Consider the following 144179-nt stretch of genomic DNA (forward strand, 5'->3'; position numbering starts at 1 on the left):
GATTTTTTTATTTAGAAAGTCAAGTGAGAAAAAAAAGAGCAATATAAACTGTAAGTTATTGACCGTATAATCTATTTAGCTGGCCATTACTTTTATTTCATATATCAACTACATTCGTGTAGTTGTTTAAAGTCTATATCGCATTCTTACACCTCATAGTTCACTATATTCTAAGTAAAATATTGAACAATTACAGTTCAACATTTTTACCTTTGAGTTTCAAACTATTGATCTTTTAAAAATATATAAATAATTAGAAATGCCTGTAATAAAATATTATAATTATTTATCTTAATTAATGTGAACCGTTATTAAACTTGAAAAAAAAAGAGTTAAGGTTTTTCATGAGTTAAATAATGACATACAACAAAGTTCTTGAGCTAAGTCTACTGAAGCGAAATTGTTTCTCTCTTCTTTGAAAATGTATTCTATTGTGTTGGATGGGGGAGAGAATACGATGTGTTGGACAAACTAGCTCATCAATAGGGTTAAATAATAAAAAGTTTCTTAATACAAGCCTCTTTTAACCACCAGACAGATCTCTCCTTCAAACTATAGGTTCCCCTTAATACTGGACAGACGTAGAGAGAGGCCGCTCATATCAGACAGTGCTGAAACGTACGTAACATAAAAAAAAATGACGTCTTTATGGGAGGCCAATAAGTTCTTAAAATGTGTAAAGTGAGATATCCCCGCCCCCCTTCTTCCACCATTTAGAAAACAAAAAGTATTAAAAAGTACTTTTGGTATTAAACCGGTTCTAACCTGACGCAGGTTAACGCGTGTTTTTTTTTTTCGAATTTTACAGAATAGATTGTTGTGGAGAGCTGTTTTTAGGAATGGTGAGAAAAGTAAACAAAAAAAAAAAAAGAAAAACTACTCTGAAATAATGTCTATAAGACAATGTAGCCAACTACTATTGCGAGGAACAGATTTAACTGTATCTACAAGGTTCGATAATAATTAAGACTACAAGAAAACGTCTTCATTGACACATCGCAAATGTATTTATTTCCAGTTGCGTATTTCAAAAACAATTATTCCAAATCAAAATAAGCAAATGAGTTTTTGTAAGCATTTAATACACACAGTGAGGCGTCGCGTTCTTAGGTCTAGTTTGTAAATGAAAGTAGATATTTGTTTACAAGCCCCCTATCAAACTCACTTTGTCTGTCTGCCTGTTTGTCTATCTTTCTGTCTATTGCTCATTGTGATGACAACACATGAAGCAATCAAAAAATTTACCGATTAGTGGTAATTAATTTTGTGTTATATTGAATAAGGGAGATAAATGTTGCAGTATTGAGATATGATAGTAATTGTTTGTTCTCTCTCTTATATAAAATGTGTTTATTTTTAAAGTATTATTTTGATCTGGTTTTCATATATATATAAAAAACAAAAAGAAAAAATATTTCACGAGACTACTAGAATATAATTTAAACTCAATGTATTTTAAGAACTAAAGCTTAAGATGTAGTAACAAACCGAACGGAAAACACTGTACGTCCTCTTGATGTTACTAATGGATCCATCAATGGCTAATATCTTCAAGAGATGAATAGCATCCAGTGAAACAAATCCACCCACAATAAGAGAACGAATTGAATTTATTGCTATAGAGACTAGTTCGTGGTTTAACAAATATATACAACACAACATCACAACTCATCACAACAAAAGTACCAATGCATGTGAACTGCAATACTTGATGCAGACGTCCTAACCAATGTGCTCTACCTAAATTATATGTATATAAAAGCAGCCTCTTTATTTTTATAGAGTCTCAAACTTTTATGTTTTATATTTGGTTCAGGAGATTAGCATAACAAACATACACATAACTTTAAGGGAAGACATGTAGTAGGTGGAGTCGCACGAGACATGAAACTTGAGCAACCCTGGATAAGCCTTGAAAGTGGTGGACTACTTGAAGATACTCAGAGGACTACGAAACTAAATCTCAACTTACTATCTACACAACACGAGACATAAACGCACGCGCGCGAAACAATGGACAGAATGAAACAAACTAATACTGATTCAAAATTTAAAGTGTGGTTGAGTAGTGCCTGAGGAGGGACTGGAGTTTGAATCCCGATTTAAGCTAGAAATTTTCTTGGTTGTTTGCCGAATGCCTAAATGCTGCATTATGATAGATGCCCGTTTACTATCGTATTCACTAGCAATTAAATTACTGAATTAAAAGCAAACTTTCCAATGGTTTGATTTATTGGAATATACATTTTGTTTACATAGTTGTAGTATTTTATTTTGTGAAGTGCAATGCTCTACTGTAAAACAAAATCTCTTTCCGGATTATAACGACTATTTTTCTATTAATATTATTATAATTCTAAAAATATATAATGCCGCTTCAAATTAATAGGCGAGCTGCACGTTTAAAAAAGATCGATGATTTTAGGCAGTTTAGAAGCGAGTATTGAAAAAAAAATTCACTCATCTTTGTGAACAAGACTAGCGTAACACTACACAATACGAAGCTTAGTTCACAATCTACGTCCTGAGAAAGTTACCTACTTAGCGTAGCGTGTGTCTAGCACAGAGCGTACATTACACAATAGAGATGTAATAATAAGACAGCTTACTTCCAAGGTAATGCCCACTTTTCCACGAGGCGAACCAAGAATACAACTTCACTCACGTTCCATAGAGAAGGCCGCACTCCCGCGATCGTCTTTATAAGGCAACTCAACAGCGCGTCGATAATGTCTTAACAACGGATGGAATCGTGGCGCGTCAACCGTATCGGCCGACGAATGCGTCGTGCGGATATCTCCCGCGTTTTAACCAGGTACTTCCGTGATAGGATATTATTGGAGTCGGGGAGGCTGAAACGAGGTGGATGGGGGGAGGGAAGAACAAGGCGTTGGAGGGAGAGAGGGATGAAACACAGAGGTGAAGGCTATTAATCGATATTGAGCTCTAAGGGAGTCAACTCTGTGCGTCTGGTTTCATTCTTTACGTCACAGAAGTCGGGATTTCTACCTGTACGGAATTTACCGATTTAAGCTGGCGTTAGTAATGTCTGTCGTATGCGTAAAATGTTTATTAATCAAGCGCCATTAACTTTTTTTTTTACATTTTGATGTGACAACTTAGTCAGACTTCTTCCGTCTTGTCCTACTTCTTAACGTCAGTGGGGGTGGGGGGCGATGACTTGTTACTGCTAAATTTTACTGGATGATTGGAGGTTGATTCAGTTCATTTTCAGTTCATTTTCACGATGTTTCCATTTTTCTGATTTTTCTGCTGTTTCCATGTTTCTGCTGTTTCCATGTTTCTGCTGTTTCCATGTTTCTGCTGTTTCCATGTTTCTGCTGTTTCCATGTTCTATGTTAGAGACTCTGTAGGCCTATGTTAGAGACTCTGTAGGCCTATGTTAGAGACTCTGTAGGCCTATGTTAGAGACTCTGTAGACCTATGTTAGAGACTCTGTAGGCCTATGTTAGAGACTCTGTAGGCCTATGTTAGAGACTCTGTAGGCCTATGTTAGAGACTCTGTAGGCCTATGTTAGAGACACTGGAGGTCTATGTTAGAGACTCTGTAGGCCTATGTTAGAGACTCTGTAGGCCTATGTTAGAGACACTGGAGGTCTATGTTAGAGACTCTGTAGGCCTATGTTAGAGACTCTGTAGGCCTATGTTAGAGACTCTGGAGGGCTATGTTAGAGACTCTGAAGGCCTATGCTAGAGACTCTGTAGGCCTATGTTAGAGACTCTGTAAGCCTATGCTAGAGACTTTGTAGGCCTATGTTAGAGACTCTGTAGGCCTGAGAGTCTCGAGAGACCTGTGGTAAAGACTAAAGGTCTGTGTTAGAGGCTCTAGAGGTCTCGATTTAAAGACTTTGCAGGCCTATGTTAGAGACTCTGTAGGCCTATGTTAGAGACTCTGTAAGCCTATGCTAGAGACTTTGTAGGCCTATGATAGAGACTCTGTAGGCCTGAGAGTCTCGAGAGACCTGTGGTAAAGACTAAAGGTCTGTGTTAGAGGCTCTAGAGGTCTCGAGTTAAAGACTTTAGGCTTGTGTTAGAGATTCTGTAGACCTGTGTTTAAAAATCTGTAGGTCTGTGTTAAAAAATCTGTAGGTCTGTCTTAGAGACTTTGTAGACCTGTGTTAGTGACTCTCTAGACCTGTGTTAAAAAATCTGTAGGCCTGTGTTAGAAAATCTGTAGACCTGTGTTAGAGACTCCCTAGACCTGTGTTAAAAAATCTGTAGGCCTGTGTTAGAAAATCTGTAGGCCTGTGTTAAAATCGGTAGGCCTGTGTAGAGACTCTGTAGGCCTATGTTAGAGACTATGGAGGCTTTATTTATTTTTATATATTTCGGAAATTACTTCGGAATTAATAATTCTTAGGTCCAAGCCAAAACGGTTAGGGTTAGGGAAGTGAATGGCAAGACTCAAACTCAAGACCATCGTGACGACAGTACTGACCGTCAACCACACCACCAGGCAGCCGTTCTTTCCCTTGAAACTTTTTCTCAGTCTTATCTTTCAATCTTGCCATTGACATGTTTACTTGACGTCTGCATTGATTTGCATCAAGTCTTCAGTAGAGACAGGAGGATTCATTAAATCAACAACAAATCCAAATTCTGGTTTCAAGAGACAGGTTTTTGGTGTAGAAAGTTACGCTTATCGGTTAATATTTTTTTTAGACGCACCATAAAAGAAAAAACAAAACGTTATTAATTTATAATGGTCCACCCTATCGTTCCGATTAGATTTTAAAAAGATAACAAAGATTTTGACAATCCCATTTCATTATAGTTTGCAGCTTTTAAAGTTCTGAGGTAACGGCATTTTTTTCCTTATAAAGGCCAACTGTTTTGTGTGTGTGTTGTTGTTTTAATTATACATTTCTGCCGTTTTTTATTGTTTTTTGTAAACATGCATAATTTTTAAAACTATTTGCTATTAAAAGTAAAAAAAAAAGGGAGGTGACTATCCCGTATATTTTTACATCACTGTAGCATAAAATGTTGTCCTTTTTAATTTATGAAGATCAACGGCATTCCATAGGCGTGTGTGGATTTAGGTGGCGTCATACGAATCCGAAGTTCAAAATCAGAGTCTATGCGGATGTGAACTCCAACGTTGTGGTTTGGAAGCCAAATCCATTACCTCTCGGTCACCTAGACCCTGTGAGGAAGTACAGTACAATTTAAATTTAAAAACCAGAACTCCAGACCACTCCTAATGACGTAAGTAGGGATATATGAACATGAATTAGACGTGCTAATACGTCACCTTATAAAGTTTATATCAACTCACTCTGTCTGGTACACATCTAGAACACGTCACCTTACAAAGTTTATATCAACTAACTCTGTCTGGTACACATCTAGTACACGTTGTGACAGGTGGGGAAATGTGACGTGTGTTTGGCACGTTTTATGTCTAGGGGATGATTATTTTTAAAGCTATCACACCCCCACTTATCAGCATATGAATCGGGAGCAGACACGCAACGAGACGAAGCAATGAAAGATAGATACAAAAGTTAAAATAAAGAATATTTATTTACATAAATATACATATAAGTATAATAAGGGGGAGGGTTTGCATCTATCTCTAGTATATTCTATGTTTAATCATCACTCTTGCACCTAATAAGAGAGTATGTCACTTTGTCCTCTGACTTAGCTGGTATTCCTGTTGATGTCGCAGCTGGCTGTGTCCTGGCTTGAGGTTCTGCAGCTGGAGGTGGCGCTCTAGCGGATAGAGGGACGCCGGTGATATAGTTCTTGTGGAGTCTCCCCAAAATCTAATATCTGTAGTGGGCACAGTAGGGCGGGTGGCCGGCTACCGTGGGCACAAGGTTTCTGCGGGCAGAGCTGATCTGCCGTGGGCAGCGTAGTTGACAGGATATGTCCAGTGAGTTGCAGAGGGTTGGCGTAGCTATGACGTCTCGCACAGACTTGAGTCCATAGGGACGTCGCACCTAATCAGATGACAGGTGGGCTGTCGAATAGGCAGGCAATGCCGATAGCGCCAAGTAGTAGAGTTGAGTAGATCTCAGTAGGCAAGTGCAGTGCTGAATAGCACTAAGCCCAGACGCAGGTAAATATATCGTTGATCCAATGAATAAATAGGCACGTGCAGCGCTGAATAGCCTAAGCACAACTGCAGGTAAATAGATCGTTGATCCAATAACTAGGCAATAGGCAGACACCTGAGGGAGGCTGCGGATAAATAAAGACAAGTTAGGACATGTCTCTCATACATCTTATCGATGCCCTCGACTGAGGTGCATTCGTCAGACTGGTAAAATTGCTTTAGAGCACAAGGGGGAGGTGATGACAAATGGGATTTGGAAAATAGACGAATGATAGTAGCAATATCAAAATGTACATAAAAGGGGAAATAATAACATAAAATGTACATAGAAGGGGAAATAATAATCTCAAATAAATAACACAGGTGGATAGAGAAAGAGAGGGGGGGGATGGGCGGTGGTCAGCGACCCAGATGATTATTTACATATGACCGTGGGTCGAGAACCTGAATCATTTGCACAAGTATTTATTGTCAATGATAACACATGAATCAACAAACATTTTTTTTTAACCAAAACCAAAGTAGTTTTGTTTATATCAATAAAGGGAGATAAATCTTCCAGTTAGTGAAATGGCTGATAGTAATTGTGTAGTAATTTGCTTATATAAGCTTTGTTTATTTTTCTTTAAATTTATATTTTGCTTCTTTATCTAATAACCCCAAGGTTATCGAACTCAGTACGCACAGATCGTGAGTCCAGCGCTATTTGCATTGCACATTTCATTCCTTACTAGAACTATTTAATTATAGTTTCTTTCTCTCCGCTGCCCAGTCCTCTGGTATCTAATGAAGTGATGTAAACATAGCATTGAATTAAATACAACTCTTTCAAATAACTAAAGAATAACAACACTTTCAAACATTTAAACTAAAGTAAACGGAGATAATGAACAAACCAAAAGAGTCGTCGAAGTATACGATTCTCACTGACCTAAAAATAAACATATTTGTGTAACATCCATCAACATTTTACAAGTAAATATTGTTTCCAATGGCCCCATGATAGCTGCGTTCGTTATAAGACCAAGCTGGACATTCTCATAATATTCAAATTAGTACTATGCGGAAACCTTGGTGTGACGTAGAGTGTCCATCCTTCTCACTCACGTCATGGTTCAACAGGTATGTTTTTTAATCTAGCAGGTACGCAGTGCTGTCCCCTTGCCGTAGCCGTACTAAGTTATTAAGTTATTTGCCTTTTTTTTTTTTTAACTTCGCAGGCCAGAAAATGAGAAACTTAAAATAAGAATCATAAAAAGACATGAAAAACAACTTCACAAGTCCTTTAAAAAGAAAGACATCTAGACAGGCATTTAAGGTCTACATGTCATGTCTGGTCGTAGCGAGGTGAAATGTTAAGTTTACTTGATTTAAGAAGTAATGGTACAGACACAATTTGCCCTCAGACCTTGTTTCACCTGTCATCTTGGAAAACATTTCTACACACCTTTTGGAGTAGCTGAAGTGAGAAAAATAGGCTTCGAGAAATAATAAGAGATGTAATCGTCTATAGGTTTCAACTTAAACCAAACTGTTACATTTTAATATAGACCTACGGGAGTTGGGTGATAGAACCAGACAGTTAGTCCAGCTAAACCCAGTGGCGTCAATAGGTGGGGGCGGACCGCATCGGGTGATACCCCATCAGGGGGTGACACCCGAGTGGAAAAAAATGCACTTTTGCAAAAGTAGACATGTTAAAAAATGAACAGTAGCTAAGAACATGCCTAACACACGTTTGATATAGAGATCTAGAATTAGATTGAGTTTTTAAATCATGAATATGGGTTTTCTTTAGATTACAGTTATAAGCCTACATGTTGGAAATGAAGTTTATCTACAACATCAGGAAGCACTGGTTAAGGGATAGATAACACTAATATGCAAAACTTACAAGACAGGACGAGTTCTAATTTATGTCATATAAATATTTTTTAAAACCTTATCCCCTATTGTGTGATATGCACTAATATAATAATAATAATAAGGCTTGTCTTCGACTTCGAAGATTAATGAGGAATCCGGTATTTTTCGTAGCTGCGCTGCCCCATCCTCGACCTAAATATTTTGCAACATCTAGCGCGGGCATTATCATTGTCAATTTACATTTTAATTTCGCCGTCTGTTCTCGGCAGCGGATTTTTTTTTCGGTCTCAAATGTGTATTCCGCGGCTCTTGTCAGTGGCCTCCATCTTTCTGGTCCTGAAGCCTGATGTACACATATATCTAAAGTACACAGATCAAAACGATCTAAAAACCACATTATTTAGGTATTTAACTTGTGAATCATAAATTTAAAATTCTTCTGAAGTACCAGACAACTTTTAAAGCGCTTGTCTTATGTAATTTGACGCGTTCTATTTATGGACTGCATTGGAACTGATTCCCACACACATCTAACGCAGCAATGGGACCGCCTCAGTTTCCTACCAACATGAGGCGCACAGTTTTCATTTTTCTGGCCTCCTGCCTTGTCACTTGCAGTACCACACCAGGGACATTAGTGTCATTTTCTTGGCATTCCGTGGCATTTTAAGCAACAACTGCGTCCCCGTAATCTTCAATTTCATCGTAACATTGAAACTCGTTGTCAATAGATGAAAATTCTTCGTAATTTTCTGTCTATCGAAATTCCAGGCATCCGATCTAAAGCTTCTTTTTTATATTTTCTCTCTTTCATCCTATTAAACGAAACTTTGGTACTAATACTCAGACCTGACTTACTTAATCTGTAAGGGCTGCGACCACACTTTTCTAAGCAGATTTCTTTATCAGCTCCCATGTCATTCCAGTATCATAAACTTCGTTGAAAAATCAAACTATTCGGTGTTTGCGACATTAAACGTAAATTATAGGATTTGTTTCGGTACTTAATGATTCGATACTAATAAGCGGCTGGTCTGGTTGACCGTAGGTCCAATTAACCAGGCCTGACTGTAATAATCACAAAATCGAAATTATTACCAACACCCATTCTCGGATCTAGTTTAAACTTCGCACAATTATTCATTGACATAGCCAAGACATGAATCATTAAAAAAAATAAACAAGTAGACAATTAATTGCTGGTAGTTCTTCATTTTGATTAATAGCAACAAGGGAAACTAATCCTTCAGTATTTACATATATGGCTAAATTTGTTAGTTTTAGTCCCCTTAAAGAATTGTTAATGCTATTTCTCCCTCACGCATTCTCCGATCAAGTTGATACTTTAAACAATTATTTATTGTACTTAACAAAATATGAATCAATAAACAAAATACTCAATTAGTCAATTTATTTATAGGTAATTAATTGTTGTATTTGATATCGAATAAGGGAAATAGTAGATATAAGTTTTAAGGATAGAGTTCTTCCCCATAAGATAAGCTTTGTTTTTGGTTTTTAAATATGACGATCTTAAGTTGGTGCTGATTTCATTGCATTAAAGTACTCGCTATAGTTCCGACATTTTATTCAGGGTATTAGATTCTAAACTCAGTCATTGTGGCACAAGTTTTGTCAGCACAAAATTCTATTCAATCTATACAGCGTACACAAACAAACAAGTGAAATACTTTTGTAAGGTCGCTGCTTCAGAACCACTTTCGTAAAGCTTGTTAAAGAAGCCTGTCATCGACTTACAAGTGGGTCAGTCAAAGCTAGTAAGTACTTGTAGTGTTTCCTTTGGTTGTTGTACGGGGCCACCACCGGACCTAACACTCCAAACTGGGTCTCAATGCATTTAGATCCTAAGTATTAAGTAAATAAAATATAATTTACAATAAAAGACTTGAAACTTATAATTAAGGTTTCTTCTTTTGGAATCAAAAAATAAATAAAACAGACGAGGTCTTTAGATGTTTCTCATTTGACCCTCCTTACTATTCCCATTCCAAATCAACTTAAACTATCAAACAATTACAAATAGGTCAGTTTATTTATGTAGTAACAATGTTCACTGGAGGTACACAACATGAGGAGGTTGGGGCAATCGCCCCCCCCCCCACTCGGCCGACGAATTTTAGTATAGAATTCACACAATTTGTATACGAATTTATTACTTATGTTAATAATATATACTAATTATTTATATTTCAACCTATTTTTAGATTATTTCGCCCCCCCCCCTTTTTCTAGTATTTTGGCCGATTAGGTAGGGTCGGGAGGGGGCGATGGCATCAATCAATTTATTTGTAGAAATTACAGCTTGCTAACAGAATCAATTAAATATCTCTATGATTAAAACTTGTTATTGGTATTTTAACCGGTCTTTATATTATGTCGTTTACCTGTTGGCCGATTGGAAGGGGAGGAGCGAATACCTCTACTGCCCTTCCCATCTAAACCCTTTGAGTTGGGGGGGGCGGTCCTACTTTTATGGAGAAATCATAGTATGTGAACAAAATTAGTCGAATATCTATATAATACAAACAGATGGAAGTGCGATACATGCAATCCACTTCCCCCATCGGACAAATCAATACTTTTTATTTTTGTATTCTAGTAAGAAATAACAAAATCAAAAAAATCTATCACTAATATAATTTATATATGCTATAAAGTAAATTCTTATATCGAGTCACCCAACCCCTATTCTTTAATACAAAATGCAATCATTAGCAGAAATTATAAAAAGCGAGGATTAATCGTTTTCATTTTACCGCCCTTCCCCTTTCCAGACAGAGTTTGTGTAATTTCACATGAATTTATCATAACTATTTTAAGAAAGACTTTGCTTTGGAAAAGTTATAATTCAAACGAAATTTTTCAATATAACAGTCACGGTTGAGATGAGTTCAAAAGCCAGATAATCTTTTCCTAGTCAACTTTTTCCAACCTTTACTCTATCTCATATTTTTCTAGTTAAATAAATTTAGGACACAATTTATGCTTGAATCCTATGGAATATTATTAATCGAATATTTTTTTTTTCGGTGGCGATCCTCAAAGCCTTAATCTAAATATGTGGGGTATCTTATCTTTTCAAAGAACATTTCGGTTGTATTTGCAATGTATTAAGGGACTATAAATTCATATTAGAATATTTTTCCACATTATTCAAAAGGTCCTTTAAAATAGAATGAAAAATGAGCTGTAGATGTCAGGAGAATGCGTTTCTGCAGTGAATAATGCAAGAAAACGCTGAGGAAGCTTACAGCGCTCCCCCAGACCCCCAAGCTTGCAAGAGAAAGAACCTCAACATGACTGTTTTTTATTTTTGTTTTTTTTTTCGCCGAAGATTGAGAAACAGTCATAGACATCAATAAATATAGACTGGCCGAAGGAAGTAACTTCATGTAACTTGAAAATATGTATATCTATTGTATTCGGATTTCCGAATTATGAAAAATTGCATGATCTTCTTTCTTAGAGATTAAACAAAACTACACTGCCTCCTTATTTACAATATATATAGGTGTGTGGCTGAAATAGATATGAATACTTAACTTTTATACTGCTCATAAATGCTGTATAATAAAGTACACAAAATTGCAAGTCACAAATTTTCGTTTCATAAAACTCTTTAATCGGCCAGTCTATATTTATTTATGTCTATGGAAACAGTCTTATTTTATTCTCATATATCGAATATATATATATATATATATATATATATATATATATATATATATATATATATATATATATATATATATATATATATATATATATATATATTGCTATAACCCTAGTGGCGGACTGAAAGGGTTAATGTTTGTGCGGCCTACTGACACACATGATTCAGGCCAATCACACAGGTCAAGGGCTGGTGAACAAGGGACAATACTACTAATGCACGCAATATGACCAATGTTATGGTCATGTGACCACAAAGCCTTTACAGACGAGAGACAGTGTGTTAGAAAGGACAGTAGAGTCCAGGACAGCAAGCAGAAAGGACTGTGTGCTACGAAGTGAGTCCTCGAAAATGTAGCTGTACGAGCTAGAGAGACTTGTGATTAGTTAGGCAGTTCTGTAGTGTAGCAAAGCATTTGAAGTTACCGTAGCCAATTGTGATTATTGGCTGTTGTTGATGTAATTGTAAATAAACCGCCACCTTGATTATTGAAGCTCTTGTTGTCAAGTTGATGTTTTAGACGTGTTGTGCTGTTGGGCAGTGTTTGCAGAAGGCCTGATAGAGAAGATCGTAACACTGGTGTCTTGAAGTGGGATTTCTTATGGCTTCTGTGAAACTGCTTGCTGAATTTTGAGTTTGTAATTTGCATTTTTAGGGCTGGCAAAAATGTTGTGATGAAGAAGTGTGTCAGCTTGTAGCAGATTAAGTCAATACAGCCCCGGATTGACGACAGTGTGTCTACCAAGGACCTTACCATCCACAAACTAAAAGATATACGTTTTTTAAACTAAACATGTATATTAAATATTAAATATCTTTTGAAAGGAAATTGAGATTAAGTTTACATGAACTTTATTTTTTGCTTCTAAAATAGAGCATGCTATAAGTGGCTCGTTATCAAAGCTTTCGAAAAATTGTAGGGGCCTCAAAAAAAATTGTCTCCGAGGCCTCCAAATACTCAAATCCGTCCTTGACAATAACCCCAATGGTCAACTTTCTAGTTTAGACCTTCTGACATTTTATGATCACGTGACATTAAAATGTTTACTTCAGTATCCAAAGCTACATTTTGACCATTTTGTTTATATTTTTATAAAGATAACAGTTAAAAGCATTGGTTTCAGAATTGATTGTAGGATCAACAGTTAACATATGAAGAGACGCTTTATAGCTTCATCTTTAGGTTTCAATCTAAAAAGTAAAATGGTTCAATGTAATAGGTGGTGGGTCAGACTGTTTCAAATGTTATCTGTAAACAGTAGGCCTGATACAACTAATCGACATGAGTAATCTTCAAGGAAATAAAAATAATGCCAAATATTTCAAAGCTTACAATTTTTCGATCAAGCCACTATTAGCTATATTATATCTTTACTACTGAGATGTAAGGCTTTTCAAACAGTGAGAATATATATAAGCCACGGGAAATACTGCATTCCTCACTAATCTTCGGACTCGAAGATGAGTTTAATTATATATATGTAAATATCATATACGTCAAAAGATGTCAGTACAATTATTCCCACTATATGAGCTAAAGACGTTGTTTTTACATGGTTGGACGGTCAGACTCAAAAACATCCAGTTTGACCTAATGCTTCCTGGGTTACACTCGTGGCTCTTCTATCCCCATCAATGGACTAAACTTTTTAAGTCAAAGATAAATGTCATTTTAAATGTCTAATGTTTTCTGGGGCAAATGAATTTCTCACTAGAATCATACGTAATGCTTGCTTCCCCTGATTAGGGCCAGAAAGAAGATTCCTTTCGCTGGAATGGGTTGCTGTGTGTGCATCAAAGAACATTGGAACGTTGCATGCCTGTAAGGGGGATAGAAAATGTGTAATTCTATGCAATTATATTTAGAGTTCAGAAATTGTTCTCGCATCAGAGTAAAGGAAGGATGTGGAATATTAGCATGTCTGGCACTTGTTCAAATGTGTACATACTGCTTGAGACTGATTTGTCAGCATTCATAGAATAGTATTTAGTATCTTAGCGATATTTCTACCTTTATAACAACTACCTAGTAACTATCTATCTATCTATCTATCTATCTATCTATTTTTCTATCTATCAATATCTATGTCTATCTATCTATATCCATGGGCGTAGCCAGGATTTTTTTTCGGGGGGGGGGGAACCCCGCGGAAAAAAAAATATATGTGTGTGTGTGTACATAATTAATCTTTATTACATTCTGACCCTTTCGCAGCGCTCCCCCAGCGCGGAGCGAAGCCCCGCCGCCGAGCACTATTTCTGGTATTAAAAGCCAACAAAATGCATATTCTGAGGTATCTACAGTGCATTATCTTGCTATTAAAAAGTTTTATTTCAAAAACCTAATGTGCTATTCTTACTGACTTAGACCCTACCGCGCCGTTCGGCGCATTTGCCGTCAAGCTGTTTCCGCAACTCTTATTTTGCGTAATTCATTTTGTCGGAGAACATGTCCAGCAAAACCTCATGCGACGCTCTGTTACAACCTTACTAAGGATTCGAATCCCAGTTCGGCATATGATTTTTTTGATTTAGACCCGATCTCTACAACTGACTCCTAAAATCTGTCTTAGCCATCTTTGTTGAGTCACATTTAGTGTTTTTCAATTTCGGCAGTAGACTATTCACACTTTATTAATGGAGCCCAAGCCACTGGTAGAAATGTGTAACCTTTCTTGACTACGCTCTTGGAATTACATGCCTGTATTTCGCTTTAGATTTTATATCGAAAAGGAAAGTTTTTTCGTCAAATCATCTGTTGAGGGGTTTTAAACTAAAAAATCTATGGAGTTTTTTTTTAATTCAAAACCCCATTTAGCTACGATCATAGAATTTGGTGACTGTAATTTGCTTTAAAATAATATTGAAGAAAGAGGTTTTTCAACTCTAAACGCTCTGTAGGGGAATTTTAAACTCAAAACCCCTTTGGCTACGCTCACAGAATTTTGAGTTTGTAATTTGCTTTTTTTTTTATATAGAAGAGGGGGTTTATCGTAAATTTTTGAGGGGGTTTTAAAATCAAAATCTTCTTTAACTGTGCTGTTGGAATTTGGGGATTGTTTCTTGCAATTTTTTGTTTTGTTTTATAGAAGAGGAGGATTTAACTGCAAAAACCTCTGGTAGGGGGTTTAAAACTTATTTCGGGGGGGGGGTGTTTGAACCCCAAAACTTCCCCCTGGCTACGCCCATGTCTATATTTATCTATCTATATCTATCTACCTATTTCTCTCTCTCTCTCTCTCTCTATATATATATATATATATATACATATATATATAACACACAGACAGAGAGAGAGATTGAGAGAGAGAGAAATGATCCAGCAATCAATTAGTTGTTAAACTCTCTTCACTTTAAGTGTGATCTAGAATCTTGTTCTTTACTCCAGTGCAGTGGTTTTTCACTTCATCATTGTTAATAACATTGTTGACATCTTTGTCGATGTCATTATTAACATCAGTACTGTATTTCTTAACATCATTCGGACGTCATTACTGACAACATTGATATCATTGTTGGAATCATTGTTGTCAATTGTTAACACGTCAACATTATTTGTACTGTGCACATCCATAACAATGTTAACATTCCTGTACCTCGACATGTCATTGAGTTTTAACTACATTTTTTAAGTCCACATTGCTTAGAAATGTATCAAAATAAATTATCCTTAGTCTAAAATGTCTGCTACTAATCTTACTAAATAAAAATTGGTCACGCTGAAAAAGTAGGTGTATGGTTGTTAAAAATATACAATCGAAGGCTGTGGTTACAATATCTGAAAGACCATGCACCTTGCCTCGCCTAGCGCACAGAGAACCTTTGAACTTCTATTCTTAGTATTTCGTTTCATTTTAATTAAGTTGTTTGATTTTTGAGGTATCCCAGAATCCTTTGAACGTTTCCACTGCCCGCATTATGAAAGGTAAACAATCTGAGTGATCGATTGACATGTTTCACATAAACAGAAAGACAACCGCTATTAATAACACTGGTTCTCAAAACAGTGTCACCAATACCTCGAGTATATGCCTACATAACGCACAGTTTACGGAGCCATAGTCTTATCCCCCCCCCTCCTCCTTTTTCCTTGCAAATTTAAACAAAATTTAATTTTTGAATTCCTTTTTATTTTATTGTGCCTTTTTAAACTATTGGCAAACGAAATTTTTGTTGCTAAGAAAAATAATTGAATTACACTAAAAGATTTTATTTTTAGAAGTGGCCTGTATTCTATTGCGGTTCTGAAAATCTAAGCTAAAACTTACTTAGAGATGAAAATAGCTTTACTCTCCTGGTGTTAAGGCCTCAATGTGGTTTGTTTAGTGTTACAGATGCATGTGAGAACCTATCTATCTAAATGAATACTTCATACAAAACATTAATTAGAGTGGTTGACTATTACATATAATCGACGTCAATGTTATAACCTAAACCCTATATCCCAGAACTTTGGGACTACTGATAAACCATTAGCAGTGACTGTCATATCACTTTGTTAATCCAGCACTTCAAGAACTTTGTCTCACAGCGTCAACAAGAGTTCTCAGGCAACATTCAAAAAGTGAGCCCAAGAAAGTCAAAGAAAGTCACAAACACATTTAGAAAACAGAAGAGTCTTTATCAAGATCTTGTTCATGACCAGGACATGAGAAAATGTATGGGAAGTTTGTTTTACGAAACAAATAACACAATTGTATTGTGATAGGTACAAGCAAAAATAGTAAAGCTTAAACACAAAGAAAGGAATCACTTCCTCTAAACAAAAAAATAAGAAATATTAACAAACAAACATAATTATCTGTAGAGCTGTATTGTACAATATAAATAGTGTCAATATAGATGTATAAAAAGAACATGTATATAATAGATTTAGTATTTTGTCATTTTCTTAACAGGATCGGATTTAGACCTGCTAATGTTTTTAGCTATTTGAAATATGGAGACCTTTACAAGACCCGATTTTAAGTATTCAATACACCCCCCCCCCTCTCTCTACACACACATCCAACTTTTCAACCCTCACACACAGCTCTATTCCAAAGCACTACCACACTATCTCTACTAAACATAAACTCCCAATCTCTACAAACCATAGCATCACAATCTCTGCTAACCATAACATCACAATCTCTGCTAACCATAGCATCACAATCTCTGCTAACCATAACATCACAATCTCTACAAACCATAACATCACAATCTCTGCTAACCATAACATCACAATCTCTGCTAACCATAACATCACAATCTCTACATATAACATCACAATCTCTGCTAACCATAACATCACAATCTCTGCTAACCATAGCATCACAATCTCTGCTAACCATAACATCACAATCTCTACAAACCATAACATCACAATCTCTGCTAACCATAACATCACAATCTCTACATATAACATCACAATCTCTGGTAACCATAACATCACAATATCTGCTAACCATAGCATCACAATCTCTGCTAACCATAACATCACAATCTCTACAAACCATAACATCACAATCTCTGCTAACCATAACATCACAATCTCTGCTAACCATAACATCACAATCTCTACATATAACATCACAATCTCTGCTAACCATAACATCACAATATCTACATACCATAACACCACAATTACTGCTAACCATAACATCACAATCTCTACTTACCATAACACCACAATCTCTGCTAACCATAGCACCATAATCTTAGCTAACCATAACATCACAATCTCTGCTAACCATAACACCACAGTCTCTGCTACCATAACACCACAATCTCTGCTAACCATAACACCACAATCTCTGCTAACCATAGCATCACAATCTCTGCTAACCATAACACCACAATCTCTACCAAACATAACCTCACAATCTCAGTTAACCATAAATTCACAATCTCTACAAAACAATATCCTTTTAACCTTTTAAGAGAAACACAAATAGCCCTAAAGTCTGTTCCAGATTCTAGAAATGTCAACACATTGAAACAAAAATATTTTTTTTCTTTTACCAGGTGCATTTTTTGTTATGCCTTAAGTCCGGCGTCTATCTATTTGGTTTGCTTTGTATAAATGATACTTAGAAATAATATTTAAACACTTACTTTTGGAGCACGAGGCCGGTGATATCCTGTCTGTCAGCCTTGAGTAGATAATCCTCATCAGACCGCCTCATTAACACTACAAGTTACACACCCGTCTCAACGTCCACTTCGGCACCCACCCACTACAGGGTCAGTTTGACACGCAAGCCCAGTCGGCTGGTCACTTAATGGACCTGATTTTCCTAATCAGCATAATTCCATAGCCCTCATTCCACCATGCTGTGCGGCTTTTATCAGATCCCGAGATAAACAACTCAGAGATGGAGACTGTAAACTTAGATCGGAGAAACTAGAGTCCGTTTGGAAAAATGTTGTCAACTTCACACAAACAATGTTGTGTGGCTACTCGCTAGGGCGATCAAATAGATCTATTTAGCTCCAATTAAATGTTTAAAACTACACAACTAGCATGTCTTCCTTCTCCCAGAGGAGAGTATCGATCCTTTATCCCGTCCACGTGAAGCTAAATACACACCAGCGTTAAGTTACAAATTGCGTTCTTTTATGAACGAAAAAAGATAGTGATGCATCATAATAAAAGTATACACAACTACAATGAATATAACAGTCACTATCCTGAATCCCATTCTGTCGGATATATGGAATCATCTTAAAATGACACTTAAGTTTAAGTAATAGAAATGTTTCAAATTCTTAACACTGTGAGGAAACCACCAAACAAATCGATACGCAACGTATACAACTAGGATGGGACATTTTTAAAAGTGGTGTCAGAAGTATGCATAAAAGGGAGATGATTAAGAATAAGATGCTAGAGAAGATCCTCAGATTAAAAACAATGACAAGTCAGACAGCGCCACCTTAAGCTACATCACGCATGACGCAAACTATCGTATCAACATTATTTTCTCTACAATATAAAATAGATTCCCAATAACACTATGCAATGGAACTTTTACCTTGTATAAGAATAATCAAATTTGTAGTAGTGGTACTTATTGTGTAATAAACATATCCACCCCGCGTGCGCATGACAGTTACCAAAATAAACGCCAATTATTCTCCAAATTATTCTTTCAAATCACGCGTAACGAAAACAATAAAAACCACCTTTTATTAGAGACATATATAACTAATAATCCTTTCATTCGTGGCTGTTGGTCTTGTGTAAGTAGCAACTTTTTAAACCTTGCCAATGTGTATGTGTTTGTGCAAATCGTCAATTCTAATCCTTGTGTTACGGAGTGAGCTAGTGTGTTTGTAGTGGCTGAGGATTTCTGATGAAATCTTCAAGTTGGATTGAGACAGACGAAGTCTCTGTGGAAAGAAGAGGAGACAGTTTGATGAAAAGGACGTAGTTGGTTGTAGTTTAGAAGTCATTTAAAGCATTGTCAAAATCATTCGATATCTTGTTATCTCATTGTGTTTCTACAAACATTCTTCCGTGAGTGATTGAAAGCTGTATTATATAGGTACATTAAAATTAAGTTCCATTTGTTTACAAAGAACGTTTAAGCTTTGCTCAGTTCTGTATTAAGAAAGTTATTCGCAATGTTTATTTGGACTAGCAGTCTGGAGCTACAACCAGATCTTCATGCTCTGTTCCCAAGCAGAGTTCCTCTACAGAGTGTATGATAAAAACCTCGCCTTATAGAGAACAGCGCTGGCAGAAGAAAAACGCCAGAGAAGAAAAGCAAGGCAAACGACACTAGCTCCAGCTGGAATAACCTGCCCAGTGTGCGGCCGAACATTCCGGGCTCACATAGGTCTCACCAGGAGCAGACTGAGTATCAAAATCGGCCCGGGCAATACCATATAAACCGGCCCATAAATGGCATGTCATATATTTTCGGTGGGGAGGGGGATTTTTACCCCACTCCGCAATATATATATATTAGTGTGTGTGAATATGTAATTAATCTTCATTACATTCTGATCTTTCATTCTTTCAAACGTTTTTTCTACCCTAGAATACTCTCTTCCTATAATTAGTGTAAAGACAGTACACACCGCCAAAGGGCAGCTAGGGAGTGCGGGGAAGCGCTGTGAGCTCCCCCCAGTGGGGTCCGGGACGAAGCCCCGGAACCAAGCATAATTTCTGTTATTTAAAGCTTTAAAAACGCATATTCTGAGGTGTCTACAGTGCCATTAGCCTGCTACTCTTCAGCTAAAAAAATTCAAAAACAAATTCTGCTATTCATTGGAGTTCAGCGGCTTCTAGAAAAAGGTAAAATGCTTTAGTTTTTGTATTGGAGGGTGAAGTGAAACCAAAAAAACCCTTTTAGTAACGCTCATGAAATTTGGTGCCTGTAATTTGCTTAAGTTGGCTGCACTGGGGCAGTAAGTAAAGTTTCCCTTTCAGACAATGAGGTCTGAGGCAAGTGATGGTTTGAAGACCCTCCCCTCCCGGCTACGACCATGTGTTATATTATAGGTGTAAACCTAATTCTCTACAAATATATAAAGTTTGATAACGCATTGAAAACTGGATGTATGCATTCGTAGGATTACATAATGTATTCTATTTATACATGTATGTAGTCTGAAAACTATAAACAATACAATAGCAGCCTAATGAGTTTAAAACTTTTGGGTATTGCTTATAGATTACAGACGTTTCTTCAAAAAATAAGATTGTTACGTCTTACGCATTTCATGTGTCAATCTAGTCATGCATGTTGATCTGTGACTTAAAATATGCAAAATCATTGGTTTTTCTGGCTGACTCAGGCAACTCATTCCATTTAAAGATAAGAGAAACTAGAACGGTTAGAGAGGCACTTACTTAATGTGAAAATCTCTTGCATCCTCCTAGTACATTCTCAAAAACGCGATTTGTATATGAATATACTATGACCCATTATTTAAAACTAGTCGACCGGCGGCGTAGCATACGCCGCTATTTTGCATGGCCGGTCTTAGGCCAATGCAACCTAAGTGACCGCAGTGAGCCACCACTTTCAAAGGATCCGCACTTTCATAGGACCCACGCTAATTCAAGGTGTATAAATTATTAAATTAAACCATTTTATAACTTAAAACAGATTTCCCTCGCCCTCCTGTCGATTTTCCAGTAACACCTGGAAATCTCCCGAAATTTCAAAATATACGAAAAAGTCCTTAAAATATACGGAAATATATAGAAAAAAAATGTGTTTTGGGGTTTCATTCAATAATGAAAACGCCAATCCTACGCGCGATAAATAAAAACGGCATTATGCATTAGCCGTAATTGTGGTCTGGTGAAAGAAGCTTCTCGCACTTCAAACTAATGAAGAATTACTTGAGGTCAACAATTCTCAAAGATATATTGAAACATTTGGTAATTCTTGCTATTGAGCGTGATCTTTGTAGGAAACTGAATTATTATGATATACTCTATGACTTTGTTATACGCAAGGCTCGTAAAGTAATTTTGTATGTAGTAAAGAATGAATAAAATACATAGATGAATTTATTTTCTAATACAATTTCTTAAATCTCACAAATTATCCGCTTCCCTACCCAAACTCGGCCCAACGAAATCCGTTTCACATAGGGCCCCACAAATGTTAAGTCCGGCCCTGCTATTTAGTATTAGTAAAATGTTTTACATGTTTCGGATGTTCCTTCAGAGTTGAAGATAGTTTACTTTTTAGTCCAAACCTCTCGCAAGACGAAGAGGGATGGGAGCGGGCAGGGTTTGACAGTCCAGCGTAGCGACGTGTGAATACCCACGTGTTCTCTCCCCCCCCCCCTCGTGATCTTTCCTTGACTTCTTCTTCTCGTTTAAACTGTTGAGGGAAAAAGAGAATTATATATATAGGTATAAATCTCCTTTCATTAAATATCGGATGTGACAGCGTATAATAAATTATTGTAATTATTGTAATAATTTTCATCATTAATGACTTCATACTAAGCATAAGTTTGACATTAAATATAATAGTATAAAAATTGATTTAAATCTATTTTTATTTTGTATTCAAATACTTTTTTTGTAAGCCCTAAGTGCAGTATTTTTAGATCTGTTATTAAAAATAAACAAAAAGAAACTTTTTCTTTTCAAATCGCAGAAAGTAGAGCTTTATACCCATATTGAGCTGTGAATACGTTGGGTGGTTTGCAATTTCTCGGCTGTGTGTATGTGTTGAAGTTAACTATTAAGTATTGTTAAAGAGTTAATTGTCGGGCCTCTTTTTTTTTTTTTTTTTGCTGCGTTATATCAATGTTTTCTAACTTAACCTCTCTCATCCCTCTTTTTGGTTAAATTTCATTGGAACCATTAAAAGACGGGAGAGGGAAGGAGCAAAAAAAAATGGGAGTGCCATCAAAGGCCCATGCCGACCAGCAAAATGATTAGGCCAAACACAACCTCGAAGACATCAAAGCAGTCCCTGCCGCTCGTGCATAGCAGAAAGTACGGTCTAACGTTTTGCCAATGATAATACGTACAGTGTATAGTGTATTTTTTTTTTTATATTCTTGTTGAATTTCAAACAAAATCAACTGTAATAAGAATTTAAAAAAAAACAAAAAACAAGAAAACGTGTTCGGGCCTTTGTGTTTTGCTGCTGTCACTTTTTTTTTTAAAGTTGTCTGCATTGAATTTTTTTTTTCTTTGGTCGCGACCAGACCGGCCCATTCGGTACCGGCCCACCGGGCATTTGCCCGTTTGCCCATATAGCCAGTCCGCCCCTGGGTCTCACCAGTCACATGAGGAGGCATAAAATCCCAGTGCAAAGCTCTCAGCCCCCGGGATGACAAATAGTCGAGCCACGATGGACGAACTATATATAATGGTAATAGTTGTTTTTTTAAACTTGTAACGAGTATCTGCATACTACATGAAACTGCATCCACATTCCAATGTCAATACAGTCAGCCATTAAATGTATCACTATCGATCAATAAAGAGATAAGAACTTTTAAAATTATATTTGTGTCTCTCTATTTTTAGAACCGTACGTGAGTTGTAAAGGTGAAGGTCTCAACCCTTTCCCCTTCTATCTGACCTCTCCACACGTGTCTCTCATCGAGAAAATCACGAGTCACGTGACATCTGTTAATGGTTTGAACTTTAAACCAATGGTCCTCAATTTGGTCTGGGACCGATATGCCCGACAAGCTGGTCACGTGACACATCATGGTAAAATATAGTCTAGTCTAACAATACCGAGTATGAAGCTTCAATATACACTGTGGACAGAATTTTAAGGGGCAGGATTACACCGCCTCACCGTTCACGGGCAGGATAGCACCACCTCAAATTTCACGGGCAGGATAGCACCACCTCAAGTTTCACGGGCAGTATATGAGCCGTGGTCCAAAGGGTAGGCATCACTAGAAGTGTTGTCAAATGTTGTCCAGATATAACCCACCTCCTTTTCCTAGACGATTATGTTAAGTGTCTGGGCTACACGTTACTAAAATATGATTATCATATATATTGAATCTTGAATTCTGTTTTTAAATCATTCAAGTTTGTTTATTTTTTAAAATGGGCGGGCGGGTGATGGATATGGTCACTAACGTTTAGTGAGCAGCCTAGTGGGCAGTCTAACTGAGTTTAAAAGCAGTGGGCGATATGGAAAGATCTTGCGAATTATATCATCATAATTTTCTAACCGTGCATGTCATAACTCATAGGTACCAAAGCTTAAGTTACTTCAATATTTGAGAACCACTGGACTAAGTGCACATTGTTAGGGAGATAAGTGGAGTGTAAGGCGTGGGCGGCTGACCACTGACCTGTCAGACTAACGTCTTGGTTACATCTAGTGTGCAATGAAAGCACTGAGCAGAGGCGCTTTATTATTTGGGCCTGAAGGAACTCATGCTAGGAATGAGATTACGTGACATAGAAAAAGAGTTTTAAACAAATAGGACGACTATTATTCTGCCAAAACTCCAGCCTTCCTTTGTTGTCAATTCTTATATAATTATCTTCTCTTATAAGGAGCTTTTGATATTTATAAGAGAAAATTTACTTTCCATCGGTATACTGAAGGGAGATAATCTATAAAAAGAAAAAAATAAATTAGAAGGAGGAAGGTAAGGAGAGAGATTTTGCATTTCATTTAGAGAATGTTCGTGCCTGTCTGGCTTGTAAATAAAAACGGTACAGGACCGATCAGCCGTCCAGTGCCTCAACTTGAATGGGGGCCTCACCCTGAATGGGGGCCTCAACCTTCATTTTCTTTATAAGTACTTCGTTTCATTCTTAATAAATATGTCAAGCTTTTAGATATATTCCTTCTATAGAGTAAATGTATATGGATACTTGAACCCTGTGTAGAATATCCATAAGGGCCGAACTTGCGCACCCTTATGGCGCTTGACGTAAAGAAAGACTTTATCCAAAGGTCAAGAATGAAGGATTGGCTCTTCAACAACCCTTCTGTTCGGGGCTCTCGGCCGAAAGCCTGAATCCAGCAAAGGCCTTCACTAACCTAGATCCGGCACTGGTTCCTGTGTTATTGTTTAGCGAGATTGAAATACAATAATAGAAATTTGAATAACAAGGTTACAAGGACAGTTTGTGTGGAAACACAAACTCAAAATCGGCCCCCAAAGTGGTCCACCTCAGACAGGCTTCAATATTTTCAGAAAGAACATCAGAATGAAATTCTATCAAAGACAAATGACAGAGAAGAATGGAGAAAGAAAGTTGACAGATCTTGTGTTATGCACCAGCGGTCCAGCAGACCAAAGTATATGTGAAAGTGAATGTGCAGTTTGATGTGAACCTGGCCTAACTGATGTCTTATAATGAATATTTCCGTAAAAAAAATACTTTAGTTAGGTATCATGTGATTATGGTGCAGTGCTACAATTCACGCGATATTATTAAAAACTACTTATTAATTGTTGTTTTAAATTATGTCCAACTTATATGCATACTAAATAGCTTTGTTCTCTTTAAAAAAAAAGGAAACATTTTTTGTGCCAATGTAGTAGTTGGTAGGACAGAACTTACATAACGTAGTAATACTAAAGTAAAAAAAAAAAAATAAAAAGTCTAAAACCATTTGCATAAATGTTTTAAAAATATAGTATGTAGATATTCCCCCCTGCTAAAGAGACTCCAATGACTGTTACTATTAATAGTGAATAGTTGTAAAAGTGGTGTATTTTTATGAAAAAACTGCTTGCATAAGTGATTTAAAAAAATAGATTTTTCTCTTTCAGAAAAGAAAAAAGTAGCCGTTGCATCAGAGCTTTGAATGTTCTAAAATATTATGATGTCGGATTTTCACTATCTTTTGTAGTTTCTAAGATCTAAATAGGACGGACGGACAGACAGGCCACACAAAACTAACAGCGTATTTTCCCTTTCGGAGGCCGCTAAAAATCAGTATCATCAGTATGCAACAGTAGTGTAGTAGCCTATAACAAGAGAATTGACGATGAAAAACCTTTTCAAATATGTCAATTCTTTGTTCTACCTTATATTCCTATATCTATTTTCATGTCTATTCAACTATAGAATACTTCAAGTATATATAGACGTAGTAACAAAGTGAAATGTGCCTTTCTCCATTGTACTTATTACTTTGTGTGTGTATGTTCAAAAGTGTTTCCTGTATATGTGTATATGTGTCTGCGCATGTCGTTCCAGTCGTTCAGCGAGTATTAATGCGTCTGTACGTGCTCTCTGTGTGTGAGCTCGTAGGAGTGTGTGTGAGTCGTGTCACCGATCTTGATTTGCAGCCGAAAGAATGTCAGTCGTCGTTAGGGGGCGGCATTGTTGCGTCACAGCTGGCAGTCTTAGCGTCCATGTTTGACATCGATGTGTCGTGACAGAAAAAAAAAAAAGAGCCACGTGTGTTCAAGTCACAGTTGACGACACCAGAAGAAAGCTACGGGGAAGGCAAGAGGCGGGAAACAGCATAAGTCTATTTATATCCAGCTCGTGAGCACATCTCGTGTTCCAATGAGGTAATGAATAATTCTTTTGACATTTACAGATCAAGATGTGTTGAAACTTGTTGCCTCCTGATTCATGAATGTTCTATTTTGGCTGAATGGCTTGCCCCTAAAATGACTTTTTTTAAATTTCTATATTAGAGATATATTATTGTAAGATAACAACTCAACTAAAATCTACAAAAAGAGGAGACATGATAGTAGTGACGTTTTGTACACGCTCTTCATAACAACAAGGAGACAACAAAGTTTATGTGCCTCGAACTACTTTCCAAATATATTTTATGGCCCATGTGTTAAGTAAATATATATATTAGTTTTGTAGTATAGTAAGAAATATAGAGGCCAAGACAGTGTCTATTCGCCAGTCTTCTCTTTTCTAGTAGATTCATGTCTTACTGAAACGTTAGTCTGGTCTTACTGAAAAGTTAGTCTGGTCTTACTGAAAAGTTAGTCTGGTCTAACTGAAAAGTTAAAGTTTCTTGTAGATTCAGGTCTTACAAAAAAAATAAATTGAGTTTTTTGTAGATCTTGTCAGATCTTATTGAAAAGTTCGATCTCAGGTGACAGTCTGTGGGGACAAATATCTCCTAACTGCATCTGGAAGGAATACCAGAAACGTGCAAAACAACAAAACAGGTAAAATAGCGGCAACACAGGTAGAACAGCAGACGTGCAGGTAAGGTTGAGTACTTTAAGGTAAAGTAACAGACATACAAGTAAAGTAACAGACTTAGAAGTAAAGTAACATACAAGTAAAGTAACAGACATACAAGTAAAGTAACAGACATACAAGTAAAGTAACAGACATACAAGTAAAGTAACATACAAGTAAAGTAACATACAAGTAAAGTAACATACAAGTAAAGTAACAGACATAGAAGTAAAGTAACAGACATACAAGTAAAGTAACATACAAGTAAAGTAACAGACATACAAGTAAAGTAACAGACATACAAGTAAAGTAACATACAAGTAAAGTAACAGACATAGAAGTAAAGTAACAGACATAGAAGTAAAGTAACAGACATAGAAGTAAAGTAACAGACATACAAGTAAAGTAACATACAAGTAAAGTAACATACATAGAAGTAAAGTAACATACAAGTAAAGTAACAGACATACAAGTAAAGTAACAGACATACAAGTAAAGTAACATACAAGTAAAGTAACAGACATAGAAGTAAAGTATCAGACATACAAGTAAAGTAACATACAAGTAAAGTAACATACATAGAAGTAAAGTAACATACAAGTAAAGTAACAGACATACAAGTAAAGTAACAGACAAGTAAAGTAACAGACATACAAGTAAAGTAACAGACATAGCATAGAAGTAGAGTAACATACAAGTAAAGTAACATACAAGTAAAGTAACATACAAGTAAAGTAACATACAAGTAAAGTAACAGACATAGAAGTAAAGTAACAGACATACAAGTAAAGTAACATACAAGTAAAGTAACATACAAGTAAAGTAACATACAAGTAAAGTAACATACAAGTAAAGTAACAGACATACAAGTAAAGTAACAGACATACAAGTAAAGTAACATACAAGTAAAGTAACATACAAGTAAAGTAACATACAAGTAAAGTAACATAGAAGTAAAGTAACAGACATACAAGTAAAGTAACAGACATACAAGTAAAGTAACATACAAGTAAAGTAACATACAAGTAAAGTAACATACAAGTAAAGTAACAGACATACAAGTAAAGTAACATACAAGTAAAGTAACATACAAGTAAAGTAACATACAAGTAAAGTAACAGACATACAAGTAAAGTAACAGACATACAAGTAAAGTAACATACAAGTAAAGTAACATACAAGTAAAGTAACATACAAGTAAAGTAACAGACATAGAAGTAAAGTAACAGACATACAAGTAAAGTAACATACAAGTAAAGTAACAAACATACAAGTAAAGTAACAGACATACAAGTAAAGTAACAGACATACAAGTAAAGTAACAGACATAGAAGTAAAGTAACAGACATACAAGTAAAGTAACAGACTTAGAAGTAAAGTAACATACAAGTAAAGTAACAGACATAGAACTAAAGTAACAGACATAGAAGGACGCCGTTCCACGGGTATAAGTCTTTACTATAGTCTCATACAGCATGTTGGCATAAAGAAAAAAAAATTTTTTTTGGAGCCTGTGTCAAACATAAGAGGTATTGAGCTATTTTAAACTTTTCTGACAGAAACGGTTTTGGGTTATTTTGAGGTTTTCTGGTTTTCATGGAAGTTAAACCTGTACACTCATCTTCTGAGACTATTGCGATGAATCGGATTGTATTCAATAAATTTCTATATAACAAACTGATTTTCTTGTCAATTTTGTTGTCGATATAGGGGCCAGATCCGGCTCTACAAACGTTCGCACTTAATTTAAGAGACTTTACCGAGTCAATAAAGCAAGCCTAGAAACGAGTACTGCGATTAGTCCACGCCTTAAACCCCCAAGAAGACTATAGCAATAGTGTCAATCCTCACTCTAAAATATTTCGTAATTTCCAGGACATTCTTTCAAAGCCATTCCTTGTATGTTAAATTAGTCTGATTAAGTCTACAGGGGTGCCATTAACTTCCATGCTTTATGTTTTGTATTGAGGTTTGCCTCTGTAGCTCAGCATGACACATACATAATGTATACCCACGTGACCGCGTGTACTCTTGGATGCCACACAAACAGAACTCTTGTTGAGCGTGGCGCCGCCTAGTGTTTCAGTTAATTGATCACGTGAACCTTTTGTGTAGGTGCGATGCATCTAAATATGGATTATGATACAATTGGAATTTCAAGAGAAATTTTTGACATAATAATCTAGTCTTTGTTTTAGTTTTGATTTGTAAGATCCAGTTTACAAAGTAAAGCAGTATAATACACTAACATAGAAAAAGAAGAGCAAGAGATGTGGAGAAAAGTGTGTGTCTGGTGTGGGGGCGATAGAAAGTAACATAAAGAAAAACGTTTAAAAAATGAGGGAGTTTGTCAGATGTTTCCATTTCAACTGATAAAATGAGCATTGCCAAGGCCGCCAAAGAAATTGACCTACTGGTAAGACTAACACTGCTCTTGTTATATTCCATATCACGATGTCCACAGGGCTCGTAAAGATCTTCCTTCAGGGAACAGTACCAGGAAAAGAAGAAGAGGCAAACAAAGAAAGCGGTGGGAAGACGACATCGAAAAATGACGGGCCCTTCATTTGAATGAGATTCTAGTCGAGGTAAAAGCTAGAGAGGAATATAGAGAAACGGACGACCAATCATGTATGGTCTCCAATGGTCCGACAGACTAATGGATGAGTGTAGGGGAGGTTAGACTACTTTATTTGCACTAGACTCGTTATTGGATTCTGTGTGTGATCCTATGGCTTCCTTCAGTCGCAAAGCGACTATGGATCATCTCATGAAAATGAGATGAATGCCTTGGCGTTAGTTGTGGTCGGAACGATGTCGCCCACACATCAGTGGGTGGGCACAAAAACCTGGTTGGACACTGTTCTCGAAAACGGCTCACCATTTTCCTTGAAATTTGACAGCAAGTGTATATCATTGGGAAAAGAATTGACCAGACTGATAAAACTCTAGTTTGACCGTTAGATTATTTCAAAGTGTAAAAAAAAAATAATCTAAACTTGGCGCGAGAACTAGACAATCTTTATCTTGAATAGACCCTATGTCTTACTGTATTTCAGCACGTAGGCCCTATTCCATGTCTATGCCCTATTCCATGTCTATGCCCTATTCCATGTCTATGCCCTATTCATTCAAGAGTGGAATCATTTTAATGTTCATGAACATTTTGTGCATCGTCTTCTAAGTCTACATCTAAAGGTTTACCACTGTAATATTATAAAGTCTAGTAGACTCATACATTCGCTTAACCAGGATCCTTTCTATGGGGTGGGAACGGGTAAAAAATGTTCTATTGTTCTTTAATGTAACATTCTAGAAGGTGTCTAAAGGAGGTTATAGCAATGACTTCCATTCCGAAGATAAGGTTGAGTACAGCGGTACACATGACTACGCAAACACAGTTGCGACCTGCATATTTTCCTGCATATGAGTGTTTACTGAGCGTCTAAAGGCAGCACGGAAAACCTTCTCCCAGTTACACACTGGTCAACAAATGAGATTGGAACATAGCGCACTGAGCATGCTATAAGCATGAAAGTAGAGCTATATAAAAGCTATAATTATTATTATATGAAAGATGTATTATCTTTAAAAAAAAAAAAAAAAAAAAAAATGTGTGTGTGTGTTGTTTTTCTGATTTATATATCCTTCTGTCTGGAATTCTAACGTGAGTAGACACGCATGTTTTAATTAGCTCTCTGGTGACGGCATGAGCTATATTCGTAAAGGTCAACTACCTTTCCTAATTAATGCCAAGCGCGTTAATTAAATCATTAGACAGGAATGTTACCATAGGCAGAATTACTCAAGTCAGCGTACACATCGAAAGGGGAGTAACCGCCGTAATTATACTTGATACTTAAGTGGCAAGGGTTACGGGAAGTTATGAATGAATTCTCAAGCACTCTGTTTCTGCGCAAGGAGCTTTAACATTGAAAACATTCTTTATTGACTTGTTTCTTTACTAGTATACATTCTGTGGACACTAAAATGAGATACAGTTTAGATTCAGTCCTAGTTCTCTTATTCGGATTATTAGGGTTAGCTTATGGTAAGATTTAAATATCTTCTATGTTTCTTTTGTGTTATAAAAACTTATAATAATTAGCTAGAAAAACTATTTCGTGATTAAACGATGCTGGAATGTGATAGTATTATAGACTTCATTAAAACAAATCAATTGTATGTGCAGCCATACGCTTCGAATGTTGGTGAGTAGTTAATGGTTTAACCATTCTGTAGAGCGAATAAAACCTCCATACTTGGTCAATAAATAACTGTATTAGAATGTATACAACCCTGTTGTGACAGGTGGGGGAAATTTGATGTGTGTTTGGCGCGTTTTATGTCTAGGGGATGATTATTTTTAAAGCTATCACACACCAACCTATCAGCATATGAATCGGGAGCAGACACGCAACGAGACAAGCAATGAAAGATAGATACAAAAGTTAAAATAAAAGAATATTTATTTACATAAATATACATATAAGAATAAAAAGGGGGAGGGTTTGCATCTATCTCTAGTATATTCTATGTTTGATCATCACTCTTGCACCTAATAAGAGAGTATGTCACTTTGTCCTCTGACTTAGCTGGTATTCCTGTTGATGTCGCAGCTGGCTGTGTCCTGGCTTGAGGTTCTGCAGCTGGAGGTGGCGCTCTAGCGGATAGAGGGACGCCGGTGATATAGTTCTTGTGGAGTCTCAATCCCCAAAATCTAATATCTGTAGTGGGCACAGTAGGGCGGGTGGCCGGCTACCGTGGGCACAAGGTTACTGCGGGCAGAGCTGATCTGCCGTGGGCAGCGTAGTTGACAGGATATGTCCAGTGAGTTGCAGAGGGTTGGCGTAGCTATGACGTCTCGCACAGACCTGAGTCCATAGGGACGTCGCACCTAATAAGATGACAGGTGGGCTGTCGAATAGGCGGGCAATGCCGATAGCGCCAAGTAGTAGAGTTGAGTAGTGTCGTGTAGACACTGAACAGCAACAGCAAATAGGCAGATCTCAGTAGGAAAGTGCAGTGCTGAATAGCACTAAGCACAGATGCAGGTAAATAGATCGTTGATCCAATGAATAAATAGGCACGTGCAGCGCTGAATAGCACTAAGCACAACTGCAGGTAAATAGATCGTTGATCCGATAACTAGGCAATAGGCAGACACCTGAGGGAGGCTGCGGATAAATAAAGACAAGTTAGGACATGTCTCTCATACATCTTATCGATGCCCTCGACTGAGGTGCACTCGTCAGATTGGTAAAATTGCTTTAGAGCACAAGGGGGAGGTGATGACAAATGGGATTTGGAAAATAGATGGATGATATAGCAATATCAAAATGTACATAAAAGGGGAAATAATAACATAAAAGGTACATAGAAGGGGAAATAATAATCTCAAATGAACAACACAGGTGGATAGAGAAAGAAAAGGGGGGGGGTTGAATTGGGCGGTGGTCAGCGACCCAGATGATTGTTTACATATGACCGTGGGTCGAGAACAATGGAGCGCGCTTGAATGGTGTGTCCGTTCAAGCGGCGCAACTCTCATTAGAGTAAAATGAGTAAAGGGGAGATAATTCAATACAGGGGAGATAACTCATATCTCCTTTCTAAGCGCAGTATTAGTGCGCTAGTAAAATCATCACGGTTGTCAGCCGAGATAAAGGAAATAGACTAAGATGTACAAATATATACATGGTTGCATCAACGATCAATTGAGCAACGTAGCATTAATAGATTAATGCAATACATAAATATATACATAGCACATGTTTATGTTTTCTACTTACGCCAGTGAGAAATACACAATGCACTAATTAAATATAAATGAACTAGGCAAAATACACATGATAAAATCCAATGGAAATATACACAGAGTAATTAAGATGGAACTTGTGATTAAGTTCGGCTTACCACCAGGTATTCCTCTAGGAGGGAGAATAAATGATATAGTCCAGACTCGATAGCTCAGCTCGAATGAGAAGGAGAGGGTCTGACTTGATTTAATTTACCTTATATACAAAGGCCTGGAAAATGTGGGCGGACACAGGAAATGTCCTAGGCTAAGAATTATCTTACACGTGGGTGAATTAGACTTAAGATGGGAGTCGCGCCTTGGAATATCACGCGGTGTGTTGACCAGGGTAATCTCTTAGATCAAAGAGAGACGTGAGAGAAGGGGGGGGGGATTAGCTTGCATTCAAACCAAGGTGGTGTAAACCGCGACCGTCCTTCAGACATCCGGCGGGTAAGACAAAAGAGATTGTGTGTTTACCTTTCCCCGATCAAGAGCAGATAAATGAAAAGACGCGCCTTAGCTATCTCCCATGCGGCCAACTAAGTCTAGCCTGGAGAGGAAAAGGTGGCGCGGGTGAAGAAATTGGGGTTAGGACGGGGAAATAATTAAAATAAAATAAATAAGTGATGAAAAATAATAATTAATGCTGTGATAAATTAGAGTGACTCTGACAGCGAGTTTTTGACTTGTCACACCTGTATTTGATTCCATTGGCATAATAAACCATTAGCCTCGCTTTGAAAAAAAATGTTGAGCTTTAAAAGAGAAATAAATATTATTACTTTTATTTACTGGAGAGTGTAATGTGTAACTTTGTATTGCAAAAAAGACTACATCTTTAAGACTGTTGGGGCAACACACATGATCTTTCGACCGTCTCTAGCCATTGACAGAATGAGAGACTCACTGACAGCCCAGCCCATTCTTTGATAATGTCTTCCCATCGCTTCCTGTGTCTTCCTCTTCTACCTTTCCCTGGTGCTGTTCCCTGTATGAATGTCTTAAAAGCCCTGTGGATTTCGTAATATTGCCGTAAAATCTGAGCGTTCATTTGACAATCGTCAGGAGGTCCTCGTGGAACCCGATCGCCATTGTGATTCTGTTTTGGATTTCCTGATTTGTAATGTGATCTTTGAAGGTTATGCCTAGAATCCTTCTGTAGCATCTCGATTCCATGACTAGGATTCTACAGTCCATAACTCAAAAGCGTACATGAAAGTCGCCATGACCATTGACCGCATCACTGTTTCCTTGTTTTGTGTATGTGTTTGTGTCGTGTGCTATGTCTTTGTCGTTCCTAATTAATGTTTTGAACATGTGGACTGTGAAACACTGGACAGTCGAAAGCTCTGAGGCAATTTTCGCCTTCGATGCTAACGCCTTGTTGGCTGTTGAGTATTTGTTTGGTATTGATTCTAGTATTATATTATTATTATTACTATTATTATTACTATTAGTATTATCATTATTATTATCTGTTCACGTCAATAGGTTCAGTTTCCAATAGGATATTTTGCGTAACACGTATGTTAACTCACATTGATACTTACCGTGAATTTAGAAATAATTAGTTTAATATATACACAAGTAACAATTTTAAAAAAGACATCCTTTATAACGCTGCTGGTGGTCTTTAATTTCTCATTGTATTTATTTTTTTGTACATTAATAAAAGTAATAATAATAATAATACTCTTCATTATCCGTGATGACATTTGTTTTACTATTGTGCATTACAAACAACAATACATAATTAGAGCAAACAATGTAGAAGATAGCACACACAGTATACGTTTATACCCCAGTTTCTCTTTAACATTAAATGTGAAATGTACAACAGTTGGCTACATTTTGTTCAACGATTTAACTGTCAAAGAAACAAAAAGAGTTCTTGTGCCTGTTTGTTTTTGTGATCTCTGTCTTGTATCTCCTTGTGATTGTAAAATGTTCAAATGATGAAACAGAGGCTGTGTTGTAAGGCTTCATTGTTGCAATTATTATTATTATTATTCCAGTGACCTTTGTAAAATTAAATTCTTCTATAACAGACCAGCAAATAATTTCTACATTAGACGATATGCAAATATTCATTTACAATTTTTTTTTTATTTATGTAAGTATTTGCTGTAAAAATATTTGAGTCAAATTTGTCCATTCACCCTGAAGCTTGTTCAAATTAAATAGACGCAAGGCTAATTTAATTTTAAGATGATTTTGATATAACATAACGGTCAAACCAGATTTTTCACTTTGTGGCCAATTAACTGGCTATTTTCCCCCCAAAGATAAAAGAGTTTATGTAGAACCGTTAGAGCCAATGTCCAACTACTTCTCCACCCCGTGTTCAACAGTTCACCCTTTTTTGAATCATGAAGAGTCTGCTAGCTGATGGCAGTAGTTGTGAATCATATCAAGTTTCACACAAATTGGCTTCAGCATAAAAGTAAGACAATCAGATCTTAGTATGGTTTGAACCTCATGCGATGCATTGACAGCAAAGTAATAGTGCGCATTCTGCTACATATCTTTCCCTATTCAACTTAAGTTTGAAATGACTAAAGGATGTCTTGGCTGATTTGTATTGTTAAGAAATCTGCTATATATATATATATATATATATATATATATATATATATATATATATATATATATATATATATATATATATATAACAGCTTGTTCTGAAGGTAATAGATTATTCGAACTGTTCCCCCATTTGGACAGTCTTATGGGGAAAAAAAGTCTCTACACATTATTTGGAAGAACGATTCTTTATAAAAAAATAAGAAGATAAATGTCACACATTCCAAGTATCGAATTGAAAACTTAAGTATCGGACTGGGAGACTTAAGCCAAGTATCGAATTGAAAGACTTATGTCTAAGCTGACAAGAATCAAACGCTATAAAAACTATCTTTTCCTTACTCTGTCTCAATGTCACATTGTATCAGCGCTGTTCATTGACCATGCTGCCAAAGGAGCAGAAGATGTAAAGGTCATCTGTTTCTGTGGAGCACGGTTAACGAAGGGGTCATGTGGCCAGACAACGGCCAACCGCCTTTACTTTTCCCCAACTAATTTCAGCTGGGTGGACTTACAGGCGCCCTAAAAATCCCGAAAGTCAAAATCCCAGTCCTCATTGCTTATTGACTGGAAAAGAAGAAAACAGATCAAGCGTGTTTTAGTCACCCATTTCTTTGTGTGTTGTGTCTGTTCTCTTTTGATTTTCTATTGAATGTTAGATTGAAAATAAAAACATGCATCATAACACAGTTCCGATAAGGATCAATAAAGCATTCTAAGCCTTAGTCTTAGCCATAGTCTTTGCCTTACTCTTAGTCTTAGTCTTAACCTGACGCTGCTGTTATACTCCAGCCAGTGAATTCTGCCATCGAGGATTTCAAATCGCTGCCAAGTATCATGAATGCTGGGAGTCTGCTACGTACGCCAACAGATTTACAGAACTCTATGAAAAGCATGAGAGATACACCCCAGAGTTTCTCCAGGCGTATGCCACTCATATGTGTAGGTAGGTGAACCGAGCGTTGGTTTCAGATAAGTGTGGGATTAACGAAAGCATTATATGCATTAAACTTGACCTACATACCTCTACCTACCTACCTACCTAGTTACCTAACAAACGAACTACAATTACCTATGTTCTATTGAAAATCTATTGGATACCGGTGTGGACAGCATAGAAGCACAACTTACTTCGACAGTTGCGCTGGGTCGAATCAACACTTATCCCACATGGGAGACGACCCATGCCGAAAACGGCGTAACAGAGGTGCCCCCCATAAGCGATATATTGATTAACTCAGGCGCCATTTTACACTCACTAGCATAGAGGAAAATAACTGAAAGCAGATGGCGTCTGGAAGTTTGAAAGCTCTCATGATGACCACAGGTCACACATTTTAGACCAAAAGAATAGCCTTTGTTGATGATAGACGCAAAAGGGTTACTAAAACTTAAATAGACCCCACACACACACATACACAACGGCTTTTGTCTGCCTCAGATATGTAAAAATATGCAGGTCGCAACTGGTTTTTGTAGTCATGTGAAACACTGCAATCATCCTTAATCTTCGGAATAGAAGACATTGCCATACCTACCTACCTACCTACTTACCTATCTATCTATCTATCTATCTATCTATCTATCTATCTATCTATCTATCTATCTATCTATCTATCTATCTATCTATATATATATATATCTATCTACCTACCTACCTACCTACCCATCTATCTATCTATCTCTATCTATCTATCTATCTATCTATCTATCTATCTATCTATCTATCTATCTATCTATCTATCTATCTATCTATCTATCTATCTATCTATCTATCTATCTATCTATCTATGTACAAATGGCTTATTCGTTTGAACTGGTTAATTTCCTGCCCAACTGTATTGTGTTCTAGCGTGGTGAAACCCAAAGCCCTAGAATGTCTGAGAAAACAGGTGGCTGAGTGCAGCAACGCACAGAAGTTAATCAGTATGGCAGATGAAAGTGGTGGTGCTTGTGAGAAAAATGGATTGAATCCCGCGTTCAAGCACCGTGAGTTCAAATCTTATTACATAATAAGATTGTTTATGTTTCATGTTTTAAAAAGATCTATTTCTAGATTTATTAGTGTGCTATGGCACTAATGTGATATAATATTAGTATGACATGATATTATTGTGATATGATGCTAGTGTTTTATATAGACTACTTTTCTTTACTTTTCTATTTATATAGCGCTACTTTCATGCTTATAGCATGCTCAGAGCGCTACTGTCCAATCTCATTTGTGGACCAGTGGGAATGGGTATCTAGGAGAAGGTTTTCCGTGCTGCCCTTAGGCGCTCAATTAACACAACACAACTCGTGTGATATGATACTAGTGTAATATGACATTATTGGAATAAGAAAATAGTTTAATATGATAGACTATTTTTTTTCTGTGGCATTTTACGTCTCGAGAGACGATCTTTTCCCTTTCCAACTTCTTGTGTGACTAAAGAGGAAACCCTTGATACACAGCTGCGATCGCAGGTTGGGCATATATAATCACCAGGCGCCGTTGCATTTTCACCCTTCTTTCTGCTTCTGTTGTGTATGACATCTGCAATCTGTGACCCTTCCTTTATGCTCTCTCTCCATGTGGATCTGTCCAGTGCCACCTCTTCCCAGTTGCCAGTGTCGATTTTGAAGAGCTTCATGTCGCGTTTGCATACATCCGTATAACGTAAAAGTGGGCGACCAGCGGCTCTCCTGCCTTCTATTAGATCGCCATACAGGATGTCCTGTGGAAGTCGACCTACTGGCATTCTACGAACGTGGCCAAGCCAGCCAAGGCGTCTGCTGCTGATAACAGAGCGGATGTCCTGGCATCCTGCTCTATGTAGCACTTCCTCATTGGTTATCTTATCTTGCCACCTTATTTTAAAGATCCGCCTTAGGCATCGGAGGTGGAACACATTCAGCTTTTTTTCCTGCCATGAGTAGGTTGACCATGTTTCACTTCCTTACAGCAAGGTGCTCAACACACAGGTCCGATAGACTCTACTTGTGTGATATTATACTAATGTAATGTCGTAGTGGTAAGATATGATACTAGTGTGATATTTTAGTAGTAAGATATGATAATAGTGTGATATGATACTAGTATGATATGGTGCTAGTGTGATATGAAACTGTTGCCAAATGATATTGTGATACGATTGACTCTACTTATGATATAATACGACCACATAATGCTCACACAAGTATGCAACTCATTGGAATGTCTTTGTAAGCTGTACAATATCTTTGTGAGTGTCTTGTACAAAACACGAAAGAAAGACAACAGTTTCCTGGACGTCACATATGGACACTCCCCCTCTGTCTTTCTTTTTTTTTTAGATATCATCGATCACCTTAAGACAGTGAAAGGGGATTCCCCTTGTTTCACCATAGCCGATGACTCGTACAAGTGCTACGTCAAGGCTGGGGAACAGATCATGAAGAGCGGGGTAGACACGGTGGACATTAGCAAGTTTTATAAAGTGGCTGATAAGTAGGTTGATAGTTTGGTGTGGACCATAGACACGTAGGAACGTAGACAAACTGTTAGTTGACTTGTTGGAACATTGACAAACTGTTAGATGACTTGCTGGAACATAGACAAACTGCTAGATGACTTGCTGGAACATTGACAAACTGCTAGATGACTTGCTGTAACATAGACAAACTGCTAGATGACTTGCTGGAACATAGACAAACTGCTAGATGACTTGCTGTAACATAGACAAACTGTTTGGTATCATACTGGAACATTGACAAAAATACATGTCTTGTTGGAATATTGACAAACTGCTAGTAATTGGTCTCAAAGTTTTGTAAAGATGAAGTGAGGTTGGGGGATTTAAATTCAAATTACTCTGTTTTGAATCTAATGAAACATTTTGCTTGGTTATAATGGAGGCAGAAGTAAAGACAATTTAAGGAAAGTAACGTATTGCTTAGGTTTGAAGTTTATTTCCCAAAAAATGATTTATGTCGCATTATGTTTTAGGGATTTTTGAACAAATGATTAAACGTGTATCCAATAATCCTATTTAAATAGATTCTGAAATATAGCGGACAAAATGAAGAAAAACTTCCATGTGTTGAAAGCTTCAAGTCTTTTCATTTACTTGTACAAACGATTTAGCTGGTTAAAGAAGAAAGATACTGTCCTTATATTTTATAGCTTACATACAACAAAAATTGTGTATTTGTAGTGGAAACTTCTGATGAGAGAGGGGGTTAAAGGGGCTTGGTATAATATAATCTTACCAGTAATGCTAACATAAAAGCATGAGCTTAAGTTACAGTTTGTTCCTATGAGATATTAGCGTCAATTTATAATTAGGCCTCAGTTGAACAAATAAAACCTTTGCATTAGATACTTACTAATCACGTGATTTTTTTGTATTACTTTTAGACTTATAAATAATTAGTAATAAAAAAGTCGATCTAATTGTACTTTTGTTTCTCTAATTAGATTTTTCGACATTATCTGGGATTGCCTTATTACAATCTTCCGGTCCAATTCGGACATTTGTGAACAGTGGCAGCTTCCAATGTTGTTAGCTTTACAGAAGACTGCCATGCCCTCTTTATTTGGAATGAGACTAAACAACAATCAAATAGCCAAACTGGAGGTAAGGGATACGTTGAGTAATATGGGTCTTGAAGCTGACTTGTTGTGTTGTTGTTTTTTAATGTTGTACATGTTTCAGATGTTCCTTCAGAATTTGAAGACAATCTGCACCCTTGTCCAAATCTTCCGAAGGACGCTGTCGGGAGGAGGGGGGCCATCGAGACAACCGAATGACAGTACAGCGCGCGTACCGCACGACCAGGCAGCCATCTTGAATTGATTCTTCTTTAACGTCAAATAAAGCCATGATAGTATAGTCGCATCCGTTTTTTTTTCAACATTCGAGAGACAAAATTAAGATCCTATAGTCATTTTAATATATACAAAAGCCCTAGCTGAAAGATTTATTCATTCAACACTCACCACTAATTTTCCCATGAATTTTCTAGACGAAAAAATATAAAAATCAAACATGTTTTTTCTTACCTTTTGAACATACCTAGAACATGTTAGTTCTTATCTTTTACCTAGAACATGTTAGTTCTTACCTTTTGAACATACCTAGAACATGTTAGTTCTTACCTTTTGAACATGCCTAGAACATGTTATTTCTTAACTTTGCCTAGAACATGTTAGTTCTTACCTTTTGCCTAGAACATGTTAGTTCTTACCTTTTGAACATACCTAGAACATGTTAGTTCATATCTTTTGAACATACCTAGAACATGTTATTTCTTACCTTTTGAACATGCCTAGAAAATGTTATTTCTTACCTTTTGCCTAGAACATGTTAGTTCTTACCTTTTGCCTAGAACATGTTATTTCTTACCTTTTACCTAGAACATGTTAGTTCTTACCTTTTGAACATACCTAGAACATGTTATTTCTTACCTTTTGAACATGCCTAGAACATGTTAGTTCTTACCTTTTGCCTAGAACATGTTAGTTCTTACCTTTTGCCTAGAACATGTTAGATCTTACATTTTGCCTAGAACATGTTAGTTCTTATCTTTTGCCTAGAACATGTGTGACAGGTGGGGAAATGTGATGTGTGTTTTGCGCGTTTAATGTCTAGGGGATGATTATTTTTAAAGCTATCACACACCAACCTATCAGCATATGAATCGGGAGCAGACACGCAACAAGACAAAGCAATGAAAGATAGATACAAAAGTTAAAAATGAAGAATATTTATTTACATAAATATACATATAAGAATAAAAAGGGGGAGGGTTTGCATCTATCTCTAAATATTACTAGATTTAATCATCACTCTTGCACCTAATAAGAGTATGTCACTTTGTCCTCTGACTTAGCTGGTATTCCTGTTGATGTCACAGCTGGCTGTGTCCTGGCTTGAGGTTCTACAGCTGGAGGTGGCGCTCTAGCGGATAGAGGGACGCCGGTGATATAGTTCTTGTGGAGTCTCAATTCCCCAAAATCTAATATCTGTTGTGGGCACGGTAGGGCGGGTGGCCGGCTACCGTGGGCACAAGGTTACTGCGGGCAAAGCGGATCTGCCGTGGGCAGCGTAGTTGACAGGATATGCCCAGTGGGTTGCAGAGGGTTGGCGTAGCTATGACGTCTCACACAGATCAGAATCTATAAGGACGTCGCACCTAATAGCTTGACAGGGGGGCTGTCGAATAGGCGGGCAATGCCGATAGCGTCAAGTAGTAGAGTTGAGTAGATCTCAGTAGGCAAGTGCAGCGCTGAATAGCACTAAGCACATAGGCAGTAGTTGAGTGGCGTCGAGTAGACACTGAACAGCAAATAGCAAATAAATAGGCAGACACCTGAGGGAGGCTGCGGATAAATAAAGACAAGTTAGGACATGTCTCTCACGCATCTTATCGATGCCCTCGACTGAGGTGCATTCGTCAGATTGGTAAAATTGCTTTTGAGCACAAAAGGGGAGATGATGACAAATGGGATTTGGAATAATAGACGGCTGATAGTAGCAATATAAAAATGTACATAAAAGGGAAAGTAATAATATAAAAATGTACATAAAAGGGGAGATAATAATCTCACATAAACAACACAGGTGGATAGAGAGAGAGAAGGGGGGGATGGGCGGTGGTCAGCGACCCAGACGATTTGTTTACATATGATCGTGGGTCGAGAACATTCCCCAAAATCTAATATCTGTAGTGGGCACGGTAGGGCGGGTGGCCGGCTACCGTGGGCACAAGGTTACTGCGGGCAAAGCGGATCTGCCGTGGGCAGCGTAGTTGACAGGATATGCCCAGTGGGTTGCAGAGGGTTGGCGTAGCTATGACGTCTCACACAGATCAGAATCTATAAGGACGTCGCACCTAATAGCTTGACAGGGGGGCTGTCGAATAGGCGGGCAATGCCGATAGCGTAAAGTAGTAGAGTTGAGTAGATCTCAGTAGGCAAGTGCAGCGCTGAATAGCACTAAGCACATAGGCAGTAGTTGAGTGGCGTCGAGTAGACACTGAACAGCAAATAGCAAATAAATAGGCAGACACCTGAGGGAGGCTGCGGATAAATAAAGACAAGTTAGGACATGTCTCTCACGCATCTTATCGATGCCCTCGACTGAGGTGCATTCGTCAGATTGGTAAAATTGCTTTTGAGCACAAAAGGGGAGATGATGACAAATGGGATTTGGAATAATAGATGGCTGATAGTAGCAATATAAAAATGTACATAAAAGGGAAAGTAATAATATAAAAATGTACATAAAAGGGGAGATAATAATCTCACATAAACAACACAGGTGGATAGAGAGAGAGAAGGGGGGGATGGGCGGTGGTCAGCGACCCAGACGATTTGTTTACATATGATCGTGGGTCGAGAACAATGAGGCGCGCTTGAATGGAGAGGGTGTCCGTTCAAGAGGCGCAACTCTCGTTAGAGTGAAATGGCTACAGGGGAGATAATTCAATACAGGGGAGATAACTCATAACTCTTTTCTAGACGCAGTGTTAGTGCGCTAGTAAAATTATCAAGGCGGTCAACCGAGATAAAGGAAATAGACTAAGATGTACAAATATATACATGGTTGCATCAACGATCAATTGAGCAACGTAGCATTAATAGATTAATGCAATACATAAATAAATACATAGGACATGTTTATGTTTTCTACTTACGCCAGTGAGAAATACACAATGCACTAATTAAATATAAATGAACTAGGCAAAATACACATGATAAAATCCAATGGAAGTATACACAGAGTAATTAAGATGGAACTTGTGATTAAGTTCGGCTTACCACCAGGTATTCCTCTAGGAGGGAGAATAAATGATATAGTCCAGACTCGCTAGCTCAGCTCGAATGAGAAGGAGAGGGTCTGACTTGATTTAATTTACCTTATATACAAAGGCCTGGAAAATGTCCTAGGCTAAGAATTATCTTACACGTGGGTGAATTAGACTTAAGATGGGAGCGTCGAGAGGCGCTTTGACTCGAGTAATCTCCTAGATCAAAGAGAGACGTAGGAGAAAGGGGGGGGGGGAGGAGGAGTGACTTGCATTCCACACAAGGTGGTGTCCACTGCGGCTGTCAGACATCCTGCCGATAAGATCAAAGAGTCTGTACGTATCTTTGCCCCGGTAAAGGGAAGATAAATGAAAGGACGCGCCTTAACTATCTCCAATGTGGTCAACTAAGTCTAGCCTGGAGCGGAAAAGGTGTGGTGGTCTACTTCCCGTCCCTGTGTATGTAGTCACCTGAGTGAAACATATGGGGTTGCTAGGGAGAGTAGATTGGGCGATTGGGTGAGTAATAATTCCTTCCTGGGGCGGATTGGGGAGCGTGATTGGGGCTTAGGCGGGGTGCCCAAGGTACGTGTGCTCGTTGGGGCTTACCTCCGAAGCCGCTGTGAAACGCTTCTTCACGAGAGTAAGTAGTCAGCTTACCTCGGTATCGTCTGACACGATCAATGTCAGGGAAGAGTGGCCTGATAAGGAATGTGGAGTTCTGCCGGAGAACGTCCCCACGAGTGCGATAATCTGGCTTACATCGTGGCTTCCTGACACGGTTAATGCCAGGGGAAGGTTGATATTGAATGGTGGCTGAGGAGCCAGGGTGAGAAGAGTCTTCACGAGCGCGAGGGTTCGGCTTACCTCGTGACTTCCTGACACTATCAATGCCAGGGGGAGGTTGATTCGGAATGGTGGCTGGGGAGCCATGAAGAGGAGTGAGTCCACGAGAGCAAGGGTTCATCTTACCTCGGGGCATTCTGACACTGTCAATGTCAGAGGAATGTTGCATGATTTTGGCTGATTAGCCTGGGTCAAGTAGACCCTCAAGAGCGCGGGTAAACGACTTAACTCGTGACTTCCTAGCAGAGTCAATGCCAGGGCGGAGTGGTTTGAGCTTCGCTGATGAGTCGGGACTAGGCGTATTAGTGTGGCGACCAGGGTTTCCAACCTGCTGGTTGCTGCCACGTCTCTGCTTCGTCGATCTACCGACGGGCAGAGAGAAGTATGGCTTGTTGACTTCTCCAAGAGGAACATATTTTGAGCCTAGAATGAAGTCATACACTGGCGTTTCCATGACGGCTGCGTCCACTTGCATTCTACGTGGACCCTAGCAATAGGAAGAATCTTTGGAGGAATCTCACGGTCAAGGGACAGAATCGTCACAGTTCTATCTGTGAGATCAGCCGGATCAACCAGTGCTTTGCAGATAACTGAGCTTACCGCACAGCCTATGTCAAATAGGGACCGGACGTACCGTCCGTTAACCAGAATCTTCTCTATCCCGGGGGAAGATGAGACAGGGTGAGGAAGTGCCGGTAGGACTTCTGTTTTCCTAGAGCCAAGGGCAGTGTGTTCAGGGGCCACAGTCAGTGTTGATATGACGTATGGGTCGCCCGCTGTTCTATCAGTCTGTGTTTGCTGATTAGACGCAGAGGGTTTGGGGACCGCGGTCATTACTGAAATGGTCTGTGAGGCCTGCTGCTTTTGGCGGTTGGGTTGGTGGCTACGCATGCTGTTGTTGCAGTCACGGTAGGCACGGTTAGGTTTGTTGCCACGCGTGCTGTTGTTACAGTCACGGTGGGCTTGGTTGTTCTGGTCATGACGAGGCTTACGTGCTGGAAAGTTGCCGTTTTTGTGCAAGGCTGGTTGTTGGACTGGTGCTTTTTTAGGTTGGGGTTGGCTTGGGGGCATGGGCTGAATTGGGGCGTCGCAGTTTGCAGGACTATTAGACTGAGCAGGAGGGTTGGGCTGGGTAGACAATGTGGAATCATCGAGAGGAGGGATATCAGGTATGAAAGCTTCATCCTTGGCAGCAACTTCTGTGTCCGTTTGGGCAGTGTACCCGCTTTGGATGTGAGTCGTGGTTTTACTCTCCTCTGCTTCCTGGTCTTGTCTTGCCGGTGTGGTGTTCAGCTCCAAACTCTGCGGCCTATAGCTCTGTCTGATTTCTGGTGTTTCCTGTTCATGGGCTTTGTCCAATTCTTCCATTTCTTGCTTGAATATTCTTTCATTGTCAATCAACCGGCGTACGATGACTTCCACCTTGGGGTCTTTATATCCAAGGAGTATCATAATCTCCTCAACTTCAGAATCTAATTCTGTTGAGTCCATGATAATAGAGGACGGGTTAGAAAAAGTATGAAATGGAATAGAAGAAAGGGCCACTGGAGAGCAATTGCTCCTGAGTTACAGGAAAAAGTGCCGAAGGAATGCGGTGTCTGCCTAAGTTAATCACAAAGTTCCTGCAAGGAAACGTTACACATGAAATGCAATAAAAGTAATAAATAAAATATGACAGAAGTGACACTCTTGATAATGCGAAGTGATGATACTTATAAATATTTTTAGAAAAAAAATATTGATATGGAGTTTAGTTATTGCTGCCTGTTCGTGCCTGCTGTACTATGGGTTAAATCCAGGACGGGCTCGCCAAAATGTGACCGGTGGGGAAATGTGATGTGTGTTTGGCGCGTTTAATGTCTAGGGGATGATTATTTTTAAAGCTATCACACACCAACCTATCAGCATATGAATCGGGAGCAGACACGCAACGAGACAAAGCAATGAAAGATAGATACAAAAGTTAAAAATGAAGAATATTTATTTACATAAATATACATATAAGAATAAAAAGGGGGAGGGTTTGCATCTATCTCTAAATATTACTAGATTTAATCATCACTCTTGCACCTAATAAGAGTATGTCACTTTGTCCTCTGACTTAGCTGGTATTCCTGTTGATGTCACAGCTGGCTGTGTCCTGGCTTGAAGTTCTGCAGCTGGAGGTGACGCTCTAGCGGATAGAGGGACGCCGGTGATATAGTTCTTGTGGAGTCTCAATCCCCAAAATCTAATATCTGTAGTGGGCACGGTAGGGCGGGTGGCCGGCTACCGTGGGCACAAGGTTACTGCGGGCAGAGCGGATCTGCCGTGGGCAGCGTAGTTGACAGGATATGCCCAGTGGGTTGCAGAGGGTTGGCGTAGCTATGACGTCTCACACAGATCAGAATCTATAGGGACGTCGCACCTAATAGCTTGACAGGGGGGCTGTCGAATAGGCGGGCAATGCCGATAGCGTCAAGTAGTAGAGTTGAGTAGATCTCAGTAGGCAAGTGCAGCGCTGAATAGCACTAAGCACATAGGCAGTAGTTGAGTGGCGTCGAGTAGACACTGAACAGCAAATAGCATATAAATAGGCAGACACCTGAGGGAGGCTGCGGATAAATAAAGACAAGTTAGGACATGTCTCTCACGCATCTTATCGATGCCCTCGACTGAGGTGCATTCGTCAGATTGGTAAAATTGCTTTTGAGCACAAAAGGGGAGATGATGACAAATGGGATTTGGAATAATAGATGGCTGATAGTAGCAATATAAAAATGTACATTAAAGGGAAAGTAATAATATAAAAATGTACATAAAAGGGGAGATAATAATCTCACATAAACAACACAGGTGGATAGAGAGAGAGAAGGGGGGGGGGATGGGCGGTGGTCAGCGACCCAGACGATTTGTTTACATACGATCGTGGGTCGAGAACAATGGGGCGCGCTTGAATGGAGAGGGTGTCCGTTCAAGAGGCGCAACTCTCGTTAGAGTGAAATGGCTACAGGGTAGATAACTCATAACTCTTTTCTAGACGCAGTGTTAGTGCGCTAGTAAAATTATCAAGGCGGTCAACCGAGATAAAGGAAATAGACTAAGATGTACAAATATATACATGGTTGCATCAACGATCAATTGAGCAACGTAGCATTAATAGATTAATGCAATACATAAATAAATACATAGGACATGTTTATGTTTTCTACTTACGCCAGTGAGAAATACACAATGCACTAATCAAATATAAATGAACTAGGCAAAATACACATGATAAAATCCAATGGAAGTATACACAGAGTAATTAAGATGGAACTTGTGATTAAGTTCGGCTTACCACCAGGTATTCCTCTAGGAGGGAGAATAAATGATATAGTCCAGACTCGATAGCTCAGCTCGAATGAGAAGGAGAGGGTCTGACTTGATTTAATTTACCTTATATACAAAGGCCTGGAAAATGTCCTAGGCTAAGAATTATCTTACACGTGGGTGAATTAGACTTAAGATGGGAGCGTCGAGAGGCGCTTTGACTCGAGTAATCTCCTAGATCAAAGAGAGACGTAGGAGAAAGGGGGGGGGGGAGGAGGAGTGACTTGCATTCCACACAAGGTGGTGTCCACTGCGGCTGTCAGACATCCTGCCGATAAGATCAAAGAGTCTGTACGTATCTTTGCCCCGGTAAAGGGAAGATAAATGAAAGGACGCGCCTTAACTATCTCCAATGTGGTCAACTAAGTCTAGCCTGGAGCGGAAAAGGTGTGGCGGGTGAATAATTTAGGGGTAGGATGGGGAAATAATTAAAATAAAATAAATAAATAATGAAAAATAATAATTAATGCTGTGATAAATTTGAGTGACTCTGACAGCGAGTTTTTGACTTGTCACATAGAACATGTTAGTTCTTACCTTTTGCCTAGAACATGTTAGTTCTTACCTTTTGCTAGAACATATTAGTTCTTACTTTTTGCCTAGAACATGTTAGTTCTTACCTTTTTGCCTAGAACATGTTAGTTCTTACCTTTTGTCTAGAACATGTTAGTTCTTACCTTTTGCCTAGCACATGTTAGTTCTTACCTTTTGCCTAGAACATGTTATGTCTAACCTTTTGTCTAGAACTTGTTAGTTCTTACCTTTTTGCCTAGAACATGTTAGTTCTTACCTTTTGCCTAGAACATGTTATTTCTTACCTTTTGTCTAGAACATGTTAGTTCTTACCTTTTGCGTAGAACATGTTATTACTTACCTTTTGCCTAGAACAACTAAGCAGCTTTCTTATAGAAACGTCGCCGGTTAATTTTCATTAAAATAAAAGTAATCACAGTTTCTTCCCAATACTTTCTTTTATCCGACATTCTAATGTTTAATAGCACAAAACTTTGAATTCAAAATATCTATTTTTAACCATGTAGCTCTAGGCACAGTCGAAATAAAGAAAGGAATAATAAATCCACTTTGATTTTTTTTTTTCGTATTCCGAGGACATGAAAGAACTGTGTGACGTCTTGAGAATTTTAATCATTTTTTAGTACAAGTAGATCAAGATCGACATATGTTCTAGATCTAAACAGAACAAGAAAATATTTTAAAATACTTTTTTAAAAAAAAAGTTTATATTAAGCATAATTAAATAAGTTTGAATCAGTCATGTAACTAAAGTTGTAATAGATCTACACTAACAATAAAGAAAAAAATTTGTTTAACAAAAAAAAAGGTGGTAACGATCTGAATGGCTCATGGCTCAAACCTCCTCAGGCTGACATTGTAACCTCTCTGCTAGTGAAGATACATTCAGGAATTTAAAAATTTAAGACTACGTGCACGTAGATTCTTCTTCGTCTTTTTGAATAAGAGTTGAGCTTATGATTCTTGGAACACTAGGCGTATGGAAGCTTGCCTCCATCTGTCTGAATAAGAGTTGAGTTTATGATTCTTGGAACACTAGGCGTATGGAAGCTTGCCTCCATCTGTCTGAATAAGAGTTGAGTTTATGATTCTTGGAACTCTAGGCGTATGGAAGCTTGCCTCCATCTGTCTGAATAAGAGTTGAGTTTATGATTCTTGGAACACTAGGCGTATGGAAGCTTGCCTCCATCTGTCTGAATAAGAGTTGAGTTTATGATTCTTGGAACTCTAGGCGTATGGAAGCTTGCCTCCATCCGTCTGAATAAGAGTTGAGTTTATGATTCTTGGAACACTAGGCGTATGGAAGCTTGCCTCCATCTGTCTGAATAAGAGTTGAGTTTATGATTCTTGGAACTCTAGGCGTATGGAAGCTTGCCTCCATCTGTCTGAATAAGAGTTGAGTTTATGATTCTTGGAACTCTAGGCGTATGGAAGCTTGCCTCCATCTGTCTGAATAAGAGTTGAGTTTATGATTCTTGGAACTCTAGGCGTATGGAAGCTTGCCTCCATCTGTCTGAATAAGAGTTGAGTTTATGATTCTTGGAACTCTAGGCGTATGGAAGCTTGCCTCCATCTGTCTGAATAAGAGTTGAGTTTATGATTCTTGGAACTCTAGGCGTATGGAAGCTTGCCTCCATCTGTCTGAATAAGAGTTGAGTTTATGATTCTTGGAACTCTAGGCGTATGGAAGCTTGCCTCCATCTGTCTGAATAAGAGTTGAGTTTATGATTCTTGGAACTCTAGGCGTATGGAAGCTTGCCTCCATCCGTCTGAATAAGAGTTAAGTCTATGATTCTTGGAACTCTAGGCGTATGGAAGCTTGCCTCCATCTGTCTGAATAAGAGTTGAGTTTATGATTCTTGGAACTCTAGGCGTATGGAAGCTTGCCTCCATCTGTCTGAATAAGAGTTAAGTCTATGATTCTTGGAACTCCTCTTGGTACACCTCGCCCCCTCCCCCCCCTAATTTGTACCTACCGCAACCTTCTTACATTTATTGAATCAGTGGGGTTTAGTTTATGTTCTCTAGTGTTTACATATGTGAACACTAAATTAAAATAATAGTATCTTATTGACGTAGAAAAGGGGGACGTGTTGGCGGGAATTGTAACATCGTTATCTATTTCAGGATCATTGTAGACATTAATCTTAATAATAAAAATGTAATATAAAACTTATTTATTATGAATTGTAACGTATTAACTGAACATAATAATTGGGTATTAAAAAAAACAGCATACTTAATGGGATGCATCACGGACCTTCTTCAAACTCTTCTCAAACCACTGGGGGGGGGGGGTAACTCGTACCCCACGTTGGGAAACATTGAAGGTGGCCTTTCAATTATATCCACACGCGCATGATACATGACCACAAAGACCGAGAGGCCTTAACCTGTTTGTCTGCTATTGCTCCAATACTGATGTCACCGGCCGCATCATCTCATTGGGACTCAGCAGTGGGTACAGGTACACGTTTGGTCATTAATTGAGTGTCTATGGGCTCAATGTGCATAAGAGGTTGAAGCTGATCTATATGTCTGTTTCTCTATCTTTCTATCTAGTTTTCTATTTATTTTGTTGTCTTTCCATTTGTTATCAGGGAGGAAAGTTTATGATTACAAATTTCGCCTTTATTTCTCTCTCTGTTTTTTTATTTGTGTGTTTATATGTTCGTTTGTGTTGTATCTCTCTCTCTCTCTCTCTTTCTCTCTCTCTCTCTCTCTCTCTCTCTTTATATTGTTTCATCCACTTGATTAAATTGTTTAATTTTGAATGTTAAACAAATGATGTTGTAATACAAGCCAAACATTTGTTTACCGTCGAATCTCAAATATTTGTATGGCTTTTGGGTGTGAAAATCTTCATAAAAATGTAAACATATTGAGTTGGTGAAGTATTGCTTGCAGTCTGTTCTTACCTCCCCTACAGTTGGAAGATGCCCGCAACATCCCAGAACAAACCACGACCACGTCACCAGACGAGAATGAATGTGGACAGAAGAACGACAAGTACTTCATCCTACTAAAGGCCTTGATTCAAAAACCCCAGCCTGAGCCTGGAGATCTGGTACTACAAGTGAACACAGGAGCCGGAGACAATGGTCAAGTAAGCCAACCCCACATCCCATTCCCTTATCAGACCACGTGATATTCGTAAAATTTGTCCATGCACATGGACTCTGTACTGAGATTCAGTCACTAAGAGCACTAATCAGAAAGCTAGGATTGTTTTTCCAGTTTTAACTGTCATCATGTGTTAAACTGACCAACTCAATAATATAGTGCACGGGTGGCTGGATATACACACTCTATGGGCCATTTTCGGTAACAGTGGAACTATAGACAACCTTATACGATATTACACCTTAGTGCCGATCTAAAAACATTTACAATATTGAAACTTTTGTCTGTTATTGCGTAGCTAGTAGCATCCTGCATAGAGGATGTGTTCACCGTCTCTGTATCTTCTTGACAGTGTTGACAGAGATCGAAGTTGTCAATGATCCTAGCGAAATACCATGGCTTTTTTCTAAAGCGTGTCAATATTACTAATGCCGCTACTCATCTGGGCGTTGGAGTTTCTTCTACATTCTCGGCATGCCGCTTGTACACACGATACAGATCTAGAATAATCTTTATCTAGAATGTATCAAAAACACTACAAATACTTACCATTTCAATACAGAAGCACTTTTTCTTAATTATAGGATAATGTAGACAACACAGTGAAGAAATCAGTCGTTGCGCTGGTGTGTGGTAAACACAGAATATTTCGCAATTTTAGATTTTTAAACTAATTAGTTTTATTTTTCCATTTAGGCCTAAAAAATAGGTTTTGCTCCTGATGATATCCTAATGTCATCCTATTAGAGACTATAGAAGGAAACTAATCATTGAGCCACCCTTGTAGTATACAAATGAATGTATCAAAATGTGTAGTGGCGTAGCAACCATTTGCAAAGGGTCTCAATGGGCCCAGATTGGTCATTTTAAGAAAAATAAATTGAGTTGTAACTTCTTTAACCGTTAGTGTATGTAGCACTGGCGGATCCAGGGGTGGGGGGGCGGTAGGGGCGATCGCCCCCCACCCACTCGGCCGACACCCCCCACCCCGTAGGGGGGGGCGGACGAATATTAGTATAGAATTCAAACAATTTGTATACGAATGTATTACTTATGTTAATAATATATACTAATTATTTCTATTTCAGCCTATTTTTAGATTATTTCGCCCCCCCCCCTTCTAGTATTTTGGCCGATTTGGTAGGGTCGGGAGGGGCGATGGCATCAATCCGCCCCCCCCCACCATAAACTTTCGAGTGGGGGGGGCGGTCCTATTTATTTGTAGAAATCACAGCTTGCTAACAGAATCAATTAAATATCTATATGATTAAAACTTGTTATTAGTATTTTAACCGGTCTTTATATTATGTCGTTCACCTGTTGGCCGATTGGAAGGGGAGGAGCGAATACCTCTACTGCCCTTCCCATCTAAACCCTTTGAGTGGGGGGGGGCGGTCCTACTTTTATGGAGAAATCATAGTATGTGAACAAAATTAGTCGAATATCTATATAATATAAACAGGTGGAAGTGCGATACATGCAATCACCTTCCCCTCATTGGACAAACCAATACTTTTTCTTTTTGTATTATAGTAAGAAATTACAAAATTTAAAAAATATCTGTCACTAATATAATTTATATATGCTATAAAGTAAATTCTTATATCGAGTCGCCCAACCCCTATTCTTTCTAATGCAATCATTAGCAGAAATTATAAAAAGGAGCGTTTTCATTTTACCGCCCTTCCCCTTTCCAGACAGAGTTTGTGTACTTTCACATGAATTTATCATAACTATTTTAAGAAAGACTTTGCTTTAGAAAAGTTATAATTCAAACGAAATTTTTCAATATGACAGTCACGGTTGAGATGAGTTCAAAAGCCAGATAATCTTTTCCTAGTCGACTTTTTCCAACCTTTACTCTATCTCATATTTTTCTAGTTAAATAAATTTAGGGCTATAACTCACAATTTATGCTTGAATTTTATTGAATATTATTTATCGAATAATTTTTTTTCGGTGGCGATCCTCAAAGCCTTAATCTAAATATGTGGGGTATCTTATCTTTTCAAAGAACAAATCGCTTGTATTTGCAATGTATAAATTCATATTAGAATATTTTTCAACATTTTTCAAAAGGTCCTTTATAATAGAATGAATAATGAGCTGTAGGTCAGGAGAATGCGTTACTGCAGTGAAGAATGCCAGAAAACGCTTTTAGCGTCGAGGCTTCGCCCTGAATCTCACTGATGAATAATGAGCTGCAGATGTCAGGAGAATGCGTTTCTGCAGTGAAAAAATGCAAGAAAACGCTTTTGGCGTCGGGGATTCGCCCCGAATTCCACTAATAAGTGATGAGCTGTAGATGTCAGGAGAATGGGTTTCTGCAGTGAAAAATGCAAGAAAACACTTTTGGCGTCGGGGCTTCGCCACGAACCCCACTGATAAATAATGAGCTGTAGATGTCAGGAGAATGGGTTTCAACCGTGAAAATGCAAGAAAACGCTTTTGGCGTCGGGACTTTGCCCCGAATCCCACTAATAAGTAATAAGCTGTAGATGTCAGGAGAATGGGTTTCTGCAGTGAAAAACCCTAACCCTATACTTGCTGAGGGACAAATTTGTTTTGTGTCACACCTAAGCATAAGTATATTCTCGTACCCTGGATTACTGCTACCTTACTGCTACCTTGCTACACACGTGTGTAGGTCACAGGTCAGCGTATCCAGGTGAACCACTGCAATCTCTTTGGACTTGGAGATAACAATTTATTTAACAATACATACTGTGTTCTTTTTCTTGTATTATTGAAATCTCACTTTGTCACTATAGAGTTGTGTCTACATGGCAATTGTCACAGATTACATTATAGAATTGTTTGTACGTTTCACTTTTGAAAGAAATATAAGCCCTCGACATGAGTCTCGGGATTTAATCCTCAAATTTAGACACTTGACATTCAAGTCAGGATTTACCCAAGGGACGTAATTAGTATGTTTGAAATATATTGGTTGATTTGAATTTAAAACAAAGACATTTTGAAAAGAGTTAGCGCCAGAGAATTGGCGGTAGTAAGAAAGAAAAGCCAGTCGATAAAATAAGGTCCTTGTAGATGGTCACGTTTCTAAGAGCTCTGTTTGAAAAGCCTTTGTAATATGTTCCATGCTCATTGATTTGTAATTTGTACATAAACTGTACTTACGTTGTATTTAAATAAAGTTCCAGAGTTTTGTTTTATCAAAAGAATCGTCAATTGTAGTTCTAGATCGTCATTTTTGTTAACTATTGAATTCAAGTAAAATCCCCGGCATCACAACACATCGTGACATCATACCATCTGATGTTGTGACATATTTGGCACTCTCCGACTAATAAAAGTTTATGGACAACTTTTAACGAAATTTATTCAAGATCTAGATCTGGGACCAATTTCTAAACTCTTCAAAGGAACTTCATTCTTATTTAACGGACAGAATTTCTGTGTTTAACAGGTCAGTTGGTTATCGATAATTCTTTTATAAAGATTTTCGTTAGAGTTACGTCTAACTCACGAAATCCATTATTATATGTAATTGGCAAAAGGAATAAGACCAATATACATAATAACTGGCAATATAAAAAGACCAGTAAAGCAAATAACTGGCAATATAAAAGACCAGTAAATCAAATAACTGGCATTATAAAAAAGACCAGTAAATCAAATAACTGGCATTATAAAGAAGACCAGTAAATAATCATTTGTGCAGCACAAAGTGAACAGAAGACCAGATTTAACCAACTGTTAAACCAGTAAAAAGTACTCGGCTCAATAGATCTATATATTCAATTAACGACTCCAGTAACTACAAGTCTACTGTCAAGAATTTATTAGCAAATTGAGGCTTCATGAACTTTGTCACTATATTATTATTATATCTGAGATAAAGCCAAAATCCAGATATCGAACATTTTGCTCCAATACAAGAAACTAACAAAAAAATTAAATATGGCTTCCAGTGCTAGAACACAACGATTCTTCGAATTAATAGAATTTGCCAAAGAAAAGCAAATTTCAAAGCCAGACCAGTGGGCAGAGAAACAAGAAGAAAAAGAATACCAAGAGCAAGAATCTGAAAAACGCATGCAATTAGAAGAAAAAAAATTGCAAGACGCTGAAAAACAAAGGCAAGAATCTGAAAAACAAAGGCAAGACGCCGAAAAGCAAAGACAACATGAAAAAGAAAAAATGGAATTCGAAAGGCAAAATAAAGAAAATAAAGAAAGCATTTCAATTCAAGGTCACTCAAGTATGTTTGACAAATACAGATTAATGAACAAAATATCGGCTTTCAACGAAAACATTGACAATATGGACTCGTATCTCATAAGATTTGAAGAAATAGCTACAACATCCGGTCTACCTGAAGCACATTGGTCGAGCTCACTCCTCACCCTTTTGACTGGCAAAGCTGTCAACATTTGCTCACAACTGTCCATCAATGAACGCAGCACTTACTCTGATATCAAGGAAGCTCTACTGCGCCAATACGGAGCAACTTCAGCCAACTATAGAAAGAAATTCTATAATGAAAGGCCACAGCAAAATGATGATCCTCAAATTTTTGTAGCTAATATGTCAATGTGGTTTGATAGATGGGTATCCATGGCAAAAATAGAAGAAAGTTACCAAGCTCTGCGTCAACATATTATTATCGACAACATCACCCATGCTCACTCAGAAGATATTCAATCCTACATTATAGAGAGAAATCCTACTGATATACAGACATTAACCAAGATCATCAGACAATATAAAGCAGCCTATCCAAACAAGTCAGTCAAACCATCTGTTGAAGAAAATTTTGTCTGCTTTGCTCAAGACAAAAATGCAAGATATAAGTCAGATGACAAAGTCAAATGCAACAAATGTCATAAACTAGGGCATTTCACGTCTCAATGCCGCAGCAGAACCACAGAATGTTCATTTTGCCATAAAATAGGTCACCAAACTCATGAATGTTGGAAAAAACAGGGAGTCTCCAAAAATCAAAATTTTGATAGACCCACATCACCAACTCAAAGATACAGCAATAGAGAGCAATACAATCTCAACAAAGCACCTGGAAACAATAAACCAGATAACAACAAACCTCGCTACAGAAGTCATTCACAGGACTCCAGACCACAATATGTGCCAAACAGAAGCTCATATAACAGAAGCTATTACAATGAACACTCAACTATGACAGTCATTGCAAAGTCCAATGGTCTCAAATTTTATCCAGGCTTTGTAGGAGACAAGAAGGTGGAAGTTCTTCGTGACACCGGAAGCACGTCCACATTAGTACATGAACGCTTCGTACACGCAAACCGTTTCACAGGCAACCACGTCCAAGCCACTGCCTTCAACGGAACTGTCAGCAAGTTACCTGAAGCCATCATTTATGTTACTACACCATTCTTCAGTGGTCAAACAAAAGCATTAGTAACACCCAATCTACCAGTGGACCTAATCATTGGAAACATTGAAGGAGTTAAAGAATGCACTCCTCAAGAACTTACTGAATGGACAAATGCCATACAGCAAGGTCAAAAATGTTTGGCAGTAATGACAAGATCCATGTCCAGACAACAAGAACATTTGGCACCTGAACAAGTTAGCCAAAATAATCACATGGCTACCTCAGTTACTCAAGTTATGCAGAATGCAACAGAACCAGTTACTAGTCCAGTAGCCAGCAACAATCAAGAACACTCAACATGGACACCCCCAGTTACATCAAGCCCATCCCTACCGGTCATAAGTCCACCTCCAATTCCCGAATGTCCATTGTTGAACTTTGAAGAACAAGATGACATGCCCAGAGTCTCTAGCAATGATACAAGAACTCTAACTGGTCAAACTGAAGTCAATCAAGACAAGTCTCAAGAACCAGAAGCAGAAACTAAAGAAACTTATATTCAATCAACTTTAGCTATACCAGACAAAAGAAAAACTATGCAACTTGACTCTACCACTCATACAAGTATTCCTCATTTGAAAGAATGTGAGTCAACTCAAGAAGCCATTACATCCAAGAACATTGAAAGTCAAAGAATAGTACATGAACACATGAAATCAAGATATTTTGCTCAAGGAGATCAAGTCAATTTACTGTTACCAGATTGGAGGAGTAACAAGCTATTCTACAAATGGCAAGGTCCATTTACCATCACCAGAAAGATTTCCAACCTGCTTTATGAAATCAATGTCAACAAGGTTACCAGAGTATTTCATGTTCATATGTTTGAACATTACCATGAAACAGATAATGAAGACATCAAAGCAGAAGTTAATAATTTTACAAGCTTAGCAACTATTCCTGAGGAAGAAGAAGAAACATCATCAACACCCATTCCTGAGATAGATGTTTCATTACCGGCATCAAATCAATTTGACATTCCCAAGGTCATCACTCTGAATGACATAGCACTACAAACAGTGAAGAACATTAAAGTGTTTACAGACCATGCAGATTTCTTTACCAGTGTTTCTGAAACATTTCCAGTACTGCAATTTGAAAACAACCCAGAGAGCAACAACATTGACAACACCAAGTTTCATCCTCCTTCTACTCAAGGGGCAACTTTTCTTCAGAAAGGAACAAATGAACTTCTTCAACATTGCTGTATTGACCGATTGAACTCAGACATGTTCAGTCATTGCTCTATTGAACATTCTAATGCAAAGCATTCTGCTACCATTGTTCTACAGCGTCAAAGTTCATCAACCAGAAAATTGAGTTTTGGTTTCGGACAGTTCTTATTTTCACCAAACTCAAACGCGGTTCAATCAGACATTATCTGTGAGATCATTATGACATGGAGACAACAGCTTCATAAACTGAAAGACCTTTTCTTCAAGTTTAGAAAACGCACATGCACATCCATGTCGGCAATTCAGAAGGGTTCCGAACTTTACATTTCTACTCTACATATGTACTATAGCATATTTAGTGCCACTTGATCCATTATCATTCATACTCGTCAAGGAAGAACAGTATTCAGTTGAACTTAATCAATTAATTTGTCTACTCATTTTTTCCACAGGAGTTCTATATCATATGTTGTATTTATTTCAGCACCAAGCAACCCACTGAGGAAAGTCACTCATTCAAGATACTTTGTTTATTATGTTTCAGCATCTTTGCATATGACATGCATCAGACATCTTAATTTTTAAATCATGTGCTTTTTATTTCAGGTATTTTATTTCAGGTCGAATATTATTGCATATATCCTATTATAATAGTACAGATACATGACAGACAATTGGAATTTTTCATTGCGTCACACATGTTGAGATTTAAATCACATTGAGTATTATTATTCAGAAGATTGATCACATTGAGTATTATTTTCTCAGAAGATTGTCATGTACTATCACAATTATTTTTTCTATGTCAATTTTTCATATGCAATATATTTTTCCATGTACACATTTTCACATTAGTACTAACCAAATGAGTTATAATGTCATATTTTAATTTCATCATAAGGCACCATGAAGAGAAGTAACCTATTCAATTCAAGATTTAATTTATCCAAGTATTATGCTTTGTACAACTTTTAATATTGTTCATGACAAGCATTGTCTCATTTTCATAACCACTTGAATAGTGAGACAGGTATTCAAAGTCATCAATAATTTTATTCTTTGCATTTACATTTTTTTATTATTGTTGTTATCTCCAAGTTGACTTTATTTTGTCATATGTTACCTCAACCATTTTTCTATAATTTCATATGGTATTTTGTGTATATTTAAATAATTTTAATACATATGAGCATTTCTATTACCATACAAATGCTAAATGGAGGGGAGGGTAATATGTCACAGATTACATTATAAAATTGTTTGTACGTTTCACTTTTGAAAGAAATATAAGCCCTCGACATGAGTCTCGGGATTTAATCCTCAAATTTAGACACTTGACATTCAAGTCAGGATTTACCCAAGGGACGTAATTAGTATGTTTGAAATATATTGGTTGATTTGAATTTAAAACAAAGACATTTTGAAAAGAGTTAGCGCCAGAGAATTGGCGGTAGTAAGAAAGAAAAGCCAGTCGATAAAATAAGGTCCTTGTAGATGGTCACGTTTCTAAGAGCTCTGTTTGAAAAGCCTTTGTAATATGTTCCATGCTCATTGATTTGTAATTTGTACATAAACTGTACTTACGTTGTATTTAAATAAAGTTCCAGAGTTTTGTTTTATCAAAAGAATCGTCAATTGTAGTTCTAGATCGTCATTTTTGTTAACTATTGAATTCAAGTAAAATCCCCGGCATCACAACACATCGTGACATCATACCATCAGCACATGTTGTGACAGCAATCATATCTTATAAATTAAAAGAAGCATCTGAGAATGACTAGTTTCAAATTAGAATAACCTTTTGTGTGTCTTGTTGGAACGAAAATATTTATGAAGATTTGAATAATTATTTATAATAAATTTGTAACAGCCGGATAAAAAATCTTGTTTTTTTGTATTGAACTGGTAACCCTGCCAACTCAATGACTATTCTAGTGCAGGTTTTTCTTATGTTGATGTTTTTCTATAACTGTTATTTTAATGAAATTCTTCCAAACTATCGTGTTTAGTTTATTTTGTTTTAGATTGGATTATTCCCTCTGTTTCAATAAACAATGTTTTTTCTTAATTCAGCATTATGATCATGATTATGATTATGATGGCATTGCGTCACCGAAGAGAACAGAGAGATCAACCTCTTGATATAAAACATGATTCCATCAGTCTGTTTCTAAAGTTTGTTGCTAGATCAAGCAAATCAATCATAGCACACACAAGTTGAAGGAAGCAGAAGTTAACATAAACTTGTTTTGAAATGCTGTGTGACTCTTTCTATTGTCATTGTTATATTGAAAGCGTTCAGATGACTAGACCAATATATGAGATGAACTGTGCAGTGGTTTCCAAATCAAGGAGCTCTCCATATAGTTTTCTATGTATAGGGGTGTTTTGGGGCCAGTGTTTTGTTTGGGCCTCTTGGTAAAGATTGCATTTTCTAAGGACGTGGTCAGAATTCTCTGGTGACACTTCACGTATGCAGATTTCACTTGTTCCAATTTTGAGCTTCCGGTACATATGTTGTCTCATTCTGTTGTATCTGGTTCTGACGAGAAAGATTAGACGTTGATCTAGTCGGGATAGCTTATAATGGGCATCATCTTTCGCATGAGAGTTGGTCCAATTCTCATTTATTCTATTCATGAATAGTGTCTTTATTTGAAAATTCATAGTGGTATTGCAAAATAATTCAATTTTTTTGATACCGAGAAGAGCTAAAGAAAGAAAAATGTTTGTTTTTCTTAAGTAGCAATCAATTCATACATAGGTCTAATACTTCGAGGAACATGTATTCAGGCCTCGTGAAACATCTATTCAGGCCTCGTGGAACATGTATTCAGGCCTCGTGGAACATCTATTCAGGCCTTGTGGAACATCTGTTCAGACATCGTGGAACATCTATTCAGGCCTCGTGGAACATCTGTTCAGGCCTCGTTGAATAGTGATTCACGAAATATAGTTTGTGAAACTCTGAGTTAATGATTGGGTAGATGTTTAAAAAAGAAACCCTAAATCTTTGTTTTAAACCCAAATCAATGTTCAATCTTTGATGTGTTCTTGTATTTCAGCCTTTGATCTCCATAGTGAACACTGCACAAGACAATCAGGATGTTTACAACTTCGTCGACATTATTTCTGACAAAAAAGAGAAAAAGAAGAAAGAAAAGGTAATGATGAATTGTTCCATTCCTTTACGTTGTAGTCTAGCTCCTTTCTTTTAGGCTTGTAAAGTGCAATTAATTACCCCTTTCAGACCTTGTGAACTGTAAGGCAGATGATGTCAAGTCCATCTGCTTCGATGGCTGGTGTTCAAAAAGGGTGTCATGTGGCCGGTAGAACGACAAACCGCATTTAATTTCCATAACTAAAGTCAGTTGCCCATTAGAGTTTGATGGAATCAAGGGTGTCTTTAAAATTCCAAAAATTCAAACTTCCAGTCTTTATCGAGATTCGATCCCGAGACCCCGTCTTAGTTTTGTATTCTTAGTGTTGTGTGTTGTGTTCTTGGTGTTGTGTTTTTTTGTTCTTGGTGTTGTGTTTTGTGTTCTTGGTGTTGTGTTTTGTGTTCTTGGTGTTGTGTTGTATTCTTAGTGTTGTGTTTTGTGTTTTTGGTGTTGTGTTTTTTTGTTCTTGGTGTTGTGTTTTGTGTTCTTGGTGTTGTGTAGTGTTCTTAGTGTTGTGTTTTGTGTTCTTGTCGGTGTGTGTTGTTCTTAGTGTGTTTTTTGTGTTCTTGGTGTAGTGTTTTGTGTTCTCGGTGTTGTGTTTTGTGTTCTTGGTGTTGTGTATTATGTTCTTGATGTTGTGTTTTGTGTTCTTGGTGGTGTGTGTTGTGTTCTTAGTGTTGTATTTTGTGTTCTTGGTGTTGTGTTTTGTGTTCTTGGTGTTGTGTTCTTGGTGTTGTGTTTTGTGTTCTTAGTGTTGTGTTTTGTGTGTTTTTGTGTTCTTAGTGTTGTGTTTTGTGTTCTTGGTGGTGTGTTTTGTGTTCTTAGTGTTGTGTTTTGTGTGTTTTTGTGTTCTCAGTGTTGTGTTTTGTGTTCTTAGTGTTGTGTTTTGTGTTCTTGGTGTTGTGTGTTGTGTTTTTGGTGTTGTATTTTATATTTTTAGTGTTGAGATTGTTCGTCAAATTTTGTTTACATCACAGACATAGTAGTTTAGTTTGTGTGTGTATCACTTGTAATAGAATCTATGCCTACGTTTATAAAGTATTTTTCATGCTTGTATTTGTATAGTATTGCTTATGTTTACATATATTAAGTATTGCCTAAGTGTATATTTATAAACTATTGCCTTAGTCTACATTTACGAAGCATTCACTATGTCTACATTTATAAACTATTTGCCTTTATCCACGTTTATAAAAAAAAACACCCTTGTCAACTCACGTTTCTTCAATTTTAGGAAATTAAAACTTTCATCCAAAGAATTGGCAACGCCCAGAAAAAAGCGAAACAAGAGAAGAAAGGCCAGCAACCCAAACAAAATAAGAAAGGAACGACAACCCCAGTCTCTGGTCCAGCAACAACAGTGTCTTAAAGTTATTATTTAAGCTCTATATAATTTCATTTATTCCATTTTTTTTCTTTAAAATGATTGAAATGATTCCTGTAACAATGTTTTGTGGCATCCAACCATTGGGGGACACAGGCAATAGCTTGTGTAGCCCAGCACTGAGGGCAGGTGATAATGATTTAACCATTTAAAGCATTTTACTTTGATTGACTAATTGTCTGAATTCGTTCAACATTTAAACACATCCTGTTATTGTTCCTCCTGTCACACTAGACATCACAAGGTTGGTCTGTGGCATCAACAGAACCATTCAAGTCTATAGATATACTAAATGTTCACTTTGTGAACAACTAACGCACAGCTTTATAAAATGTAACATCTTCAAACCGAGTTGACCCTATTCCCTTCAACAATTGATACACCACATCGTCAAGCCAGTACATTATATTGCACAATTTGTTTAGTTTCTGCTTTGCTAGATTTCATACTTTTGAGGAAGTAAAGTATAGATTCATATTCGTATTATGAGACATGTACAGAAACAATTTCTACAATAATAAACTTTTTGTGTTGACGCCTTAACTTCTTCGTTCAGTGTGCTTTACTTTTAGTTTCCGTGCTTTAGGTATTTCTTGGAACTACGTGAACAGTGTATCCTACGTGTAGTGTATCCTACGTGTAGTGTATCCTACGTGCAGTGTATCCTACGTGTAGGACGTAATACCTTCTGTTTTAAAGGAACGTCTGTAATTTTAGATAAGACATTAAAGCGTGTACAATAATATTAATAATAACACACGAACACATACACGCACATACGCAAAAATAAAAAATGTAAAAGTTTAAAAAAAACACTAATCACACACACACACAAAATGACACCACTTTAAAAAAACAAAGGCTTTTTTTGGCTGCAGATAGCGCATTTTGTTTATTTCCTTTTAATTCTTAGAGAGTTCTAACCAGAAAAAAACAAACAAACAAATAAACAGTTGAAAACTAGAATTTCATCGAAAGTAGAAACTATATTTTCAGGAGAGAAGGGTCTACTAGTGCACTTCTCCCAAAGTGATCAAAGTCATCCAAAATACAACTGAAATCATCTAGTGAAGGTTGCACCACTATCTTGTGTTTCTACAGTGCCAATAAGTGCGCACCATAGGTAAGTCAAAAAAAAAAAAATTAATTATAATAAATAAACATAGCACCCAACGCCAAACAATCAGAAGCTTCTAGAATCTCAACAGACGTGAAATGTTAGAGCTTATAATGAACAAACGTACAGTTTGTCCAAATAAAAATAAATATATAGTTTTCATAAAAAGTAGGATTCCCAGCATCATTGCTCTTATAGGTTTCAGAACATAGACGTTACTGCTGAAGCACGCATACAAAATAAGTGAGATATTTTTAAAAACAAATGGCAAAGATTATGTTCAAGAATTGACTTAAAATTTATTAAATTGACTAAAGTGGCACGCCTAGAGCTGACACACTCAAATACCTCGATATACATTTCATAATAATAATAATAATGAATAACGTATAACAGAAAGGTTAAGGTTTGTTAAAAAAAATAATAGTTGCTTTCAGGGTAAACCAAAAGAATGCGTGTATTGTGTTTTGATTCTTGGTGAGATGAAAGATCGTTTACTGAAGCGAAAACATCATTTACATAAACAAAGTTGGCAACACTTCGAAACAGCAAAATCGCAGGGAAGTTCTCGCTAGTTCTACATTTGTGAAGGAAAACACTTGACCACAAAGATATAAGGCAATGGTAAAGCTTTAAATAAAAAAAAAATTCGAAACAAACAAAAGATTAAACAAAATACATTTGCTCACAGCCTTAGCATTATGACTATGTACAAAATATTTGGTAATTAATTAATGAGTATTAAATATAAACAGAAAAAAATTAGGTGGTTCTTCTTTAGTGTATATGGCCACAAACAAAGGAGGAAGGAAGGAGGGTGCCTGGATGTTGTTAGGGTCACTGGAAGCTATAGCATTTTTTTTCCTGTTGTTAATTCTTTTGTTTTAAGCTGTGAATAAATCGAACTTATTTTGGAATTAATTGCAACGTTAGTATAAAGTGCAAGAAGTGTGGTGCAGGGAAGATAACTCTAGATACGCTGAAGAAAATTCATGCCAGAGTTGTTTTCTCGGTTGTGATCAAAATGTTTATTTTACAACATATGATATATCCCGGTGCAAATAACCATTTCAGTAACAGTAAGAAAATATTTACTGTTAAAATATTTACTTTTATCAATATAAATATATATGTATATATATACTTTTGTGAATATATATGCAAAAATAAATGTATATATTTCTTTAAAAAAAACTATCTACGGTTTATTTTGTACACAATTCAATCACATATATAATTTAAATAATATTTGTTTCATCATTATAAATCTTAATTTTAAAAGAATCACATTTTTCGTCAGAACTATTTAAAGACAACAAAATGAAATTCATAAAAAGTTGTATCACACAAAGGGGCGCAATCAGCAAACATCGAGTAGCAGACGACATTCTGTTTGATTTATTTTAAAAAAATGATTTGTACACAACCAATGAATCAATCACATCGGGGATTTTTTGTAAACACTATCTATAAATTAATTGTGATTCTGGAGTAATTAGTGACGAAACCTAAATAGGGACATTGTAGTGTATATACAAATTCTAAGACTCTACATCTAGCATTACATCAAAATCCAAGTCATAGGTCATAATGACGTTGCAATATCTTATGCGCAACAATAAAGACATGATATATCAAATAAACAGCAGATTTTTTTCCCGAAGAAGGACTAGCGCAGTATTTGCGGACAATGACACAGAAAAAATAAAATATGAGTGAACTAATTATATTAAAATAGAAAGGCCTGCGACTTTGTTTCGCTGAATATTTCATGTTCTTGGTGTTATCTTTTTTTGTTCTTCTGAAGCAGACATCCAGAGGCGAGCTAAGCGTATATTTGCGTGTTGGTTCCAGAGATAGAACGCTGGTAGGGTGGGGAACTGCGTGGTGTACCGCCGCCCTCTGATCACATACATCTAACCTTGTCTAGAACTTGTATTTCCTCTGGTGGAAGCACAGTAAGAAAAATAAAGGGAAATAATTGCATTACTATGAACAATTTAATAAAAGTTGGAATAAATATATATTATAATTGAAAAAAGAAAAATTTTAAAAATTATTTTACAAATATCGATAGTCTTTAAAAAGTGTATTTCATAAATATAACAACATAAACATTGTAACATATATAATTGTTTGATGACATTACAAGTTGAACAAGTACTGGTACACCAAAGACAATAACTAGATACATATATGTACTTACCATAAAACTAGTGATTATACCATAAGGATAACATAATGGCAGATACAAACAAATATTACAACAGTACTTATGTCATAACAGCTAAAGTTCTCTACCAATACATTGCACCAATATGGAGGAATTTTTTTTGTATTCATATTAATGTCATCGCACGAGCTCGCTAGGCCAGCACTGAATAAAGTTGTATCACTTCAGGCTAGCAAAACTAGCCCAAATAGATGAATGTTGACGTCACATCGTCTTGCGTACAATATTGCATTTTATTTCAAATGACATTTATAACAACACAGATGACCTAACAATTGTTCTTTTCTTTCTCCACAATATATTTTGTTTTATTGATTTGAACCTTTGAAATGTCTCCTCTCTCTTTCTCTCTCTCTCTCTCTCTCTCTTTCTCTCTCTTTCTCTCTCTCTCTCTCTTTCTCTCTCTCTCTCTCTCTCTCTCTCTTTCACTTTACCCCTTGTAAAGGACAAGAAAAAAGGAATGTAAACAATATTCATTAAAAAAAACAAAAGAATCCGCTGATTTTATTTGTGTTTAAAGTTCAAATCTGTTTGTGATTTGAAGCAAAGAACTCGATGTTAACATGTTAATTGCCGCAGGAGTCATTCCTAAAGAAACAAATATTGCCCCATTAGTTTGAAGCTGCTGACATTGAGAGTTATGTCACGGTGTTAAAGCAGAAAAGCTCCAAAAATAAATGTTCCAGTTGTACGTTTCAAAGTGTCACCTTCGTGACAAGCTCAGTGACGTCATAGCGTAAGCAGGATGGGAAGGGGCATAAAAATCAAAGCGACAATTAGTGGCATGCTAGCTTCCTTTAAAGATTAGAATATTGCGCTTCCTTAAAGAGGACAAATGAGGTTGATCCAATAGTAGCTTTTTACAGCACCTATTCTACATGTTATATCAAACCGTTTTCTTTTATTGAACATAACTATCCCTTGAATAAAGCAAACGTTTTAGTGATTTTTTTTTTTACCCTTTTTTTATATTTTTGTTCTGAGTTGTCCATCGCATACAAGCATTCTAAGAGGTTTGTTGCACATTGATGATTAACTTACACCAGATAACAGTAGCTTCAATATTTCTCCGTAAATGATCATAGCACTAAAGTATATCTGTGCTAATGTACGTGCATCTATTCTATGGGTTTTGTTTGTTTTTTTTTTCAATTCACATCCAACACAAAATTAAAAATAACATTACAGAAAGGGATATGATACAAAAAGGATGCGTGAAGAGTAGGCCCTTGTGAGGAAACAAGTCACAATACATAATAGTTAGATGACTCGTGGAACAGGGGGGGGGGAAAATAGGTGGAATTGGGGTTAAAGGGCATATGACGAAGAACATCGATAAAGAACAAAAGGTTTGCTGGGGGTGGCTAGACCTACCCTCCCATGTCTGTGGCTGTCACAGTGTGTGCGGCTCTACTCTCTGAAGTAGTCCGGGTTGTTCTTGGACTTGGCCAGTGTCCTCCTCAGTCTACGTCGTAGATCCGACACCGGCAGGTTGTCCGGGTCGCCGCCGGCCTGAGAGGATAATGGACAACCAACGGGCACCGGTTAAACATGTTCTACTTAGGAGGCAACTAACGCTAGGGGGAGATTACTTACACTAAGAGGAGATTACTTACACTAAGGGGAGATTACCTATATTAAGGGGAGATTACTTACACTAAGGGAAGATTTATAAGCAATTAGGGACAGTTAAGTTTTACGTTATAAAGAAAAAAAAAACATTTTAAAATAAATGAACGATAGTTTATCTTTAGTTATTCTAACTATTATTAAGTTCATATTTATATTGTAATTTTCGTTACACTAAATTTAATATCTCAAAGAATTTATACTGTAATTATAATGAAATATACAATTGAATACTTCAATTTAAAAAAAAGAAACTGTAATTATTTAATTCTATGAAAGTCTCTCTTGTTGCTAACTACTGACATTATCCCTGCAAGATTTTGAACATTTTTATAGCCGATATTTAGAAAGATGGAAAAGGTATGAATCACAGTAAAAAAAACAATTAACAATATCCAAAATAAATTATATATATAGATTGAAAGAAATTCGGACGTATATAGGTAGAAATAACTTTGATATTATAATTAATTGGCGTCGCTTTGTTACTTTGAGACCAGTTGCAAGTTCACGATAATAAGCAATGAAATTAGATACGAATTGACTTTTGACTGTCAAAATTTGTCCGCACAATGTCTGGGGAGAAAAATGAAAGTTAACTTGTACTTTTCATTTTCGCAGCTATTCAATGGCACCCATCAACATTGCAGATTGGATCATGTCAGTACTATGCAGCAAGAGAGAGAATCAATGTCAAGCTCAAATAAGAACAAAAGTAATGTTAGCTATATCGTCAGTACTGCAATGGATTAGTAAGTACAATGGCAGACTTAATATAGCGGCATGCGATACAAATGTAATCTTGTATTTAGCTGCTGTTGTATAAGTGTTGCCCTTTTTGGATGTGCTAATTATGTCGTTAAGTGATGCTGCCAATCTAGCTGCACTGGTTAATGTTGCGATATCATGCCAAAGATTAAAAGGCTGCTTTGTTTAGTCTTTGTACAAGTGACTGAGTGCTAGATAGAAAGCTGTCTACGTACGCTACGTAGATTTATTTAAAACAACAGACTGGAAGATCATTGTCACTTTCTTCCATCTTGCTTTAGAATATAAGAGTTATAATAAGATGTAATAGATTGCATAGTTGCTACCAATAGTCAGTGCTTCTAAAACATTTGGAGCTGGGGGGTACTTCTAAACATGTTTTAAAAGTCATGACTACATAATTATATTAACAATTAATTATGGTTATAAAAAATGTCCCCAATGATAATTATCGTATACAATAGTTGTATTCTTTAAATATTTTGTAAACATGGTGCATTTTTTCAGCATTCTCAGCAGTTTGAGAAGCACTGATGTCACCAATCATGCACTTTGAGTGACTGTAATGTTTGACTCTAGCGATGATTAGCAGACAAAACAGAGTTTAGGCGTCAGAAGCGTTTGTTACTGCAGAATGAAAGCTGCTTGCCTGTACAAGAGCTAAGGCATGTGTATGTGTGTATGGCTGCTTTACCTGAACTCAAAGTCTGCAAGAGGACGACACTGTCAGGAGACATTTACAACTGGGCAAAACTAAATCTAAACGTAGAGACTGTATTAGGTATAGTTTAGTACACAGAGAAGGTCAAAGGTCATGTGTTAATGACATTTTTGTGTAGATTTGGCTTTTTTTTTATTAACAGAGGGAGATATACACAAATTAAACAGTTGACTATTTGGTTAAGCTACATAAATGTATAAGATACATTATAATAATTCTCTATGAGATAAAAGATATATGTACTAGTTACAAGGTCTTAATAATAGAATTTAATTTTAGAATTGGTTTTTAAAATATGACTACGAAACATTAGCATTTAAGGTAGGAGATTTACGTTGATTATTCTTTGCCAAAGAATCAAACAAAATTAGAAAATAAAAGTGGTAAACGTCCTCTTCATTTTAAAGATAAACTCTGTGTATGTGTTGAGGATGTGGTTCGGTCGGGAATGTGGATGCTGTGTGGTTATGAGCAAGCCAAGCGCAGACAACACTTACAGCATAATAAGCAGGAATTTTTACCGAGCTCCTTCCTTCAACACTGTAAAAAATACATAGGTCAGTTGGATTGGTTTCAGAACAAAAGCATAGGTCAGTTGGATTGGTTTCAGAAAATACATAGGTCAGTTTAATTGGTTTCAGAAACATAAACATTTTTTGTTTTATAACCAACGTTAACCACCCACATTAGCATTGTGGTGTGTGGTTAAACTTTTGACTATAAGTACTAAATAGCACAGTATCGAAGAAAAAGTATGACATGAATTACTTTTAAGCATTTAACCAATCATCTGGTTTCTATTACTTTCAGAACAAGTTAGAAATATAAAGAAGATTCCTTGAAGATAATGAAATAATTATAAAAAATTTTTTTTCATTAAAAGAGAAATTGTACAATTTAAATAGATGATACTACGTAGCAATAATGTTGAGAATATGACTAGAATGAGTGTTAAGTGAATAGTGAAAAAGCTAGCAAGCAGTTATGTCTGATTGATTTTATGTTAGTGATGTGCATGCAGAGCATATATATATATATATATATATAATACTCAAACAGTATCATTAAAGATGCTTTCTTAGCAATTTTGCGCACGATGGGTTAAAGAAGTTTATATGATATTAAAAGTGTAAATATACTAGCATCTTGTGCCCCTTCTAATATTGCCAATCTCATTGTATATTTTATCGATCTTATAATTATGATATTTGTCATCAGTTTTCAACTCTGTACTAATGTGCTACTTATATGGTATACGATTTCAGCTGAGCTAAAATTGTACGTCTTTGTCTCTTTTAATACAGTTCCTTAAGACAGTGTTTCTCAAACTGTGGTCCGCGAACTGTTAGGGGTCCGTGACACTATCGCAGGGGGTCCACAGAATGATGAAAATTCGATTGGATAATTTAAATTATAATAAACTCGCCCCTCGCTACTGTTGAATATGTCTATGACAACCTAAAACACATATTGGAACACACCTTTCACTTGGATTACTCGACTGGGTAACGAACTCTTTTGCGCGGTGAGAAACTCAGATCCCAATCACATATAAATCTAAACTAATTCAGGAGCAGATTATTGAATTATCTACAAACGAAGCACTCAATCCAATGTTTAAACAAGGGGATCAGAAATTCTAGTAACATTAACATATTCCTATTTGATATTCTGCGTTATGAGTCATTGTAAAAAAGTTATTGATTGCTTTCCCGTCTTGTATATTTTGTACTTCGTGGATTCATTGCTGTAATGAACTTCCTCCCAAATAAAACAAACCAACTTGACATTGTGCTGGTTGAGCCGGACATAAAAACACTCATACAAAGTCATCAACCTCATCCAAGTCAATATATCTAAATTTTATTTAAACCAAAAGTTAGAATCTCAATAATGGCTCCTTTCACAAAATGATTTTTTACATTTCTTACTTATATTATATGCATGTATGTTTCTTTTTCACTTAGAGGTCCGAGGACAAGTTTTGACAATATCAATGAGTCCCGAGGTAAAAAAAAAAGTTTGAGAACCTCTGCCTTAAGAAACACATATTTAAATGTTGTAATGTAGTACTCCGGGATGTTGCAAATGTAAGCAACATTCTAAATATTCTAATCTTCCGCGTTATGCTTCTGTTCAGAATAATATTTAAACGTACACAATGATATTTCTGTAAATTGAACATGAACATGTCCAACACAGTTGACATGTAGGCATGTCATAGTCATTGCGGAAACGAAATGTTGAAAAGAAAAGTGGTTATAAAAGTCATGCAGTGTTGAATAAACTGAAAACAAAAGGTTTGGTGAATTTAACCAAAAATTAAATGAGTGTTTAGAAAATGAAGACAATGATTACGGTCACAACAAGGAAGGCCAAAGCAAATCTAATTAGAAAAAAAAAGCAAATATAAACTATATGAACATCTAAATGTCACCGGCCATATTTGGTTAATGGTAAATAATACTGAGATTTAATATTCAATATATTGCAAAACCTAGCCCAGATTGTCTGTCCTTTTGCTTAGATAACAGCGATGCATGGAGGGTTGATAGAGAGACACCGAAGTTTTTTGGCAACTGTGAAATGGTTGTATCAAGAAAAGAAAACAAAAAGAGGGTCGACGATATTTTAAAAGAACAAGAATGAAATAGCAATAAAAAATATTATTTAAAGACCTACAAAGGCGTTCACAGGCGAAACTACAAGAAAATACAATGGGGCACTTTAAAAGAGCTCTTTATAGGTCTGGTTTAAATAACAAAATTCTGCCAGACCAGTTCTGCACGCCTTAGAGAAAGAGAGTATAACTTTAGTAAGATCGATAACACTTGTCATATCATAACTGTTGTGAACAATCCAAATATTTGCTAGTGACATAAGATTTTGTAACGACTATAGGTTCAAAGGTCATCGACATATATTTAGAAATATGCAAACCAAAGGTTATTTAGGTTGTATCTCAAGACTCAAAAGGGTGGGAGGGGTTGGGAAAGAATATATAAATAGTATACAAAAGGGAATGTAAACTGGGAATGTAGGTTCAGAATCTCGGTTTTCAGACAATGCACTTTACAGTTTTCTCCAAGTGAGGTTTTTTGGAAAGTTCCGCTTTAGCACCGGAAGTACCTGGTGCTAGGTGTGGTGACGACCTGCGGGGCTATTTTGATCTCGTACTTGGGCTTGGGTGCCGGCTCCCAGGAGGAAGAAACAGGGGCGGCGGAAGAGATAGAGGTTGTCCGGTTTATCTCAACATCTCTTGTCCAAGTGACGAGGTCAGGCTCCACAAAGGACCTTGGCCTTGACTCAGCTCTAGGACCTGGTAACCGCTAGCAGACCATAACGTGGAGAAGAATGAGGATTTATTTACTTACATATTGGACATCTGTGAGTGAAGGCGATTGAAATAAGGGAGACAACACACATTGAAATATCGATATAATACCAAAACAACTTTAATGAGATCTAGTAGCTCACGCGATCTTTTTTTTTCTTTACAAATGATGAAGTTGAATGATGGTGGATTTCTTATTCGTTTTGTAAGGAGCATTTTAATTGAACTCAATTGTCATTGAATGTAACCGAATACCTTTTTGGGTCTGTAAGCGTTGCCATAATTAGGCTATTTCTTGATATCTCCAAAATACAAAAGAATACGTAATCTTGTATATCACGATGGATTAAAGTTTCGAATTTAAACCTTGTTTTTAATTTACGTAGCCTCCAGTAAGAGATACTCTGATTAATTTTTATGGTGTAGCTATATTTTTCAAACCTTAGTATTTTCAACATTTGAAACACCGCAAAGTAACGCGTTTTATAGAAATAATTGGGTATGAATCAAATCAACCCAGGGTATTATTCACTTATTAACGGCTGTCAAGGACAAAATATGGGGAAGAGGATAAATTGTAATGTCAGTTAATTTAAAAGGTAACCCTGTATGCTCTGAAAATAAAAGCAAATAAAGAATAAAGCATTAGATGAGCAGCCGTTGCAAAGCACAATTATGGCGCCAATCTCAAACAGTTACAGTAAATGAGAGCTGTTTTCAACAAAACCAAATGTAAACTAGATTTGTCATTTTAGCTAAAAATAAAGACATCATAAGTGAACTTTTTAATTTATTTTGGCAGCACAATTATTATATATTAGAATGGGGAAGGGGGGGGTCAGCATGCGTATCTTGAGAACCGTGAGGAATCTATGCATTAAAAAGACAAAAACGTTCGCGTTTTAGCCTGTCACAATGCAACAAGAAAACATTTCAGTCTGCCTGGCGTTCCATGAAGATCGATTGAAAAATGATTTCAAAATGTCTTTCAGGAATTCTGGTGGCTGTCAGTCAAGTTTCGTATCAATTGTTTTAGGTGCTGCATAGACCATACAAACTAACTACCGTCACAATGGACAAGGATTTTGGCAAGTTCTCTCAAGTTCATATGTGTGCAAAGAAAAAGTCAAGTAAATTGAGTGTTTTGATCATTTGAATAATGTTTAAGAAGTTCTTCTTTGTATCTGATCAATATCTATAGATCTAGTTTTACCGAATCGATTTCAGAAACAATTGAGTGATGAACTCTCTACGTATTACGGATTTGAAACTTAGACATTCGTTTTGTATTCACGTGCTCTATGACGCAACCATTAGATTCCTTTGAAAAAATCTTCCTGAAAAATATGTGAGTAACTGATTCTACAAGATGAAAAAAAAAGACATTTTGACTTGTCAGATTCCTTGATGTTCGTGATGGAATGCCAGGAAGTGTCAAACAGGAAGTGGCATGCATTTAATAATGAATCAACGTCACGTGTGGTGATTGCTTGTGTTTTTCTAAGTATTTCTAAGTTTTTCTAAGTACTTCTTTTGGTTATTACTTTTGAGAAGGAATGGACTGGATCTTGAAGTCGCTGTCCAAATACCGGTCCAACAACTGACGCTGTCTGTCCATCTTGTCCTGGACATCTTTTACCCGTTCTCTCATGCGAATGAAACTGGACGGCTCATAGATCAAATCATCGGGGGACAACCTGGACTCCACGCGGTACTGTGGGCGGGCGGGTCAATAATTGAGTCAAAAAATCAACAATACACATTTTAACAAATGATTTATAGGAAGATGGAAAAGTAAAGGAACATGACAGCAGAACCTGACAAAATTGTCTTCATAAGCAAACGCTTCGCTGTCAATGCTACAGATTAAGATATGCTTAAACTCTTTATCACAATCTTGGAGATGCATCATCAAAGAAAATAATTTAAGTAGGACTAATTCATTTTATAACATGTGAACAAGAGTATTTTATTGATAAATACAAATTCATACCAAGTAATAGACAATAGTGTCCTTTTTTTCTAGCTTTTCAAATATATCATCATTGTTTTAAAATGTGTTATCATTTTCTTTTTTTCAAATATTTTTATTTAAATTCTGAAATTGTGTGGATATTTTATGATTTAAAACAGCATGCACATTTGTTTGTGTTCATATCGTCTGTGTCCGGTTCACATTACGTACCTGCCAAGATAAGAGATTTTTGGGTTTAGTGAAACCGTCAACATCTCTGATAGCTTTTCTCTCAGTTGGTTTGGGCTAAATAAGGGAAGGATAAATATTACCATACAAACTGGTGCATTCTTCTAGATCTAGCTAGAGTTTCAAATGTTTAGCTCATTTAGAGATGCAACTAGAGACTAACATTATGTCTATGATCTTTAATCTTTTGTTTTTAAGGAGAATTGTATAATATATGTATCTAAGCTAATAAAAATAGTATACTTTATTGCACTGTCTAAATTGACTTCAATTTTTAAAAAGATCTACTCTACTAAATGCCAAACCAATCCAGCGTTTCCCAAGCTGTTCATTCGGAACTGTTATCCAATTGTGAGAACTAAATGTTAAACAACAATAACAGCATGAATAACTACTGAAGGCTTCCCACCAAATTGTGGAATCTCTCTTGACGCTAGATTTCAGTAAAATTTATTTTAATTATTGAAAAACAGTTTATGTTAGAGTGTCAAGATACTGATGTCAAAATGTTCCGAAATATTCAGATTGAGAAACGCTGCTACCTGCTACGTAAAACCAGACAAGAGTAAAATATATTTGCTAAGTGTTTAAATCATAATTCAGTTTACTTAAATATATTAGTTATGCACAATATTTGAAATAAATTCATGAATTTAAAAATGTTCAGGTTACATGGAAACAAAATGGTACACTCAGTGGTTAAGACAACTGTAAATAGTGATGGAGCATGTCGGGGGAGGGGGGGGGGAGAACAATGTTAGCAAACCACAACGGGATAAAACAAATTGATGATGATAACTCAAATAGGAGCGATAACTCTAGTGATAAGACTGTATAAGGAGGATATAGTGAATCATGCGAAATGAAACAAAAAAAAGTTTTGATGCCATGAAAAGAGAAAACGTCAATTTTAAGTCTCTATATTTCCTAATCAAATAATGATACAGATACAACCTGACATTCACATTGATTGGTTTGTAGTGTTGAATATTTCTCTTCTAGTACATTCCAAATGTACATACACCAGTTAAAATTATATAATATCCAGAGGCTTCAAACTATACTATCAGAGATTTTAAATTGTTAACATTGAACATAACAAAAATAGCCGATAATGGCTAACAAAAAGAGAATTAACAATATACTCGTAATTTAACTTTCCTATCAGGAGCTTATTTGTATCGACCATATAATCTGATGGCTATTTAGACCAATACAGAAGATGACCATCCCACGCGTAGACAGGTATTAATTGAAGTTAGTTTGATCAAGAATGTTTAACTTTGGACCATGCATGGACTTTATAGTTTGATAGTTATTTATAATATCAGGATTTTAAAAGTATAGACTAACCATAGAGAAGGAATATGCCTCTCTGCTCTAATAAAACAATTAAATGTGTAAGCCATTCAGTATTACGTGAAATAATAAAATAAGCAACTAAAACAAAATTGTCACAGTGCGATTAGTTATACACATGAACTGTTGTACAAGAGAAGTAATCATGATATTACTATTTTCAAAGACTGAAATATTAAAAATTATAATCGTACCAATCAAAACGTAATCTGTAGTCTATTATTTAAAAAGTCACTATGCGACATAAGAACTATTCTACAATGACAACCATCTGAGTAGGTCAAGGACATTGACTTACCAATGGTGGTCTTGAGGCTTGCAAAACCCCGGTGGCAGGAGTTCTGTAGTAAATCCCTTCCTGAAATAAGATTTCCTCTAGCAATTTGTTTGTTTGGGACCAATGGTTAGACCACCTCCACAACCCCAACTTTAATCTAACACTTGCTCGTGCCTATTATTTTAATCTACGACATTTCAAAGATCTAAACATTTCATCTTTTTACAATATTTTTTATCTGTACGAAAAAAGAACAGGGAAGCCATTTTTTTTTAATTAACGTATCCAAAATATCCCCAAATATTATATTTCCCTTAGCTTAGCGGCTTAGCTAAATAGTTATATTCATTATTTTATCTTAGCCTTATCGGCTTATATTATTCAAATTTCTTTTGACCAAGCCAATGAAACGGATATTAAGAATAAGATTTTCCATTTTTTACTTTTCTATTTGACCAAAGATATGGAAATATGGTACTTAAATCTCTTTAACAATGAATATTAATACATCATAGCCAAAACCTCAAGCAGGCGGTCAGGATTCCAACCCGGAACCATCATGATGACCTCCAGGAGCGCAGACCACACGATCAGCCAGCCATAGTCACAGTAAATTTTAATTCAAGCACTAGCAAATCTGTTATACATGACTGATAACTTTAGACGACCCCGTTCTTTTTTCTTATATTTTTGATTGTTTAATTCTGGCAAAATAATTATTGCAAAGATAAACTCTTAAATCAATTGTTAAATAAAAGAAAAAAGGAAAATTACATAGATTAACAGAAATCTAACAAATATTTTTGTTTTAAATTGCAACCTTTGCATTGAAGATGTATATATTATGACCTGATATAATGTACATTATGGTCCTTGTAGTCTTAAATCAATAATTATAAGAGGGTATAATGAAAAACAATACATTGATGTTATTGTAATCATAAGCCCCGCATGCAACCCAAGCTGCACGTATAACCCAACATAGAATGTACAGTAAGCGACACTCGCTCGTGCATTTTTTCTATGTCAACAAAACAGAGAGAACTATTTCTCTTCCATTACTGATAAGCTGAAAGTTAGCCACTCAACATGACAACCGTAGGGTGATGGTTTACACCTAGTTTATATTGCGGTGAGATTAATTGTGCTATTCAAACGTGTGGGCCTACAACGATGACTGTGTAGTTACTTACAATCTTTACAGCAAATGACATTATACCCAAAAAAAAAGGTTGGTTAACTTGAACTGCGTGAAAAGCTGGTTGTGGAAGTGACATATGAAAGAAATTGCAATGCCATGAGACATATGAATGAAATGACAATGTCATATGAAAAGAAGACAAAATATAGGTCAGTGTCAGGTTTCTTTAAAAAAAAATCACATATTAAATGTGGAATCATCATGAACGAAACAATGTGTATAATAGTAGGATTTATTCGATGACAATGGGAAATGTATAACGTTTTAGCATGAATGGGGAATGACACAGGAAGGAGGCGAAGCGAAAGAAAAATAAACACCATCACACCGAAAACAAAAAATCAAAACTTCTTGAGGCCAGCAGACGTCATGCAGGGAAACAAAACAAAAATAAGTAAATGGAAAAAAAAATCACTCATTTAACATTAATCTTAAAATATAAAATAAAATTGTGCAGTGCAATCAAGCTTTGTATTCTAAACCACATGACCTGAGTCAGAACCATATGTATTGACGTCTAAGTGGCCTGCTAACTAAGTGCAACATTATAAAAATACTATTGTGACAACTTACTTTCTTAACATAGTGTTTAGTAAAAATGTGCAGTTATATTAAAAACTCGTGGATTTAGTTACACTTCTATTAAATTATGAAACAAACCATCATAGAGAAGATTCAGAAACAAAGATAATTCAGTTTGTTGAGAACCTCTACTCCAGTCGTTCTAAAGGCAGTATTAGGTTTTGAGGGGGTATTTTGGGAGGGCAGGCTTTATTTTGATTTTTTCTTTTTTAGAGAACGACTTATTGTCGCGATTAACGTTCGGAAAGGGGCGCTTACTAGCGCCTTGTATACCCCGCGAAACGTCATTTGTAAACAAGCGGTGTGTGTCGCAGGTATTAATCTTGTCTTATACTTGAGTATAAGATCTCGACAGGGCGACGTTCGATTCTGACCAAAAAAAAATTCCTCCATAAATTGACTGCAATGTATTTTTTTTAAGGTTATTGATAACAAAGAATGGCCGGATAGGTGAACCCAGCCGACCTTTGACATTTGACTCTAGTGACATTGACCTTACCTCGATTTCGTCTCTCTTCATCTCTCGCAGCTTGTTAGCGGCGTACTCCGATTGGGGTCTCCTTGTCTTCTTGGCTCCGTCCGTTTCAAGTCTGCTTCCGATGATAGCCGCCTGCCGGGAGGGCGAGAAGCCAACAAGGAGTTTTCGTTAGCACATGTGGCCAGTGTGGTCAGTTAAAAGAAGGCAATTGTTTTAGTGTCAGTTAGTTCCACTAACGTGCCACTGGCTTGCAACAAGTCTATCCCATCGTGCAACGTTCTCGTGCAAGCAGAGAGTCCCGTGCAATCAATTCGTTTGGTTTTCGGAGAAATTGGTGGAATTTGACGGGGTCACGATGAGTTATATTTTTTCTGAGACTAGATAATCAAAAAATTATAAATATAATTAAATATATATTCTTAACGTTTTTGTTTATAAAATAATTTATTTAAAAAATCTGACTTTTAAACATTTAAAACAAAATATTTTACTTTTGCTTTAAATTATTCAAAGTGAATGTAATTATTCATTTATTTTCTTTTCAAAGATTTAAATTTTAAATTGCTTCTGTTTTCGTGACCCCTCCGAAAGTCCGTTACCAAACAGTGATGGAGAAGAGTTTTGCACAGAGGTCTCATGTTAGCTGCCAGCCAGCATACGAGCCATTTCCTGTTAGTACACAGCCATTTTTTTTGTTTAGGACGTCACTGAGATACCAGAAGTCAAAGCGGCCAAGAAGAGACATTGAAGTTAAGCACTAATATTGGCCAAGTCTATACATGGTATGTACACAATACACAGCGCCAAGACCGCCACCGATTTGGTTTGGGTTTCGAGATGTATTGCTATTTTTAGGTCGGAGGATGAAATGTTTTAAATCGCTAAAAAGTTTTTGTTTACTTAATATTGAAAGCGCAAGTTTACGTCAGTGAAAAAAATAATGAACTTATTTTGAAGGAAAAATTTTTTTTTCAAGATTTGTAATTCAATTTGAACCAAACTAAGAGAACAACCTCATTCCGCCTTCAAAGTTACTCTCCCACGTGCAAGTGTTAATGGGTGGGACATGAAACGAAAAAAAACAGAGGATTGAATAACGAAAATAATAGTAACGAAAAGAAAACGACATGTATTTTGTTATTTTCCTTTATAATCTTTAAACGTTATGGATTTACAATTTAAAATTTTTTAAAATATATTTGCATTTTTTTCCCTTCGGTGGCCATCTCTGCTCGTTGTACATAGACAAAAAATCATGCAAAAAAAAAATTAAATTAAAGATTTTAATTTTGAAAAATACAAAGCAGTAGTTATGGAAGCGAAGTTTGAAAATAAAATGCTATTAAAGAGACGCTACGTTGGTCAATGAGGCTGAAGTCTTTCTGAATAGTTTACATTTAGGATATGGATGAAGAAGTATGATTGAAGATGAACATGTAGGCTGATCATGACTCTTTACTGTCTCTACATCTCTGTTTGTTTTTTCCAAGTGTAAAATTTTAAATTAAAAGAACAATCATGTAGATATATATATCTTCTTCTATTCATGTTGACAAGAATGATATTATGATAGAGTATAAATTCGATAACAGAGCAATAAAGCACAATCTGTTTGGTAGCCATTAGCCAGATCAACAAGGGGAGATAAGCCAACAGAGGACGAGACGAACACACCGATACAACAACTGCAGTTGGAGAGTACATGGCGGAATGCAAGAGGTTGTCATCAAGTGTCATTAATAGCAATATTGAAATCAAAGGTAAATATACACATCTTAATTTCGTTTTCCGTCAATGTTAATTGAAAAATCCATATTTTTAAAAACTTTATCGTTGAATTGCTTATTTTTTATGTTTAATGACAATATTAAAAAGTTGAAAAGTAGTTCATTAAAATGTATATTTCTATTCAACTGGTACATTATGATCTCTATGTTACACAGCAGGAAAACGAAAAAAATATATTTATAAAAAATTGAATCACCTTTGACCTATTGCTTGGGCCTTTTCCTCTCCATGGGACATAGACTTGGGGGAAGTTCCCAAGAGTTGGTCGAGGAGGTTTAGATTCCGGACCAAATTTCCCACGATGGGCGTAAAGGTATCTGGACAAAGCTCTCTCCTTGACCTCTGGGATTCCGAAGTAGTATTCAGATGGCCTCTCGTAGTTCAGACGGGGCTCGCTTGCGGCCCTCTTCAGGTTCTCAGCTCTAGCCCTTGCGAGGCGAGGGGCATCGCTTCTCAAAACTCTTGGCCTGTGAGCCCAGAGGGTGGCCGTCGGGAGGGGCTCTTGCGATGGTGACTCGTAGAAGCTTGCACGTCTTGTTGGCTCCAGTGAGCTGGCCCTGGCGCTTCTGAGAAGATCCGGCCTGACGGGTCTGTGTGCCCAGAGCTTCGAACTGGGCAGGGGCTCGGGTGTCTTGTACACTGGGGCAGCAGACTTCTTGGCACGAGGTGGAGGAAGTGATGCACCGCGCAAACCTCTAAATTCGGCCGGAGGGACGGATGCAGCTCTTGCTCTGAGGGACCACGGGGACTCGCCCTGAGATAGAACGACTGGCTTAGAGGTGATGAAGTTAGGATTAATGGGTCTAAATCTACTATTAGGAACCAGCAAAACAAGCACAGGCCCCTGGGGCGACTGAGTGGCCAGCAGGGGCGCCGCTACCTTCACATATTGCTGTTGCTGGACCTGTTGTCCAGGAAGGGGCCGGGGTGCAGGTGGAGCTGTGCTGGCCCGCACTCTCCTGCTGACCGAAGCGGCCCGCGGACTTATGTGCTTCTCTGTGGATACCTGTGAGGTAGGATTATACTTTGATGGGCGAGGCAGAAAAGCTTCATACTACTGGGGAGGGTGGAGCTATGAACAGTACAGTAAAAGTGGAGTAGAGAAGTGAAATTAGGGGAGGGAAGAAGTGGGTTTAGGAGTGAACAAAAGGACAACTCCTACAAGAATCTAGATTGAAAAAATAATTAAATCTGATAGAAAGTTAAATATCTTTCACTATGATGTTTATGTTTGCAATAACTTTTTGGCATCTTTTCTAAGAAATATTGGGAATTTCTTGAACTAGATCTATCAAGATGTATAGCGAATGAAGGTTTTCATAGTGACACACTCATCTCTAGTGCAGAGGCTACAGACTAGGTTCAACTTGACATTGGGAGATTCGTACTGCGGTACACATTGACAGAGAAGTTATCAAACAAAAAATTAGTCGCATTATTTTTCCTAATAATTAAGTTTTATTATTCTTTTATTTTTCTTTTATTTAGACAAGACACATTTATCGACCAAAGATACACTCTACAAACATTGAGAATAATGTCACTTTATATCAGACGTACTTTGGTCACAGCAACACTGGTGCGATGAAGCCTGATTTATGAGCATTGGGCCAGTGCACACAGAAAATCATACTTTGGACAAGGTGTTAAAACACCAAACAAAAACTCAATAAAACACCAAACAAAAACGTATTAAAAACATCACAAAATCCATTAAAAACATCACAAAATCCATTAAAAACATCACAAAATCCATTAAAAACATCACAAAATCCATTAAAAACATCACAAAAACTCATTTAAAAAAAAATCAATTTTTTTGGTTGGGTGAATGTTAATTTATGTACACATGTAGTGTCACTTAAAATAAAAGAACGAAAAATATATATAAAGTTTCTAGATCAGCCACCACTTTGAACAGTAGGCCTACGAAAGTATACATCAAACCGGCTTATTTCGAAGCTAAAAACATATGGAAACGAATTTTTATCAACACGAGTTGTTTTTATCTGTGTATCGGGTGAGTTTTACTTCCGCATCGGACGACGTGGCGCTTGGTGTCAAAGAAAAAAAAAGGTCTAGTGATTGTATACACACCATGTATTTTTGACAACTTTGGCTCCCCCACCTGAGAATACGCCACTGCATGTATGCATGGCGTGACTGCGAACAACACACATGCAAAGTTAAGCAGCACACAGCATTGAGGAGAAAATGTATTTGTTTGATGTTAAAATAATAATACTAACTAGAAACCAAAAGAAGCAGATATATTGAACTGATGAAATCCTAAATAATGTCTACAAGGTTCTAAGCGTGTATGAATGGACAAAGCTATTCATTTAGAGAAAAAACAACAGCGATCTTGGGTGATACATCTAAGCCTTGCATTCATATAGTGTTAATTGCAAAGATATATACAGCAAGCAATAATCAGAAAAACGCGTGCTCTATTATCAAGTGTTTTTTTGTTTTTTTTGTAAAAGATTTATACACATTCTTAACCAATCCAAGTTACACTAATGGAAACTTGCGAAAGATCAAATTTTGAAACAATTTTTTTACAAATGTACTAAAGAAACTTAAAAGTGTTGGGTGTCCGAGATTTACCGTTGACAAATCTAATGTAGAAAGGTGCTTCAGTGGAGAGTAAAATGGCGACGATTTAAAAGTCTTACAGCAGCAACAGCTTCTCTGCATTCAAACTAAAAGTCTTTCCTAAGTATCGTAAGGAGAAAAAAAAAGACAATAAAAATGTGAAAGAAAAGTCCACCACAGATCTCATGTTTGACTGGGAGCTTATCTGGTTGTGTATACAATAGAGCAGATAACTAGAAGAAATACAAGAAAAACCAAGGGTTCAGGACAAGCAATCTAAAACTTTGTGTGTGTGTGTGTGTGTGTTGTGGTATTCAGAGTTGTAAAAACATTATTTGACACCCAACTCAAAGAACTAGTCAATAATTGTCATAGTGTTTACAGCTAATCTAAAATATAAATGAATTTCCAATTAGATTGCATTTATGTAATTTCAGAGATAAATATTTATATCGAATTGATCAAATTTACTTGGAGAAATATATTTAGAAAAACAATCTTAGTCTTTTCCAACGACAAGTCCACCCATTCATCAAAATCATCCAATCATCCATCCATCCAATCATCCATCCATCCAATCAACCATTCAATCATCCATTATAGCAATCAATCATCCATTCATTCGTTTAGAATGTAGAAGGCGGTATGTGATCAAAGCAAAGCAAACAACATGCTTAATTAGGCATACTGAAAGAACATTGTATTGAAAAAAAAAAGTATATTTAATAATTTAATCGAAAATGCATTGATCAAATATTTATTGTTTATGGCTGATGATAGGTATGTCATAAAACGGGCTAACTAAAAATAGCTTCTTTGAAAAGGGGAGATAGCAAAGAAAGCGATACAGCGACAGAATGAAGAGTTCCATACACTATGATACAATGAAAGCGTTGGGGGTGGAATGCAAGGGAGGCTACAAAGCATCAGAAACAAAAGCGTCCTAATTGTTCAAAAGTGGCTTGGCTTCATTCCGAATGGAGAGAGTTAAAATAGAAACACTGAGCAACATACAAGGTGAATACATCTAGCACATAAGCAAATCTAGTGGGTCAGCGTGCAGTCTAAGCATAAATATTGGAGTTATAATCTTCGTAGTCAAGTAATTAAATGAACTAAAAACCATTGTACACACGAATAAATATGTTTCATCATAAATTATATTTCTTTTTTTTATAAAGTACTGGATTTCAATGTTTACTTTTATTAATTAGAGAATTATCATAGTTTTAAAAAGTAATAAAAAAATTTTTACTAGTAAGTAATATTTAGATAATTTGTGGTTGTTGAATTGAACTACAAGTAATAACAATTTAAAGTTTGAACAATGATAATGCAACAATAGACATTCCAGGACTCGAAATTGTTTAATGAACTACATGTAATGGTAGTTTTTGTTTGAGTTAAAGATCTTATCCATTAATCGTTGCATGTATAATTATCTTGGACATCATTAAACAGGAGATTGTCTTAAACATTTAGTTTAAAAATTATTAGCGAATTATTCAACCTAACAGTCCCGTAATGTCCATTGATTCAATAAAAATGTATGGATATAGAAGGGGCGCCGGGGCGTTTACCTTTATGTTAATCTTTTCAAGCACCGTTAGCTTGGTGGGGGAGCCACTGTCGCCGCCACCGGCCCTGTAAACGGGCAGATGCAGCTTCTTATCCACAGGCAAGGCAGCTTCGCTGACTACCAAAGGGAAAACGTCGACCCTGTGGGACTGGCCGTCGCTCAGCCGCGACCGATACGATGAGACTGGCACGCTGTGAGGCCTGCCTGAAATGTGCACTGGCACCGTGACAGTCTGGTGAACGTAGGAAGGCCTGGGCGCCACGCTGGTGCACCGGCCGTACTCGCTCTTGTCCGCGTGGTCCCTGACATCTGTGCGGATGTTTCTAAGTCTGTTTAAGTATGTGGACAAAAAGGAGTCAGCGTCGCTGACGGGTTTGGGTGAAATACTAAGTATACGCTCGTCTAGACCTATCTGCGATCCCTTTAATGGAATGGGTGGTGGATAGTATCTGAAACCATAACGATTCCTACCATCCTCTGACACAGCGCTGCCTTCCACGCTGAGAACCAGACTGGCGTTCTTGTACTCGGGAAGCTTTGAATTCTCCAGGATAGCTTTTGCTCTTGAAGCCGCATTTGAAATGAGAGAATCTAGAAGCTGACGGCTGGCTGGAGGCCGGGATAAAGAGTCCTCGGTGTATTTAGGTAAGGGAGAGTAACTATATGTGCTGGATGTGGAAGGGGAGTGAAGTCGGGGGAGTGTGGATACATGAGGCTTGTAGGTACTGTCGTTGCTATCCTCTGAGGTCAGCTCTAATATCGCGTGTTTGGATGGGCCGTAAGGGATGTAATCATACATCTCGGCCATGTCAGCTTCGTAGGAACCATCGTAGTCTCCATCGTAGGTGCTAAGCTTCAACGGCGACACGCCCGTCGGTCTGGGGCAAGAATAGGACGGGTAATAATCCGAGGCGTCATAGAACTCGTCTTCGCTGTCGTCTGCAGAGCCTGCTCTTTCCGGCCCAGAAGCAATGGGCGCTTTGAGAATCTTGTACTTCCTCCTGTATGAGCCAATCTGGTAATCCTCCTCATCTTCGTCGTCACTCCCTCCCACGCTATATTCTCTAGCCGCACTCACTCTTGACACGTACGGTGATGGTGATCTGGAGTAGGAAGAACGCGTGCTCCTGGGCACGTGCGACTCTGAGAGGTACACTGAATACTGCGGCGAGTAAGGCCTGGTTTCACTAGGACTCCGAGGGCGTGATAGAAGAGAACTATAGGAAATATTGCTGGCTATGTCTCTGGAAAGTGGCCGCGGGGGCAGGGATGAGCCCTTCAGGTAGGAGTCGATACGAGAGGACAAGAGCGAGGCGGGTGCCGGTGGAGCTGCCAGAGCCGATCTGACTTTCTCTAAGTTTCTGTAAGGAACCACAGGCTGGGGTCTGGCTATGGGTTTCACGTCCACTGGAGACAAGGACCGCAGACGACTGGTTCGACGACCTGACCTAGTAGGGGTGTTGTCCCGGGACTTATTGGGCGTGTGCTGGAAGAATCAGGCTTACAAATAATTGATCAACCGGCCACCTGTTAATTTACTTACTAATAGAGTTGCTACTAGTCTTGAAGCTTTAAAGATAAGTCTATCTATACACGAGTTCTACAATTTCATTGCTGCCAAACAGTCTTATGTTATTTTTATGGCTAACTTAAAGGCAAGATTTGACAAATTTAAAGCTTTCTAAAAAAAAAAACTTACAGGAACCCACCACAATTTCTTTCATTCTAAAAATTGTTTTAATTAAATGACATTAAAAAATTCTACTATTCGTATCACGTGAGACCGAAAATGAAACACAAAAATAAATGTTTGATAAACTGCATTCTAAAAGTAATCGTTTCTGAGGTAACGTACAGTGTGTTTTAAAAGTTTTGTTGTTTTTTTTCAATCAAAATGTGCAGCTTTACTTCGTAGTCTATAACATTGTACGCCTAGAGGCTTAGTTCAGAAATATAGGCCTTAAAACTGAAACTCAAGCTAAAAGCTAGGTGGCTGAATGCTACGGCCTACAAGTAACACAAAGACATATAAACAAACATAACAAGATTGTATCAGAGTCGATATCGTGTCGTATCATCTGCCAATGCCAATTGAAAGATGCCCACTACAGAGTATAATACCAGGAGTCTCAAAAAATGCTTTTATTTTAATGTTGAAAAGAGGCTTCAATGAATACAAAAAAAAAAAAATCACAAAGGATTTGATTCTAAAAAAATCTACAAGAATCATGAAAGAAATTTGGAGGAGTTTTCTTTCTTGGAATTCAAAAATAAAGACAAGGAATGGATGTGAGGTTAAAAATATAACAAAACAAGGGAGGTAAAGACCGTTTCTGATGAAGGGAGGAAGGGTGATGGTAGGGGCACTGACATAATGATACAGGGGAGATGATGGTAATGGTGGATGCTTGATTTTTTTATGAGCTGGGTTGATTCGTAGATGACAAATGGGTTGAAGACATGTAACATGTTTTGCTTCTTTATAATTTTTGTCCACACAATTTTGTGGGGGGGTTTTTTAGTGTTTTTTTTTTCTCAAAATTTGAGTCGAGAAGAGATCTGTGGAGGACTTGACCTGAATTAAAAGCGTTACTATAGAGAAGATAACACACATACATGTTTATAAATAAACAACAAGACAGTGGATAGATTCAATCCTGTTGAAGTAGTTCAGGTTTGAATGTGGTGATGATTGTGTTGATCGTTTATTAACTCTTTCTCTCCTAACTGACGATACCAGCGTTGATTCCATCAGAATGTGGTAAATAATTACGGAGAGAAAGAGTTAAAATGGCTGTTTGCAATGTAATGTTTCAATGGCAGTAAAACAGACAATAGCGTGGATGACAGAGAACTCTGTGTTTCAAGTTAGCTGTTAAAAATGTGTGGCTGGTCTTTAAATGAAACAATTAAAAGAATATTGATGTTATTATGAGGCACTCAATAAGAAAGTGATGAGAATAACATTGAGGAGAACATTATTTGAAGATTGACAGGTCGTCTTAACATATGTGCATAACTAAAATGTGTAGATATCTATAGATCTATATACAAATTTTGTAGAGGCGACGACAATAAAGCTTTTTTTTTTAAACTATGTATATTTTTATTCTTTTATTTTTCTGGTACCAATTCAAAGAATATACCTAACCTTTTACCCAGACCCCAGGCAGCCTATTCATTAAGACGACCTGGACAATAAGGCATGTCGATGATAAAGTTGTTTACTATTTTTATCTTGTAGGTGTTTATTGGGTGTAATTATGATTTTTTTTTATAAAAACATGTGATAAAATGTAGAATATAGTAATGGTTATCAGGAGTGTAAGCTCTTGTGTTTTACTTCAAATTTTTAGAAACATTAATAAATATATATATTATATATATATATAAATGTTTTTATGATTTGTTAATTCAATCTTCTAAAATCGAATAGCGCCAGATTAAGTCAAAATTGAGAAAACACAAGGGTTTAAAATGACATAGAATGGAATTAGAGTGCACGTTGTCTCAATATAATCCTGACTACATACTTCTCTGTTTTAAATTAAAAAAAAAAAAAAAGCTTTGACCTATTCGTTATAGTTCTTGGATTCACGTCTTAATTTAAATTTCAAAGGTCAGTTACACATTTATCTTTAAATTAGGCTACTTCAATTTAACCTGCTATCATTTTGATGAAAGAATTATTTCATTTTAAGGAAGTATCTGAACTTTCTTTCTCTCTTCTGACCTTGGAATTAGTTTATTTTTAGATCTGTGGTTATATAAAAATAAAAGGGAATAATTAGCAGTTTTGTTTCTATTATGGCAATTAGTATGAATGTTTTAAACATGTATTTTTTTAATTTTAAATCGAACCTATACATTCCTTACTTTGTACTGATAGCTAGGCATTAATGAAACAAAACAAAAAAAAAGATGAATTGTAACTATTTAAATGATAGAATACAAATAAATAGGACAAGGGTAGACTACTTACAATAGCGGCGTTGACATTGCGAAGGAGTTCATGGTCCCTTCCTCGTGAGCGAGTAGCGGCTTCATAGGTATCTTCTAGAACAGCATTCGAAAGATAGTCCGCCCGCTGAATGCTATCTTCTATGCCGTAGTCGTGACGGACATTACCTGGACAGAGTGCACAATGAATGGTCAGTCTTGGACGGGGAGCATGTCTTTAAAATGTAAATTGTAATTCACTTGTTTTGAGATTGATTTATGAACACACCACCTATTACCCATACACACTACAATTCCACGCAACCAGAAGCACATATCCCAAATCGTATTCCATAGTTTGTAAAATAAAAAAATAAGAACTATAGTTTTCAAGTTCTGTTTACAGTATAGTTTTGGAATGCAAACCAGAACCACTCAAAAAAAGAAAGAAAGTTAATATAGTGACCTTAGTGGAATGACTACAGTATGTATATACTTGAATGTGTTCAACTTACCAAAACTACTGTGCAGCCTGGGTACTGCGATGGTGGGGGTTTGCCGTCTCACCGGCATAGCGTAGGACCTGTTGGAATACACCGAGTGACCCTTGGTGCCCTAGAAAAAAAACAATAATAAAATTGTTAAAACTTATAAGAAAACAATCTTTGAATAAATGCGACGACGGCATTAGAAAGTGATATCACACACTAAACACATAGTGATCTTTATCCAAGGGAAAGAAATGGTGTATATTTACTCATTTAATGATTGCTTCCCTTTCGTCTTTTTAAAACTAAGATGGTTATCTAAAGTGCTGCACATGGAGCTCGTAATGCCCCAGATAATTAGATTCCTACACGAGAATGTGTACTATCTTGATCTCTATAGAGATATGTTCTTAAAGTGGAACACTTTACGATATGAAATATTTCACATAGATTAAGAATGAGAGCATTAGTGTAGATGTGATTGGTGAAATGTCCTTTTTTTAATGAGTATTTTAAATGTTTATAAAACAATGGTTCTCTCCACACTTTTGTATGGCTCCGAAACCTTGGTACTCTATCGAAGATATTTGCTGATGTCAGCCATTTTTCTCTGTTACATTCTTAATACCACTTAGTACCACCATAATGTGCATACGCTGGCAAGACTACATTACAAATAACTAGGTTCTGCTGAGGCCTGTGTGGACAGTATAGAACCATTCGACAGCTGCGCTGGGGTGGACACCTATGCCGCATGGGAGACGGCCACATGCCAAAGGCGATCTTCTTTGGGGAGCTTAAAGGAGTACAACATAACAGAGGTGCCTCCTGTAAGTGATGTAAAGATAAACCCCGGCGCCATTTTGCCTTCACTGACATAGAGGAAAGTAGCACAAATGGCCTCTGAAAGAGACAGTGAAGAGCTCTCACAAAGGCTGCGGGACACACATTTGAGACACAAACCAAAGCCATTATTGTAGACAGGTGCAGAAGACGGAAAGAAAGATTGAATAGACTCCGGCGGACAATGGCTTTGTCTGCATGAGATTCGGAAAAATAAGCAGGTCGAAACTGGGTTTGCGTAGTCGTGTATAACACAGCAGTAATCCTTACTTAATCTTCGGAATCGAGGACCTTGACATGACTATTTAAAATGCCACAAATTGGAAACTAGTTATTTGGGCTTAAAAACTTTTTAAAAAATGTTTCGTTCCAAAGAATTAGCGTTGTACTTATAAAGATGCAGAATAATATAATGCCAAGGTCTGCCCTTAATGTAGTTGTAGAGTACTAAGAAATATGTTATGAAAAGTTAGTAGGCTTATAGATACAATTATGCACACAAAAATGTTTTATTGATGTCAGCCATTTTTCTCTGTTAAATTCTTAATAGGCCTACCACTAACTAAGATAAATAAAAAATGCTTATATTATGACGATAATATTTTAGATTTTAGAACATTTAAAATAGAACACATTTTCATAAAAAGTGATATAACAAAAATAATGTCAAGTATGTTAAAGTCACTTCCACAGTGACCTTTATATCATCGATGAAAGGTCTACTAAAAAATAAAGTGACATGTTCCAACCGTAGAGAGAATTACTTATAAAATAACTATTAATCATGCCAATAGTCCCGGGGTAAATAATAATCTCTAGAAATGGCCCATGGACGTATTTAGGAGCCATGACATAATCACTTGTTTTGCATAAAATACAATTGTGTCATTTATTTTTCTATTGCCACGTTTCTCGGCTTCATCGCGTTGCTCACTTGATGCTAAATTAAAACAAAACAGGATATGACTCTTTCTTTTTTTTTTTATCTCTCTATCTTTTCATGTCTCAACCTTTCTTGACACAAAGTCTAGGTATATCTCACAAAGTCTAGGTATATTCCAACTTCAAAGAATCGTGGCTTAGCTCTGGACAGCAAAAATACTTGACATGGAACATTTAAGGAAATTGTAGTTAAAAGGAAGAATCGAAACAGTTTTATATTATTTGCAGTTGTTCTTTAGGGACACGTCGACCTAAATATAACAAGGACTATGCAAAGAAAAACAACTTCAAGCTGTGTAAATATTTAGAAGTTTGATATCTCCAGCCGCCACTAAATCGAGCAAAAAAAACACATTCTTACAACGTTACTTTGAGAATATCCAGAAACACTTGTATTGAATAGAACTGATTTATAATGTGTGTCCGTTGATATATATTTTAAGTAAGGAAACTAAAGAGTACTGGCACCCACCTTGCCTCCAGAACGAAACAGCTGTGTCTGTGGCACTAACTAGGTCGATGTAACACACTGCTCACCAGGAGCTGTCTACCCCCCACCTCCCCAATGTGATCCGCTCACGGACACAGCCATACAGGTAAGGAGCGAGCTGGTGTATTACGCGAGCTGCACGTGTTTTGGAAGGGGGGGGGGAGGTGAAAAAGGGGGGGGGGGAGACGCCTATGTTACCAAGTATCTGTGCCGAGCGCCTTCTGGCATAATGCTTATGTCTGTACTTTTATAATAGAGTTACGTAGGAAAATACGAAGACTACACGTGTGACGTCATCAGCGTCTTGTTCTAAGCCTAACAAGTCGAGTACGTTGTTGGTCCCCAGCGATAAACAAAAACTTTATGACGTGACATTCTGTATAGAACAAATGTACAAACAAGTCAGGTCTGTAAGCACATGAAAAGCACTTAATGAAAACATAAATGTAATCAGAAGCAAAAGATTCGTTGGTTACGTTTACATTTTCTTCGGATATAAATTTTTGTGTGTGTGTGTCAGTTGCTAAATGAGAGTTAGAAGTCATTTAATCTTATTCCATTCTTCTGTTTAAATAAACTTTTATTTTTCTAGGACCTACCAAAGAGCTTGCTCTAAAGAAAGGGAAAATAGATTTTTTTTTAATTGGTTGAAGGTTGAAAATACTTGAGTGAAATGAAGTCCAATAGCGAGAAGAAAATAGTCATAGCTAGCAACACTGTTACCAAGAGAAAAAAGCAAAGTTGGAAAAAAAATAGCTTAAATTTAAGTCTATCAAATTTCATTTTTTTTTTATTTATATCTGACAGGTGATGACCTTTGATGGCAGGTGATCTTCACATCATCTGCCCTGTAGACCACATGGTCTGAAAGGGGAACTTTACTTTTACTTTTATCTGACAGGTAGATCTATTGCCTAGCATTAATATAAGATAATCAGGAAAGAAGGCCAGATTTCTTGACCAGTGATGCCTAAATTACCACTTTTTGGCTTTATGTAGTCCGTGAAGCGGTGCAATCCGGCCTTTTGTACTTCCTGGCGCCGGGTATAGGGAACGATTCTTTGATCACATCTATTTTCAAGCAATGACCTAAAGACTTGTGTGTGTGTGTGTTGTATATTAGTGTGCCTAGTGTGTGTGTTAGTGTGTAGGTCTATGCCGTGTTGTCTCGAGACCAAACGTTTTACAAAATGTCGTCACCATACAGAGCCTACCCACTGTCATTCCCTACGGCCCTGCAAAGGTTTTGTCGAGGAAACAATTCTTCAATAACTTCAAGCCACTACTCATTTAATTATGCTAAATGAAAAGGATGGAGAAATGATGTTCAAGAAGAGATTGATGATAATTAGATTTTTTTATTTAAAAAAAAAATAAATCAATTCAACGTAGTTTTTCATACTACGGAAGTATAGATAAGTGAAGTATTATTAACTAATTATTGTGAAGTATAGTTAAGTGAAGTATTATTAATTAATCATTGTGAAGTATAGATAAGTGAAGTATTATTAACTAATCATTGTGAAGTATTATTAATTAATCATTGTGAAGTATAGATAAGTGAAGTATTATTAATTAATCATTGTGAAGTATTATTAATTAATCATTGTGAAGTATTATTAATTAATCATTGTGAAGTATAGATAAGTGAAGTATTATTAATTAATCATTGTGAAGTATTATTAATTAATCATTGTGAAGTATAGATAAGTGAAGTATTATTAATTAATCATTGTGAAGTATTATTAATTAATCATTGTGAAGTATAGATAAGTGAAGTATTATTAATTAATCATTGTGAAGTATTATTAATTAATCATTGTGAAGTATAGATAAGTGAAATATTATTAATTAATCATTGTGAAGTATAGATAAGTGAAGTGTTATTAACTAATCATTGGAATCTCTTTTCAGCACTTAAGAATCAAATTTCGAAGCTCTTTACAAAGTTAGTATATTTCCCATGAGCAGAATGTGACTTTGTGGATCTAGGTAGATCTCTTTGGTTGGTGGTAAGGCTAAAGCACCAGCACACCAATCATCCTGAAAAGAATCGAACGCTACGTTTTCAACTCGATAACCAAGCACCCTAACCACAGGGCCATCATGCCTGAAGTGAAAAAAATCTTCCTAATTTCTTGAAATTATTAATATTAAATCTTTCATTTTAAACAGCAAAACAAGTACTGTCGCAAAAAAAAGAAAAAAAATTGACACTACAAAGAATAAATGTCCATTTATAAAAATATTTTTTTTTTAGAAAAGCCAAATATTATTTTTTTTTAATTAGCCGCATAAAAATGAAGATCTAGATCTACTGAATTCTTTTAGTAAATAGCGTCCAATTTGAAGACTTTTCCTACTGTCAAAACATGTCTAATGAACACTAAAATAAAAAACATTTCTTGCTAGTGGCGAGATCATTGATAGTACAACTTTGACCATGCGCTTAATGTATTCCCGTCACAATAAAGGCCAAGTTACATGCTAAAACATTTGTTCCACCTATCCAGTCTCTACCTACTGCTTTAACTATTTCACCTTGAGGCAGTTGCGTCACTAGGGTCAGTGTCACTAGGTGCGGCCAGCAAGACCCCCCACACCACCCTAGTGACGCCACTGCCTTGAGGTTTTCGTTCTACCTGTTTACGACTTCTATAGCAATAATTTTCAATCTCCAGGGTCTCTGAAGGATATTTACTTCTGGGAATGGATAGGTAACACCCTTCCTAAACCAGCATCCAACATTACAAGGCAAGTCCTCACCTGGAACCACCAAGGAAAGAGAAGGAGGACACGGCCCTGGAATACATGGCGCCGCGATTCGGAAACAGATGCCAAGCAGGTGGGTAAAACATAGGGACAGTTGGAGAGACTCGCCAAGAACCAAGATGTTTAGAGGAAGCTGGTTGGTTGCCTATGGGCAAGACATGGGGACAGTTGGAGAGACTCGCCAAGAACCAAGATGTTTAGAGGAAGCTGGTTGGTTGCCTATGGGCAAGACATGGGGACAGTTGGAGAGACTCGCCAAGAACCAAGATGTTTAGAGGAAGCTGGTTGGTTGCCTATGGGCAAGACATGGGGACAGTTGGAGAGACTCGCCAAGAACCAAGATGTTTAGAGGAAGCTGGTTGGTTGCCTATGGGCAAGACATGGAGACAGTTGGAGAGACTCGCCAAGAACCAAGATGTTTAGAGGAAGCTGGTTGGTTGCCTATGGGCAAGACATGGGGACAGTTGGAGAGACTCGCCAAGAACCAAGATGTTTAGAGGAAGCTGGTTGGTTGCCTATGGGCAAGACATGGGGACAGTTGGAGAGACTCGCCAAGAACCAAGATGTTTAGAGGAAGCTGGTTGGTTGCCTATGGGCAAGACATGGGGACAGTTGGAGAGACTCGCCAAGAACCAAGATGTTTAGAGGAAGCTGGTTGGTTGCCTATGGGCAAGACATGGAGACAGTTGGAGAGACTCGCCAAGAACCAAGATGTTTAGAGGAAGCTGGTTGGTTGCCTATGGGCAAGACATGGGGACAGTTGGAGAGACTCGCCAAGAACCAAGATGTTTAGAGGAAGCTGGTTGGTTGCCTATGGGCAAGACATGGGGACAGTTGGAGAGACTCGCCAAGAACCAAGATGTTTAGAGGAAGCTGGTTGTTGGCCTGTGTTCCGGAAGGGACAACAGGTAGAGATGAGAGAGATGAGATCGCGATCAAACTACTCTAGTCGAAAAACATTAGCTTCTTGTGGTCTTACGACAACATATGTGTAGATGATTACTGGCGCTATACAGTTCGTTTTCGGGTTTCAGATTCGCTTAGAGACAGTTTCCAACAGAATGAGATCTTTTTTTTTTTCAACATTGTATAGCTTGTTATTTGTGTGTGTAAGTTGGTCGACTACCTTCCTAGACCACATCGACTACCTTTCTAAACTATATAATATTACCGACTAAATTTCTAAACTATATCATATTAGTGACTAAATTTCTAAACTATATCATATTACCGACTAAATTTCTAAACTATATCATATTACCGACTAAATTTCCTAACTATATCATATTACCGACTAAATTTCCTAACTATATAATATTACCGACTAAATTTCTAAACTATATCATATTACCGACTAAATTTCTAAACTATATCATATCAGTGACTATCTTTCTAAACTATATTATATCAGTGAATACCTTTCTAAACGATATCATATCAGTGACTACCTTTCTAAATGATATCATATCAGTGACTACCTTTCTAAACTATATCATATCAGTGACTACCTTTCTAAACTATATCATATCAGTGACTACCTTTCTAAACTATATCATATCAGTGACTACCTTTCTAAACTATATCATATCAGTGACTACCTTTCTAAACTATATCATATCAGTGACTACCTTTCTAAACTATATCATATCAGTGACTACCTTTCTAAACTATATCATATCAGTGACTACCTTTCTAAACTATATCATATCAGTGACTACCTTTCTAAACTATATCATATCAGTGACTACCTTTCTAAACTATATCATATCAGTGACTACCTTTCTAAACTATATCATATCAGTGACTACCTTTCTAAACTATATCATTGGCTACTTTTGTTGTCTACAACCTTTAAGCATTACCAATTTTATTCTTAGCTTTCCATTACTCAACAGAAACACACACACCCTCAACCTCCCCCCTCTCAACACACATAGCAGATGTATGAGCCAGTGTGCAGGTAACTCACAGCATCAGTTCAAGAATAAGTCGAGTCCGGAGGGTTTGAAAATAAAAAAAAGAGAGGGGGGTGGGTGGGGAGCACCTGAGGACGAAGTATTCTCCAGAGTCAGGAAATTTTTCCAAAACCAAAACTAAAACAGAAAAAGAAAGCTAGCACAGTTAATTTCAGCAACTTGAAGGATTTCGAACCTGTACTGCACGTTGTGGAACTATTGTTAGCGAGGAAGCGCGAGAGATAAGGTACAGGTTTATGTGCAGTTCACCGGCTTTCAACAAGGCATTACCAAAAGTTTTGTTAATAACACTTTGCAAGAGTACAAGGCATTTGGTGACATAAGTTTAGTTAAGTGAAATCTAAACGAATTCAGAATATTTGAAAGACTTTTATCTAGGATTACGGTATATCTATAAGCAAGAGACAGTCTACACGGAGAGTCTATCATCAAATTAAAAAGAGATCTACAAGGCTACAAATGGATTACATTGATAAGCTTATAATGAAATTACTAATTAATTACTAATTAATAGCAGACCAAGGGATGAAACAATAAGATTTATTTAATCAGTAAGAAACCCGCCATATTTAGTCTTTTTGTATTCTTTTCGTACAACCGCACTCTTATTTAAACAATACAGAAACGAAATACCTAAGAGTCATATTGCATATTTAAAATGTACACGCTCGATCTCTGGGAACTTATCAAATAAAAAAAAAACATAGATCTAGTGGGGAAAAAGGTAGTTTTACAGAAATATGATTTCTTTGCCTTTTTTTTCTCTATTATAAATACTGCCAGGAAATGGTCTTTGGGGATACAGCTGTTGAAGTTGATGCCTAAATTCATGATTGTTTGTTTTTTCTTATTTACATCGCAAACAAATGTTTCGTATCCAGTCGAGCTGAATTAAAATCTCGAGACTTCTTTGTACGAGGCTACACTATCGCTATACCCCTCAGGTTCATCTTACCTTACACATGCAAATAATGTTCCTTTTCAGTTTCTAAACCAATTCTTATTTTTTAAAATACTAAACGAAACGAAACAATAATTAGCACGACCCTAGTTACAGATGCTCAAGCAAGAACTTATTTAATTACAATCATAAAGATTGCATCTGTAATTATTTGTAATGTGGCAGCTTGACATCACACGATTCTAAACACCTCTTTAACCAGACCTAGTGATTCCTTTCTGTTGTTATTATTAGCTTCATTGTTTGTCATTACTTCAATATGCGAGTTAACTGGATTTTCTTGTTCTTATCCCAGACACATGTACATGCAGGTATATTAATGTTGTTGGTTTGGAATCAGGACCGGATTTACCTGTAGGCAACACAAGCAACAACTTAGGGCCCCCAAGAAATATTTAGCACATATAATACATGGATTTATTGAGACCCCAAATATCTCAAATAGCTTAGGGCTTTATCAAGTCTTATTACGGTACTGTTTTGGAGTGTTTGATGATGTCTCTGGAAATATCTAATTAGTAAGTCTTATCCACAAAACAATTGAGACATTAGTTTCAAATAGTGGTGTAGGAAGCGGGAGAGAAAAGGTAAAGTACATTCTCTTAAAATCTACCTTAATCTGGGTCACTTTTGTTTTGGTTGACCACCTCCTTTCCCACTCCCATTCATTGTTTCCTTCTTTCACTTCGAGTTTCTCAATAGAATCACCAAGTGTAAACAAATGGTAAATAAAACTGAAGACTTTGTTTCTCTCCAACTGGGTCTATCGAACGAAAGGAACATTTCAAATACCTGGGCTAAGCAACCTGTCATAGATTAGATTGGGCAAGAAACGGCCGATGGAAGCCTAGACAAACAGGTTTTAATGGCACTAAATGGTAGCGAACAAAGCGGCATCTGTAATCATGAATAGAGCCATTGATGTTCTTCTCTTCCATTGATGTTAGAGCCAAGAGAAACATTTTAATAAAAACAACTATATCAAGTCATGGACATTCTTTTTTACGATATATCTGTAAGACTGTATTAACGTCATGCTAAAGAAAAACATGTTTCTAATAAGTTTAAAAAACCTATCTGAAACCTAACTTAAAACTCAAATAATTTTTACATTTGTTTTGTTGATAAATTCTCTGTCAACAGTTGCAGCTGTAAAATAGGCAATACTTTGCAAGGCTTACATTGTAAAGATCATTTATGAAACATTAATATTCTGTTGGCATTGGCTAGATAATTATACAAGGGGTATATTATATTTATAGAAATGACAAAGGATCTTGAAATTTCATTAAGAATAAAACCCAAACACTTAAGGGTTTAACAATAACCAAGTAACAATATATATATTTTGTTTTGAGGCAGGGGGTTTACATTCTCAAACTTTATACACATTGTTGTTTTAATTGCGTGAAATGTTATACGGAATACTTGTACATTTTTTTTAAAATTGATAGATATAATAAAGTATACAATAATTCGACATGTAGATGGTATCGAGCTTTTATTGGGAGTTAAATATTGCCACCAATTGCACCAGTCATTAAAGCCCAATTATAAAAAGATAAAATCATTAAGATAAACTTTAAAAAAATACAATTTTGAGACTGAAAAATCATTTTATTTTTTTTACGCCTTTAGCAACGGAGGCTCCGTTCTTTCACGAAGATTAAAACATTAAAAATGTCCAATGGATTGTTTCAAATATACTGTAGAATGAAGAAGAATATAAGTGACAACTATTTTCACAATGCATACGTTGAACAAGTAGGCTGCAAAGTTTCTATAACAATGAAGGTAATTGATCACACAAACCTATAATAAAAAGGATTTAAACTCAGGGGGGATAAAATATCACCACATTTGACCTCACCATCTTTATTTCCCTTTTGTTAACAAGCAAACTAAAAGGACCTTAAATTAAATCTTGGCACATGAGGAAAAGTAGGTTTAGAGATATTGGTAGGGTTAATATGTTTAAAAAAGAAAGTTAATCACTATTCCTACACTCCATTTTTTTATATAATTGTTTACAATGCAAGAATCGAAGAAAAAGTCTAGCTGCTGCCTACTTAGCCAAATTTTTATAACTTTTTTTTACTTAGCCACATTTTTATAATTTTTTTTACTGAGCCACAAAGTTGGCAAGAAAACACATGCGCTGAGTCATTAGAATCAGGATTTAGAGTTAACTTTACATTGCACACATAGCTGTCTGTGAGTTAAATGTTTAGAAGCTGACAGCATTCTTAGTGTGTGGGCGTGTACGTCTGTTGTGTGCTAGAGTCAGGTATGTAGGTGTGGTTGTAATCGTCGAATGAATTTCGATAACAAAGAATTCCAATGCATAAAATTTAGAAAAAATGTCCATATTACTTCCAGTATATATATCTCTAAATATATTTATATCAATATCTATATATCTATATCGATAGATAGACAGACAGACAGACAGACAGACAGACAGACAGACAGACAGACAGATAGATAGATAGATAGATAGATAGATAGATAGATAGATAGATAGATAGATAGATAGATAGATAGATAGATAGATAGATAGATAGATAGATAGATAGATAGATAATTTTTTGTGTAACATCGTAAGAAAACCTTCATAAATGCTGACTCGCGCAGAAAAACATTACATATAAAAAAAAAAAACACTGGCATTGTACAATTAGCATTCCAGTACCTCGGCTCTTTGGCAAACCTTAACCCTTTACCTGCAAGGATAATCTGAGCAGAGCAGAAGTAGAGATGGCACGCGAGGGATTGAGAGAGTGCGGGACAGGTAGAGAGTAAAAACATACCATGAGAGTGTTGAGGGAGGACGAAATGTGTGTAACGACTTTATCCACCAAACTTTATTGAAAACATTAATAGACAGTGTGTAAGGGTTAGGTCATGGGGGTCACAGTTTATGCCAGACTGTGAGACATAAACCTAATGGTGACATATCAATACTGAAGATGTCGAAGTGTAAAGTGGCTCCCAGTATTCTGACCTAAAACTCTCTTAATCTAGAGTTATCCAGACCAATGCAATGCGAGTTATTGTTCTTGAGAAAGATATTAGGCGATACGTTTTCTAATTATATTGTTAATACGGACGCTTAAGCGTTCGCCATTTTGCTTCTTGTATCTTATATTCTTGTATTTTCTTGCATTCTTCTTATAATTTTGTATCTCTTGTATTATTTTTATATTCTTGTATTCTTCTAGATAGTTGTATTATCAATATTGCTTTCCGAAATTGGCTTGGCTTGGCTATCTATGAAGAAGGCTCGAGGTTCGACATCCGACTGATAACTGAGCGCCTAAAGGCAGCACGGAAAACCTTCTCCCCCCACTAGTCCACAAAATGAGATTTAACTATAGCCTCTGAGCATGCTATAATCATGAAAGTTAAGCTATATACAAGCTATAATTTATAATTTATGTATATTATGTCGTGCTTATAGATCTATATGCGCTTCATTTGCGTAGCAAGGAAATGTCCATCATTCGGGGGCCCGGGGGGCTTGACCTCTTTGGGGGCCCCTCAATTTGAGTAATATTTAAGATTTAATGTAAAACATACACTCAATTGGGGTCCCCCTCAAGTGGGGGCCCGGGTGGGATTTTCAAATTCTCCCCCCTCCTCCCCCTACCCTAGCTACGCCACTGTATAATGGTGTTTATAAAAGTGTATTAACTTATTGGTAGTCAACACTGTCTTAAGAATGTGCCTGTGCTTTGATAGCAATGCAGGTTAGTACTGTTACAATATAATAAGTTTAAAATAAAACAAGTTTTGGTTGGAAAGTAGCAGCAGAAGCTTATCTTAGCATTATTTCTTATTAATAGGCCTATCATAGCATTCTCTCTTTTTTATATCTTAGCATTCTTTCTTCATGATATCTTAGCATTCTCACTTCTTAATAGCTTTATCTCTTTTTGATATCTTAGCTTTCTCCCTTTTTTATATCTTAGCTTTCTCTCTTTTTGATATCTTAGCTTTCTCTCTTTTTGATATCTTAGCATTCTCTCTTCTTCATATCACAGCAGCTGTTGGCATGAAGTTCCAATTCCTAGACAAATAGTTGGGGATTTATTTTTTACCTGTTGCTCATATGTGTCATCACCCGAGGACGTTATATTAAATATTTGAATCAGATACATCTGTAATGTATATGGAATATATGCGGCATTGATACAACAGCTTTAAAGTGTTTACATTTATTTCTTTTGCTCATCATAACATATTTGTATAATAAATAAATAAAATATATTTTATCAAAGCCTAACCACGCCTTATTTTGATCTAATGCAATTATAGACCAAAGTCAACGCGTTTAAACCTTGTTTTTTCATCGAAATTTGAAAGAAAAGTTCTGTGTAGCCATATAGAAGAGTTACAAGGGGAACCTTTCATGTGTCACATACAAAGACCGAATCTTAATAAAGGAAGTAAATAAAAAAAAAAAGTCTGAAAGATCTGTTCGTCTGCTGAAGACTTTCTCGACTTTGTCATAACAAGAAAAGAAGTGAGTCTCAAAATAGACCAAGGGGAGGTAAATCAAAGAATGAACCGATTTTTAACTTGATTCAGTGTAAGAATTCTATAAACATCAATAAAAGAACTGATGGAAGCATAAAAAAAGAGTTGAAGTTGATTATTACATCTCCTAAGAACACACGAAGCTTGGACAAGTTTTTATCAGTGAGATACTTATTTTTTAAAAAAGTCTTGTTCTATGCCGACATTAATTTAGCAAATATATACTTAACCAACCAGATTTCGATAGACTACACGTATATGACATCAAATTTGAAAACATACTTATACACATTGATCTACAAAACCCATGATGGGTGAAATAAATGAAAGCAAATAGAATAACAGCTTAGTAAATGATCTCATCAAAATAAACTCACCCTAAGTCTCCAAATAATTGGTTCATAAATATTACTCATGGTTCTCCTTATGAATTTGATAAAACTCCCAAAGTCAGAATAATTTACAATGATCAATAGTAATTCCTTTAATTCTTTATCCAAGCCCTTGTCTCCAGTGGACTAGCTGCCAAACAACTGGACTTAGCTATCTACAGTAGACTAAACCTGACAACGTTGCTCCACTAACACCCCCCCCCCCCTTTCTCTCGTATTTCACTTGCTCGAAGTTTCGCAATTTTTTTTTATATATAAAAAACGTAGGCGTCACTTAAAAAATAAAATCAAAAAGTTAAGGACGGAGGTGGGGTGCGTGAGTATTTTTTTTTATTTACGGATTTGAACAAACAGTGGTCCCCAAAGACCCTGGAGAGATTTGATAAGAGAGCAGATAAATCTGTCTTGGTGTAAATGACGCACGAACAGGCTTGTGGTGAGGGTTATCTTAGGCCGGAGTGAGCGAGACCTGTGTGTAGTGATAACATTAGTCTTCTGTGATAGCAGACTTCTGAGCAGCCCGTGAGCTAATCAAAGGCCACAGTGCGCCTAAATGAAAAGTCGTCGTTCACTAGATAAGTCTATATTACCGTCTTTCATACTTGTAGTTAGGGTTTAGCGCACGTATTGGGAGCATTATGTAACAGACATTAGGGCAGTTCGACAGGTGCTTTATTTTGTGTAACTTTAGATAAAAGGAAGAAAGACAACTTGAATTTATATCTGATTCACAAGAAAAAACATAGAAAATGCTTTTTAAAAAAACAAAACAAAGCTTATAAGAGGTGTAATTGTATCAATTAGTTTGGATCTGTCATAGAATTACATTTGTAACAGATGTAGACTAACAACAATAAATCTGTGCAATTAATAATATTTTGACCAATTGTTTTTGTTTAGCGCTATTTCATGCTTTTAGCTTCTCAATACGCTATGATCCTATCACGTGACTGGACCAGTTGGGGAAATGGGAGGGGGAGAGAGAAAGGGAGATCTGGGGGGATTTACCGTAATTGTCTTTTTTTTAAAAGGGGGGGGGGCAGGAACGACCTGAATTGGAACTCAAGGCTCACGCCTCCTACGACCGACGTTGTAACCACTCTGCTAAAGTAAGATTAGAGAAGATTGAATAGTTATATATTGTTCGTTTCAATTTAGAGCAGCGACCTACATAGGGGACTGATTCAGCTTATACCACCACTTCAGTCATTTTTTTCCCTTGTTCGAGATAACAAACTAAATTTTTAATTACCAATAGCTATTTAACTAATTGGTTAATGTTTGTATTATTGATTCTTGTGTTGACAGATAAAGAAATACTTGCGCAAAATTTCAGCTTGATCCGACTCTGGGTGTCGGAGAAAAAAAGTGTATAAAATTTTACCAGACAGATAGACTGAGCTGATATAGGCTTTGTAACAAAAAAAAAACAGTGTTTCAAAAGAAGAACAGTTTAAGATAGCTATCCGATCAGCTGATGTGCTTACTTTTAGAAGAGAATAGCGCATGATTAAGAAAGTTCATTATGCGTGTTTCAAAGAATATCTTGACATCATTTTGAAAGAGGCCGTTTATCAGCTAAACATTGTAACTCCTAATCCTCGAGAATGCAAGAAATGTTGTCAAAATGAAACAAAACTGACGCCTAGAGCTCAATCAATCATATAGTTAACGATCCTGCGCTAAAAACACAGTTGGGTGGCCTTGCCATACTATGGACAGATTTTTTTTTATTACTGCTAATAGTTTCCTTGTAATAAAAATTACAGTCTACCACTATTTTTAACATTTTATTAATATGTAAAGTGACTTACATTGGTAGTGAGACAGTATTAAAATGACAGTAATTATGAAAATTTGATTGATAATGACCTCGAACTACTGTAGATTGTGGCTTTGCGTTGCAAATTACAGTGACCTTTCTTTAAACATTGATGTTATTGTGAAATTAAAAATAAAAAGAATACATTACTATGTAGCACTACATTAAATATTACAAACAATAGTGGCCGAGTGTGTAAACTTAGTTTATAATAACATTGTCACATACAATTTCGGTGTTAACAACAGAGTTTCTGTTTCAATATTTTTGAATATGACGTACTTTTATTCATGCTTATATGAGAACATATAAGACGTCCTGAAGGTAAAGACTTTGATTTGACGTTCAATTATGAAAAAATTGAAAAAATAATAATTTATTGGAGTTTTTCTAGTATGGCCTATAAAATCTATAAATATCTTGCTTTTTTTTTTTCGGTGTATCCGGTGTGAAAATAAAGAGAGTGTTGATAAGTAAGGTGTTTTAAAACGTTGTATGATATTTCTTTCAAATAATAAAGCACAGCAGAATCAAATTTTAGTAGCCCTACTATTTATAACATTTATTTAGTGGACAATTTTGAAAGGTTAATTTAGCGTCCTTGACATTCATTAGTTAATCGTGAAAATTTCCAGTAGTTTGAAAATCGCTTTCTTTTTCTTTTCTGTTTCCCTTTCATCAAAAATATAAGAAGTGGGTAAATTATACATATTTTTTGTAATCTGATAAAAATAAGGAAGTTAGTGCCTTTGCCTTCAAAACAAATCTGTCAATAAGAAAACTAAAAACCTTTTTGCTACATAATGTGTATTCTACTCTCCCGTGTATTTGGTAGAAGTCTTTGTGATCAGGTAAGTTGGCTCTCTACTAGATTGTAATGCTGAACGGGAAATTTGTAACAAAAACGGTCTAAAAGTTGAAATAAAGTCATCGACCTTGTTGAACTTAATAATATCGGGATTAGCAATTTAGCTCTTTTTTTTAAATTCATAATCATAGTGAAATGGAGAGTGTGTGTGTTTCTATGGTGACGGTGAGAAGAAGTTAGCGATTAATTGGTGGCGATGTAGTGTGAATGATGCAAGATAAGCCGCCCTGTCGTCAACTGTCTTGGGTAGGCCAAACAAGTCCAGAATGCCAGAGTGGAAAGACATGTTTTTGTAGTGAGTTACATTTTGTTCAAAAAACTATTTATATTATACCTAAAGTCTACTACATTTGTTTCATTGATCTCACGTTGAGTTTGTTTATATTGTCATAAACATTCTATCTAGTATTGTTCACAAAGAAATTATTTAAGTTAGTTCAAGTTTTATACGTTATACTGTCAACCAGCAGTTTGGTGCTACAAGTCAACGACCGTCAACAAGACATAGCCTCCCAATATCCATTGTCCTTAAACTATATAAGCATTTCCCTCAAAGATCCTACAATTAGTATTTCTTGCCAAAAAAAAAAACAGCACAGGAATTATATAATGGCACGTTTTAAAACAGCGACACCTGGCGATATTAATAGACAATGATTTATACATTAGACAGCATCGTTGTCTTTACGTCAGGTTACGATGAAATGATCAAAGCTGTATTCCCAGGTACCAAAGACAGACAGAAGTACGTACACACATCTCGACCATTTCTACTTGGAGTAGATCGAATCGGATAGATGGGAAAGGGGAGGAAACTACGTTTTAAAAGTCAAAGTCGTGTTCTTCCCCTTGTATTATGATGTCAGCAAACATGCTAACAACTTCAGACGAAGTGTTTATCTGATATTTGAAATCCTTTTGTCAAGCACGTGCTGGTACCTTTCACGCTGGGGCAATCAAACTAAGCCCCCCCTCTTCCCTACCTCCTCCCCAAAGTATTTTTGCCTCTTCACAACCCAGCAACCTCACCTATAGCCCTAAAGGTTTGAACAACTGCCAAAAAGCAAACGTTGTGACTCCAGGCCGTTGCTTACGTCAAAGGGTGATTTTTTTTAGGTGATCTTTCGAATGATCTTATAACCTATATTGTTGTTTAGACCATGCTACGAAGAGACTGTAAGGCGAACTTGACCCTTCCATTTCCACAATCAGACGACTACTGTAAAAGTCCATGCAGATAAACTCATGAAATTGTGAAAATATATGTTTTTGTATGTGATATTTATGATTCCAAAATGGTATTTCCCATTCACTTATCACGCTTTTAAAGACATTGACAAACAAAGACTATATAGAAATCTATAATATAATCTCTAATCAATGATAATATTGTATTGTAGATTTCCCCACTAAAAGTTAGATTATTCTGCTCTTTGTTCACACTTAGATTTTGTCCCGTGTACGTTCTTTAAGAAATAAGATTCGATAAGACAGAAAAAAAAATTTAAAAGCCATATGAAGAAATGAGGTGGCGAAATAATGGAAGCTAAAGAAAAACGTGGAAAAAATGAAAAAATGAAGATTGGGAAAGATTTTGAAAGAAAGAGACAAAATAAACAATGACGCCATATAGAAAGATCCCTCCTGCCAATAAAATAATAAAAATTACTTTGTGATTGATACAAGCGAAACAAATCTTAGAAATTAGATTCTCATGTGTTTAAATGTGCACTAAAAATATGAGATGTTTATAAAAAGATAGTCATCACTACTTCCGCATTCTGTACACCGGAGACACCAAGAAGCTTGCTATTTATAGATTTGCCTCCACGTGTGAAAATATCCAATAGCAAAATTAGTTTTAGGTTTAAAAAAAAGGAAAGAAATATACTTGAGCTCATGGACACGACTATGAAAATAAATTACATAGACGCATGCAGTGTCATTCGGAAACGTTCTAGATACAGATGCAACGTATCGGTACATCTATTAGCTTAGAGCTTAATTTAATCTCTGTAAGGCCCTAGCTGAGCTTGATATAAAGGGCCCTTTATAAATCCAGATAGTATATGTAAGTGCCAAATATAGTTTTCGTAAACTTAGAGGGTTAAACTTGTATACAATTATAGAATAATAGTGAAAGAATGAATCAGTGTTGCTCAAGATAGTATGCCCAAGGCTTGTGTAGCCTTTACGTAATACCTACACTGTATAGACGCTAAAGACATAGATATAGCGCGCCTGAAAAATCATTTGACTTAGCAACTGACTTCTGGCTAAAGATATAGACAGTAGCACTGTAACATCAATTAGTGGACAGTCCTGAATTTTAAAGAAAACATTAATGATAATAACTTTTTGACTGAAGAGTTCTCACAGTTTCACTGTAGTACAAGAACACAATCTGGCGAGCCTATCAATAAGTAAGACAATTTGCTAACGACACGTGAGGATCAGGATTATGTGGACAGCAATAGGAGGATAAAGTGACGTGTTTGAGGAGCAAGGATTTGTTAATAACAGCACTTTATTCTTTATACTAGATTATTTAGCTTAAAAATGGCTACAAGAAAGAAGCTTTACAAAAAAACGAAAATCTCCATCCATCTTGGACAATCCCTTCTTTTAGCAGACGACACAGTTCGCTTTAAATCGGCTGCTAAATTTTACGTAGTGACTTTTACTAGAAAAGATACATTTTAACATACAACCCTAGAATAAATATAAATAAACATATTTTACCTAGCATGTAAAAGAAAGATCACTATTGTTATGTTAAACCCATATCTTGACTCTTGTTGTAGATGACTAATAAACCTCCCTCCTATAAGCTCTGTTCACATCCCTGATTTCGGCATCAGCTTGGCTCTAAACCAAAACGCCACATGACAATCTACTCCAACCAGTAAAGTAGGCTGTGTTATCAGAAATAGCGAAATAATAGACTAAATGAAAACTTTGTGACGCATGAAGACATTTCGGGAGTTGGCAGCAGTGATGTGTCAAGGTTTGGAAATAGGGTTCAGGATGTGTCAACAAATCATATGCAACCTCTATCAAAACTTATACCGGATGTGGTTAGGTGCTATTTTTAGAATAACGAATGGGCTGGGGTAAGATGTTGTTTTCCTAGTTTAATCCAGGGTAGATAACTGACGAACTTTGTTGATATTATCATTAGGGAGGGCAAACTGATGACTTGAAGATGTTGCTATGTTTACGACTTCAAGTGTCTTCTCAGAGTCTCAGGCTGTAGTCGAAAAGTGATTGTCATAAATGTCATGTATTTTGTGTACAGAGAGATGTGGCAGGGCTAGAGACATCTCATGCTCGATACAGAGTCTTTCATTATGGTTTCGATTTAGTTGTTGCTTTTGAATTGTTGTCTTTAAACTTTACTAATTTTAAGGATTTTTTTTTTACTGTTTTTTTTTTCATTTAATTGTTGTATTGGGTGTTTTTTTTTTTTTTTTTGGGGGGGGGGGTTTGTGTGTGTAGTACACATTTAGCTATATACCGATATGTGATTTACACAATAAACTAAAAGATGTTAAGGATGCTACATTGAACTTAACTGTTACCAACTGAATTTTTTTTTTAATTATCCACACACAGAAGAGTTTAGACAATTTAATTCTGCAATGCTAAACAAAAACCCCCATTATTTGGATATAACTACAAGCTCGCACTAATAATTTCCCACCATAAATGTAAAGCTCTAATGTCCTGGTTACCTACAACTCAAATTCGGATTGTTCCAGTTTCCCTTTCACCCAAAATGTGTTTGCCCTATTTTAAACATGCGACATTTCAAATGGTAATAGTGTGTTTGTATGTGTGCATGTATGTCTATGTGTGTTTCATATGTGTATGCTCTGTATATGTGTCTTTATGTGTATCTAAGTGCGTCCCGTGTGTATGTATTAGTTAAAAATATTACTAGCAACATACAGATGTAGAAAATCTGTCTGTATTTATTTTAAATATTCATATTTCAATCAAGATGTTACACCAGAAAATTCAAACATATGACAGAACCTCCTTGCAAAGTTATTTCCTTCTTTAAGTTCATTATAAATACTCATATAGTGCCTTTACTCAGGGAATATTGTTACTTAAAATAATGATGCTTTTTTTTTTTCAATAAAAAGGTGTAAGGATAAACTGTCACTAGAAACATTGTTACATTTAACTGTGTTACTAGAAACTTTATTGCATTTAACTGTGTTACTATAACTGTTACAATAAACCGTATTAATAGAAACTTTGTTAAATTTAACTGTGTTACAAGAAACTTTGAAACATTTAACAGAGTTACTAGAATCTTTGTTGCATTTAACTGAGTTACTAGTAGGGCCTGACTGTGCAACCATAAATTAAGTTACTATAATCTGTATTAAATTTAACTGTGTTTGAACAGACATTTATTTGGCTATTAGGTCATATGTAAAAAAAAAAGGAAGTAGCTGGGAAGCCATTAAAAGACAAGAGACAATGGAGTGTGGCATGTCTGTACTGAGGCCCTATGAGGACCACAAAGGACAGATGATAATGAGGATGATGAGGATTACATTACAATGTAAGTATGTACAATTTACGTTTCAGCTTGTGTGTGCATTCAATACAAAATCTTTTCTTCTTCTACAGCGTTCCAACTTGACATTTGAGGTATTTATGTTTTGCCTTGCATTGAATAAGTTAATTGTAGGCAGCAATGAGACTCCTTTGTTTTCAAGTTTACTTGTTATGACATTGAGTCTGTTCACGCTACGATACATTGACGAGAAATCACGAGATCTGAGATTCATTTGTTTTTTGTCACGCCCCATACATAATGTAGCCTTATTCGAACTGTCACCAGAGAAGGACAAAAGAAAAAGGTGTCATATTTCTATTGATTGTCAGTGACAAATGTATATTATGTCATACATCTATCTAGTGTTGTTTTTCAACCGTTTCATTTTCTTTGTTATTCTACTGATATCATTTTAAATCAAATTGTTTGTATTTTTATTTACATGTGTCTTCAACTGTCTTTTTTCTCTCTTTAAATTAAAACACAAATCTAAGATATTAAACCTAGCTTACTTCAAAGGGCGCTTGCAATACCCAAAGGGAGGTAAGTAAAAGCCATTAACAAAACAAGCAATGTTAGTTTAAAAAAAAAAAAAAAAAAAAAGGCAACTTACGGGAAAGCTTGGACGTGTACTTCGAAACAGGCGAAAAGCGCAAACCTTTTGCTTGTACGGGGGAATCCTTGAGTCGGCGAGAGAAGATAGACCCAGGTACACGTGCTTTCCAGGTAAAAAATCTTACCTACTGGCACCCACGCAGAGCTCACTATCCTGCATAACAGAAGGGGTTACAGGCCGCGGTTCAATAAAGACAATCGTCACCCAGGCATAAATATTAAAATCGCTCGTTCGACAACTGATAGCCTCATTTATGTTTACAATAATCGAAACAAATTGCGGATCTGCAAATTAAAATCTGCGATCGAAATTAAACCACGGAAGAAATAAAATATTTTGGGCGTGCTCAGCACTGTTGGACCTTCTCTACCCTGCGGTGAACAATGGGTTATTCCAAAAGAAACGCAACTCTTGTGTGTAGAGAGGTGGGATCTGTCTATACAAGGGAAGACGTCTGCTAGAAGAGCGAGTTATTTTTAAAAGAAAAGAAAAAAGGGTAGAGCAGACAAAAATACTAAAGAAAAAAGAGAGACAAAATTAGCACCTTGAACGCCACGGCAAGTGTCGGCTGCTAGCTCTGAGATATTCGGAAAAATGCAATGCTAAGTTGGTCTACAAGTCATCGATTTCAAATTATTTATAAGTTACATTTCCCCCATGACATGCACTTCAACTGAAATGTGAAAACATATTACTTTACTGCTTTGTAGTGGGAATAGTCCGAGAAAAGTTTTGTGCGGTCTTTCAGTCTGTTCATCCGTCTGTCCGTTTCGTTGAGACCTCAAAAAAGTAAAAACACTATTTAAAATCTGAGTACACCTTATTTTGCAATCTCCTAAAAAAGAATTATTTTGTTTTTCAAACCTATTTTTTCTCTATACAATAGCACTATTTACATTAAATAGTAGATGTATTAAATTAAGATTAAAAATTGTGAAGAGGAGATAGCTCAAATGTAGGGAAAATAATATCTTTAAACAATGTATATTATATTTCTAAGATACCACTCACTGAGTTATGTATCAAGAGATCTCATCAAATGCCATACTAATTCGTTTGAAATTTCAAACACATGTTCTTCTATTAGGTTCTGACAGATTGGCGCAAAATCGAAAGCTTTTTATTAAACCGTGTATTTTGTTTTCCCCCAAAATGGCCGTTGAAATAAACATGTTTACTAGGACAACATGGACTTCCGAATTTTTATTTCTACAATTCCTCTATTCAGCTTGCAAATTCATGGGCACTGGATGGGTAGGTGCGTTAATTTCTCGAAAAGATTTTCATATAAATGTGACAGTTGATGTATATCTTTTGGAAAAGAATTACCAGCTATTTTGCCACAATGGAAAAACTCTAGTCTGACCTTTATAATTGTTCAAAGTAAATTTAAAAAATATTTAAATTTGGCTAGAGGACTAGAAAATCTTGACTTGAACAGACTTCGTCTTCAGATATTTTCGCGTGTATTTATTAAAGAGTTAAATAAACTAATAGACATTCAGGAACAAATTCGCACCGTCTTCTAAGTGTAGATCTAAAGGCCTAGCATTAGAATCTTAGAGACTCTGACTCTGAGAAGATTTATACATAGGCCTACGATTGACCAGGATTTTTTTTTCTTGTGGATAGGTAGAAAATGTTCTACTTTTTATCAGTGGCGTAGCTAGGGAAGAGAGGAGGGGTAGAATGTGCAAATCCCCCCTAAATGAGTATTTTTTTACATTAAATATTAAATATTACGCAAAATGCAGGGGCCCACAAAGATGTCAAGCCCCCCAAATGATGGCAAATTCCTAGCTACGCCCCTGCTTTTTATTTATCTTTCATTTGTTATTCGCTCTTGCGAAACATCAGCTTCATAAACGAGGAACTGTGTTTATCTTTTTTTCTAATTTACTTTTAAGCATATTTTCGTTCTTTTCCCCCTAAAACCAAATAGCTGCGTGAATACATGTCAACAACGTGAATACATGTCAACAACGTGAATACATGTCAACAACTACGTGAATACATGTCAACAACGTGAATACATGTCAACAACGTGAATACATGTCAACAACGTGAATACATGTCAACAACGTGAATACATGTCAACAAGTAGAATACATGTCAACAACGTGAATACATGTCAACAAGGTGAATACATGTCAACAAGGTGAATACATGTCAACAAGGTGAATACATGTCAACAAGGTGAATACATGTCAACAAGGTGAATACATGTCAACAAGGTGAATAATGTCAACAAGGTGAATACATGTCAACAAGGTGAATACATGTCAACAACGTGAATACATGTCAACAACGTAAATACATGTCAACAACGTGAATACATGTCAACAAGGTGAATACATGTCAACAACGTGAATACATGTCAACAAGGTGAATACATGTTAACAACGTGAATACATGTCAACAACGTGAATACATGTCAACAACGTGAATACATGTCAACAACGTGAATACATGTCAACAACGTGAATACATGTCAACAACGTGAATACATGTCAACAAGGTGAATACATGTCAACAAGGTGAATACATGTCAACAACGTGAATACATGTCAACAAAGTGAATACATGTCAACAACGTGAATACATGTCAACAATGTGATTACATGTCAACAACGTGATTACATGTCAACAAGGTGAATACATGTCAACAAGGTGAATACATGTCAACAACGTGAATACATGTCAACAAGGTGAATACATGTCAACAAGGTGAATACATGTCAACAACGTGAATACATGTCAACAAGGTGAATACATGTCAACAAGGTGAATACATGTCAACAACGTGAATACATGTCAACAATGTGAATACATGTCAACAAGGTGAATACATGTCAACAACGTGAATACATGTCAACAACGTGAATACATGTCAACAACGTGAATACATGTCAACAACGTGATTACATGTCAACAAGGTGAATACATGTCAACAAGGTGAATACATGTCAACAACGTGAATACATGTCAACAACGTGAATACATGTCAACAAGGTGAATACATGTCAACAACGTGAATACATGTCAACAACGTGAATACATGTCAACAACGTGAATACATGTCAACAACGTGAATACATGTCAACAAGGTGAATACATGTCAACAACGTGAATACATGTCAACAAGGTGAATACATGTCAACAACGTGAATACATGTCAACAAGGTGAATACATGTCAACAACGTGAATACATGTCAACAAGGTGAATACATGTCAACAAGGTGAATACATGTCAACAAAGCGTATTAAAACAAAAAGAAATCAATAATTCTTTGGATCGTAACTCGCTATTGTGGACATTTTAAAAAGATAACATTCCATATTATTTGTAATGATACATATAATCCGACTGGTTTTGTTTCCTGTTACACTCAACCTAGATGAACGGGTGAGGGGCAACATTATTATATTCTTGGGCACGGACCCACGGGTATCTTGCTACGCCGCTGACCGTGGGAGGAAATGCCAACCAAATATCTTTGAAGTATTGGCCAATTTTTTTTCAGACAAAATATGTAGCTACACGAGAGTATTTTATTTGTCCCAATTCTGTTGCATTTTGAGCTAAAGTAACAGCCAAGAATATTTCAGCAAAAAACAACCATCGCTTCTGCACGTAAATTCTTTTCATTGAAACAGAATAGGATTGAACTCAATGCAAGTATTTGTTAGCGTGAAACCAGTGGCGTAGCATCCATGGCGCATAGAGGCTCAATGAACCCGGGCTCACGACCATTAGGGGCCCACTGCGCTTGGTCCCATGGCTCTTGACTAGTTGAGAACTTGGGGATGACTACAAAGTGAAAACATAAATTCACTTTTGTAAAAACAGATGAAAAATAGAATTTAAAAATCTCCCTCAAAATATCCTGAACGTTGTACCACAATTAATATAACCCAGTGTTTGAAGCTTTAATGTAAGGATTTGCTTTGCATCAGGTTTTGTAAATTGTAATGGTGGGCTAGCCCTGACCTTGCGTTTGAGGTGACAATCGATTCCATATAGACCCACTCTTTTTTTCCTTGTCTGTTCATAAAACCATTGGTAGTATTACAGGAATGGGAGGGGGGAGGGGATGGGGGAGATTTTGGTTATGAAATAGGGATAGTCCAGATTGTCAAAACTTAAAATTTCAATACAGCTGCAAATTGTTCAATTTTCTCAAAGCTTAATATGTTGTTTTTTTTTCTTTTGTATGTAAAATATGTAATATCAACTTATCTTGACTGTCCAATTGAACCCTAAGTGTTGTATCTACTAATGATGTAGATTCACTATGTTATATACTATTTAAGTATAAGTTAATCACATTTCACAATTTCTGTTTAATTCTTTATACTTAAATATTTACGAAATGTGAGAACTTATAATTTAAAAAGATAATAATAATAAGCCCACAAAAGAGGCCCAAGGATTCTTCTGCTGACAAAGCTAAAATTGAACAGCACTAATGCTGAGGTTTCCTTTAAAATGAATGTGATACCTAGGATCCTCCTTGTGTGTTAGTGTACATGAAGGTATAATCTGAATAGTCATTAAAAAAACAACTATAGAATCCGATGAAGTATATATTGTGAAAGAGTGTAAGATATTCAATCAAGACGATGCATCCTGATAAATCTTCATTGCATTGTTTTGTTGTCTTCTGTATTGTATACAAAATGTGAATGCAATCATTATATCAGATTAAAAAGGAGATAAAATCTACCCAAAATAAAAATAACATTCAATATTTAGCAAGCCAAAGAAACATCAGAGTGTTAACATAGGAATCGTTCGAGTTGAACATGCTTGTGCTATTGCTATTAAGGAGGTAATCGAATTGGTGAGCAGGTTTATAACAAGATCTAGCTAATTAAATTGATCATGGATTAGTACCATTGTCTGAAAAATGCCTAGTATTTGGTTAAAACTTGGTTCATAGCTCTTAAAGAATTTTAACGCCACATATTTATACAAAAACTTTATAAACTTGTTATGAATATTCAAATTTGCAAAACTTGGTTCATAGCTCTTAAAGAATTTTAACGCCACATATTTATACAAAAACTTCATAAACTCGTTATGAATATTTAAATTTGACAGGAAATCAAAGCCCAACAGATTCAAAACGAGATAATAGATCTGTTGGGCAATGCAGTTCTGGACAAAAAAAAAACTGGTACTTTAGGACATCCATTCTACACCATTCGTCTATTTCATTGGTGGCAGCGCTCAAGACAAATAAAAAGTTGATTTCAAATTCGTATATTTTTATTTTTAGCGGACCCCGAAGGGGGAAAAGACGCTATTAGTTTTCTGTGGCCTGTCTGTCCGTCCGTCTGTCCGTCCGTCCCGTTTAGATTTCAGAAACTAGAAGAGAAAATGAAAATCGGACATCATGATATTTTAGATCATTCAAAGTTCTGATGCAACGGCTATTTTTTTCTTTTCTGAAAGTGAACCATCTAATTTTTTAAATTATATATGCAAGCAGATTTTTCAAAAAATTACACCATTGTATCATATAAGATAAGATAAGATAAGATAAGAAACACTTCAGGGGAAGTAAGTCGGATTAAAAAGTTCACAAGCTTCTTCATTAATAAATCAAGCTTCATTCATAGATTCGCGAATCGGTACCAAAAAAATGCATCTAAGGTCACGATTGAAAAAGTATCAATGGATCATTAAAAAATAGATTTTCTACTTATTAAATAACTCATGGAATAGAATACTGATTCAAATGTTGTTTTTAAAAAGAATTTTAATACGAACTTCGTTTCAATTGTAATTTTAAAAAAAAATGCTTTATACCGCGCAGTTTTCACACATCCTCATTAGGCTATACATTTGACAACAATTTAAATTACAATAAATAGAGGTCAGATCTACATAGATCTATATTTATAATACGAGTTCTAGTCTAGATATAGTAGATTCTATATCAAGATTCTATATCTAGATATAGACTTAGATCTATCTCTAGATCTAGCCGTAGAGACTGAGATATATTTCTAGATCTAGGCTTAGACTTAGATCTTGAATCTAGATTTAGATCTAGCTAGATCAATGTCTAGTTTTATGACAAATGACAATGCGGAGATATTAATTTTTATTTGCGAGGGGAAAGTCTTGTCATCCTTACACAATTGTAGCCTAAAGAAATTCAAGAATATTTATTTCTTGTTGCCAATTTATCTAATTTTGTTAGAAGAATAAATCTTTTTTAGTTTCTCTTTATTAGATATAACATGTTATTAATTTTGAATTAATTAAAGTTATAGGTTAATAATTATTATTTTAAAAAATATAAGTGTACGCTAAATGAATATATGGAGATGCTGTGGCAGAGGGATAAAGCACTTGGAACAGGAAGTCCTGGATCAAATCCTGGTGAAGACTCTAGGTGGACAGCTTCGGGGGCCGATTTTGTGCTTGTGTTTCACACAAACTATCTTTGTAACCTTGTTTTTTTTTTATACTGCTAGTGATCTCCAATGACGGAACATCCAAAGAAATAGAAATTAGATAGTTATTTCTAGTTTGTTTTTTTATATTTATGTGAGAATCAGACGTCAGCAGAATTTGCTGAACAAATGCTTCAAGTAATGAAACAACATTTACACAATTTTAAGTCATAATTGTGCATATACCACCCACAGCCAACACTGAGAAAGCAACAAAACATATACTAGACATTGTGCATACCGTATGCGCAAAAAGTTCTGATGCTGCCCGACTAGTTATGGGAGATTTCAATCATCTTTCGATAGCTCAACACAAGCCAACATATACTCAATATGTTAATTGTCCCACACGACACGATAAAACCTTGGACATGTGTTATAGCAACATAAAAATGGCCTACACATCTCGATCGTTATTTCCCTCGGAGAGTCGGACCACACAATGATCCACCTTACACCCACATACAAACCGGATTTAAAAACAACAAAACCCGAAGTACAGTCCATCCAGTCATGGTCTGACAACGCTGTTTTACAGCTACAAAGTTGTCTGGAGTAAACAGATTGGGACATGTTTGTAAACAACTGCCCAGACAGATGAACTTACCACAACTGTTAATTTGTACATCCAGTTCTGTGAAAACATAATTATATCAAAGAAGAAAATTAAAACATTCAGTACCGGTAATAAATAATAGACACTGAACGACCAACATTAAAAATTAACATTCTGTCGTCATCGAGAAAGACCATAGGTCTATTTATAAAGCGCTGGTTATGAGTGTGTATGTGATTTTCGTGTGTGAATGTCGTTCGTATGTGCATCTATATTGTTATTGTACAGTAGTTACGCTGAGGTTGTCAATTGTAATCAACCCGAATTTCCATTTGATTGGATCAATAAAAGTTATCTTATCTTATCTATCTTATCCTTAAATAAACTACGAGGTTAAAGCTATGAAGGTGCTTCCAATATGACTGGATACTAGAATGGCCTTTGGGTGTTGTTTCATCAGAAGAAGCCGCTCGCACATTTAGAAATAGATGCACTGGTTTCTTACTTTACTACTTAGAAGGCCAGAGAAATATGTTCAGTAAATAAATATTCGATCAATTTACTGTAAAATAATGGACATAGAACTAAATACTAGTTTATATCAATGTTTCAAAGATTGACACCTAGAAGTGTTTTAGGAATGTAAATGTGTAGAATGGGAACTAGAACTCATCAAACATTTCTTTATTTATATGAAACTCCGTTAACTCGTTTAATTCTGTTCAAAAATTGTACAAACATCGACTTTAAATTCGTGTTGGAGTTCTAACAGAGTCAAACGTAATAAGAAGATTAAAAAGCTATTCTACTTGCATTGGGATGTCTGTTGGTCAATGTACCGATACATTCAGATTGCTCAATTGTTTTGTCATAACCTACATTGTATTCGTCTTATTGGGGGAGGGGGCCCACCAATATATTCTTGAACCCGGGCCCACGGGTATCATGCTACGCCACTGCGTGAAACCACTATTTTCTTACAATAATTTATAATAATAATAATAATTATATTTATAGAGCGCAAACCTATAGCAGTGTGTAAGCTCAAGGCGTTGTGCCAACATAAGCACGAGAACTAAAAAAATGTTGATCAAATAGTTCTTCATGTTCTTGAATATGCTGAAGCATGTTTTCTGTCAAAGATCAATTTGGAGTTCCAAACCTTTGCCCGTGCACTGAAAAAGCCCGCAAACTTTAACTTTTGTGGGAGACACGTGACACCATGTAGAACTGGGCTCTATTAGGAACATATGGAGTGAACAGTTCACTAAGGTACAAGGGCATTTCTTGGTTGTGGGTGCAATGATGACAATTAAAATGTGTAGTCGAGTCTCTCTTTCATAGGAAGCCAATGGAGAGTGTGCAGGAGAGCAGTAGCAGAATCTCGCCTTGTTTTCCGTAGGATTATTCGTGCAGCGCGTTGTTCTGTATTCGCTGCAGCTTGGTGATTTTGTTATCGGGTATAGACCTACCTGCTAGTATGGCGTTGCAAAAGTCTAGGCGAGAGAGTATGAATGCCACAGCTAGCTTTGTTTTATCGTTTTTTGACTTACACGTGTTAAATTTTAAAAACTTATAAAATATAATCCTACTCATTCACCAGTTGGGAGAAGTAGACCATTAAATATTTATGTTTTCTTATTTCTAAATGGTTAAATATTAGCAAGATCAATGTTTGTTTTTTTTTAAACTAAACCTACAAATCAAATGTAGATGTATTTTATTATTTATTATAACTTTATATTTTCTAATATACAAAGTTTTGTAATAAATGTCAACTTTTTTCAGAAATTAAATTAAAATGTCACGATTTATTTGGAGAGTAGTATTCTGTCCCCAAATTACATGACAAATGTGAGTTCGGAGGTGCCTCTACAACTTATTTAAACACGCCAAAGAAACACAGTGTAGAAAAAAGGCCTATCTATATGTCAGTCAAGTTTTTATTCTATTCGTAAAAGTCACTTATTTCAACTCACTCTGTCAGTTTATCTGTCTGTCTGTCTGTCTGTCTGGTAAAAAGTGTGTATACGTTATTTCTCCCATATCCATTCTCGGATCAAGTTGAAACTTCACACAACTATTTATTGGCATAGAAAAGAAGTGAATCAATTATTTATTGGTTATTAATTATTTTGTTTGATACAAACAAGGTAAATTAATCCTTCAGTATTCACAAATATGGTTAAACATATGAGATGTTGTCCCCTTAAATCATGGGCGTAGCCAGGATTTTTTTTCGGGAGGGGTTGTGGGGGGGATGCCCCCCCCCGGCGGAAAAAAATTATATGTGTGTGTGTGTACATAATTAATCTTTATTACATTCTGACCCTTTCGGAAGACGTTATTGTTTATTGTAGACTCCCCGCCCTTGCTAGCAAGGGGGTCTGGGGGAGCTCACAGCGCTCCCCCAGCGCGGGGCGAAGCCCCGCCGCCGAGCACTATTTCTGGTATTGAAAGCCAACAAAATGCATATTCTGAGGTATCTACAGTGCATTATCTTGCTATTAAAAAGTTTTATTTCAAAAAGCTAATGTGCTATTCTTACTGACTTAGACCCTCTCGCGCCGTTCGGAGCATTTTCCGGAAAGCTGTTTCCGCAACTCTTATTTTGCGTAATTCATTTTGTCGGAGAACATGTCCCGCAAAACCTCATGCGACGCTCTGTCACAACCTTACTAAGGATTCGACTCCCAGTTCGGCATATGATTTCTTTGATTTAGACCCGATCTCTATGACTGACTCCTAAAATCTGTCTTAGCCATCTTTGTTGAGCCACATTTAATGTTTTTCAATTTCGGCAGAAGACTATTCACACTTTTTTAATGGAGCCCAAGCCACTGGTAGAAATGTGTAACCTTTCTTGACTACGCTTTTGGAATTACATGTCTGTATTTCGCTTTAGATTTTATATCGAAAAGGAAAGTTTTTTCATCAAATCATCTGTTGAGGGGTTAAACTAAAAAATCTCTGGAGTTTTTTTTGTTTTTTTTTAATTCAAAACCCCATTTAGCTACGATCATAGAATTTGGTGACTGTAGTTTGCTTTAAAATAATATTGAAGAGAGAGGTTTTCAACTCTAAACGCTCTGTAGGGGAATTTTAAACTCAAAACCGTCTGGAGGGGTTTTTAACTTTAAAGAAAAAGCCATCTGGAGGAGGGGATTTAAACTCAAAACCCCTTTGACTACGCTCATAGATTTTATAGTGTGTAATTTGCTTTTTTTTTTATATTGAAGAGGTACTTTTTAGCTTCAAACCCCAACTGGAGGGGGGGGGGGGTTAAACTCAAAACCCCTTTGGCTACGCTCATAAAATTTTGAATGAGTAATTTGCTTTTTTATATTGAAGAGGGGTTTATCGTAAATTTTGGAGAGGGTTTTAAAATCAAAATCTTCCTTAATTGTGCTGTTGGAATTTGATGATTGCTGTTTGCATTTTTTTTTGTTTTGTTTTATAGAAAACTGGGATTTAACTGCAAAAACCTCTGGTAGGGGGTTTAAAACTCAAAACCCCCTGTAGGGGGGTTTAAACTCAAAGCCCCTGGTAGGGGGTTTTAAACTCAAAACCCCCCTGGTAGAGGGATTTGTATCTCAAAACCCCCTGATAGGGTTTTTTAAAATCTCTAAACACCCTGGTAGGGGGGTTTAAACTCAAAACCCCTGGTACAGGGTTTTTAACTCAAAACCCCCTCGGCTGTGCTGTGGTAAGTGATGATTTAGTATTAAAATCTCACCTAAAATAAACAAAATGAAAGCAATAATCAGTCACTTAATTCCGTTCCCCCCCCCCCGAAATGTGAGGGGGGGGGGTTGAACCCCAAGAACCCCCCCCCCCCCCTGGCTAAGCCCATGCCTTAAATAATTGTACACGTTATTTCTGAGTACACTACTGTACGGCAGTGAGTCGTTGACTACCTACACAAATCTAGAAAGAAAACTAAACTCATTCTACTTGCGCAGCCTTCGAAGGATCTTGAAAATTACATGGCAAGAAAGAGTGTGCAACACTGAGATCCTTGCGCAAACGGGTCTTCCCAGCATCTTCAGACAACGCCGCTGAGCTGGCTTGGACATGTTCGCCGAATGGAAGACAATCGCATCCGGAGAGTCATTCTTTAAGGGCAACTCGCGTCTGGCACACACACACACAAATGGTCGCCCCCATCTCCGTTACGTGGATGTAATAAAACCATTGGGATGACATAGACTTAGACCAGTAGTGGGCCTAGGGGGTGGCAAGTGGGGCAACTTCCCAGGCCCCGCGCCTGATGGGGGCCCCGCGATCGTAGATTTCCTTGTCATCTTCAGCTTCGCAATCCAGATCAGTTATCATTCATTTTGGAAGCTTTCCCGGCATCTAGATCTATATGATATCAATTACCATGCAAGCTCTTAAAATGACATTTTTGGGTTAACCGTAGGCCACAGAAACATATGACCAATTAATTAAGAAATACACAAAAAACTGCTCTTTTACATTTACACCAACTTTTTTTTTACACTGGCGTAGCTAGGGTGGGGGTGTTTATTATAGTGTTTTTACATTAAAAAAATAATAATACGCAAAATGCCGATCACCCAAAGAGGCCAAGCCCAGCGGGCCCCCATGCAATAGAAAATTCCTTGCTACTCCCCTGTGTCCAGTAGGCCAGTAGTAGACATTTGAAAAGTAGATTATCCTTAATTTTGTAATAGAATGATAAGGGTATATTGAATGTTGTGGTTTTCCGAAACTACGTTTGCTAAAGAAATGTATCAATAAAGTTCATGTTATATAATATAGATCTATATCATTCTTTTACAACTCCATAGGCCTATTTGTAAGTACCTATGTCAATATAGATTTTATTGTAGATGGAACAATAGGCCTAGAGATCATCATAAAATCTAGATCGAATGAAGATCATCGCACAAATTATCTTCTCTTTAGAAGGAACGTATGTAATTAATAAGATACATTTAAAAAGGATATTTAGAATATGAAGAGGGATCATAGATCTTAATAAAATATAGGCCTACTTTAGATCTAAATCTAGTTTCTTTTATTCCTAGATCCAGTGCTCTTTTTTTTGTGACGGTACGCACCGGTAGGCTACCTATTTCAATGTGGGGAAAAATTTCGAAAAATTATTACTTTTTTTTTTTTTTTTTTTTTGGCATTTTAACGACGTTTATTATTTAATTTATTATTAGTTAAAAGTTAGGCAATCCATCACCGACTACCGGCACCTATTCATTTTTTTTTTTACAAAAAAACAACAACAACAAGCACTACCTAGATCTATAATAATCTAGATATGTATATAAGCGAATCTAAGACATTTAATGCGAATGAATATAAAGTAACTTGTTTACAATGTCTAAAAAAAGATGGCACAAAAAAATCATTCTTAGACAACTTTATTATTGATGAGCTTTTCAAGAATCTAGCTCTAGATCTAGATACTTTAAGCCTATACAGTTTGTAACATTGAACCATAACGTAGGTTAGATTACTGTGTTATAATTGGATTATAAAGATCTATTGCTAGATCTAGATCTATAAGTTGAAAGAATAAACTCCATCGCCGATCGTGAAATTTCCATTTTCATACGACACGTACGAACTTATACCAGCTTTTCTAGCAACTTCTCGACTTCTATTCTAAATTTAGACTCTAGATCTAGTAACTGTACGGAAACTTCTAGTTAGGCTTTGGAATGATATTTAAGCAGGCATGATTCGAGAATTGTTAGATATCATTAAAACTTTGGCAAAACAATCGGTCGCTCAGAATTCTAGTTTCTGAACTAGACTAGCTCTACACTGGACCACACTGATAGTCTACTCTAGTCTAACACATAGACTCTAAATAGTCTTAACTCTAGCGCTAGCGACTAGTGACTCCAGTAGTAGTACTAGATTGTCTAGATCTAGAATCTATCTAGATCTATGTCCTATGTAGTATAATAGTAGAAGTACTCGGAGTTCGTATCTGTGTTTCTGTGGTATTTTATTTTATAATTTATCGAAAGGGGAATCATTAAGTTGATTAATAATTTAAGCATTGAAAAAGCAAAAATGTTTTTAATTACACCACAGCTGAATGAGGAAATGCTGGATTGGGCTGATGAACTGATTGAACCATGGTGTATTAAGGCAATCAAACCTTCGTTTTTTCAGGAAAGAGATTATCCACTGACAAAATTGGCAGCTAAAGTGATGAATCCTGAGGTAAGTATAGTAATATAGTGTGTCTTATATCTTAGATCTACTAATGATCTAGTCAACCTGCACTAAAAATTTAATAAAAACAAAAAATAGGAGTATGGGTTAAATATAATAGATATTTTTTAAAATTATAATATTTTTTTTTTATATCAACGAATGTCTTATTGACAGTTTTCTAAAGATCTGCTTCAAATAATTAAAAATGTATTATTTTGTTAAATAGATTTTTTTACTATATATAGGTAAATTTAAATATTAAATATATATATATATATAATATGTCATTATAGCTGCCTTATTATTATTATTTTTCTATTATACATTATAGAGAGAAATTTTAGTTAATTTTATATTCTAATTATATATATAGATCTCTATATATTTTTTGTTCAGAGAAAACTTAGATCTGTTAAAAGACTTCACAGACCTCTTAGCTCAAGGCAGTGGAATAAAAAGAAATATAACAGAGATGTTTCTGATGATGAAACTAATGTGAAACAACATGAGTCAGATGTAAGTATATTATATAAAAACTGTGTCAGAATTTGTCCTTTTTTGTTTTATCCTGGAAAGAAATGTTTTAGTTGGTTTATGGCAGAAAACAGATTGAGCTCTCAACATTCTACTTTTAAGACCATTTTTTTGACCAATTTCACATTGGCTTTTATTGATATATTATATATCATTTTTATTGCCCAAGAAAATAGGGATTTTTAAAAATTAAATCAGAAGCAGCAGACCATAATTTAACATGCAAAAATTAAGTCAAACACACTTACCCCAATAATGAAAAATCCAACACTCACAAAAGATATTTAATAATCCATGAAGTTCACAAATTCACAATATTAATATCACAAAAAAAATGTCACAGAGTAAAGTATATTTATAGAACAATAAAAAAATATATATTCAAATATTTTATGCCTATTAATTGAGCCTCCCCAGACCCCACCCCTCCGTAAAAAAAAGTTGCAAATTATACCTTATCATCATCCTAAATAACAAAACCATCATCCTAAATAACAAAACCAAATAACTTTTTTCTTCCATTATCAACAAACATTTAAGAACTTGTTATGGACCAGGTTGTAAAAAAGTTTCTTGAAATGTCTTCTAAAGGTGTTTTGGCCATAAAATATTGAGCATGTAGATTTTGTTTAAAACCAGTCTCCAACTTTGTTAGTTATAATGTTTTAAAAAATATATTCTTATTTACAATGTGGACTTTCATTGTTAAATAAACCTTTTTCTTTTTAACAATGACATAGAGACAGAATTACCCAGAGCTGGTGAGTCATTTTCAAAATTTGAAGGCACTGACTCCAAGAGCAAGAAGCAATGTCTGAATAATTATGACCCTGACACCTTGAATCCAAAAATGGTACAGACTCCACAGCTCTGGTACTGTTATTATATTTAATTCAAAGTAGTTAAAATAGTTGCCTCATTATTTAATATTTAACAAATATGATCACACATATATGTAGAGAGATTTTAGTTTTTACAAAAAAAACCTTCACATTTTTTTTTAACAATTTAAAGATCTATAATCCTTTCACTTCATCTAATGTATATTATTTATATGTATGCAATAAATACACAACATTCTCATTGAAACTAATGTGGTTATTTCAGTTTCAAGTACAGACAACTGATAAGGAGTTGAGAATTCACTTGGATCTCCATCAGTACAGACCAGAGGAAGTTAAGATAACATCTGACAATCAGAAAATAACTATTAAAGCTACGCATGAAGAGAAGAATGATAACAGTTCTGTTTGTTATGAAATGACAAGATCTTTTACATTACCAGAGGTTGGTAGTTTTATTTTTTTCTTTGCCACTATATAAATGATTTCTTACTTAATCCTTTTGTCTCCCAAAGCACAGGGCCATAACAATACTCTGCTATTGGGCTATTCCCCTCAATTGGGTCTGTGTCCCTCATACCATCTTCTTGGTCTGCCATTCTCCTCCATGTTTACTTTGGTCTCCTAACCTTTCTCTTCACTTTTGTTTCCAGTCTAGAACCTGTTTTGCAATGTTTTCTGTTCATTGCATTGTATGCCCAATTCTACCCCATTTGTGATACTGCTGAGCTGTTTCCCCACAGGCTGTAAAAGTATTAATTCAGCCATCTTTTCTTCACAAGCATTTGTTGGTGAATACTTGGAGCTTGTCTGTATTGTTGCTTGTTGATGTCCAAGTCTCTTTGCCATATAAAAAAACTGCTTTCACATTTGTGTTTAATTTGCAAATTTTATTGTGTAGTGACAATGTATAGTTGTCATTTTATTGATTTTTAAAACATGTATAAATTACTATATATTATTTTTATGTACTTATTGTGTTTGTAATTTCATGGCAACTAATGCCTCACGCAGCTATTCATCATTGATGTCAAACTGTTATAATTCTATCAGGACTACTCAGTTAAAGTGTGGAATCTTCTTCATGGTTAAACTGCTTTTTAGCAGTTGCTTATGCATGTAGCCTATTTACCCATACACATCCATTACTATAAACAGTGGCTAGCTATTCAATCCATTATGACCAAAACCAACCATGAAATGTCTACGAATTGCTGTATATTGCTACATATCAACAGACATTTAAAATAAAATGTTATTGAATTCCTAACTACTTTAGCTCAATCTAATAATTTTTTAGATATGATGCTCCAACAAAGTAGATATTATATAATAGAGATTTACAATGGTATTTCATTTTTTTTTGGTTATTATCTTTGTAAACAACAAGCTGGATTTTCAATTAAATATCAATTTGAGGATCTAAATTAATCTGCAGTTAAAATTCAAATAAGATAAAGCTGCAATATAGAAAATAAAGCAGTAACATGGATCCAATTTAAATCCAGACCTGGGTACTTCCTCTATTCTTCTTCTAGCCAGCTTTATTGCTGCTGAGCTGTCAGCTCTTTTGTAGACTGTGCCAAGGAAAAATAGTGTGCTGTTTTCTTCAGTTGTTCAGGGTGTTGGCTGTAGTGGAAGTAGCAGACCTGGGTAACTTGGTTCTAGAATTACTTTAGTCGAAGACTAAATTGTTGGTCAAACACATGAAAGACTTAACTACCTGTGGTTAGACCATTGCTGTAACTCCATTATATTTAGTATGGACAGTGGGGCTCGTGACCATTATTTAATTTTTCAAAGTATCTGTTTAAATTGTGAAAATTATTTAAAAGTGAATTTTTATTCACAGAATGTTGACTTCAAATCAGCCCTGTCAACAATGAATTCAGATGGTCAGCTGAGTATTACAATATCCAGATCTAACAAAGAAACTTTGGATGAAGTTCCAATACAAGTTGAATTTAAAGAATGAGTGTGACAACTTCCTTCAAATAACAACTTTCATCTACATTTTCATACATTGAAAGAATTAACCTTCATTTTCATCGCTATACTGTGTTCACATTGTTATTTTATAAAAATCTTCACTGCCATTACTTTCTTTTAGTTTATTTGTAATCATAATTTTTTTAATGTAAACCTGATGTTTCAATTAATGTTAGTATTAATTGTACAGTGGCTGTATTTATTGTTGAAAAGTATTTATGACTGGGTTGTTTGTTTACAATATGTAATGTTTTATGCATGTGAACACAATTACTTTCTAATAGTTACTTGATGACTATACTTGGTAAGTTTAGGTTATAAGTTGACTACTATTACTAACTAAATGTTTAAACCTGCAGAACAAAAAGAGGTTTAAGAGCCTTTTATCAATTAAAGGTATTGTTTTAGTATTTGAGCATTTTTTCTCTTTACATGTTTCATTGTCATTAATTGAAATTTCTATTGCATAATAAATCTGTTTTTATGTATTATTTACTTTGGTAAGCCCTTATGATTAGCATTTGTTTATTGACTATCAATGTAATATTGAAAGTTTGCTAAATTCTTATATGATAAATTGGTTTTAATATTTCAACCTTGTTTCATTCCAAGCTGATGTTGATTTATGTAAAATAAATAATAAATAAAATTAATAATTGATTGAATCAATTTTTTTTTTTTTTCATCAACAAGTTTAAGTTTGTTTTTTAGCATATTGACCTGTAGAGAAAAGTAAATTGATTTCTATCATTTTAACTACAAAAAAGCACATTTGAGACAATATTAACCTTAAGCAATATATACTATTTTGATAAATTCTAAAATTTCTTCACATAAAGTTGATCTAGGACATTCAGGAAATCTATGGACTATCACTGGTGTAATCTATTATTAGAACATTATAGGCTCATGTGATTAATTAGTTTTTAAGATTTAAGTATCATAGTATTGTAGCCAATTTAAATTACACTATTAATGAATGAAACCAAAAATAAAAATTCAATATTAAATGTTAGACTAATAGAATAGTCTATAATAATCTTAGAAAAGATAGGGCTGATAATCATGGAGGAGTTCTTTTAGCAATAAAAAACACTCTTATAGCAGAAGAAATTACCTTACCTAACTCAAAAATGTAGAATCAACATTTTGTAAAATTAATACCACCTCAACATCCCTAATAATAGGCAGCATTTACAGACCACCAAATTCTAGTTTAGAATACATGCAGGAACTATGTAATCAGATTACTACACTTAAAGAGACAAATAAAAATGCAGTTTTTTGGATTATGGGTGATTTCAACCTACCTGATATAAATTGGAAAACACTAACCATAGATAAACACCAAAACCTTAAGGACATAAATGAGCTTTTCATAGAAACTTTACACAACCTAAGTTTAGATCAAATCATTAAAAAGCCAACTAGATTAAACAACACATTAGATCTCTTCTTAACCAACAGACCTGGATTAGTAGTTGATTATGAAATTATCCCTGGTCTATCAGACCATGAGATCATAAAAATACACAGTCAGATAAAAGCAGTAGCCAATACAAAACCCAAAAGAAAAATCTTACTCTGGAATAAATGTAACCTAACACAACTACACCAAGCTGCACTAAACTTTCAACAAACATTCTTATTAGAAAAAGACATTAACCAACCAGTCGATGACCTCTGGAATTTCATTAAAAACCATCTTAAAAGCATTATAGAAAATCATATACCAACTAAATACACATCAAACAAAATAAATAAATGCTGGTTTAATAATAGACTAAAGAAGCTTTGTAAACAGAAGGAAAACCTCTATAGAAAATTTAAAGAAACTAATGCAGAAAGAGTTTACAAAAAGTATATAAAAATTAAACACTTAACCCAAAAAGTAAGCAGACAGCTGCAGAGTGAATACATAAACAATGTAATATCTAAAGATAACAACAAAAACCTATGGTCATACATTAAGTCTAAGAAAATGGAAACAACAGGCGTAGCGCCATTAAAAGATGAACATTACATAATGATAATGAAACTAAAGCAAACATTCTAAACAAATACTTTGCATCAGCATTCTCAGCCCCAGGAGACAAAGACATATTACTGAATTTGAACCAAGTAGACAACATAGAAGATATAGTAGTACAAGAAAATGGAATTCAAAAACTATTAGCCAACACCAAACCAAATAAAGCTTCTGGACCTGATGGTATTCCAGCTAGATTACTCAAAGAACTAAGTAATGAGCTAGCCCCAGTGTTCAAAATACTCTTTCAGGCTTCACTTAACCAGGGCAGAGTACCAAAGGACTGGAAAGAAGCTAATGTCACCCCCCTATTTAAAAAAGGAGAAAAATCTGACCCAGGGAACTACAGACCAGTATCACTTACCAGCATCACATGTAAAATCCTAGAACACATAATATGTAGCAACATCATAAACCACTTAGACAAACATAATGTCCTCACACCATACCAACATGGCTTTAGGAAATATAGATCATGTGAAACACAACTAATAGGACTAATTGATGATTTTTCAAAAGGTTTAGATAATAGTGAACAAATAGATGCTATCTTACTAGATTTTTCTAAGGCTTTTGACAAAGTTCACCACCATAGTTTGCTTAAAAAATTAAAATATTTCGGCATTAATGGTCCACTGCATCAGTGGATCAAAGACTTTCTGATAGGGAGAGAACAAACTGTAATAATAAATGGCTCTAAATCAACACCGATAACAGTAAACTCAGGTGTACCTCAAGGTACAGTCTTGGGTCCACTACTATTTTTAATTTACATAAATGATTTACCAAATTGCATTAGTTCAGGAACAAAAGTCAGATTATTTGCAGACGATTGCATAATATATAGAACAATAAAAACAACACAAGACACAGATATTTTACAAAGAGAATTAGATGAATTACAGAAATGGGAATCAAATTGGAGCATGTCTTTCCACCCAGAAAAATGTCAGTTGTTAAGAGTAACAAAAAAACTAAAACAAATTAATTCCACTTATCTTATTCATGGCAAACCAGTATCACAGACTAAAAACGCAAAATACCTAGGTGTTATAATAAATGAAAAACTATCATGGAATCCACATATTGATGAAACTACAAAAAAATCAAACAAAGCATTAGGATTTATTAAAAGAAATTTCTATAAATCAAATAAGAACATAAAACTAAAATGTTACTTAACCTTGGTTAGGCCAATAATAGAATATGCATCCTCCGTTTGGGACCCCTCAACTCAAGAAAACATTAAGAAACTGGAACAGACACAAAATAGAGCAGTGAGATTCATAACAAACGAATATTCACATTTGACTAGAGTAACACCTTTAGTAAAATCACTAAATTTAGAAAGCCTTCAGGACAGAAGGCTCAAAAGTAAAGTAGCAATCATACATAAAACACTGAACCATAATCTTCAAATACAAAAACACAATTTAATAAAATACTCTGAAAGACACAAAGATAAAGGCACATTCCTCGTCCCATATGCTAGGACAAATTTGTACAAATACTCCTTCTTCCCTAGTGCTATTAGAGCATGGAATGGGTTGCCTGAGCTAGCCAGGAAAACCAGTGACTTGGCAGAATTTAAGTCATTGGTTAATATGCATGACTAAATGCATGACGCGTAGGACGTAATCATCTTCTTTTTGAAGTAACGTCTGTATTATATAAGATAAGATATTACTCGGTAAGGTTGTTATTGCCAGAAGGGGTGTTAGATATATGAGCTTTCCTACTGTGTCATTTTAAGAGACTATCTTTTCCTTTTGCAACTTCTTGTGTCATACCGCCATGAGCACTCCACTGCCTATTAAATATGGCATGCATCTCAACTAGACTCTAACAACCAGGCCAGGAGTGAACATATGTACAGCTTCAGTGCTGAGTTGCTCTTTATGAAAGCTTCAGAGACTAGCCTACTACACAAGCTACTTACTGAATCTGTCGTTGAGTTTGCTTATATTTTCTCATTTGCCTAACTCGCAGACTGACTAGAAATGTGTGCTTCAAGGCATCACCACATATAGGTGCTTCCCAATAGCTGGTTTTAAGAATTTCATGTCGCATTCCCATGAATCAGTATTCCTTCAAAGTGGGCTACTTGCAGCTTTCCTGCCATTTATAGGATCACCATACAGAATGTCTTGTGGGAGTTGACCTTGTGGTATTCTGCCAAGGCGTCTACTATTGATGACATAAATAAAGTAGCAAGATAAAATACTTAACGCAGAAGTTCTACAAAGAGAAAGCCTGCATAACATCCACACAATCCTTATGTAGTCTCAAATGCGATGGGAAGGTCACGTCTGCAGAATGGGCAACTCCCGATCTATAATAGGCTACTTTAAAGCCAGCTAACGAATAGATAGCGAGCTCAAGGTTGTCAAATAAAATGCTTCAAGGACACCCGTTAGAGCCTCTCCGAGAAGCTTAAATTCAACATGGACCTATGGGAGACTAGAGCCAATAATAGAGCATCATGACGCCGCGCCGTGAAAACTGGTGCAAAACTCGCTATTTTATATATTGTGGTTTTTGGTAGATTGTAGCTTATCATATTAATGCTCGCTTTGCCTTCTCCTGGCAGTGATACATAGTTCTTCCGGACCAAACATCTGAGCAATACGTAGGCTAATGGGCAAAAGTTAACTAAAAAGTTACAAACTTTTATTTATTTAAAAAAAATAATAATAAACAAAAGGCATATGTTTATATATTTTTAATTGAAGTAAAGTGTTTAAGTTACTAATTCAAAAGTAACAAGTTTGTAGACTTTTTAAACATGTGGTAGTGGTAGCGGTTGAAGCACACATACATAGCCTATATATATATATATTGTTACGAATCTCACTATCCAGGCTCTCTGCAAACTGCACCATACACCACCAACTTAAAGAACTTGAAAACTCAGGGCTCCAAAGTAACGTAACACTTTAATAGTTGAATAAATAACAGCCAATACTGTACAATTGGCAACCCGTACACTGTAAAAATATCTCTCCGATAACACCGTTCCGCAGTATCAAGTCTTGCACTGGCCTCTCCGTCTCGTTCCGGGCTTGCACTGGGTTCAACAGTTCAGGACTGACTTTACACACTAGGCTCGTTGTGTCGGACTCGATCGCAGACCAAGATCAAGACGCCAGCCGTCTCAGCTGTACTTGACAGTACTCCGCACTGAACCGTCGTAATGCTCCGTACGGAACCACACCGCTGAACTGTGCTGTAGTCGACCGGACTGTAGTGAACCGGGCTCTGAACCCCTGCCGTGAACCGTCTTGACTGCGACACCTCCGCTCTTTATATAGGGTCCCTACTGGCCTTCTCGAACCGGACAGAACGCCGCTCGACATTTCTAGGTGGTCAGATGATTACAACTCTCGTGACGCTCCTGAACTCTGTTCACGACGTCGATCCTTCCCGAACCGCCGTCGATCCTTCCCGAACCGCCGTGTTGACACTCGTCTCGGCTGACCGTCGTAACTCGTCACGGTTGACCGCTCGTCTAGCGCTGGCCTGGGGCGATTTGCGTCGGCTGACTACACTCACACCACTACCCCCATCTGTGCCACCACCAGGTTTATAACAATATATATCCTGAATAAAACGTGTCACTAAGGGGATGTTGACTCGACTACAAGCTGAACTTGAGGCATTGAAACTGGCCTGTCAGCGTTCTCATTACATCATAGAACCTGCTAGAAAAATGAGACAGTTCATTGGGGATGGCAGAAATGTTGAGGTTTCAATTGAAGATTTCGTCAGAGAAATAAGAGATTTATGGGAACTTCGGCCTTACCTCTCTCCTCAAGAGAAGACAGCAACCATTCTTGCGAACATAAGTGGTCCAGCTCGAGTAGAGGTAGATCTTCAGCCACCTCATATCAGAAGTAATCCAGAAGCGCTGCTCGATGCACTTACCTCTGCGTTTGAAGTAATCATACCTGTGCGAGAGGCAGAGATTACATTTCTGATGTCGCAGCAGAGAAGTGAGTCGCTGCTTGAATTTTCTCACCGACTATTTAAGGAGTTCACAGCGGCTATCAGACAAGAACAAAGAGAAGGCATAGAATGTTTCAAGGAGGAAAGATTGAGGGACCAATTTGCCTATGGAATCAGTGATCCTGACCTACGTAGAGAGCTGTTTAAGTTCATAGCGCAACATCCCCAGAAAAGCTTTCAAACGCTACGAAACTATTCGTTCAAGTTGGAGAACAAGAACAAAGATGCAGCTCGAGCCCAAGAGCAGTGGTCTGAGGTTCTCTTAGCGAAATTGGCCAAGTTAGAGAAGCAACTTGAAGAGATAAAGGGGTCAGGCTATAACAGTCTGCCAAGTTCAACTAACCCACTCTCTAGTCAACCACATAGTCAACGCAGACCCACACAAAGACACACGAAACATAGCAACCAAAACATAATTCGACCAACAGCACCGCCGGGTCTTGTATGGTCAAGGACGAAGAGAGGATTCTTCCCATACACTGATGATGGATCATCAGTCTGCACCCAGTGCTGGGAAGTTGGACATGTAAGGCGTCACTGTCAGCGATCACCACAACTCACAGCTGAGGTTCAATCTGTGTGCAATAATGAACCCATTGTTTCACTGCCAACCCACCAAGTAGAACAACGAACCAGTGAGCAACAAGCTGATGCAATGTACAATACAGATGCAAGTCACTCAATTCAAACATCGAGAAATAGAAACTTTAACTCTGGGCAGCCAAACAAGAAGAGGCATAACAGAGTCAGGAGGCCAGATAGACAAAAAAGAAACTACAAGCATTTTAACCAGCCACAAAGACGATTTCGCTCACTGCTCCCTATCACACTTTCTACAGCTTCCCAGACATTATGTTTAGAGAAAGACAGACCACTTTGTATGACCGATGGAACCAGCACGTTACAAACTGGAAAGATGTTTGTCATTCCAGAAGACACTGACAAGAAACAGTTGTTTCAGTTTTCAGAAACCTACTAGGCTGAACGCCCCGGGACGGGTCGTTTCAAGCTAGGGGCTCTGTAGTGGAGTGGATACCTTTTCAGGAAACACCGGCCACCCCGATATCCATGTGACCCTTCCCCCTAGATGGCACCTTGTGTCCGCGCATAAAAAGCCAGACCAACGTGGACACTGTCCATTCGACCGGCATCTCTTGTCGCTGTAGTGTCCGTATGTTACTGGACCTACGTCGTCTCCACTCCCCGTTTGTGTCTGGTTCTAAACCATGTGTTTATGTATGGCTGCAGGTAATTGCATTTTACTTTTTTATGTTATATTGTAATTTTATTTAGTAGTCTACATAGAATATCGCTACCCCCGGATTTCGTCCATATTGTTGGACTATCGTTATTTTTAGGAAACCAGCATGTAAATGTTTCCATTTGTTGAATTGTGTACCTTTAGTATACCATACGAATTAGATCCTATATAGAATGTTAAATGTCCATCTTGTTAATCTAATTCTACAACCAGTGTGTAGATACTGGCTTTTATGAACCAGTTGTTCTATTTAATTGTTATTGTCTTTTATTTTTTATAATGTTTCGGGTGTTCCATATCTCTCTTGTGTTTGTATAAGAGATGGTTGGTTTACACTATATGATTTTCTTTTCGTTTTTTTGTTAAGATTTAATATTTAGACTTTGATGTTGTGTGTGCAACTTGGTCTAACCATTTGGGCTTATTAATTATTTTTTGTTAATGCTCATTTGTTATTATGTTTCATGTTTGCCTTTGGCAGGTCTTTAATGTATAATAAACAGTTTGAAATCGTCCTACGAGTTCCTTTCATCATTTAGAATTTAGTTGTCTTCTGTGCCAAACCCACCACATTAAAAATGTTGCCTGACTCGCAGACTGACTAGAAATGTTTGCTACATTAAGGCATCACCACATATAGGGGGTCGGCCGAGTGTGGGGGGGGGGGGGGCAATCGCCGCTATTATACCTCCCCCTCCCTCCCCCCTGGATACGTGTTGATATTACATGGTGAGAAAATAAGGATATTTAGCATATATATATATATATATATATATATATATATATATATATATATATATATATATATATATATATATATATATATATATATACACTGTTAAATACATATATATATATATATATATTCCTTACATTGTGCTTTATATATTACATTAAGCAATCTACATATATATTGTAACATATTGGTATTAAATTTAGGCCTACATTTGCATACTATCGCGTTAGTGCAACAACGCTTGTGTTTACGTAACAAATAGAGTTCCTATTATGTCTTCCCTCTTAAACACTAGTTTTTGATTTGTATAATCACAAATATTCAACATGGTGTCAGTTTGCTTTAAATCAAAAGGAATAGTGCATGAAATGTCGAGTCATCATTTTCAGAGTTAAAATGGTGAGGCTAAAAGAGCTATACAGACAGTGAAACTGTGGAATAAAATCGAAGACAAAGTTTCTGTCGCTATCAGACTACAGAACTACGTACTCCACTGACTAATATTAATATGTCGCCAGCACAATTACTCATGGGACGACGACTCAGTAATTTGTTACCTTCGAGGGAGGAAATATTCACAAGTAAGACTGCAGATCTTAAGTTGGTGAAGAAACACTTTGATTCAGAGAGTCTCAAAAACACTATTACGACAAGAGGAAAGGAGTTAAAAGTCACAATCCACAACAAGACGGAACGGCACTCAGAATGCAACTTAACTCTAAGTGGAAAGCAGGAACAGTAGTTTCGAAATATTCTAGGTTTAGATCGTATACTGTCAAAAGTGGAAATCAGGTCTACAGAAGAAGCAGGAAACACATCAGAATGTCTCCTGAGAAAGCAAATAGATTTGACAATAATTATGACTTTCCAGATGATATCTCAGAACATCCACAACCACAATACATAGAGCATCGGTACTCAATCTTTTTAGTTCCGCGACCCCTTTTACAATAGGCCACTGTGCGGGACCCCTCAATCTTAAAATAATATTTTTTCTAAGGTTATAAAATCGTATTAATAATGTAAATATCTTATATGAAATAACAAAGCGTGGGAAGCGTGGTCGAGAGGCTAAGTACGCTTGAACTTGGCTTGTCTTGGCTACCTATGAAGGAGGCTCGAGGTTCGACTCCCGACTCGAGCAGAGTAGTGTTTACTGAGGCATTACGGAAAAACCTTCTTCAAGATACGCTTCCGCCCCCCCCCCCCTCTGGTCCACAAAAGAGATTGGACCATAGCGCTCTGAACATGCTATAAGCATGAAAGTAGCGCTATAGCCTATAAAAAAAGCTATAATAAAGCTGTTATGTTAAATCACGAAACACTAGATATTTCAGCTTGCAACTAAAGTACACAAAGTTTAAAAAAAATAACTTTTTTTTACCTGAATCTATTTACTTTTATATTGCGTGATCATCCTATAAATCTTGTATACTTATGTGGCACTTCTGGAAGCATTATGGCGCATAGTAAAAAGCTACGGCATTACTTTGTATTCTACATTGGTATAAAATTGTTGCGCTAGTTAGGGAAAATATCAACGTCATGGCGGAAGTTGACTTTATTTCTGTTTCATGAGATCAAAAACTTTAGGGCAATCTTTACAAGATCAGAACGAATGTCATCATTTGCATCAAGTCTACTTTTGTATTTAACAAGTTGGGAAATCCTGTTTCACAAAGATATGTTGTTGGAAATTGAACTCATTTACGATGACAAAGATGTCAAACAGAGGGTCTCTTCTGTAGTTCACTTTCACCTTTATAAAGTATACATCCAACTGTCGGTTATGTTTTATTAAAAACTGTTTGACTTCAACACGAATATAGAAAGAAAACGTTTTAGAACTTTGTCTCTTGACATTAATCTGACTTCAGTGTGAAATAGCATTTCAGACGCATCGAACTCATTACATAGCTTTGAAAGCAGTGGACAATTTAAAACACTCGATCTCAGAAAAGCTAATTGAAAGCATCGTTTTCTATTACTTCTTGATGTCTGCCTGGTCGTGCGGTTTGCGCGCTAGACTGTCGTTTGGATTTATCGATGGCCACGGGTTCAAAACCTTGCCCACTCCCATCCCCCGTCGTCCTGCGGGAGGTTTGGACTAGGATGTAAACTATCTTCAACTCTGAAGGAACATCTGAAACATGTAAAACATTTTACAAACATTCTTGCAATTCTTGTGGCAGTTATTCGTTGATGATTGTTGGTTACTCAGCGTGTACCAAAAGTTGAAATCCAGACCAAAATCCAAGCATAGGCAGCAACTTTGTAGACACTGCAAATATTTTTGCAAGAGATTTTATTATTTTTCGAAATGAACAAATTTGTCAAATATATCACGTAGGCCTACTGTAGTAATCGTTTCAAGAAGAGAAAACAGTCTTTAAAATAGCCATCCTCATGTAAACCAGTAATTTTGATCCATTTGCAACATCTTTGGATTCTTCAAGCTGGATGATAAATATTTGAAATGGGGCCACACTATTCACAAGTCTTATTCCAACATCACATTACTAGCCTTCACCTGTAACCTCAAATAATACATGGCGCCGTTATTTGGAAACCTTTGCTAAGCAGATGGGTAAGATGTTGGGACAGTTGGAGAGATTAGCCCAGAACCGAGACGCCTGGGGGAGGGTGGTTGATGGCCAACGCCCCAGATTAAACCATAGGCAGAATTATATAATTTCCAGGATTATCTGATCTATAAATCAACAGACATGTCAACTATTCTGTCAATAGATACGGAGTTTGAACTAAATTTAGTACAAAGTCGGCTCCAATCGTTACAAGATCAATGTTTTTGGCCTCTGGCAACAGTAAGTCATCAGCTATGATGTGAGGTTTCATAGCTCTAGCCAATCTGAAGGCCACCAAATAAGAAGCTTCAAACTTCAACCTCTCAACGACTGCTTTGTTTTGGTTATTGTATTTGCCAGCAGTAAAGTTTGGGTTTTCTTGACCCGGTCAGTTTACATTTCAAATACTGTATGTTGTAGTCAGCCATACTCGGATGTTTGATATCAAAATGGCTTTCGGTATATTCAGATTCATTGATTCTGATAAAAGAACGTCATTACAAATGACGCATTGTGGTTTCTCAATTCCTGCTTTAACTATTGAAATAAAACCATAACATCAAAAAATAGTCATTCTATTTTCCTTTCTTAACCATCATTTTCAATGGTAGTTCCATAACGAAACTATTATCATTTCTATCGTAGACTATTTGCCAGCAGTAAAGTCTTATGGTATACTAGTCGACCGGCGGCGTACCGTAGCATACGCCGCTATTTTGCAGGGACGGCCATAGGCCACAGCAACCTATCCGACAGCAGTGGGCCCCACACTTTCATAGGACCCGCACTAATTCTATGTGTAAATTATTAAATTAAACCATTTTATGACTTATAACAGATTTCATTATAGACGGATGTGGTTTTCAATTACGTGCGTAAATCTACCCCATGGAAATAAAACCTCTAATTCCGCAATGGTGTAGCGTTAATGTGTTTCGTCACACCCTACGATAACAGTAACAACTGTTACAAATAATAATGCTGCGACAATTAAAAGTTTGGAATGATTCTGATTCAGTTGTTTCCAATATCTATTCTCAAATAACAATTAAAAAAAAAAAAAAAAAAAAGGTAGCTTATATAGCTACCCATGAACAATTTGGAATAATGTCACGTTTAGACAAAAAATAAAAAATTTCCGCTGTTCTTAGGGGAACCCTGGAAAATCGTCATTTTCTACATGTAGTCCTAAATCCAACATCTTTTTTTTTTTTTTTGAATCAGAAACTTTAAATAATGATATAGATCTAGGGCCTAGACTGGCATAGAGTCTAAAATCTAGAAGTAACTTGAAAAGTGAGTCAGTATCGATTCAAAAAATAAAACTTTCGCGTGTGAAGTTTACAATAATACTAGGACCAAGGGCCTGTACTGTGGAAGAAAGGTTTTCACTTTTCATATAATATTATATAGACTAGTCTCAAAATCTATCATTAGTTCAAATGAATCTTTCCAAACAATACATGCCTTTACCAAAACATTTAAGTGAAATTATGATGCTATTTTGTAAACACAATAATTTACGACAACCTTTCAGATTGAAATCGACAGTTAAGTGTTCTGATATTTCTTATTGTGTTGACCTTGTCAGGTAAATAATAAAATTATTTAAAGGGAAACTGATCATGCATGGTTTTGACAATTTTTGATATAATAATATGTGTTTTGATTTACAGATAATGAATATATTCTTCTTTTTTTTAAAATTTGCAATAATAACTTAGTAATTGATGTTTTTCCGACGTAATTTTCCTGCACATCCAAAACAGTCAGACTTTCACCGGGTTTCTATGTGACGTCACAAAGAAGGTGTTTTAATCTATTGACTTATTGTATAACAGGAGACCATACAGCAAAGTTTACATTCTCGTAAAAGAAATATATCTTTGTCTATGCAGTTAGATCTAGGATCTTGTAAGCAAAGAAAAAATGTGTGTATTAAAAGTAGATTTACATGCTTGACTAATCACGGCAGTGTGTATTTTCTCAACAGACCACTCAACACACAACAAACACTATCGTTTGGTTTTCTTGTAATGACCGACTACATGTAGTCTCGACTAGCCTTACACTGACCAGCTTGTTCGAATCATTCAGACACACAATCTATTTACTTCTTGGGATAGGGAGAGGCTTAGATGAAAATGTAACTTTTTTTTCTCGAGTTGGTTATAGTCCTAATGCTTTTGGATCTATCTATACATGTTTATATATATAACATAACTGTATCATAGCTCTGGACTAGGCCGTCACTAAGCCTAACAGCTACTGTAAGAAAAAAGCGATACGATTGGTTAAATCAAGTTTCTCTTTCAGTGTATTGTTTAGGGACGCATGAAATAACTTAAAACAAAATCTCAAGGAATCCCGGTTTTTTTTTAGATGTCAAGAATTTACTGACTAATTTATTAAATATAAAATTTTCCAAGCATTTAAATAAAAAATGATATAATGTTTACTATTACAACTTTTTATGCAGAATTTAAATATGTCAATAACTCAAATTTGAAAAACTATCGGAGTTTCCCTTTAATAGATTATTTAGACTAAGTTGACTAACTTATAAACTTATAGATCTAGTACTAAGTAGTACTTAGGCCTATACTTTATACTATTACTTACTATAATAGTAACTTCACTAAGTATTAACTTAAAATTCAGATTATCATAATCATATGATATTAATCATAATTCTGATCATAATTAATAATATAATTTTTAAATTATAATATTAATTTTTACACTGGACTCACTGGACTGGAGCATGTCTTTCCACCCAGAAAAATATCAGTCCAATCTCATTTGCGTACCAGTGGGAGGGAGGCGTATCTAGAAGAAGGTTTTCCGTGTTGCCTTTAGGAGCTCAGTAAACACAACTCTGTGTCAAACCTCGAGCCCCCTTCATAGGTAGCCAAGCCAAGTTCAAGTGCACTTAGCCTCTTAACCACGCAGGCTATCAAAAAATCAAATAAAAAGCATTAGGGTTTATTAAAAGAAATTTCTATTTCAAATAAGAACATAATACTAAAATGTTAAGTTAACTTGTTTAGGCCAATAATAGAATATATATATGCATCCTCTGTTTGGGACCCCTCATCTGAAGAAAATAATAAGAAACTGGAACAGACACAAAATAGAGCAGTGCGATTCATAACTAACGAATATTCACATTTGACTAGAGTAACACCTTTAGTAAAAAAAACAACTAAATTTAGAAAGCCTTCAGGAGAAGACTCCAAAGTAAAGTAGCATTTATACATAAATCACTGAACCATAATCTTCCAATACAAAAACAAAACCTAATAAAATACTCAGAAAGACACAAGGTTAAAGGTACATTCCTCATTCCATATGCTAGGACTAATTTGTACAAATGTACAAAGAGCATGGAAGGGGTTGCCTGTTCTGTTGTCACAGATAAATAAATAATTTAACATACTATATTTTTTTATAGACATTAATAATAATAATTAATAAACAGAGACTTGTTTTGATAGGTAAGTTGATATAAGTCAGGGGTCTTCAACCTTTTTTGGCCTACCGCCCCCTTTTCAAATTTTTTCTTTAAAAAAATCCGCCAGCGCCCCCCTCTAAGAAAAACAGTTATAAAGAAGCGTAAGAACGCAAATTTGAACAAAATATCATCTATCTATTAATTTGTATGCTGTCAATAACACTTATCCCACTTGGGAGACGACCGCATGCCAAAGGCGATTGTTGTGAACTCCTTGGCCTATGTCTGACGAGCTTTAAGGAAGACTGAGTTACATAGGTGCCCCCCTACCCTGTTAGCGCTATAAAGATTTATTCAGGCATTCAGGCGCCATTTCGCTCTCACTGGCATAGAGGAAAGTAACTGGCAGCATTCTCTGGCAGCAGATAGCCTCTGAGAGAAACAGTTCGAGAGCTCTTACAAAAACTGCGGGACAAACATTTGATACTCAAAGAAAAGCCAGCATACAACGGCTTTGTCTGCATAAAAATTCGGGAAAATATGTAGGTCGCAGTTGGGTTTGCGTAGTTATGTGACAGTGGACTCAGCCGTAATCTTCGGAATTAAAGGCAATAACAGCCAATATTATTATTATGCAAAATTTTGTCAAATAATTTGCAGTGATTACACACACAAATTAATTGTAAAGACTTTCTTTCAAATCCTAAGAAAAGTCTCCATTTAAATTTTTGAATATTAGGGCCTACTGTTTTTAGGTTTAATTGTAAATTTAGCTTTATATTTTAATATAAATATTATTATTGCAGAATTCACTACAAAATGAAATTAAGCTAATGGGAACCTTGTGTCCCCTGCGGTCTGACAATATTAGAAATTTCCAGCTTTAATTTAGTCAAAGCAAGGCGAAGGTCTCCTCTAGTCGCTACATCCTGTCTATTTCTTTGCTTATTCATTAACTTTGTTATGCACTAAATCTAGGTTAACCATGTTTACTGAAAAGCTAAAACATAATTCCAATTTCGACCACAGTTTTGGAATTTTACTGAAACATTTAAATGCAGCCACATCTCTGTTGTGCCTCCAGGGACGTAGCTAGGAATTTCCATCGTTTGGGGTCCAGGGGTCTTGACATCTTTTGGGGGCTGCTGCATTTTGCGTAATATTTAATTTAATTAATTAAAAAAGCACTAATTTGGGCCCCTCCCTTAAATGGGGGCCCGGGGGATTTTCAATTTTCCCTTACCCCCACCCTAGCTACGCCACTGTGTGCCTCCTATGTTTACATTCTTTTTACTGGAGACATAGTTTTGTAAATCTATTTTTTCATGCAACTCAATTTGAACATCAGTAACAGATGTTTAATAATTGTCATTTATATATTTTTTTTCTAAATTTTAGAAGCGAATCTTAATTTCTTTATAGAGCATTGTTATGGGAATTGCATAGATATCGGTGTCCTTGGGCAGTAATTCATTTGTTAACAAACAAATTATGTGAGATTGTGAAACTCTTTAAAATAGATTTAATATCTCGATAAAAGAAGAAAATGAGATTATCATATTTCTTTCCTAGCAGTCGGAGGTTGGTTTCATTCATTTGTGTTAGATGCCTACCATGTAAAACAAAAAAAACAAAAAGCGTTGATTTCATCTGTAGTTTTTTTTTCATCGTTTGTCTTTATGATAAACGATCTGGGTGATGAATGTTTTTTAACGAGAACTGCTTTCTGCCATGTTTGTCCTATACGAACTCTCACTTGCTCTTCTGTTGTCATACTATAGACATTAATAATAATAATTAATAAACAGAGACTTGTGTTGATATAAGTAGACATTGAAGACTATCCTTTTTTTTTGTCACATTTTTTCAAGTACTTTCTCACAAAAACATTCACAACAAACAATGACGCAATATAAACAAGGCTACCTTTGGACAAGGAAAATATATGTGTAATGGTTGGTGGATGAACAGGACAAGCTTAGAGTTGGAGCTATGCCTAGGACTAGAAGATTGAAGGGCTTTATTCGTCTTCATCCATTTCTGCCTTTTTGCTCTCTGAAAGGATCATATACCAGCATGCACAGTTATAGAATTTCCTTCCACATATTTTCATTGATAACCATAGACATAGTCCTTGGGTCCTTCTTGCAGATATCACATTCTTTTAGTGTTGGCTGTTCTTTGGGCTTAGTTTGTCAAGCTCAGCATTTATATCCTAGGAAATTTTTTGGTTTGACATGGGGATGGCATATCCGATCAAATGGAACTGCATCTACACTTACACCAATATATATTATAATATATCTAGATAGTCATTCTACATTTTTTACTTCTAGATTACTAAAAAAATAGAATTAGGTTCTTGATTATTGAAAGTTTTTTATGAATCTATTTACCTTTTATGTTTTCCAGAAAAAGTGACTATGAAAACTATCTTGGTACGTTGCTTCTTCCTAAGTCATCACAAAGAGCTGCATTTGCAATCAGAGCTTTTAATATTGAGCTAGCTCAGGTGATTATTTTTATTTTTGGGAGGACAAAACTTAGTAAGGCTTTATCTTAACAAAAAAAAAAAAATAGTTGCCAACTTTCAATGTTATAGTTACTATAGTGAAGATCAGGTTTTACTGTCAGTTGTCTTTTTTTCTCCCTTTATTTTATTGATTAGCAATTATTCTAATATAAAATTTACTTATGTAGGTACGTGATACTGTTTCAGAAAGAAGAATTGGTCTGATGAGGATGCAGTTTTTGAAAGATGCAATGGACAAAATTTATCAGGTTAGAATTTTGTAGTTGTTGTATAGTACTGGGGATGGTGCTTGGTGGCTCATAGATCACAAGGTCGGAAAGGGCACCTTTTACCTTTACTAGTCTAATACTATTTTAATGAAAGTGATTTTTGTTTGTGAAGAGCTCTACAGAGATTTCAAAACTTGTTGCTTCAGAGTAAAAGGCTGAGAAATCAATTGCTTAGCTACCTAACTAGGAGTTCAAATCTAGAGGTGGGCTTAGAATTTTGTATTGGGATTTGACTTGAGTTGAGTTAAGTTTGGTGAGCTCACAAAGGCAGCATGAGAAGCTTCTCCCAAATACTCCCTTTCTCAGGTGTCCACAAAGAGATTGGATTAGAGCACACTGAGCAGACTATAACTTGAAAGGCATGCTCTATGTGATGACCAAGAGCAATTTAAAGAAATGATGACATCTTATAAAAAAAAGTTTAGTTTATAATTACAGAGGGAAGTCAACTAATATCAACAATGCATTTGCCTTTACACAGTTACTGTGTTACATCATCATTGCATAAAACAATTTTTATTATTTACTTATTTCATTTGTTTTGTTTTAAATATTTGTTGCAGTCTGAGATTCCAAACACACCAGTAGCTACTGAGTTGGCAGGGGTAGGTCCATGCTGAGTATTAACATTTTTGTAATTCAAATAATTGTTTATTTATTTTTTTTGTAACAAAGTTCACTCTATTACAGTGTTTCCAAAACTTTTGACCTATGTGTACCCCTTCTAGAATTTTTGTAATGCTGGGTACCCCTCGCCCCCCTCCCCAAAAAGGATTTATTTTAATAACAATCTAAAAATTTTTTTACATTCACACAAAATAATTATTACTGTATCATAATTACATATTCAATTAGTGAATTTATTTTTTGCGTGCTTCAGAGACACGTCAAATACATTTTAAAACTTTTGATATTTTATACAAATTTTATAATCTGAACAGGTATTTACAAAAATCAGCATAGTTAACTATTTGCAACGCATATCCCCCTTCAAGCTCTTCCCGTACCCCTGTGGGTACACGTACCCCACTTTGGGAAACACTGCTCTATTATACTGACTGTTGATCATTAGTTATGTTCATTTTCTATTCAACACTTTGTAGTTTAACTATAAGACTTAACAACATAATTATTAGTGAATTAATATGAGACCACTTCTTTCTGTGGCCCATGAGGGTCTTAAGTAGCAGCTCAACATGGCTTTTAACTGTTATTACTACTTTTACTAAACTTGTACTGTACTTTAACATTTGGGTACATCAACATCCTTATATCTCTTGCAAAATTTCTAATCCTAATTCAGCAATTGGATTTTCAAGTTCTTAATCTTTCATCTCTTTTGTACCAATCATCATAGATATGTTTATACTGATATAGTTATACTAGATAATCTTTTTTCTTTTATTTCAGGCATGTGGTTATTATAAATTGTCTAAGAGATGGTTTCATCGTATGATAGATGCAAGGGTATGTTTCCTGAGGACTCTCATATTTAACAACATAAAACAAAGTAAAAAAAAAAAATAGAATTAAACATCTCTGCTATGTCACATTTTTAAGTTCACGAGCTTAAATAGTTAGTTTGTATTGTGTTTTTATTGAATCATTTATATTTTGATTTCCTATTAGTCTAAATATTTCATTGCAGTTGCTTTCTGTTGTATGTTATAAATATTGTAAGGAAAATATTTTTTTGCCTTCACAGACTTCACTTTTACACTCAGATAGTTTCAATACCGTGAAAGATGTTGAAGACTATGCTGAAAATGTCAACTCTTCCTTGTATTATCTCCTTTTGGAATGTCTAGGTAAATCAGAATTGTATGAAATAAAATAGTACTGATGTTCTAAATGCTTATTACTAGCCAGAACTTGTTGTAGTAGTAGCAATAAGAACTAAAATGGTTCCATGGGCTTTAAAGTCCATTTCTCTGGTGAATATCTTATCTTATAAATATTTTCCAAATACCACTGAATCATTTATTCATTTATGTATATATCAAGAGATCTCATCAACTGTTGTTCAGATTTGTTGACTTATTTTAATTGTTGGGGGGGGTTTTGCATTATAAAGTGGGGCGTTCCCATTTAAGTCAAAAGTTTGTGTTAGAAAACATTTAGATCCACAGGTTCTATAGAAAAAAAAAAGAGAGAGTGGGCCATGAAATTTCATTGCAACATGTACAATAATTCCCCTTCTAATAAGGATGTCAGGAGGATTATTAAAATGTGGCATGTTTC

At 36.2% G+C, this 144179-nt stretch overlaps 4 protein-coding genes across 23 annotated transcripts in view; 3 read left to right on the plus strand and 1 right to left on the minus strand.

Annotated features, from left to right (window-relative positions):
* The first annotated feature begins 30079 nt into the window (after positions 1-30079).
* On the plus strand, positions 30080-61908 carry LOC106071093 (uncharacterized). The gene is made up of 8 exons (XM_056034723.1): positions 30080-30316; positions 35441-35594; positions 36501-36637; positions 37967-38120; positions 39090-39249; positions 50082-50258; positions 59896-59994; positions 61226-61908. Exons 1-8 carry the CDS (start codon positions 30256-30258, stop codon positions 61358-61360), a joined length of 1077 nt encoding a protein of 358 aa, XP_055890698.1. The 5' UTR covers positions 30080-30255; the 3' UTR covers positions 61361-61908.
* Positions 61909-62906: 998 nt separating this feature from the next.
* LOC106057882 (uncharacterized) lies at positions 62907-108620 on the minus strand. Of its 15 annotated transcripts, none has more exons than XM_056037081.1 (12): positions 108464-108620; positions 87697-87796; positions 87225-87370; positions 83244-84728; positions 77299-77409; positions 75038-75097; positions 74734-74760; positions 73363-73437; positions 72722-72891; positions 68341-68383; positions 66100-66237; positions 62907-64436 (listed from the first exon to the last, which is right to left on the minus strand). In XM_056037081.1, exons 2-11 carry the CDS (start codon positions 87752-87754, stop codon positions 66136-66138), a joined length of 2277 nt encoding a protein of 758 aa, XP_055893056.1. In that variant the 5' UTR covers positions 87755-87796; positions 108464-108620; the 3' UTR covers positions 62907-64436; positions 66100-66135. The 15 variants fall into 15 exon arrangements, with proteins under 15 accessions (XP_055893056.1, XP_055893052.1, XP_055893053.1 ...); XM_056037077.1 differs by lacking the exon at positions 108464-108620 and adding an exon at positions 100570-100728; XM_056037078.1 differs by lacking the exon at positions 108464-108620 and adding an exon at positions 100570-100727 and having other exon boundaries at positions 68365-68383.
* Positions 108621-120834: 12214 nt separating this feature from the next.
* LOC106057881 (heat shock protein hsp-16.2-like) lies at positions 120835-125704 on the plus strand. 6 transcript variants are annotated; one of them, XM_056036963.1, is made up of 5 exons: positions 120835-120979; positions 121576-121707; positions 122098-122217; positions 123343-123522; positions 124930-125704. In XM_056036963.1, the coding sequence occupies exons 2-5, from the start codon at positions 121588-121590 to the stop codon at positions 125050-125052; spliced, it is 543 nt and encodes a 180-aa protein (XP_055892938.1). In that variant the 5' UTR covers positions 120835-120979; positions 121576-121587; the 3' UTR covers positions 125053-125704. The 6 variants fall into 6 exon arrangements, 5 of the variants coding, with proteins under 5 accessions (XP_055892938.1, XP_055892940.1, XP_055892939.1 ...); XM_056036965.1 differs by having other exon boundaries at positions 121657-121707; XM_056036964.1 differs by having other exon boundaries at positions 120835-120975.
* Positions 125705-137068: 11364 nt separating this feature from the next.
* LOC106057880 (NADH dehydrogenase (ubiquinone) complex I, assembly factor 6-like) overlaps positions 137069-144179 on the plus strand; it is a 10250-nt gene continuing 3139 nt past the window's right edge. Inside the window, exons 1-6 of the mRNA XM_056036687.1 lie at positions 137069-137273; positions 141549-141648; positions 141837-141917; positions 142502-142543; positions 143349-143405; positions 143644-143746. Of these exons, the coding sequence (XP_055892662.1) occupies positions 137125-137273; positions 141549-141648; positions 141837-141917; positions 142502-142543; positions 143349-143405; positions 143644-143746 (532 nt within the window). The 5' untranslated portion in view covers positions 137069-137124. The remainder of the gene's footprint in view (positions 137274-141548; positions 141649-141836; positions 141918-142501; positions 142544-143348; positions 143406-143643; positions 143747-144179) is intronic.

Source organism: Biomphalaria glabrata, chromosome 7, assembly GCF_947242115.1.
Source record: "Biomphalaria glabrata chromosome 7, xgBioGlab47.1, whole genome shotgun sequence".
NCBI lineage: Eukaryota > Metazoa > Mollusca > Gastropoda > Planorbidae > Biomphalaria > Biomphalaria glabrata.

Bases quoted from the DNA above. Each gene is read 5' to 3' on its own strand.
- LOC106071093 (XM_056034723.1), top strand. From the start codon at position 30,256: ATGAGATACAGTTTAGATTCAGTCCTAGTTCTCTTATTCGGATTATTA. The intron at 39,250-50,081 runs GTAAGGGATACG...CCTCCCCTACAG, and splicing joins ATCAAATAGCCAAACTGGAG to TTGGAAGATGCCCGCAACAT. The intron at 50,259-59,895 runs GTAAGCCAACCC...CTTGTATTTCAG, and splicing joins GAGCCGGAGACAATGGTCAA to CCTTTGATCTCCATAGTGAA.
- LOC106057882 (XM_056037077.1), bottom strand. From the start codon at position 100,608: ATGAGTAATATTTATGAACCAATTATTTGGAGACTTAGG. The intron at 75,098-77,298 runs GTAAGGTCAATG...ATCTTATTTCAG, and splicing joins TGAAGAGAGACGAAATCGAG to GAAGGGATTTACTACAGAAC. The intron at 66,238-68,340 runs GTAAGTGTTGTC...TTATCCTCTCAG, and splicing joins AAATTCCTGCTTATTATGCT to GCCGGCGGCGACCCGGACAA.
- LOC106057881 (XM_056036961.1), top strand. From the start codon at position 121,555: ATGTTTTTAATTACACCACAGCTGAATGAGGAAATGCTGGATTGGGCT. The intron at 122,218-123,342 runs GTAAGTATATTA...TGGTTATTTCAG, and splicing joins TGAAACAACATGAGTCAGAT to TTTCAAGTACAGACAACTGA. The intron at 123,523-124,929 runs GTTGGTAGTTTT...TTTTATTCACAG, and splicing joins GATCTTTTACATTACCAGAG to AATGTTGACTTCAAATCAGC.